This window comes from Oncorhynchus nerka, unplaced genomic scaffold, assembly GCF_034236695.1.
Source record: "Oncorhynchus nerka isolate Pitt River unplaced genomic scaffold, Oner_Uvic_2.0 unplaced_scaffold_1425, whole genome shotgun sequence".
Lineage (NCBI taxonomy): Eukaryota > Metazoa > Chordata > Actinopteri > Salmoniformes > Salmonidae > Oncorhynchus > Oncorhynchus nerka.
In genome coordinates this window covers 1-118,831 of record NW_027039886.1, presented here as the reverse complement: position 1 = coordinate 118,831, position 118,831 = coordinate 1, and the positions used below count along the sequence as shown (strand labels likewise).

At 47.3% G+C, this 118,831-nt stretch overlaps 1 protein-coding gene across 1 annotated transcript; it reads left to right on the top strand.

Moving 5' to 3' along the window:
- Nucleotides 1-23,694: 23,694 nt before the first annotated feature.
- On the top strand, nucleotides 23,695-108,682 carry LOC115118158 (exostosin-1-like; the record flags this gene model as incomplete). The annotated part of the gene is made up of 2 exons (XM_065015444.1): nucleotides 23,695-25,485; nucleotides 108,589-108,682. Coding segments are annotated over exons 1-2 (1,044 nt in total), but the record flags the coding sequence as incomplete, so codon positions are not given.
- Between the last annotated feature and the right edge of the window lie 10,149 nt (nucleotides 108,683-118,831).

Genomic DNA, 118,831 nt, shown 5'->3' with positions numbered 1-118,831 from the left:
TATTGTCATTGGTTGCACTAATCACACTGTAACCTGGTTCCAGTCTTCATGACATCACCCCCTCTCTATTGTCATTGGTTGCACTAATCACACTGTAACCTGGTTCAAGTCTTCTGTAACCTGGTTCCAGTCTTCATCATCCTCCTCTCTATTGTCATTGGTTGCACTAATCACACTGTAACCTGGTTCCAGTCTTCATGACATCACCCCCTCTCTATTGTCATTGGTTGCACTAATCACACTGTAACCTGGTTCAAGTCTTCATGACATCACCCCTCTCTATTGTCATTGGTTGCACTAATCACACTGTAACCTGGTTCCAGTCTTCATGACATCACCCCCTCTCTATTGTCATTGGTTGCACTAATCACACTGTCTCCTGGTTCCAGTCTTCATGACATCACCCCCTCTCTATTGTCATTGGTTGCACTAATCACACTGTAACCTGGTTCAAGTCTTCATGACACACCCCCTCTCTATTGTCATTGGTTGCACTAATCACACTGTCTCCTGGTTCCAGTCTTCATGACATCACCCCCTCTCTATTGTCATTGGTTGCACTAATCACACTGTAACCTGGTTCAAGTCTTCATGACATCACCCCCTCTCTATTGTCATTGGTTGCACTAATCACACTGTAACCTGGTTCAAGTCTTCATGACATCACTTCCTCTCTATTGGCATTGGTTGCACTAATCACACTGTAACCTGGTTCAAGTCTTCATGACATCACTTCCTCTCTATTGTCATTGGTTGCACTAATCACACTGTAACCTGGTTCAAGTCTTCATGACATCACTTCCTCTCTATTGTCATTGGTTGCACTAATCACACTGTAACCTGGTTCAAGTCTTCATGACACACCCCCTCTCTATTGTCATTGGTTGCACTAATCACACTGTATCCTGGTTCAAGTCTTCATGACACACCCCCTCTCTATTGTCATTGGTTGCACTAATCACACTGTATCCTGGTTCAAGTCTTCATGACACACCCCCTCTCTATTGTCATTGGTTGCACTAATTACACTGTAACCTGGTTCAAGTCTTCATGACACACCCCCTCTCTATTGTCATTGGTTGCACTAATCACACTGTATCCTGGTTCAAGTCTTCATGACACACCCCCTCTCTATTGTCATTGGTTGCACTAATCACACTGTAACCTGGTTCCAGTCTTCATGACACACCCCCTCTCTATTGTCATTGGTTGCACTAATCACACTGTAACCTGGTTCAAGTCTTCATGACACACCCCCTCTCTATTGTCATTGGTTGCACTAATCACACTGTATCCTGGTTCAAGTCTTCATGACACACCCCCTCTCTATTGTCATTGGTTGCACTAATCACACTGTAACCTGGTTCAAGTCTTCATGACACACCCCCTCTCTATTGTCATTGGTTGCACTAATCACACTGTATCCTGGTTCAAGTCTTCATGACATCACCCTGAGGAAGGCACAGCGATGCCGAAGCGTTGGGAAATACCCATTCAATTGCTGTGAGTTTATACATGAAGCGTGGGACTTTCTTTATTTTGATAGTTTATAGTTTATATAATATAGGGAATATGATTTCATTATATAACATATTAAATATAATGACATTTCCTCCGTGGTTTGTATTCAAAGGAACAGCTCTGACTATCGACAGCTTGTTATCTCAATGTGAGAATCAAAAATGTTGGAGAGAGAGAGAGAGAGATTGATAAAAACTAGTCCAAGTCATTGTTATTCCTCTCAGACCTGGGTTCAATGGAGAGTCTGAACTTTTGCACCGACCTGATGGAAACAGCTATCTGTATGTAATGTCTATAGATACCCTGTGATACAGAAGCCACAGAGAAGGGACAATGAATGTGAATCTCTCTTTTCACAGTGGAAATGAGTTATTCTAACTGGCTTGGGCTTTTCACCTGTTTCACTGTGTCACTATTGACCCAAGGTGTGTTCCAAATAGCACCCTGTTCCCTCGGTCGTGCCCTACGTTTGACCAGAGTCCTATGAGCCCTGGTGAAAAGTAGTGCACTACATATGTTCCCTCGGTCGTGCCCTACGTTTGACCAGAGTCCTATGAGCCCTGGTGAAAAGTGGTGCACTACATATGTTCCCTCGGTCGTGCCCTACGTTTGACCAGAGTCCTATGAGCCCTGGTGAAAAGTGGTGCACTACATATGTTCCCTCGGTCGTGCCCTACGTTTGACCAGAGTCCTATGAGCCCTGGTGAAAAGTGGTGCACTACATATGTTCCCTCGGTCGTGCCCTACGTTTGACCAGAGTCCTATGAGCCCTGGTGAAAAGTAGTGCACTACATATGGAATATGGAGCCATTTGGGATTACACAGTGTGCTCATGGCATAACATCTGTATTGGGCCAGCAGATAGACACGTTGAAAGCCTCCATGGCATAACATCTGTATTGGGCCAGCAGATAGACACGTTGAAAGCCTCCATGGCATAACATCTGTATTGGGCCAGCAGGTAGACACGTTAAAAGCCTCCATGGCATAACATCTGTATTGGGCCAGCAGGTAGACACGTTAAAAGCCTCCATGGCATAACATCTGTATTGGGCCAGCAGGTAGACACGTTGAAAGCCTCCGTTCTCTAAATGTCAGGAGAATAAGAAGCACACACACAGGTTGCGTCCCATAATGGTACCTTATTTCCTATGTAGTGTACCTTATTCTCTATGTAGTGTACCTTATTCCCTATGTAGTGTACCTTATTCCCTATGTAGTGTACCCTATTCCCTATGTAGTGTACCTTATTCCCTATGTAGTGTACCCTATTCCCTATGTAGTGTACCTTATTCCCTGTACCTCATTCCCTATGTAGTGTACCTTATTCCCTATGTTGTGCACTATATTCCTTATGTAGTGTACCCTATTCCCTATGTAGAGTACCCTATTCCCTATGTACTGTACCCTTTTCCCTATGTACTGTACCCTATTCCCTATGTAGTGTACCCTATTCCCTGTGTTGTGTACCCTATTCCCTATGTAGTGTACCCTATTCCCTATGTTGTGTACCCTATTCCCTATGTAGTGTACCCTATTCCCTGTGTAGTGTACCCTATTCCCTATGTAGGGCACTATATTCCCAAACATTTTGGGGTTCTAGTCAAGATTCTAGCAGCCGTATTTAGCACTAACTGAAGTTTATTTAGTGCTTTATCCGGGTAGCCCGAAAGTAGAGCATTGCAGTAGTCTAACCTAGAAGTGACAAAAGCATGGATTCATTTTTCTGCATCTTTTTTGGACAGAAAGTTTCTGATTTTTTGCAATGTTACGTAGATGGTAAAAAGCTGTCATATCAAGATGAATTGTCAGATCCAACAGAAGATCTCTTTGTTTCTTGGGACCTTAGAACTAGCATCTCTGTTTTGTCCGAGTTTAAAAGTAGAAAGTTTGCAGCCATCCACTTCCTTATGTCTGAAACACAGGCTTCCAGGGAAGACAATTTTGGGGCTTCACCATGTTTCATTGAAATGTACAGCTGTGTGTCGTCCGCATAGCAGTGAAAGTTAACATTATGTTTCCGAATGACATCACCAAGAGGTAGAATATATAGTGAAAACAATAGTGGTCCTAAAACAGAGCCTTGAGGAATACCGGAGTTTACAGTTGATTTGTCAGAAGACAAACCATCCACAGAGACAAACTGATATCTTTCCGACAGATAAGATCTAAACCAGGCCAGAACTTGTCCGTGTAGACCAATTTGTGTTTCCAATCTCTCCAAAAGAATGTGGTGATCTATGATATCAAAAGCAGCACTAAGGTCTAGGAGCACGAGGACAGATGCAGAGCCTCGGTCTGATGCCATTAAAAGGTCATTTACCACCTTCACAAGTGCAGTCTCAGTGCTATGATGGGGTCTAAAACCAGACTGAAGCATTTCGTATATATTGTTAGTCTTCAGGGAGGCAGTGAGTTGCTGGGCAACAGCTTTTTCAAAATATTTTGAGAGGAATGGCAGATTCGATTTGGCCCGATAGTTTTTTATTCCCTGTGTAGGGCACTATATTCCCTATGTAGTGCACTATATTCCCTATGTAGGTCACTATATTCCCTATGTAGTGTACCCTATTCCTCATGTAGGGCGCTATATTCCCTATGTAGTGCACTATATTCCCTATGTAGGGCACTGTATTCCCTATGTAGTGTACCCTATTCCTCATGTAGGGCACTATATTCCCTGTGTAGTGCACTATATTCCCTATGTAGTGTACCCTATTCCTCATGTAGGGCACTATTTTCCCTGTGTAGGGCACTATTTTCCCTGTGTAGGGCACTATATTCCCCATGTAGGGCACTATATTGTCTGTGTAGGGCACTATATTGTCTGTGTAGGGCACTATATTCCCCATGTAGGGCACTATATTGTCTGTGTAGGGCACTAAATTGTCTGTGTAGGGCACTATATTCCCCATGTAGGGCACTATATTCCCCATGTAGGGCACTATATTGTCTGTGTAGGGCACTATATTCCCCATGTAGAGCACTATATTGTCTGTGTAGGGCACTATATTGTCTGTGTAGGGAAATATATTCCCCATGTAGGGCACTATATTGTCTGTGTAGGGCACTATATTGTCTGTGTAGGGCACTATATTGTCTGTGTAGGGCACTATATTGTCTGTGTAGGGCACTATATTCCCCATGTAGGGCACTATATTGTCTGTGTAGGGAACTATATTCCCCATGTAGGGCACTATATTGTCTGTGTAGGGCACTATATTGTCTGTGTAGGGCACTATATTCCCCATGTAGGGCACTATATTCCCCATGTAGGGCACTATACTGTCTGTGTAGAGCACTATATTGTCTGTGTAGGGCACTATATTGTCTGTGTAGGGCACTATATTGTCTGTGTAGAGCACTATATTGTCTGTGTAGGGCACAATATTCCCTGTGTAGGGCACTATATTCCCCATGTAGGGCACTATATTGTCTGTGTAGGAAACTATATTCCCCATGTAGGGCACTATATTCCCCATGTAGGGCACTATATTGTCTGTGTAGGGCACAATATTGTCTGTGTAGGGCACAATATTCCCTGTGTAGGGCACTATATTCCCCATGTAGGGCACTATATTGTCTGTGTAGAGCACTATATTGTCTGTGTAGGGCACAATATTGTCTGTGTAGAGCACTATATTGTCTGTGTAGAGCACTATATTGTCTGTGTAGGGCACTATATTGTCTGTGTAGGGCACTATATTGTCTGTGTAGAGCACTATATTCCCTGTGTAGGGCACTATTTTCCCTGTGTAGGGCACTATATTGTCTGTGTAGGGCACTATATTGTCTGTGTAGGGCACTATATTGTCTGTGTAGGGCACCATATTGTCTGTGTAGGGCACTATATTGTCTGTGTAGGACACAATACTGTCTATGTAGAGCACTATATTGTCTGTGTAGGACACAATACTGTCTGTGTAGGACACAATACTGTCTATGTAGAGCACTATATTGTCTGTGTAGGGCACTATATTGTCTGTGTAGAGCACTATATTGTCTGTGTAGAGCACTATATTGTCTGTGTAGAGCACTATATTGTCTGTGTAGGGCACTATATTGTCTGTGTAGGAGCACAATATTGTCTGTGTAGAGCACTATATTGTCTGTGTAGGGCACTATATTGTCTGTGTAGAGCACTATATTGTCTGTGTAGAGCACTATATTGTCTGTGTAGAGCACTATACTGTCTGTGTAGGGCACTATATTGACCATATATGTAATGACAGAAACAAACAAACAACATATGTGTTGTTTCCTCAAAAAGTTGCGGTTGGTTGTTTGTTGTTGTGACACAGCTTTTCAACAGAATACATTTCACAGCTTTGTAAATATTCTTACATTTCTCTCTCTCTCTCTCTCTCTCTCTCTCTCTGTCTCCCTCCCTCTCTCTCTCTGTCTCTCTCTGTCTCTCTCTCTCACTCTCTCTCTCGCTCTCTCTCACTCTCTCTCTCTGTCTCTCTCGCTCTCTCTCACTCTCTCTCTGTCTCTGTCTCTCTCTCTCACTCTCTCTGTCTCTCTCTGTCTCTCTCTCTCACTCTCTCTCTCACTCTCTCTCTCTCTCTCCCTCTCTCTCTCTCTCTAGGGTTTAATGGCTGCCTGCCACTCTGCGTGAGGTGACTTCTCCTTCTCCCTAGAATACAGAAATGGATAATCCATCACATAAATATGGAGAGGGTTTATGGATACGGGGTCGGGAGTCTTCCTCTGTTGCCGTGTCACTTTACGACACATTCAGACTGTATTTCAACAGACACAGACTGTAATTCAACAGACACAGACTGTAATTCAACAGACACAGACTGTAATTCAACAGACACATTCAGACTGTATTTCAACAGACACAGACTGTAATTCAACAGACACAGACTGTATTTCAACAGACACATTCAGACTGTATTTCAACAGACACATTCAGACTGTATTTCAACAGACACAGACTGTATTTCAACAGACACAGACTGTAATTCAACAGACACAGACTGTAATTCAACAGACACATTCAGACTGTATTTCAACAGACACATTCAGACTGTATTTCAACAGACACATTCAGACTGTATTTCAACAGACACAGACTGTATTTCAACAGACACAGACTGTATTTCAACAGACACAGACTGTATTTCAACAGACACAGACTGTATTTCAACAGACACATTCAGACTGTATTTCAACAGACACATTCAGACTGTATTTCAACAGACACAGACTGTATTTCAACAGACACAGACTGTATTTCAACAGACACAGACTGTATTTCAACAGACAGACTGTATTTCAACAGACACACAGACTGTAATTCAACAGACACAGACTGTAATTCAACAGACACAGACTGTAATTCAACAGACACATTCAGACTGTATTTCAACAGACACATTCAGACTGTATTTCAACAGACACAGACTGTAATTCAACAGACACAGACTGTAATTCAACAGACACAGACTGTAATTCAACAGACACAGACTGTAATTCAACAGACACAGACTGTAATTCAACAGACACAGACTGTAATTCAACAGACACAGACTGTATTTCAACAGACACATTCAGACTGTATTTCAACAGACACAGACTGTATTTCAACAGACACATTCAGACTGTATTTCAACAGACACAGACTGTAATTCAACAGACACAGACTGTAATTCAACAGACACAGACTGTAATTCAACAGACACAGACTGTATTTCAACAGACACATTCAGACTGTATTTCAACAGACACATTCAGACTGTAATTCAACAGACACAGACTGTAATTCAACAGACAGACTGTAATTCAACAGACACATTCAGACTGTAATTCAACAGACACATTCAGACTGTATTTCAACAGACACATTCAGACTGTATTTCAACAGACACAGACTGTAATTCAACAGACACATTCAGACTGTAATTCAACAGACACATTCAGACTGTAATTCAACAGACACAGACTGTATTTCAACAGACACAGACTGTATTTCAACAGACACATTCAGACTGTAATTCAACAGACACATTCAGACTGTAATTCAACAGACACAGACTGTATTTCAACAGACACAGACTGTATTTCAACAGACACAGACTGTATTTCAACAGACACATTCAGACTGTATTTCAACAGACACAGACTGTATTTCAACAGACACAGACTGTAATTCAACAGACACATTCAGACTGTAATTCAACAGACACAGACTGTATTTCAACAGACACAGACTGTATTTCAACAGACACAGACTGTAATTCAACAGACACATTCAGACTGTATTTCAACAGACACAGACTGTATTTCAACAGACACAGACTGTAATTCAACAGACACAGACTGTATTTCAACAGACACATTCAGACTGTATTTCAACAGACACATTCAGACTGTAATTCAACAGACACATTCAGACTGTATTTCAACAGACACATTCAGACTGTAATTCAACAGACACATTCAGACTGTAATTCAACAGACACAGACTGTATTTCAACAGACACAGACTGTATTTCAACAGACACAGACTGTAATTCAACAGACACATTCAGACTGTATTTCAACAGACACAGACTGTAATTCAACAGACACAGACTGTAATTCAACAGACACAGACTGTATTTCAACAGACACATTCAGACTGTAATTCAACAGACACAGACTGTAATTCAACAGACACAGACTGTAATTCAACAGACACAGACTGTAATTCAACAGACACAGACTGTAATTCAACAGACACATTCAGACTGTAATTCAACAGACACAGACTGTAATTCAACAGACACATTCAGACTGTAATTCAACAGACACAGACTGTAATTCAACAGACACAGACTGTAATTCAACAGACACAGACTGTAATTCAACAGACACAGACTGTAATTCAACAGACACAGACTGTAATTCAACAGACACAGACTGTAATTCAACAGACACAGACTGTAATTCCACAGGAAGCAAATCAACATCGCCTAAAAGATGGTTTTGAGACCGTCTTTGTCACCCTGATGTCTTTGGAGAGAGTAGCATGGGGTAGGTGTCATAGGCCTGCTGAGAATACATTTGGAATCAATACACGTTCTGTATTCCATACATTTCTGCTGAGAATACATTTGGAATCTACACGTTCTGTATTCCATACATTTCTGCTGAGAATACATTTGGAATCCCCAATACACGTTCTGTATTCCATACATTTCTGCTGAGAATACATTTGGAAACCCCAATACACGTTCTGTATTCCATACATTTCTGCTGAGAATACATTTGGAATCCCCAATACACGTTCTGTATTCCATACATTTCTGCTGAGAATACATTTGGAATCCCCAATACACGTTCTGTATTCCATACATTTCTGCTGAGAATACATTTGGAATCCCCAATACACGTTCTGTATTCCATACATTTGCTGAGAATACATTTGGAATCCCCAATACACGTTCTGTATTCCATACATTTCTGCTGAGAATACATTTGGAATCCCAATACACGTTCTGTATTCCATACATTTCTGCTGAGAATACATTTGGAATCCCCAATACACGTTCTGTATTCCATACATTTCTGCTGAGAATACATTTGGAATACATTCTGTATTCCATACATTTCTGCTGAGAATACATTTGGAATCCCCAATACACGTTCTGTATTCCATACATTTCTGCTGAGAATACATTTGGAATCCCCAATACACGTTCTGTATTCCATACATTTCTGCTGAGAATACATTTGGAATCCCCAATACACGTTCTGTATTCCATACATTTCTGCTGAGAATACATTTGGAATCCCCAATACACGTTCTGTATTCCATACATTTCTGCTGAGAATACATTTGGAATCCCCAATACACGTTCTGTATTCCATACATTTCTGCTGAGAATACATTTGCCCAATACACGTTCTGTATTCCATATATTTCTAAGCTTTCAGGAACAACCATCCTGATCTCGTCTCTAAGTGAAAGGACATGAGAGAGCAGCTGGTCAGGATGGTGGATCAGGCTATACGTTTCCTGCCTTTCGGTGTTAAACCATATCAGTACACATAGCACACCTCATGGTGCTCTGCATCCCTGGTTTCTACACAAGGATGGCTGTGCTTGCTAATGCTAACCGGGATGCTAACGCGTCGATAGCGGTAAGCAGCTAGCTCTACCGGACACCTCAGAAAATATATTGTATTTCACACCCTTTCAGGACACAATACTGTCCACTATTGTCACTGTCTCTTATCAAGAAAACTTGGCCTCATCCCTAATTGCACCCTATTCCCTATATAGTGCACGACTTCTGACCAGAGCCCTATGGCACCCTATTCCCTATATAGTGCACTACTTCTGACCAGAGCCCTATGACACCCTATTCCCTATATAGTGCACTACTTCTGACCAGAGCCCTATGGCACCCTATTCCCTATATAGTGCACTACTTCTGACCAGAGCCCTATGGCACCCTATTCCCTATATAGTGCACTACTTCTGACCAGAGCCCTATGGCACCCTATTCCCTATATAGTGCACTACTTTAGACCAGAGCCCTATGGCACCCTATTCCCTATATAGTGCACTACTTTAGACCAGAGCCCTATGGCACCCTATTCCCTATATAGTGCACTACTTTAGACCAGAGCCCTAAAGTTGTCGCCGGGATACTGCTGGTAAGATGCCCTTTAAATGATATTCAATGTTTTCATTCTGTCACGGTCGTCCTCCTCTTCATCTGAAGAGGAGAGGCGAGAAGGATCGGAGGACCAATATGCAGCGTGATATGTGTTCATGTTGAATGTTTAATTAAAGAACTGAACACTGAACTACTATACAAAAACAGTAAACGAAATAACAACCGTGACGCTAATGTGAGCTGCGCTGAAACAAGCCATCAACATAGACAATCACCCACAAACAAACAGTGCAACCCAGGCTACCTAAGTATGATTCTCAATCAGAGACAACTAATGACACCTGCCTCTGATTGAGAACCATACTAGGCCGAAACATAGAAATACCCAAATCATAGAAAAACAAACATAGACTGCCCACCCAACTCACGCCCTGACCATACTAAATAAATACAAAACAAAGGAAATTAAGGTCAGAACGTGACAGTACCCCCCCCCAAAGGTGCGGACTCCGGCCGCAAAACCTTGACCTATAGGGGAGGGTCTGGGTGGGCGTCTGTCCGCAGTGGCGGCTCTGGCGCGGGACGCGGACCCCACTTCACCATTGTGTTAGTCCGCTTTATTGCCCGCCTCCGTGGCTTTCTAACCTTGGCCACCCCTCTCAATGACCCCACTGGACAGAGGGGCAGCTCGGGACAGAGGGGCGGAAGCTCTGGACAGAGGGGCGGAAGCTCTGGGGCTGGAAGCTCTGGACAGAGGGGCAGGGAAGCTCTGGACAGAGGGGCTGGACAGAGGAGGGGCAGAGCTCAGAGGGGAGACAGAGGGGCTCTGGACAGAGGGGCAGGGGCTCTGGACAGAGGGGCAGGGGCTCTGGACAGAGGGGCAGGGGCTCTGGACAGAGGGGCAGGGGCTCTGGACAGGGGCAGGGCTCTGGACAGAGGGGCAGGGGCTCTGGACAGAGGGGCAGAAGCTCGGGACAGAGGGGCAGAAGCTGGACAGAGGGGCAGAAGCTCGGGACAGAGGGGCAGAAGCTCTGGACAGAGGGGCAGAAGGGGACAGAGGGGCAGGGGCTCGGGACAGAGGGGCAGGGGCTCTGGACAGAGGGGCAGGGGCTCTGGACAGAGGGGCAGGGCTCTGGACAGAGGGGCAGGGGCTCTGGACAGAGGGGCAGGGGCTCTGGACAGAGGGGCAGCTCTGGACAGAGGGGCAGAAGCTCTGGACAGAGGGGCAGGGGCTCTGGACAGAGGGGCAGAAGCTCTGGACAGAGGGGCAGAAGCTCTGGACAGAGGGGAGAAGCTCTGGACAGAGGGGCAGAAGCTCTGGACAGAGGGGCAGAAGCTCTGGACAGAGGGGCAGGGGCTCTGGACAGAGGGGCAGAAGCTCTGGACAGAGGGGCAGAAGCTCGGGACAGAGGGGCAGGGGCTCGGGACAGAGGGGCAGGGGCTCGGGACAGAGGGGCAGGGGCTCGGGACAGAGGGGCAGGGGCTCGGGACAGAGGGGCAGGGGCTCGGGACAGAGGGGCAGGGGCTCTGGACAGAGGGGCAGGGCCTGGCGCCTCTGGGCTGAGGGGCTCTGGCGCCTCTGGGCTGAGGGGCTCTGGGCTGAGGGGCTCTGGCACCTCAGACTCCAGCAGCGGCGCCGGACAGGCGGGAGACTCCGGCAGCGGCGCCGGACATACAGGACCACCTGCAGGGAGGAGACAGAGAGACAGCCTGGTGCGTGGGGCTGCCACAGGAACCACCAGGCTGGGGAGACCTTCAGGAGGCTTGGTGTTAGGAGGAGCCTGAAGGACCGGGCTGTGGGGGAGCACTGGAGCTCTGGTGCGCAGCCTTGGCACCACTTCCCCAGGCTGGACACCTACTCTAGCCCGGACCCTCCAGATTGCAGGCACAGGTTGAACCGGGCTGTGGGTAAGCACGGGAGATCTAGTGCTCACTACACGCACCTCTCCCTTAGGCTCCACTCCCACATTTGCCCGGCACGAGCAGAGCGCAGGCAGAGGACGCACTGCACCCTCCCAGCGCCCCGGAGACACAGCACGCAGAGCCGGCGCAGGATACCCTGGACCAAAACTGCGTACAGGCGACCAGACCCGCTGAGCAGGCACCATACGCCCTGGCTCGATGCCCACACTCGCATGGCACTTTCGGGGGGGCTGCCCTATGGGCACGTACTGGCGACACCGTGCGCTTAACCGCATAACACGGTGCCTGACCAGTAATGCGCTGCTTATCATAAGCACGAGGAGTGAGCTCAGGTCTGCTACCTGGCTTAGTACCACACTCGCCTGCCCCCCAAAAACATTTTTTGGGGCTGCCTCTCGTACCTGTTGCGCTGCCGTGCTGCCTCCTCATATCGCCGCCGCTCAGCTTTCGCTGCCTCCAGCTCTGCTTTGGGGCGGCGATATTCCCCAGCCTGTGCCCAGGGTCCCTCTCCGTTCAGTATCTCCTCCCATGTCCAGGAGTCCTGTGATGCTGGCCGCTGTTGTTGCTGCTGCTGCTGCTGTCGCTGTCTGTTACCACGCCGCTCGGACCTTGGTTGGTGGGTGATTCTGTCACGGTCGTCCTCCTCTTCATCTGAAGAGGAGAGGCGAGAAGGATCGGAGGACCAATATGCAGCGTGATATGTGTTCATGTTGAATGTTTAATTAAAGAACTGAACACTGGACCACTATACAAAAACAGTAAACGAAATAACAACCGTGACGCTAATGTGAGCTGCGCTGAAACAAGCCATCAACATAGACAATCACCCACAAACACACAGTGAAACCCAGGCTACCTAAGTATGATTCTCAATCAGAGACAACTAATGACACCTGCCTCTGATTGAGAACCATACTAGGCCGAAACATAGAAATACCCCAAAACATAGAAAAACAACCATAGACTGCCCACCCAACTCACGCCCTGACCATACTAAATAAATACAAAACAAAGGAAATAAAGGTCAGAACGTGACACATTGGTTAAGAATAACTCTATTTGTACGATTAACATCAATATATTTTTGTGCTTAGAGAGGACAAAGGGTTTTAATTGTGTCGATCAATTTGAATCTTGATGATCGTTAGACCCAGTGTGTGTGGTTTCTGTCGGAAACTCACCTCTATTTAGACTACACACTAGACCTATATAGCCATTAGGGCTGCAAACTATTCCACCCCCCCCCCCCCCCCCTATATAGCCATTAGGGCTGCAAACTATTCCATCCCCCTATATAGCCATTAGGGCTGCAAACTATTCCTGTCCCCTATATGGCCATTAGGGCTGCAAACAGTTCCCCTGGGCTGAGCCCTACTTCCTCATATAGCCAGAGGTGGATGAACGGCTGCAAACTATTCCTTCCCCCTATATAGCCATTAGGGCTGCAAACGGTCCCCCTATATAGCCATTAGGGCTGCAAACTATTCCACCCCCTATATAGCCATTAGGGCTGCAAACTATTCCACCCCCTATATAGCCATTAGGGCTGCAAACTATTCCACCCCCCCTATATAGCCATTAGGGCTGCAAAAACTATAGCCATTAGGGCTGCAGTTGTCAACTATTCCCCCCCTATATAGCCATTAGGGCTGCAAACTATTCCACCCCCTATATAGCCATTAGGGCTGCAAACTATTCCATTCCACCCCTATATAGCCATTAGGCTGCAAACTATTCCCCCTATATAGCCATTAGGGCTGCAAACTATTCCCCTATATAGCCATTAGGGCTGCAAACTATTCCACCCCCTATATAGCCATTAGGGCTGCAAACTATTCTTGAAACCCCTATATAGCCATTAGGGCTGCAAACTATTCCACCCCTATATAGCCATTAGGGCTGCAAACTATTCCACCCCCCCTGCAAACTATATAGCCATTAGGGGCTATATAGCCATTAGGGCTGCAAACTATTCCACCCCCTATATAGCCATTAGGGCTGCAAACTATAGCCATTCCAGCCATTAGGGCTGCAAACTATTCCACCCCCTATATAGCCATTAGGGCTGCAAACTATTCCTTCCCCCTATTAGGGCTGCATTAGGCTGCAAACTATTCCACCCTATATAGCCATTAGGCTGCAAACTATTCCCCCCCCCTATATAGCCATTAGGGCTGCAAACTATTCCACCCCCCTATATAGCCATTAGCCATTAGGGCTGCAAACTATTCCACCCCCCTATATAGCCATTAGGCTGCAAACTATTCCACCCCTATATAGCCATTAGGGCTGCAAACTATCCCCCCCTATATAGCCATTAGGGCTGCAAAACTATTAGCCATTAGGGCTGCAAACTATCCCCCTATATAGCCATTAGGCTGCAAACTATTCACCCCCCTATATAGCCATTAGGGCTGCAAATTCCCCCCCTATATAGCCATTAGGGCTGCAAACTATTCCACCCCCTATATAGCCATTAGGGCTGCAAACTATTCCACCCCCTATATAGCCATTAGGGCTGCAAACTATTCCACCCCCTATATATAGCCATTAGGCTGCAAACTATTCCACCCCTATATAGCCATTAGGCTGCAAACTATTCCCCCCTATATAGCCATTAGGGCTGCAAACTATTCCACCCCCCCTATATAGCCATAGCCATTAGGGCTGCAAACTATTCCACCCCCCTATAAGCCATTAGGCTGCAAACTATTCCACCCCTATATAGCCATTAGGGCTGCAAACTATTCCCCCTATATAGCCATTAGGCTGCAAACTATTCCCCCCCCCCTATATAGCCATTAGGCTGCAAACCATATAGGGCTGCAAACTATTCCACCCCTATATAGCCATTAGGGCTGCAAACTATTCCACCCCCCCTATATAGCCATTAGGGCTGCAAACTATTCCACCCCTATATAGCCATTAGGGCTGCAAACTATTCCCCCCTATATAGCCATTAGGCTGCAAACTATTCCACCCCCTATATAGCCATTAGGCTGCAAACTATTCCCCCCCCCTATATAGCCATTAGCCATTAGGGCTGCAAACTATTCCACCCCCTATATAGCCATTAGGCTGCAAACTATTCCCCCCCTATATTAGGGCTGCAAACTATTCCCCTATATAGCCATTAGGGCTGCAAACTATTCCACCCCCCTATATAGCCATTAGGGCTGCAAACTATTCCACCCCCTATATAGCCATTAGGGCTGCAAACATTCCCCCCTATTAGCCATTAGGGCCCTATTCCCACCCCCTATATAGCCATTAGGGCTGCAAACTATTCCACCCACAGTGAAATCATACTGTCTGTCCACTGATGTCACTGAGCCACTGATGTCACTGAGCCACTGATGTCACTGCCGTCTGCCGATAGGCTGGAGCCCGGAGCTAAACTGTCCTAAAACTATTTCCATTTATGCACTTCAACCATCCATGAAGGATTGTGTGGAAAATGACCCATTTTGTAACCATCACATTCTGCATTGATTCAACACTCAAAACCCATTCAGAATTGAGCCTGTTGCAATCAATATTACCTCCCCCTACGTTTGGTTCAATGTCCCATCAGTAGTAACACAACATCATGTACATTTCAAATGTGTGCAGAACTACAAATTACCCTCAATCCGACCCAGCAGCTGACAATTAAGCCCCATTTGGCAGCTCTGATAAGGGAAGGGCGGCGTTGACCCTGGCAGCATCTGAATGACATTTTGGCTTCTGCATGTATTACCAGCCTGGTCTCATAGACTAGACGTAACATAGTAAATGTAAAACCAAGACACTCCAATTACTATGATATGTTACCTTTGGTATGGTTATATAAGGGGAGGCAGGCAAACCCAGTGGTTAGAGCGTTGGGCCAGTAACTGAAAGGTTGCTGGATCGAATCCCCGAGCTGACAAGGTAAAATTATGTTGTACTGTCCCCAGAACAAGGCAGTTAACTCACTGTTCCCCGATAGGCCGTCATTGTAAATAAGAATTTGTTCTTAACTGACTTTCCTAGATAAATAAAGGTTACTTGTTTTATTTATTTAAATAAGACACAAGGTCACTTGTTTAAAAAGCACAAACAAAAGGAGGGTGGGTGGAGGGGTACGCATACATCTAGCAGCCAAAAGGTTCATTTGAATCTCATCATGGACAACATTAGTATTTTAGCTAATTAGCAACTACTTACTACTTTTTTAGCTACTTAGCATGTTAGCTAACCCTTCCCCTAACCATAACTCTTTAACATAACTCCCAACCATAACCCTGCACCCGAGCCTAGCTAATGTTAGCCATCTAGCTAATGTTAGCCATCTAGCTAATGTTAGCCACCTAGCTAACATTAAATTAGAAATCGTAACATATGTACATCTACAAATGAATACATACCATACGAAACGAAACGTAACATATCATACTAAATGGATTATCTCGGATTTATGTACAGAATAAAAGGAAATGTTCTGAGACCAGGTTGGCATTAAACAGTGGGAAGACTAGCTATGACTTAGCATCCCTGCTGATCCAAATATAGAGATAACGGGCAACCAGACAGAAAATCATTGGCCATCTAAATGTTTACTGTGCCACATGTTTTCCTAGAAACCAATCCATTGTATTGGATTGTAATTCTATTCCACTGCTCATTCTGTAAACACCATCTCTGAGAACGTCTAGTCGTTAAGGGGCTGGTTTCCTGGAGACAGATTAAGACGAGTCCTGACTTGGACTGAAAACACATGGTCATTGGGAAAATAGCTTTTCAGTCCAGTACTAACTCCCCTGTGTGTCAACAGAATTAGCTGAACTGGTGCCGTGGGTCAGCTGTTTGTTCACCTGCAACCAGCAATTGCTAATAACCCATCCGCAACCGCCTGACTATATGTGATTAAGTGAAAATCTAAGGTCCACACCCGACCCCTAACCCGCTAATATAGAAAATACGCTGTAGGCTACAGTCAGAGACAGGTGTGTTGACAGGGGGTGGGATTTATTTGGCCAGGTTTAGAGGTTTCTGCTTATCCTTTCTTATAAAGACTATTAGTTAGTCAACTTGTCTATAGTTAGATACATGCAGCTTCTCTTCTGTCATTATAAGTTGCCCTAGAAGACTAAAGAAACAATTGCTCACCGGAATAATGTAATAAGTTATTGCTTCAGTCTAGCTGACATCGGGTAAAGACGTTCAGGGACCGGGGAGAAAATGCATTACCTAAAAAATTAAGTGAAAGATTTTCTGTGTAAAAATGAAATCAGTTTGACCGGTGGTAAGGAAATAGAAAGCTGTGAAAACAACCAGCCAACATGTTTCTGATCAGGTTTCAGTTCTGCTTGGATGTATATATTATGTAGTTGAAATACTATCAGCTTTTATGACGCTGATAAAGATGGCACCTTTATAGACAGTATTTCAACCACAGTTAGGGACCATCAGCTTTTATGACGCTGAATAAAGATGGCATCTTTAAAGACGGTCCCTAACTGTGGTTGAAATACTATCAGCTTTTATGACGCTGAATAAAGACAGCACCTTTACAGACGGTCGCTAACTGTGGTTGAAACACTATCAGCTTTTATGACGCTGAATAAAGACGGCACCTTTACAGACGGTCGCTAACTGTGGTTGAAATACTATCAGCTTTTATGACGCTGAATAAAGATGGCACCTGTGATGTCGATTAAGGCAGCGCCCCGCATCTGTCACGACTTCTACCTGTCACGGGGGACCAGGTGTGTGAGGGAAGAATCAGGCACAGAGAGCAGAGAGTTCCACAGGGAGAAGTACACTTTAAAATGGCACCAAAATACAGGGCGCGAAAAATTTGGACCAACCCAAAAAACACAGGGTACCAGGTCCGGAGCACGAACATTACATTTACATTTACATTTAAGTCATTTAGCAGACGCTCTTATCCAGAGCGACTTACACACCTAACAACACGTAACACAAGAATAATCCCTCACAAAACAAGGGCGGGTCTACTAGCTTTAAATAAGGAAGCCCATCCGGCAAACACAAATAGACACAGGTGCAACTAATAAGACAAAACAAACAGAAAAGGAAAAAGGGATCGGTGGCGGTTAGTAGGCCGTTGTCGACGACCGCCGAGCGCCACCCGAACAGGCAGGGGAGCAAACTTCGGCGGAAGTCGTGACACAACCGAAGTTGGTTCCTCTCCTTGTTCGGGGCGGTCGACGTCACCGGTCTTCTAGCCATCGCCAATCCATTTTTATCTGACTCCCCTCCTGCGCCTGACTTCCCTCCTGCGCCTGACTTCCCTCCTGTGCCTGACGGCCCTCCTGCGCCTGACTTCCCTCCTGCGCCTGACTTCCCTCCTGCGCCTGACCTCCCTCCTGCGCCTGACTACCCTCCTGTGCCTGACTACCCTCCTGCGCCTGACTCCTCTCCTGCGCCTGACTTCCCTCCTGCGCCTGACCTCCCTCCTGCGCCTGACCTCCCTCCTGCGCCTGACTTCCCTCCTGTGCCTGACGTCCCTCCTGTACCTGACCGCCCTCCTGCGCCTGACTTCCCTCCTGTGCCTGACTGCCCTCCTGCCTGACTTCCCTCCTGCCCTCCTGCGCCTGACTTCCCTCCTGTGCCTGACCGCCCTCCTGCGCCTGACCCCCTCCTGCGCCTGACCTCCCTCCTGTGCCTGCGCCTGACCCTCCTGCGCCTGACTTCCCTCCTGCGCTTGACCTCCCTCCTGCGCCTGACCCTCCTGCCTGACCGCCCTCCTCCTGCGCTTGACCTCCCTCCTGCGCCTGACCCCCTCCTGCGACTGACCCCCTCCTGCGCCTGACCTCCCTCCTGCGCCTGACCCCTCCTGCGCTGACTCCCTCCTGCGCCTGACTTCCCTCCTGCGCCTGACTTCCCTCCTGCGCTGACCTCCCTGCGCCTGCGCCTGACCTCCCCTCCTGCGTCACCCTCCTGCGCCTGACCTCCCTCCTGCGCCTGACTTCCCTCCTGCGCCTGACTCCCTCCTGCGCCTGACTACCCTCTGACTTCCCTCCTGCGCCTGATTGCCCTCCTGCGCCTGACTACCCTCCTGCGCCTGACTACCCTCCTGCGCCTGACTACCCTCGACCTCACTCCTGCGCCTGATTGCCCTCCTGCGCCTGACTGCCCTCCTGCGCCTGACTGCCCTCCTGCGCCTGACGCCCCTTCTGCGCCTGACTGCCCTCCTGCGCCTGACCGCCCTCCTGCGCCTGACCGCCCTCCTGCGCCTGACTTCCCTGCCACCAGCACGCACCCCATTACAGCATCTCTCTGATTCAGAGGGGTTAAATGAGGAAGACACATTTCAGTTGAATGTATTCAGTTGTACTACTGACTAGCTACCCCCCTTTCTCTTTCCTCTACAGAAGTAGGCTATCTAACCTACACATTCACATTATCTCAAGATGCTGAAAGAAAGAAATCACATTTCTCCACTCCTGTTCCCAAGTCAAAATGTAGCCTACATTTGGTGGATCAATTTTACTGCAATTTAAAAAAAAAAATCTGTAGGTGTTAATATAAAGGCTCTGTGAGAGGTTATTCTATTACTCTAGTGTTCTGTTCTGGAATCCAACGGAGGAGAATTCCACATTCTACATTATACATTCTACAGTCAGTGTCCAGATGACAGTTTCCATTTATCCCATCTGAACAGTAGGCTACGGTTCCCTGTGACGTTCCATAGGCCTGTTTGAAGTCCCCGGTCTTGTGACTGTTGAATTTGTAAGGCTACAGGTCCCTTTGACGTTCCATAGGCCTGTTTGAAGTCCCGGTCTTGTGACTGTTGAATTTGTAAGGCTACAGGTCCCTTTGACGTTCCATAAGCCTGTTTGAAGTCCCGGTCTTGTGACTGTTGAATTTGTAAGGCTACAGGTCCCTTTGACGTTCCATAGGCCTGTTTGATGTCCCGGTCTTGTGACTGTTGAATTTGTAAGGCTACAGCGCCTCACAATCATCACATCATGACACAACTGCTATCATCCTCTTCTACTACTTCACCTAATCTAATGAAAGAGAGAGGACAGGAAGGAAGGGTGGGCCGAGGAGGAATGGGGAGGGGAGGAGGAATAGAGAGGAAAGGAAGGAAGGTTGGGCCGAGGAGGAATAGAGAGGAAAGGAAGGAAGGTTGGGCCGAGGAGGAATGAGGAGGGGAGGAGGAATAGGGAAGAGAGAAAGGAGGACAGGAAGGAGAAGAGGAATAGGGAGGAGAGGAATGATGAGAGGAGGACAGGAAGGAGGAGAGGAGGACAGGAAGGAGGAGAGGAAGATGAATAGGGATGAGAGGAAGGATGAGAGGAGGAGAGGAGGACAGGAAGGAGGAGAGGAGGACAGGAAGGAGGAGGAATAGGGATGAGAGGAAGGATGAGAGGAGGACAGGAAGGATGAGAGGAGGACAGGAAGGAGGAGAGGAGGACAGGAAGGAGGAGAGGAGGACAGGAAGGAGGAGAGGAAGAGGAATAGGGATGAGAGGAGGAGGAGAGGAGGACAGGAAGGAGGAGAGGAAGAGGAATAGGGAGGAGAGGAGGAGAGGAGGAGGAGAGGAGGAGAGGATGAGGAGAGGAAGAGGAATAGGGAGGAGAGGAATGATGAGAGGAGGAAGGAGGAGAGGAGGAGGAGGACTTGTCTTTGATCAGTGGACCATAGGAGCAGCACCCGCTGTCCACCGAACACAGACCTGCTCCACAGCTCCCGAGGAACGCAGGTCAAATTCCTCTTTCGCTCACTCCCTGGCTGTGTCCCAACTGACACCTTATTCCCTATATAGTGCACTACTTTTGACCAGGGCCCAATGGCACCCTATTCCCTATATAGTGCACTACTTTAGACCAGGGCCCTATTCCCTATATAGTGCACTACTTCAGACCAGAGCCCTGGTCTAAAACCTTATGGGCTCTGGTCAAAAGTAGTGCACTATATAGGGAATAGGGTGCCATTGGGTCCTGGTCAAAAGTAGTGCACTATATAGGGAATAGGGTGCCATTTGGGACGCAAACACCTCCTGTCTCTCCGCTCTGCAGAATCACTTCTAGTCTTTCAGACCTCTTTCAGACGACGGCAGCTGTGAAAACAGATCAGGCCAGGAGGACATGCCACAAGACTACAAGCCCAAAAGATTTATAAGCAACATAACTAAAGCTGATATATGAAGTCGTCAGCCATCTCCTGAAAACAACACGAGTGTTTGGTAATATCATCCTGCGGATGGGACGCATACGACAGCATAAATATGCCATTCACAGTGTGCTGGTGGGAGTTAGTGGTAACCTGCACCGTCCATTCACAGTGTGCTGGTGGGAACTAGTGGTATCCTGCACCGTCCATTCACAGTGTGCTGCTGGGAGCTAGTGGTATCCTGCACTGTCCATTCACAGTGTGCTGGTGGGAACTAGTGGTATCCTGCACCTTCCATTCACAGTGTGCTGGTGGGAGCTAGTGGTATCCTGCACCGTCCATTCACAGTGTGCTGCTGGGAGCTAGTGGTATCCTGCACCTTCCATTCACAGTGTGCTGGTGGGAGCTAGTGGTATCCTGCACCGTCCATTCACAGTGTGCTGCTGGGAGTTAGTGGTAACCTGCACCGTCCATTCACAGTGTGCTGCTGGGAGCTAGTGGTAACCTGCACCGTCCATTCACAGTGTGCTGGTGGGAGCTAGTGGTATCCTGCACCTTTGCAGAACGCTGCCAGCCAATTCAGCCGTCGTGTCTGGTGCTCTGCTGTGACATGGCTCATCCTGTCTTCATGGCAGAGTTCCTCAAAGCCCAATCAGAATAGTGAGATTAGGGGGGTCAGAGGTTGTGCTGAATGGGAACAACAGTGTATTAGTGCCCTGCAAGGAGAGATGCAAAGCGCTTTGCAAGTATTGTGCCAGTGTAGCAGATGGGAAGCTCCCTCCTCAGCCTGAATGGCTCCGGTAGCTAGCTGAATGGCTCCGGTAGCTAGCTGAATGGCTCCGGTAGCTAGCTGAATGGCTTTGGTAGCTAGCTTTTCGGTGACGGCTGGATAAGATGCTTCAGAAGAGTGGTCAGTCACGGTGTGTTTGTGAGGCAGAGCTCCTGGGGTTTGAGCCCCAGTATGAGCTGAAAATCAAAAGGAAGCAGTTTTGTCTGTAATCTGCATTTGCATAAAGAATATATGAGAATATAGTCCTAGACTATCATCAAGAGGATGTATGTTTTTATGTCACCTTTATTTAACCAGGTAGACTAGTTGAGAACACCTTTATTTAACCAGGTAGACTAGTTGAGAACACCTTTATTTAACCAGGTAGACTAGTTGAGAACACCTTTATTTAACCAGGTAGACTAGTTGAGAACACCTTTATTTAACCAGGTAGACTAGTTGAGAACACCTTTATTTAACCAGGTAGACTAGTTGAGAACACCTTTATTTAACCAGGTAGACTAGTTGAGAACACCTTTATTTAACCAGGTAGACTAGTTGAGAACACCTTTATTTAACCAGGTAGACTAGTTGAGAACACCTTTATTTAACCAGGTAGACTAGTTGAGAACACCTTTATTTAACCAGGTAGGCTAGTTGAGAACACCTTTATTTAACCAGGTAGACTAGTTGAGAACACCTTTATTTAACCAGGTAGACTAGTTGAGAACACCTTTATTTAACCAGGTAGACTAGTTGAGAACACCTTTATTTAACCAGGTAGACTAGTTGAGAACACCTTTATTTAACCAGGTAGGCTAGTTGAGAACACCTTTATTTAACCAGGTAGGCTAGTTGAGAACACCTTTATTTAACCAGGTAGACTAGTTGAGAACACCTTTATTTAACCAGGTAGACTAGTTGAGAACACCTTTATTTAACCAGGTAGACTAGTTGAGAACACCTTTATTTAACCAGGTAGACTAGTTGAGAACACCTTTATTTAACCAGGTAGACTAGTTGAGAACACCTTTATTTAAACAGGTAGACTAGTTGAGAACAACTTTATTTAACCAGGTAGACTAGTTGAGAACACCTTTATTTAACCAGGTAGACTAGTTGAGAACACCTTTATTTAACCAGGTAGACTAGTTGAGAACACCTTTATTTAACCAGGTAGACTAGTTGAGAACAACTTTATTTAACCAGGTAGACTAGTTGAGAACAACTTCTCATTTGCAACTGGAACCTGGCCAAGATAAAGCAAAGCAGTTCGACACAAACAACAACACAGAGTTACACACGGAGTAAAACAAAACATACAGTCAATAATACAGTAGAACAACAGAAAGTAAAAAGTTTATATACAGCGTGTGCAAATGAGGTAAGATAAGGGAGTTAAGGCAATAAATAGGCCATGGTGGCGAATTACAACATAGCAATTAAACACTGGAATGGTAGATGTACAGAAGATGAATGTGCAAGTAGAGATACTGGGGTGCAAAGGAGCAAGATTAATAAATAAATAACCGTTTATTATTTAACAGGAGAGGTCGAACCAAAATGTGCTGTTAAAATGAGATAAAAGCAATGCAATAGAGAAACCCTGCCATGCATCTCTAACCTCCAGGGTTAGGTTACTCTTGGCGGGTCTCCAGTTGTGAATGGGATGCGGAAGCCCCGCCTGTTTCGGGATATGACGCGAACCAATGAAAAAGCTCAGTGCGTTATGGAAGAACGTCATATCGTCATCAGACGCCGTAGGTTTGGAATGCCTCTGTGTGAGATCCAGAACAACTCACCAAACATTTTTTTTTACAATTGGGATATGTTACGGATATGTTTGTTTAAAATGTATAACAATAATTTCCCGACGCTTCAAGAGACTGAGTTGTCTTTCCTTGGACTAGGAGAGTAAATCAGAGAGAGAGAGTGTTGTGAATGCTGCTAAGTCGAATTGCTTTCAACTTATTTATTGAATTGCAGAAATTCATATGGCGAGATAGCAGGCTTGGCACATTATGTTATATCGTTCGTTTGGACCATGGAGTAGTCCAACACGGACCGTTATAATGTGAGTCCTGAATCTCTGGATGTTTGGGCAAGCTAGCCAAGTTGGCTACATTCTTGTCGCCCTGTGTAGCTGGCTAGAACATTGTGATTGTGTTCTGCTGGAGCGTTAGGCTACAAAGCAAGAAAGTGTCAGTGAAAATACCTGCTTCTTTTACATACAGGCGGATGGATGAAACACTGAAGATGAACCCGCTAATAGCATAAAGAAATGTAAGGTCCGGGTGCATCTTCAATCCCTAACTTACCAGGAAGGTAGTCTACTCTTAAAGTGCTGGAAGATAGCCACTGTTTGCCATAACTATTAACAAGGGGAGAAGTATATGATCATAATACATCGCCCACATGCGCTGGATCAGTCGTCGGCTTGGGGAAAGGAATCAGAAGGTGGTGGACGTGTTGAGCGCTAAACCCTTCCTGGCTGGAGGAAGATGGCGCAGCCGTTCAATTGGAAGTAGTGGCGAGAGGAGTGAAACTTCATCGGGGCTCGTTGGATTTACTAGACATCTCGACCCTGATCGAAGGACACATGCAGGCCAAAAAACGGTACTTAATTCTGTTCTCCGCCGGTGCGTGTCTCATTCTGTTGTTGTACTTTGGAGGGATGCAAACCCCGCTATCCAGAAGCAACAACCGGCGTGATGACCGCAGCCTCCATGGACACCACGGGAGTCCCCAGTGGCACCACTTCTCCGGGTCCCTGCAGCCGTTCAGCCCCTGGGACCAAATGGAGACCGAGGAGTACAACGTTCACATATCGCCACGACAGAAGAGGGATGTCATTTCGGGAGTTTATAACGGGAAACGTTGCCGGATGGACTCCTGCTTTGATTTTTCCTTGTGCAAAACCAACGGATTTAAAGTTTACGTTTACCCGCAACAGAAAGGAGAGAAGATGTCAGAGAGTTATCAGAATATTTTATCTTCCATTGAGGCTTCCAGGTTCTATACGTCTGACCCGGGACAGGCATGTCTGTTTGTCCTGAGTTTGGACACTCTAGACAGGGACATTCTGTCTCCGCAGTATGTTCACAACCTCAGAACTAAAGTCCAGAACTTGCATCTGTGGAATAACGGAAAGAATCACCTCATCTTCAACCTCTATTCGGGAACTTGGCCCGACTACATGGAAGATCTGGGCTTCGACTTTGGACAGGCCATGCTAGCCAAGGCAAGCATCGGCACAGAGAACTTCAGACCCAATTTCGATGTCTCCATTCCTCTTTTTGGGAAAGACCACCCCAGCGCCGGAGGGGAGAGGGGCTATTTAAAATACAACTCTATCCCACCGTACAGGAAATACATGCTTGTGTTCAAAGGGAAACGATACCTCACTGGAATCGGATCGGACACGAGGAATGCATTATATCACGTCCATAACTCTGAGGACGTGGTGCTGCTCACCACATGTAAACACGGGAAAGACTGGCAGAAGCACAAGGATGCCCGCTGTGACCTCGACAACGCCGAATATGACCAGTAAGTACATGACTATTATCATGGTCCTGTATAGAGAGAGGTCTGTTGTCCTTTTAGATTGTTCAGGTACTTGTGAGGGGTGGCATTGTGACATCACTCACCGGCCTTGATGTGTGGCTGACGTGGGACACATCAATGGATCAGTGTTGTCTGAGTTTGTTCGGACCCAAGGGAATAAATTAACTAGGTCGATATTGAAACAAACCTCATTAATAGAATGGAATACCAGTGGTACTGCCCAGTGTGTTTATAACAGTGGTACTGCCCAGTGTGTTTATAACAGTGGTACTGCCCAGTGTGTTTATAACAGTGGTACTGCCCAGTGTGTTTATAACAGTGGTACTGCCCAGTGTGTTTATAACAGTGGTACTGCCCAGTGTGTTTATAACAGTGGTACTGCCCAGTGTGTTTATAACAGTGGTACTGCCCAGCGTGTTTATAACAGTGGTACTGCCCAGTGTGTTTATAACAGTGGTACTGCCCAGTGTGTTTATAACAGTGGTACTGCCCAGTGTGTTTATAACAGTGGTACTGCCCAGTGTGTTTATAACAGTGGTACTGCCCAGTGTGTTTATAACAGTGGTACTGCCCAGTGTGTTTATAACAGTGGTACTGCCCAGTGTGTTTATAACAGTGGTACTGCCCAGCGTGTTTATAACAGTGGTACTGCCCAGCGTGTTTATAACAGTGGTACTGCCCAGCGTGTTTATAACAGTGGTACTGCCCAGCGTGTTTATAACAGTGGTACTGCCCAGCGTGTTTATAACAGTGGTACTGCCCAGCGTGTTTATAACAGTGGTACTGCCCAGCGTGTTTATAACAGTGGTACTGCCCAGCGTGTTTATAACAGTGGTACTGCCCAGCGTGTTTATAACAGTGGTACTGCCCAGCGTGTTTATAACAGTGGTACTGCCCAGCGTGTTTATAACAGTGGTACTGCCCAGCGTGTTTATAACAGTGGTACTGCCCAGCGTGTTTATAACAGTGGTACTGCCCAGCGTGTTTATAACAGTGGTACTGCCCAGCGTGTTTATAACAGTGGTACTGCCCAGCGTGTTTATAACAGTATTGACAAGAACAATGTAGTGTTGAAAGCCAGTTGAAGGCCCACCACTCTGAAACCAGGAGGCAAAGTATGTTGAATCTTTTCATCCAAGTTTGTCCTCCCTTCTTATTGAACCAGATGGGTCTAATCTCCAGTCAACATCTAGAATTCCCACTGCTGGTCTGATGGTGCTGCTAATATCAGTCACAGTTTACGATCAGTCACAGTTTACGATCAGTCACAGTCTACGATCAGTCACAGTCTACGATCAGGCAGCCAGTCACAGACAGTCCAGTATCTATCAGTCAGTCAGTCAGCCAGTCAGTCACAGACAGTCCAGTATCTATCAGTCAGTCAGTCAGCCAGTCAGTCACAGACAGTCCAGTATCTATCAGTCAGCCAGCCAGTCAGTCCAGTATCAGTCAATCAGCCAGTCTATCAGTCAGTCAGCCAGTCTATCAGCCAGTCAGTCCAGTATCTATCAGTCAGTCAGCCAGTCAGTCACAGACAGTCCAGTATCTATCAGTCAGTCAGCCAGTCTATCAGCCAGTCAGTCACAGACAGTCCAGTATCTATCAGTCAGTCAGTCTATCAGTCAGTCAGCCAGCCAGCCAGTCAGACAGTCAGACAGTCAGTCTATCAGTCAGCCAGCCAGTCAGCCAGTCCAGTATCTATCAGTCAGCCAGTCAGCCAGCCAGTCAGTCAGCCATCCAGCCAGCCAGCCAGTCAGTCAGTCAGACAGTCCAGTATCTGTCAGCCAGTCAGCCAGCCAGTCAGTCAGCCAGTCCAGTATCTATCAGCCAGCCAGTCAGCCAGTCAGTCAGTCAGCCAGTCCAGTATCTATCAGTCACAGAGCTACTGCATATTGTTCCTGCTGCTCTGAGGTCAAACCCTTCTGAATGACCATGTTCAGGAAGCCCAGGTCCCTTCCCTGGCATTAAAACCGTCTGAATAAACTGACCCGGGCTCTGTTTAGTCAGTGGGCTCCCTGTCCTCCAGACCCTACAGTACTGTTGTTACTCTGTTTAGTCAGTGGGCTCCCTGTCCTCCAGACCCTACAGTACTGTTGTTACTCTGTTTAGTCAGTAGGCTCCCTGTCCTCCAGACCCTACAGTACTGTTGTTACTCTGTTTAGTCAGTGGGCTCCCTGTCCTCCAGACCCTACAGGACTGTTGTTACTCTGTTTAGTCAGTGGGCTCCCTGTCCTCCAGACCCTACAGTACTGTTGTTACTCTGTTTAGTCAGTGGGCTCCCTGTCCTCCAGACCCTACAGTACTGTTGTTACTCTGTTTAGTCAGTAGGCTCCCTGTCCTCCAGACCCTACAGGACTGTTGTTACTCTGTTTAGTCAGTGGGCTCCCTGTCCTCCAGACCCTACAGGACTGTTGTTACTCTGTTTAGTCAGTGGGCTCCCTGTCCTCCAGACCCTACAGTACTGTTGTTACTCTGACTGTGGCTCAGCTGGCACACGTTCATCAGGGCACAACGTTTTGAAACCTCTCCACTTTAAAACAAAACAAGCTCTTCTCATTGGACAATGTCCTCTTAGTCCCCCCGGCCTGTTTTGAGTCTTGTTTTCCCGTTTTATTGCCTAATGAACACAACCCTGCCCTGTGTGTTGGACTGTGGCTCATTGTGGGGTAGTCTGGTACACTGTTCATGACAGCCTACCTCCCACTTTGACTCAGTCACTTCCCAAAACAAAACAAGCTCTTCTCATTGGACAATTCCCTAGTTAGTGCACTAGTTTTGACCAGGGCTGATAGGTCTCTGGCCAAAAGTTTTCATATAGGGAATAGGAGCCATTTGGGATGCAGACAATGACCCCTGGAATGTGTCCTGTTTAAACTTCCTGACTGTGGTGGTGCTGGGTGGCTTAGAGCTCTCCTACCCCAGCACGACGGGCTCATCAGTAACTAAGGTACGGGCCTGTTTTCTTTCATCAGTAACTAGGGTACGGGCCTGGCCTGTTTTCTTTCATCAGTAACTAGGGGCCAGGCCTGTTTTCTTTCATCAGTAACTGGGTGTTGGCCTGTTTTCTTTCATCAGTTAGGGGTGGGCCTGTTTTCTTTCATCAGTAACTAGGGGCCACTGTTTTCTTTCATCAGTAACTAGGGCCAGCCTGTTTTCTTTCATCAGTAACTAGGGGCCAGGCCTGTTTTCTTTCATCAGTAACAGGGGCCAGGCCTGTTTTCTTTCATCAGTAACAGCAGGCCAGGCCTGTTTTCCATCAGTAACTAGGGGCCAGGCCTGTTTTCTTTCATCAGTAACTTGGCCTGTTTTCTTTCATCAGTAATTACGGGCCTGTTTTCTTTAATCAGTTAGGTACGGGCCTGTTTTCTTTCATCAGTAACCGGGCCTGTTTTCTTTCATCAGTAACTGGTACGGGCCTGTTTTCTTTCATCATTAACTAGGTACGGGCCTGTTTTCTTTCATCAGTAACTGGGGGGCCTGGCCTGTTTTCTTTCATCAGTGTGGCCTGTTTCTTTCATCAGTAACTAGGGCCGGGTCGGGCCTGTTTTCTTTCATCAGTAACTAGGGCTGGGCCTGTTTTCTTCATCTGTTACGGGCCTGTTGTCTTTCATCAGTAACTACCCGGGCCTGTTTTCTTTCATCAGTAACTAGGGCTCTGTTTTCTTTCATCAGTAACTAGGGTACGGGTCGGGCCTGTTTTCTTTCATCAGTAACTAAGGTACGGGCCTGGCCTGTTTTCTTTCATCAGTAACTAGGGCGGGCCTGTTTTCTTTCATCAGTAACTAGGGTACGGGCCTGTTTTCTTTCATCAGTAACTAGGGGCCGGGCCTGTTGTCTTTCATCAGTAACTCACGGGCCTGTTTTCTTTCATCTAGGGCCGGGCCTGTTTTCTTTCATCAGTAACTAGGGGGCCGGGCCTGTTTTCTTTCATCAGTAACTAGGGTACGGGCCTGTTTTCTTTCATCAGTAACTAGGGTACGGGCCTGTTTTCTTTCATCAGTAACTAGGGGCCAGGCCTGTTTACTTTCATCAGTAACTAGGGGCCGGGCCTGTTTTCTTTCATCAGTAACTAGGGTACGGGCCGGGCCTGTTTTCTTTCATCAGTAACTAGGGTACGGGCCTGGTCTTTCATCAGGCTAGGGCCGGGCCTGTTTTCTTTCATCAGTAACTAGGGCCGGGCCAGGCCTGTTTTCTTTCATCAGTAACTAGGGCCGGGCCAGGCCTGTTTTCTTTCATCAGTAACTAGGGGCCAGGCCTGTTTTCTTTCATCAGTAACTAGGGGCCAGGCCTGTTTTCTTTCATCAGTAACTAGGGGCCAGGCCTGTTTTCTTTCATCAGTAACTAGGGGCCGGGCCTGTTTTCTTTCATCAGTAACTAAGGTACGGGCCTGTTTTCTTTCATCAGTAACTAGGGGCCGGGCCTGTTTTCTTTCATCAGTAACTAGGGCCGGGCCGGGCCTGGTAACGGGCCGGGCCTGTTTTCTTTCAGTCAGGCCGGGCCTGTTTTCTTTCATCAGTAACTAGGGCCGGGCCGGGCCTGTTTTCTTTCATCAGTAACTAGGGTACGGGCCTGTTTTCTTTCATCAGTAACTAGGGGCCGGGCCTGTTTTCTTTCATCAGTAACTAGGGCCGGGCCGGGCCTGTTTTCTTTCATCAGTAACTAGGGTACGGGCCTGTTGTCTTTCATCAGTAACTAGGGCCGGGCCGGGCCTGTTTTCTTTCATCAGTAACTAGGGCCGGGTCGGGCCTGTTTTCTTTCATCATCAGTAACTAGGGCGGGTCGGGCCTGTTTTTTTAATCAGTAACTAAGGTACGGGCCTGTTGTCTTTCATCAAGTAACGGGCCTCGGGTTTTCTTTCATCAGTAACTAGGGGTCGGGCCTGTTTTCTTTCATCAGTAACTAGGGGCCGGGCCTGTTTTCTTTCATCAGTAACTAGGGGCCGGGCCTGTTTTCTTTCATCAGTAACTAGGGTACGGGCCTGTTGTCTTTCATCAGTAACTAGGGCCGGGTCGGGCCTGTTGTCTTTCATCAGTAACTAGGGCCGGGTCGGGCCTGTTGTCTTTCATCAGTAACTAGGGCCGGGTCGGGCCTGTTTTCTTTCATCAGTAACTCGGGCCGGGCCAGTTTTCTTTCATCATTAACTAAGGTACGGGCCTGTTTTCTTTCATCAGTAACTAGGGGCCTGGCCTGTTTTCTTTCATCAGTAACTAGGGTACGGGCCTGTTTTCTTTCATCAGTAACTAAGGTACGGGCCTGTTTTCTTTCATCAGTAACTAGGGGCCTGTTTTCTTTCATCAGTAACTAGGGGCCTGGCCTGTTTTCTTTCATCAGTAACTAGGGTACGGGCCTGTTTTCTTTCATCAGTAACTAGGGTACGGGCCTTAGTGACAACGTAACTAACTGCTAACTGCTCTCATGTCTCTTCATTGAGCAGAGCCGTTGCTATGGATACTCAAAGCGCCATGAGCAGAGTGCATGCAGAGCGAGCGGCGCAGGGAGCGAGTCACAGACTGACAGAAGCAGCTCATGGATTTACTGACGGAAGGAACTTATTTCGGACCGGGCCGGGGGTTTAAATTTGGCAGAAGCAATCGAGCCTGGATAGTGTAGGGCTTGGGTAGGATTCGGGCTTAAAATACATGCAGGGCTCTAGTGTGGCTGTTACTGTGTGGGGCTGTTTCTGTGTGCTGTGGGGCTGTGTGTGTGTGTGGGGCTGTGTGTGTGGTGTGGGGCTCTGTGTGTGGTGTGGGGCTGTATCTGTGTGGTGTGGGGCTCTGTGTGTGGTGTGGGGCTGTATCTGTGTGCTGTGGGGCTGTGTGGCTGTGTGCTGTGGGGCTGTGTGTGTGGTGTGGGGCTCTGTGTGTGGTGTGGGGCTGTTTCTGTGTGCTGTGGGGCTGTGTGTGTGGTGTGGGGCTCTGTGTGTGGTGTGGGGCTGTATCTGTGTGGTGTGGGGCTGTTTCTGTGTGGTGTGGGGCTGTGTGTGTGCTGTGGGGTGTGTGTGTGGGGCTGTATCTGTGTGGTGTGGGGCTGTGTGTGTGTGGTGTGGGGCTGTATCTGTGTGGTGTGGGGCTGTTTCTGTGTGGTGTGGGGCTGTGTGTGTGGTGTGGGGGGCTCTGTGTGGTGTGGGGCTGTATCTGTGTGGTGTGGGGCTGTATCTGTGTGTGTGGGGCTGTTTCTGTGTGGTGTGGGGCTGTCTGTGTGGTGTGGGGCTGTTTCTGTGTGCTGTGGGGCTGTCTGTGTGGTGTGGGGCTGTGTGTGTGTGGTGTGGGGCTGTGTGTGTGTGTGGGGCTGTGTGTGGTGTGGGGCTGTTTCTGTGTGCTGTGGGGCTCTGTGTGTGGTGTGGGGCTGTGTGTGGTGTGGGGCTGTGTGTGTGGTGTGGGGCTGTGTGTGTGGTGTGGGGCTGTGTGTGGGGCTGTGGGGCTGTGTTGTGTGTGGTGTGGGGCTGTTTCTGTGTGGTGTGGGGCTGTGTGTGTGGTGTGGGGCTGTTTCTGTGTGCTGTGGGGCTGTTTCTGTGTGGTGTGGGGCTGTTTGTGTGTGGTGTGGGGCTGTTTGTGTGTGGTGTGGGGCTGTTTCTGTGTGGTGTGGGGCTGTGTTCTGTGTGGTGTCTGTGTGTGTGTGGGGCTGTTTCTGTGTGGTGTGGGGCTGTTTCTGTGGTGTGGGGCTGTGTGTGTGGTGTGGGGCTGTTTCTGTGTGGTGTGGGGCTGTTTCTGTGTGGTGTGGGGCTGTTTCTGTGTGGTGTGGGGCTGTGTGTGGTGTGGGGCTGTGTGTGTGTGGGGCTGTTTCTGTGTGGTGTGGGGCTGTTTCTGTGTGGTGTGGGCTGTTTCTGTGTGGTGTGGGGCTGTTTCTGTGTGGTGTGGGGCTGTTTCTGTGTGGTGTGGGGCTGTTTCTGTGTGGTGTGGGCTGCTGTGTGTGTGGTGTGGGGCTGTTTCTGTGTGGTGTGGGGCTGTTTGTGTGTGTGTGGGGCTGTGTGTGTGGTGTGGGGCTGTTTCTGTGTGGTGTGGGGCTGTTTCTGTGTGGTGTGGGGCTGTTTCTGTGTGGTGTGGGGCTGTGGTGTGGGGCTGTGTGTGGTGTGGGGCTGTGTGTGTGGTGTGGGGCTGTTTCTGTGTGGTGTGGGGCTGTGTGTGTGGTGTGGGGCTGTTTCTGTGTGGTGTGGGGCTGTCTGTGTGGTGTGGGGCTGTTTCTGTGTATTGTGGGGCTTGTCCTAGAGATATATTGATAAAAGTCACCTTGTCCTGGAGTATTGATGTCACCTTGTCCTAGAGATATATTGATAAAAGTCACCTTGTCCTGGAGATATATTGATAAAAGTCACCTTGTCCTAGAGATATATTGATAAGTCACCTTGTCCTAGAGATATATTGATAAAAGTCACCTTGTCCTAGAGATATATTGATAAAAGTCACCTTGTCCTGGAGATATATTGATAAAAGTCACCTTGTCCTGGAGATATATTGATAAAAGTCACCTTGTCCTAGAGATATATTGATAAAAGTCACCTTGTCCTAGAGATATATTGATAAAAGTCACCTTGTCCTAGAGATATATTGATAAAAGTCACCTTGTCCTGGAGATATATTGATAAAAGTCACCTTGTCCTAGAGATATATTGATAAAAGTCACCTTGTCCTAGAGATATATTGATAAAAGTCACCTTGTCCTAGAGATATATTGATAAAAGTCACCTTGTCCTGGAGATATATTGATAAAAGTCACCTTGTCCTAGAGATATATTGATAAGTCACCTTGTCCTGGAGATATATTGATAAAAGTCACCTTGTCCTAGAGATATATTGATAAGTCACCTTGTCCTGGAGATATATTGATAAGTCACCTTGTCCTAGAGATATATTGATAAAATTCACCTTGTCCTAGAGAGATTTACATGGTAATCAAAACGTCACTCCGGGGTAAACTACACCAAACACAGCCCTTATTTTAACTGTTTCTAAAATCCCCTATAGGGGGGAAAAATGTATGGTGGAAAAACGATTGGAACCATTTCCCTGTTTTGAGCCGCTAGGTTTTATGGGTATTATGACACCACCTCCACGGTGGGGCTCTATACCTCCAGTGCTGAAGTGAAGTCCTCTCAGCCAGGCTCTCAGCCAGAGGCTCTCTCAGCCAGAGGCTCTCTCAGCCAGAGGCTCTCTCAGCCAGAGGCTCTCCATTGGGATAAATACAGAGCTCGTATAGATACTGCATGACTCCATCTGAAAATACTGCTAGTGTTCACCTTGAACAATTTAATTTTAATTAAACATTTTAAATTTTACCCATTTTTTTTCTCTCCCTAATTTCATGGCATCCAATTGTTAGTAGCTACTATCTTGTCTCATGGCTACAACTCCCGTACATACGGGCTCGAGAGAGACGAAGGTTGAAAGTCATGCGTCCTTCGATACACAACCCAACCAAGCCGCACTGCTTCTTAACACAGCGCGCATCCTACCCCGGAAGCCAGCCGCACCAATGTGTCGGAGGAAACACCGTGCACCTGGCAACCTTGGTTGAAGAGGCCATAACAGAGAAAGCGCACACTGCGCCCGTGTTCACTCTGCGTTGAAGAGGCCATAACAGAGAAATGGTTGGTCACCATGTTGAAGAGGCCAGAACAGAGAAATGGTTGGTCACCATGTTGAAGAGGCCATAACAGAGAAATGGTTGGTCACCATGTTGAAGAGGCCATAACAGAGAAATGGTTGGTCACCATGTTGAAGAGGCCATAACAGAGAAATGGGGTCACCATGTTGAAGAGGCCACAGAGAAATGGTTGGTCACCATGTTGAAGAGGCCATTACAGAGAAATGGTTGGTCACCATGTTGAAGAGGCCATTACAGAGAAATGGTTGGTCACCATGTTGAAGAGGCCATAACAGAGAAATGGTTGGTCACCATGTTGAAGAGGCCATAACAGAGAAATGATTGGTCAGAAAATACTTCTATGACTAAATACACCAGCAGCCTACAACCTTGGAGCGACTAGCAGGAAATAACCTTCATGACAACATAAACCTGGTTATTATTCCCCTGTGGCCCATACAGCATCTATCTAATGCAAACTAAATGTCAACACAACACATGTCCACAGGCTTCATATTACTGTGTGTTTTTAAAACGTTTTTGATCAGACATTATTACGAAGAAACACAGATTCAGAGACCTAATGAGACAGGCCCGGTGAGCGTCCTGAAACGGCACCCTATTCCCTATATAGGGGACTTATTGACCCTAGTCAAAAGTAGTGCACTAAAAAGGGGACTAGGATGCCATTCGGGACACAGGTGTGGTTTACTAGCTAGAGACTGGGTCAGATGGAGAGAGAGAGAGAGAGGGCAGTCTGGTTTACTAGCTAGAGACTGGGTCAGATGGAGAGAGAGAGAGGACAGTCTGGTTTACTAGCTAGAGACTGGGTCAGATGGAGAGAGAGAGAGAGAGGGCAGTCTGGTTTACTAGCTAGAGACTGGGTCAGATGGAGAGAGAGAGAGAGAGAGGGCAGTCTGGTTTACTAGCTAGAGACTGGGTCAGATGGAGAGAGAGAGAGAGAGAGAGGGCAGTCTGGTTTACTAGCTAGAGACTGGGTCAGATGGAGAGAGAGAGGGCAGTCTGGTTTACTAGCTAGAGACTGGGTCAGATGGAGAGAGAGAGGGCAGTCTGGTTTACTAGCTAGAGACTGGGTCAGATGGAGAGAGAGAGAGAGAGAGAGAGAGAGGGCTGGTTTACTAGCTAGAGACTGGGTCAGATGGAGAGGGCAGTCTGGTTTACTAGCTAGAGACTGGGTCAGATGGAGAGAGAGAGAGAGAGAGGGCAGTCTGGTTTACTAGCTAGAGACTGGGTCAGATGGAGAGAGAGAGGACAGTCTGGTTTACTAGCTAGAGACTGGGTCAGATGGAGAGAGAGAGAGGGCAGTCTGGTTTACTAGCTAGAGACTGGGTCAGATGGAGAGAGAGAGAGGGCAGTCTGGTTTACTAGCTAGAGACTGGGTCAGATGGAGAGAGAGAGAGAGGGCAGTCTGGTTTACTAGCTAGAGACTGGGTCAGATGGAGAGAGAGAGGGCAGTCTGGTTTACTAGCTAGAGACTGGGTCAGATGGAGAGAGAGAGGGCAGTCTGGTTTACTAGCTAGAGACTGGGTCAGATGGAGAGAGAGAGGGCAGTCTGGTTTACTAGCTAGAGACTGGGTCAGATGGAGAGAGAGAGGGCAGTCTGGTTTACTAGCTAGAGACTGGGTCAGATGGAGAGAGAGAGGGCAGTCTGGTTTACTAGCTAGAGACTGGGTCAGATGGAGAGAGAGAGGGCAGTCTGGTTTACTAGCTAGAGACTGGGTCAGATGGAGAGAGAGAGGGCAGTCTGGTTTACTAGCTAGAGACTGGGTCAGATGGAGAGAGAGAGAGAGGGCAGTCTGGTTTTACTAGCTAGAGACTGGGTCAGATGGAGAGAGAGAGGGCAGTCTGGTTTACTAGCTAGAGACTGGGTCAGATAACCATTAAATACGTTCTGGTTTACTAGTTAGAGACTGGGTCAGATTAGATTGAGAGGGCAGTCTGGTTTACTAGCTAGAGAATGGGTCAGATCCAGGAGAGAGAGAGGGCAGTCTGGTTTACTAGCTCCAGTGGAACTGGGTCAATAGTGCATCTAGATCTTTTAAGGGGAGAGAGGGCAGTCTGGTTTACTAGCTATTCCTTAAAGACTGGGTCAGATGGAGAGAGTGAGGGCAGTCTGGTTTACTAGCTAGAGACTGGGTCAGATGGGAGAGAGAGGGCAGTCTGGTTTACTCAGTGCTAGAGACTGGGGCCAGATGGTGGATGAACGCAGTGTAGGGCCTGATCAGCCTGGAGTACTGAGGGCAGTCTGGTTTACCAGGCGGAAGCCATGTTTCTCCCTCAGTGGCATTGTGGGACATATCCTGGAAGTTATTGCCATCCTGAGGGGTTCATCCTCTGATATTTACATATTAGAACTTAGTAAGACTGGGTCAGATGGAGAGATTCTTTTGTGATACTTTATCCTATCCTAGGTATTCCTTAAAGGGTGGGGGCAGTCTGGGCGTATTTTATTATTTACTAGCTAGATAGCTGGGTCAGATGGAGACAGAGAGTGCAGTAACCAGTCTGGGTTTACTAGTGCTAGAGACTGGGTCCAGATGGGGTTTCAGAGAGTGATTGAGAGGGCGTCTGGTTTTTACCTAGCTAGAGACTGGGTCAGATGGAGAGAGCAGGCCAGAGGTGGATCCAGGCAGTGCCCTGGTTTACTAGCTCAGAGACTGGGTCAGGTTGGACACCGAGGCAAGCAGTCATGGTCTTTACTAGCTAGAGACTGGGTCAGATGAGGAGAGAGAGAGAACTTGGGAGGGACAGTCTGGTTTACTGGATGAGCTGGGTTAATGGCACAGGCAGGGAGCCCAGCCAGACAGCGAGTCTGCAGTTTCCAGACGGGGGATGACAAGTGCCTGGATCAGATGGCTTCCTGTGTGAGAGAGGGTCGTAGTCTGCGGATGTTGTAGAGCATGAACCTAGAGGACTGGGCCACCGCCTTGATGTTATTTGAGAACGACAGGGTGTTGTCCAGGATCACGGGTTCTTAGCGCTCTGGGAGAGGACACAATGGAGTTGTCAACCGTGATGGCGAGATCATGGAACGGGCAGTCCTTCCCGGGAGGAAGAGCAGCTCAGTCTTGGTTAAGCTTGAGGTGATGATCCGTCATCCACACTGATATGTCTGCCAGACATGCAGAGACTGCCACCTGGTCGTCAGAAGGGGGAAAGGAGAAGATTAATTGTGTGTCGTCTGCATAGCAATGATAGGAGAGACCATGTGAGGTTATGACAGAGCCAAGTGACTTGGTGTATAGCGAGAACGGTTCTAGGAGAGGGCCTAGAACAAGCCCTGGGGGACAGATGGAGAGAGAGAGAGAGAGAGAGAAAGGGCAGTCTGGTTTACTAGCTAGATGACTGGGAGATGGAGGGAGAGGCCAGTCTGGTTTACTAGCTAGAGAGCCCTGGGGGACACCAGGGTGAGACGTGGAGAGGAGACGGATTCTCGCCACGCCACCTGGTAGGAGCGACCTTCAGGTAGGAGCAATCCAAGCGTGGGTCGGAGATGCCCAACTCGGAGAGGGTGGAGAGGAGGATCTGATGGTTCACAGTTCGAAGGCAGCCGATAGGTCTAGAAGGATGAGAGCAGAGGAGAGAGAGTTAGCTTTAGCAGTGCGGAGCGCCTCCGTGATACAGAGAAGAGCAGTCTCAGTTGAATGACTAGTCTTGAAACCTGACTGATTTGGATCAGAAGGTCATTCTGAGAGAGATAGCGGGAGAGCTGGCCAAGGACGGCACGTTCAAGAGTTTTGGAGAGAAAAGAAAGAAGGGATACTGGTCTGTAGTTGTTGACATCGGAGGGATCGAGTGTAGGTTTTTTCAGAAGGGGTGCAACTCTGCTCTCTTGAAGACGGAAGGGACGTAGCCAGCGGTCAGGGATGAGTTGATGAGCGAGGTGAGGAGGGAAGGTCTCCGGAAATGGTCTAGAGAGGGGATAGGGTCAAGCGGGCAGGTTGTTGTTTCGAGATTTCATCTGTGAGCAAGAGGGAGCAGATCCAGCGGTGGTTTGACTTCAAGCGAGGTCAGGGTTATGGTTGCCATCATCTGCAGAGAGGGAGGAGGGGGGAGGAGGTTCATCCAGAAGAGGAAAATGTAGAGAGGAGGGAGTGAAAGGATGTCCCAGGGAGGTTTTCCTCCATTCCGCTCCGCCCTGATATCAGAATACCATATTACTTAGCAAAACTTAGTAATAACAAAATTAAATCTGCGTTATAATTGGCAAAGAGCTTCCTAGGGTTAGAGGCAGATTATGTTATTATTGGAATTATTAGAGTTATTATTATTATTATTATTATTGGTTATTATTATTATTATTGTTATTATTGTTGTTGTTATTATTAAATTGTTATTATTAGGTTATTATTAGGTTATTATTAGGTTATTATTATTATTATTATTATTATTATTATTATTATTATTATTATTATTATTATTATTATAATTGTTATTATTATTATTATTATTATTGTTATTATTTATTATTATTATTATTATTATTATGGTTATTATTATTATTATTATTATTATTATTATTATTATTATTATTATTATTATTATTATTATTATTGTTGTTATTATTATTATTATTATTATTATTATTATGGTTATTATTATTATTATTTATAATTATTATTATTATGGTTATGATTATTGTAATTGTTATTTCTTATTATTTATGGTTATTATTTATAATTATTAATATTATTTATAATTATTATTATGGTTATTATTATTGTTTTTACTACTATTATTATTTGTTAATACTAGGCCTACACATCTCCTTGTGTATATGTTGAATTCCCTCAGAACTTGCCTTTTGAGAAATACTGAGAGGGATTCAGAAATGACTGTCTGCTTTTAATACAAAAAACAACATGCTGAAGTAGAGAGACTTCATTCCCAGGAGGCTGTATGTGGTAATGAGAACCGTGGACTGACAGACTAGTGTAGCTGTCTACAGGGCTATAGAGACACACACACAACATTCCTCTGGGAGCATTGTATACACTATGCAGGGGATTGGTGGCTTTTGGGGTTCAAAAGTGCCCAGGATAAAACAGCATCTCGTAGAGAGGACAGGGCTGTAGAGACTGTTCCTGGAACAGAACAGAACACCAGTATCAATCCTACAATAGAGGGGACAGGGCTGTAGAGACTGTTCCTGGAACAGAACAGAACACCTGTATCAGTCCTACAATAGAGAGGACAGGACTGTAGAGACTGTTCCTGGAACAGAACAGAACACCGGTATCAATCCTACAATAGAGAGGACAGGACTGTAGAGACTGTTCCTGGAACAGAACAGAACACCTGTATCAATCCTACAATAGAGGAGACAGAACTGTAGAGACTGTTCCTGGAACAGAACAGAACACCTGTATCAGTCCTACAATAGAGAGGACAGGACTGTAGAGACTGTTCCTGGAACAGAACAGAACACCGGTATCAATCCTACAATAGAGAGGACAGGACTGTAGAGACTGTTCCTGGAACAGAACAGAACACCTGTATCAGTCCTACAATAGAGGAGACATGACTGTAGAGACTGTTCCTGGAACAGAACACCTGTATCAATCCTACAATAGAGAGGACAGGACTGTAGAGACTGTTCCTGGAACAGAACAGAACACCTGTATCAATCCTACAATAGAGAGGACAGGACTGTAGAGACTGTTCCTGGAACAGAACACCTGTATCAATCCTACAATAGAGAGGACAGGACTGTAGAGACTGTTCCTGGAACAGAACACCTGTATCAGTCCTACAATAGAGAGGACAGGACTGTAGAGACTGTTCCTGGAACAGAACAGAACACCTGTATCAATCCTACAATAGAGAGGACAGGACTGTAGAGACTGTTCCTGGAACAGAACAGAACACCTGTATCAATCCTACAATAGAGGAGACAGGACTGTAGAGACTGTTCCTGGAACAGAACACCTGTATCAATCCTACAATAGAGAGGACAGGACTGTAGAGACTGTTCCTGGAACAGAACAGAACACCTGTATCAGTCCTACAATAGAGAGGACAGGACTGTAGAGACTGTTCCTGGAACAGAACACCTGTATCAATCCTACAATAGAGAGGACAGGACTGTAGAGACTGTTCCTGGAACAGAACAGAACACCTGTATCAATCCTACAATAGAGAGGACAGGACTGTAGAGACTGTTCCTGGAACAGAACACCTGTATCAATCCTACAATAGAGAGGACAGGACTGTAGAGACTGTTCCTGGAACAGAACACCTGTATCAGTCCTACAATAGAGAGGACAGGACTGTAGAGACTGTTCCTGGAACAGAACAGAACACCTGTATCAATCCTACAATAGAGAGGACAGGACTGTAGAGACTGTTCCTGGAACAGAACAGAACACCTGTATCAGTCCTACAATAGAGGGGACAGGACTGTAGAGACTGTTCCTGGAACAGAACAGAACACCTGTATCAGTCCTACAATAGAGAGGACAGGACTGTAGAGACTGTTCCTGGAACAGAACACCTGTATCAATCCTACAATAGAGAGGACAATAGAGGAGACAGGACTGTAGACTGTACCTGGAACAGAACAGAACACCTGTATCAATCCTACAATAGAGGAGACAGGACTGTAGAGACTGTTCCTGGAACAGAACAGAACACCTTTATCAATCCTATAATAGAGAGGACAGGACTGTTGAGACTGTTCCTGGAACAGAACACCTGTATCAGTCCTACAATAGAGGAGACAGGACTGTAGAGACTGTTCCTGGAACAGAACAGAACACCTTTATCAATCCTATAATAGAGAGGACAGGACTGTAGAGACTGTTCCTGGAACAGAACAGAACACCGGTATCAATCACATTAGGATGGACATGAGCAGAAAATGAGTTCTCTGGGGATGTTTGTTGTCTACAATGAGAAAAGTATGTTTGATCTGAGCGCTCTCCTTTCATCCCTCTTGAACACAGTATCTCTCCTCATACAGAGACTGATGTTAGGAGACAGGCCGACAGACAGGCCGACAGACAGACAGACAGACAGGCCGACAGACAGGCCGACAGACAGGCCGACAGACAGCCGACACAGGCCGACAGACAGACAGGCCGACAGACAGACAGGCCGACAGACAGACAGACAGACAGGCCGACAGACAGACAGACAGGCCGACAGACAGACAGACAGACAGACAGACAGACAGGCCGACAGACAGGCCGGCAGACAGACAGACAGACAGACAGACTGAGACCTGACATTTCTCTGGTGAAGTGATGAGCATTGCATATATCCACCACATTTAGAGTTTCACATCTATGCTTCAAACAGCCTGCTGGTGGGCTGACAGACAGACAGGCAGACAGACAGACAGGCCGACAGGCTTCAAACAGCCTGCTGGCCGACAGACAGACAGACAGACAGACAGACAGACAGACAGACAGACAGACAGACAGGCTTCAAACAGCCTGCTGGCCGACAGACAGACAGACAGACAGACAGACAGACAGACAGGCTTCAAACAGCCTGCTGGCCGACAGACAGACAGACAGACAGACAGACAGACAGACAGACAGACAGACAGACAGGCTTCAAACAGCCTGCTGGTGGGCTGACAGACAGACAGGCAGACAGACAGACAGACAGACAGGCTTCAAACAGCCTGCTGGTCGACAGACAGACAGACAGACAGACAGACAGACAGACAGACAGGCTTCAAACAGCCTGCTGGTCGACAGACAGACAGACAGACAGACAGACAGACAGGCTTCAAACAGCCTGCTGGTGGGCTGACAGACAGACAGGCAGACAGACAGACAGACAGACAGGCTTCAAACAGCCTGCTGGTGGGCTGACAGACAGACAGACAGACAGACAGACAGACAGGCTTCAGACAGCCTGCTGGTGGGCTGACAGACAGACAGACAGACAGACAGACAGACAGACAGGCTTCAAACAGCCTGCTGGTGGACAGACAGACAGACAGACAGACAGGCTTCAAACAGCCTGCTGGTCGACAGACAGACAGACAGACAGGCTTCAAACAGCCTGCTGGTCGACAGACAGACAGACAGACAGGCTTCAAACAGCCTGCTGGTGGGGCAGACAGACAGACAGACAGACAGACAGACAGACAGACAGACAGACAGACAGACAGACAGACAGCCTGCTGGTGGACAGACAGACAGACAGACAGACAGACAGACAGACAGACAGACAGACAGACAGACAGCCTGCTGGCCGACAGACAGACAGACAGACAGACAGACAGACAGACAGACAGACAGACAGACAGACAGACTGCTGGTGGGCTGACTGAGGCTGGGGGAGAGGGGGGGGGTAAGCTAGGAAATGGTGGAAAATGTAGGTCAGATAAATGATCCTCTTTCTGACATTTATCTGATGCAGAAGATCCCAAAGAAGTGCTCTCATTTGAGTGAGAGGTGAGAGAGGATGATGAATAGGTTTGTGACATGTTCTATGTTATTACTGAGCCTATCTATGTTATTACTGAGCCTATCTATGTTATTACTGAGCCTATCTATGTTATTACTGAGCCTATCTATGTTATTACTGAGCCTATATGTCTAGCTATGTTATTACTGAGCCTATATGTATATCTATGTTATTACTGAGCCTATATGTCTATCTATGTTATTACTGAGCCTATGTCTGTCTATGTTATTACTGAGCCTATCTATGTTATTACTGAGCCTATATGTCTATCTATGTTATTACTGAGCCTATATGTCTATCTATGTTATTACTGAGCCTATATGTCTATCTATGTTATTACTGAGCCTATATGTCTATGTTATTACTGAGCCTATATGTCTATGTTATTACTGAGCCTATATGTCTATCTATGTTATTACTGAGCCTATGTCTATCTATGTTATTACTGAGCCTATATGTCTATGTTATTACTGAGCCTATATGTCTATCTATGTTATTACTGAGCCTATATGTCTATGTTATTACTGAGCCTATATGTCTATCTATGTTATTACTGAGCCTATATGTCTATCTATGTTATTACTGAGCCTATATGTCTATCTATGTTATTACTGAGCCTATATGTCTATCTATGTTATTACTGAGCCTATATGTCTATGTTATTACTGAGCCTATATGTCTATCTATGTTATTACTGAGCCTATGTCTATCTATGTTATTACTGAGCCTATATGTCTATCTATGTTATTACTGAGCCTATATGTCTATGTTATTACTGAGCCTATATGTCTATGTTATTACTGAGCCTATATGTCTATCTATGTTATTACTGAGCCTATATCTATCTATGTTATTACTGAGCCTATATGTCTATCTATGTTATTACTGAGCCTATATGTCTATGTTATTACTGAGCCTATATGTCTATGTTATTACTGAGCCTATGTCTATCTATGTTATTACTGAGCCTATATGTCTATCTATGTTATTACTGAGCCTATATGTCTATCTATGTTATTACTGAGCCTATATGTCTATCTATGTTATTACTGAGCCTATATGTCTATCTATGTTATTACTGAGCCTATATGTCTATCTATGTTATTACTGAGCCTATATGTCTATCTATGTTATTACTGAGCCTATGTCTATCTATGTTATTACTGAGCCTATGTCTATCTATGTTATTACTGAGCCTATATGTCTATGTTATTACTGAGCCTATATGTCTATCTATGTTATTACTGAGCCTATATGTCTATCTATGTTATTACTGAGCCTATATGTCTATCTATGTTATTACTGAGCCTATATGTCTATGTTATTACTGAGCCTATATGTCTATCTATGTTATTACTGAGCCTATGTCTATCTATGTTATTACTGAGCCTATATGTCTATCTATGTTATTACTGAGCCTATATGTCTATCTATGTTATTACTGAGCCTATATGTCTATGTTATTACTGAGCCTATATGTCTATGTTATTACTGAGCCTATATGTCTATGTTATTACTGAGCCTATATGTCTATGTTATTACTGAGCCTATATGTCTATGTTATTACTGAGCCTATATGTCTATCTATGTTATTACTGAGCCTATATGTCTATCTATGTTATTACTGAGCCTATATGTCTATCTATGTTATTACTGAGCCTATGTCTATCTATGTTATTACTGAGCCTATATGTCTATGTTATTACTGAGCCTATATGTCTATCTATGTTATTACTGAGCCTATATGTCTATCTATGTTATTACTGAGCCTATATGTCTATTTGAATTTCAGTGGGGGAGTTTTAAGAGCCGCCAGCCAGTTCACTTTAAATATTGTGGCAGCAGTTTGTCTATATGCCCCTCTTCCCATCTCCTATTACGATGGGCCTAATGTCTATCTAGCTGTTCATCCCTGTGTTTAGTTATGTATTGTTATTTGCCCCTCTTCCCATCTCCTCTCGATGGGTCCTATTACTGAGCCTAGCTGTTCACCCCTGTGTTTAGTTAGTATTGTGGCAGCAGTTTGTCCCTCTTCCCATCTTATGGGTCCCAAACCTATATGTCTAGCTAGCTGAGTACTGGAGTCCTAAACCTACTAGCTCCTGTTGTCCTAGCCAGCTGAGTACTGAGTCCTAAACCTATATGCTCCTGTTGTCTAGCCAGCTGAGTACTGGAGCCTAGCTAGCTAGCTCCTGTTGTCCTAGCTGAGTACTGAGTCCTATAGCTAGCTCCTGTTGTCCTATTAGCTGAGTACTGGAGTCCTAACTAGCTAGCTCCTGTTGTCCTAGCTGAGTACTGGAGTCCTAAACCTACTAGCTCTGTTATCTATGTTAGTACTGAGTCCTAACTAGTCTAGCTCCTGTTGTTAGCTTACTGAGTCCTATGTCTAGCTCTGTTGTCCTTATTACTGAGCCTAATGCTAGCTCCTGTTGTTATTACTGAGCCTAAATATAGCTCCTGTTGTCCTAGCTAGCTGAGTACTGAGCCTAATAGCTAGCTCCTGTTGTTAGCCAGCTTACTGAGTCCTAGCTAGCTAGCTCCTGTTGTCCTTAGCTTACTGAGCCTAACTAGCTAGCTCTGTTGTTAGCCAGCTTACTGGAGTCCTAAACCTACTAGCTCCTGTTGTCCTAGCCAGCTGAGTACTGGAGTCCTAAACCTACTAGCTCCTGTTGTCCTAGCCAGCTGAGTACTGGAGTCCTATTTAGCTAGCTCCTGTTGTCCTAGCCAGCTGAGTACTGGAGTCCTAAACCTACTAGCTCCTGTTGTCCTAGCTAGCTGAGTACTGGAGTCCTAACTAGCTAGCTCCTGTTGTCCTAGCCAGCTGAGTACTGGAGTCCCAAACCTACTAGCTCCTGTGTCCTAGCTAGAGTTACACTGGAGTAAACAGCTAGCTCCTAACAAGTCAGCCAGCTGAGTACTGGAAAAAACTAGCTCCTGTTGTCTAGCCAGCTGAGTACTGGAAGCTAGGCTCCTGTTGTCCTAGCCAGCTGAGAAGTCCTAAACCTACTAGCTCCTGTTGTCCTAGCCAGCTAAGTACTAACACTAGCTCGTGTTGTAAATGAGATGGTCCTAAACCTAGAGCTCCTGTTGTCCTAGCCAGCTAAGTACTGGAGTCCTAACTAGTTAAATAAATTTTGTCCTAGCCAGCTTAGTACTGGAGTCCTAAAAACAGCTCCTGTTGTCCTAGAGCTGAGTACTGGAGTCCTAAACCTACTAGCTCCTGTTGTTTAGCCAGCTGAGTACTGGAGTCCTATGCTAGCTCCTGTTGTCCTAGCAGCTGAGTACTGGAGTCCTAACTGCTAGCTCCTGTTGTCCTAGCCAGCTGAGTACTGGAGTCCTAAACCTAGTAGCTCCTGTTGTCCTAGCCAGCTGAGTACTGGAGTCCTAAACCTACTAGCTCCTGTTGTCCTAGCCAGCTGAGTACTGGAGTCCTAAACCTACTAGCTCCTGTTGTCCTAGCCAGCTGGATGAGTCAGCTGAGCTAGCTCCTGTTGTCCTAGCCAGCTGAGTACTGGAGTCCTAGCTAGCTAGCTCCTGTTGTCCTAGCTAGCTGAGTACTGGAGTCCTAACTAGCTAGCTCCTGTTGTCCTAGCCAGCTGAGTACTGGAGTCCTAAACCTACTAGCTCCTGTTGTCCTAGCTAGCTGAGTACTGGAGTCCTAACTAGCTAGCTCCTGTTGTCCTAGCCAGCTGAGTACTGGAGTCCTAGCTAAGCTCCTGTTGTCCTAGCTAGCTGAGTACTGGAGTCCTAAAGCTAGCTCCTGTTGACCTAGCCAGCTGAGTACTGGGTCACTAAACCTACTAGCTCCTGTTGTCCTAGCTAGCTGAGTACTGGAGTCCTAACTAGCAGCTCCTGTTGTCCTAGCCAGCTGAGTACTGGAGTCCGAGCTAGATAGCTCTGTTTTAGCTAGCTGAGTACTGGAGTCCTAACTAGCTAGCTCCTGTTGTCCTAGCCAGCTGAGTACTGGAGTCCTAAACCTACTAGCTCCTGTTGTCCTAGCTAGCTGAGTACTGGAGTCCTAAACCTACTAGCTCCTGTTGTCCTAGCCAGCTGAGTACTGGAGTCCTAAACCTACTAGCTCCTGTTGTCCTAGCCAGCTGAGTACTGGAGTCCTAGCTAGCTAGCTCCTGTTGTCCTAGCCAGCTGAGTACTGGAGTCCTAAACCTACTAGCTCCTGTTGTCCTAGCTAGCTGAGTACTGGAGTCCTAACTAGCTAGCTCCTGTTGTCCAGCCAGCTGAGTACTGGGTCCTAAACCTACTAGCTCCTGTTTCCTAGCTAGCTGAGTACTGGAGTCCTAACTAGCTAGCTCCTGTTGTCCTATCCAGCTGAGTACTGAGTCCTAAACCTACTAGCTCCTGTTGTTAGCCAGCTGAGTACTGAGTCCTAACTAGCTAGCTCCTGTTGTCTAGCCAGCTGTTATTACTGAGTCCTAAACCTATAGCTCTGTTGTCTAGCCAGCTAATTACTGAGTCCTAACTAGCTAGCTCGTGTTGTCCTAGCCAGCTGAGGGGAGTTTTACTAGCTCCTGTTGTCCAGCCAGCTTACTGGAGTCCTAACTAGTTAGCTCGTGTTGTCCTAGCCAGCTTAGTACTGGAGTCCTAAACCTACTAGCTCCTGTTGTCCTAGCCAGCTGAGTACTGGAGTCCTAAACCTACTAGCTCCTGTTGTCAGCCCTGAGTTGGAGTTAGCTAGCTAGCTCCTGTTGTCCTAGCAGCTGAGTACTGGAGTCCTAACTTCCCAGCTCCTGTTGTCCTAGCCAGCTGAGTACTGGAGTCCTAGCTAGCTAGCCCCTGTGTTAGCCAGCTGAGTACTGGAGTCCAGCAGTTTGCTCCTCTGTCCCATCTAGCTGAGTACTGGAGTCCTAACTAGCTAGCTCCTGTTGTCTAGCCAGCTGAGTTGGAGTCCTAAACCTACTAGCTCCTGTTGTCCTAGCTAGCTGAGTTGGAGTCCTAACTAGCTAGCTCCTGTTGTCCTAGCCAGCTGAGTACTGGAGTCCTAGCTAGCTAGCTCCTGTTGTCCTAGCTAGCTGAGTACTGGAGTCCTAACTAGCTAGCTCCTGTTGTCCTAGCCAGCTGAGTACTGGAGTCCTAAACCTACTAGCTCCTGTTGTCCTAGCTAGCTGAGTACTGGAGTCCTAACTAGCTAGCTCCTGTTGTCCTAGCCAGCTGAGTACTGGAGTCCTAGCTAGCTAGCTCCTGTTGTCCTAGCTAGCTGAGTACTGGAGTCCTAACTAGCTAGCTCCTGTTGTCCTAGCCAGCTGAGTACTGGAGTCCTAAACCTACTAGCTCCTGTTGTCCTAGCTAGCTGAGTACTGGAGTCCTAAACCTACTAGCTCCTGTTGTCCTAGCCAGCTGAGTACTGGAGTCCTAAACCTACTAGCTCCTGTTGTCCTAGCCAGCTGAGTACTGGAGTCCTAAACCTACTAGCTCCTGTTGTCCTAGCCAGCTGAGTACTGGAGTCCTAGCTAGCTAGCTCCTGTTGTCCTAGCCAGCTGAGTACTGGAGTCCTAAACCTACTAGCTCCTGTTGTCCTAGCTAGCTGAGTACTGGAGTCCTAACTAGCTAGCTCCTGTTGTCCTAGCCAGCTGAGTACTGGAGTCCTAAACCTACTAGCTCCTGTTGTCCTAGCCAGCTGAGTACTGGAGTCCTAACTAGCTAGCTCCTGTTGTCCTAGCCAGCTGAGTACTGGAGTCCTAAACCTACTAGCTCCTGTTGTCCTAGCTAGCTGAGTACTGGAGTCCTAACTAGCTAGCTCCTGTTGTCCTAGCCAGCTGAGTACTGGAGTCCTAAACCTACTAGCTCCTGTTGTCCTAGCCAGCTAAGTACTGGAGTCCTAACTAGCTAGCTCCTGTTGTCCTAGCCAGCTGAGTACTGGAGTCCTAAACCTACTAGCTCCTGTTGTCCTAGCCAGCTAAGTACTGGAGTCCTAACTAGTTAGCTCGTGTTGTCCTAGCCAGCTGAGTACTGGAGTCCTAAACCTACTAGCTCCTGTTGTCCTAGCCAGCTGAGTACTGGAGTCCTAACTAGCTAGCTCCTGTTGTCCTAGCCAGCTGAGTACTGGAGTCCTAAACCTACTAGCTCCTGTTGTCCTAGCCAGCTAAGTACTGGAGTCCTAACTAGCTAGCTCGTGTTGTCCTAGCCAGCTGAGTACTGGAGTCCTAAACCTACTAGCTCCTGTTGTCCTAGCCAGCTAAGTACTGGAGTCCTAACTAGTTAGCTCGTGTTGTCCTAGCCAGCTGAGTACTGGAGTCCTAAACCTACTAGCTCCTGTTGTCCTAGCCAGCTGAGTACTGGAGTCCTAAACCTACTAGCTCCTGTTGTCCTAGCCAGCTGAGTACTGGAGTCCTAGCTAGCTAGCTCCTGTTGTCCTAGCTAGCTGAGTACTGGAGTCCTAACTAGCTAGCTCCTGTTGTCCTAGCCAGCTGAGTACTGGAGTCCTAAACCTACTAGCTCCTGTTGTCCTAGCCAGCTGAGTACTGGAGTCCTAAACCTACTAGCTCCTGTTGTCCTAGCCAGCTGAGTACTGGAGTCCTAAACCTACTAGCTCCTGTTGTCCTAGCCAGCTGAGTACTGGAGTCCTGGCTGAAAAATGGACCTATAGAAGTATAAAGAGACGTTCCTGCCGAATTGTGTGCCGCAAAACACAACCTTTTCCCTAGGGCAGGGATGATTTCTACCCGACTGCCCGACTGCCCGTCTCCCTGTCTACCTGTCTGCCTGTCTGCCTGCTCCATGTCCCACCATTGCCCAGCTTTGTCCTGAGGGGGTTGGTTGGAGAGATCACGTTGGCCTGCAGCAGCACATCATCAGGGCTTAGTTTAGCCAATACCCAGGATTAAAACTTCTCTATAAATACAGAGACTAACGTCATTCAGTGGCATCTCTCTCTCTCTTCAGTCTCTCTCTCTCTTCCTCTCTCTTCAGTCTCTCTCTTTCTCTCTCTTCAGTCTCTCTCTCTCTTCTCTTCAGTCTCTCTCTTCAGTCTCTCGTCTTCCTCTCTTCAGTCTCTCTTCAGTCTCTCTCTCTCTCTTCAGTCACTCTCTCTCTTCAGTGGAACCATGCTGGCAGCTTTCAGTTTCAGGTTAAACATTTGATTCCTCAGCCTCCTGGCAGTTTCTCTCCCTTTCTCAGGACTCACAATCTACAGTGTCCTACGTGGTAGTGGCTTGTGTCCTACGCGGTAGTGACCATGCTGGCAGCTTTCAGTTTCAGGTGACATTTGATATCCTCAGCGGTGGTGGCTGACGTGTCCCTTTCTCAGGTGGTGGCTACAGTGTCCTACATGGTAGTGGTCGTGTCCTACGCGGTGGTGGCTCGTGTCCCACGCGGTGGTGGCTCGTGTCCCACGCGGTGGTGGCTCGTGTCCTACGCGGTGGTGACCTGTGTCCTACGCGGTGGTGACCTGTGTCCTACGCGGTGGTGACCTGTGTCCTACGCGGTGGTGGCTCGTGTCCTACGCGGTGGTGGCTCGTGTCCTACGCGGTGGTGGCTGTGTCCCACGCGGTGGTGGTCCTGTGTCCCACGCGGTGGTGACCTGTGTCCTACGCGGTGGTGGCTCGTGTCCTACGCGGTGGTGGCTCGTGTCCTACGCGGTGGTGGCTCGTGTCCTACGCGGTGGTGACCTGTGTCCTACGCGGTAGTGACCTGTGTCCTACGCGGTAGTGACCTGTGTCCTACGCGGTAGTGACCTGTGTCCTACGCGGTGGTGACCCGTGTCCACGCGGTGGTGACCCGTGTCCTACGCGGTGGTGACCCGTGTCCACGCGGTAGTGACCCGTGTCCTACGCGGTAGTGACCCGTGTCCTACGCGGTAGTGACCCGTGTCCTACGCGGGAGTGACCCGTGTCCTACGCGGGAGTGACCCGTGTCCTACGCGGGAGTGACCCGTGTCCTACGCGGTAGTGACCCGTGTCCTACGCGGTAGTGACCCGTGTCCTACGCGGTGACTGGTGACTTGTTGGATGGGCCATAGTGTAGCTGTGAGAGGATGGGCCTAGGGGAGCTGAAGAGGATGGGCCATAGTGTCTCTGGGGAGAGGATGGGCTCACCGAGTGTCTCTGGGAGAGGATGGGCCATAGTCAGCTGAGTCTCTCTGGGGAGAATGAAGAGACGGTACTCACTGAGTCTCTCTGGGGAGAGTGAACTGCAGGGTACACAGTGGTAAAGTATTGACATGTAGAATGAAGAGACGGTACTCACCGAGTCTCTCTGGGGAGAGTGAAGAGACGGTACTCACCGAGTCGCTCTGGGGAGAGTGAAGAGACGGTACTCACCGAGTCTCTCTGGGGAGAGTGAAGAGACGGTACTCACGAGTCTCTCTGGGGAGAGTGAAGAGACGGTACTCACCGAGTCTCTCTGGGGAGAGTGAAGAGACGGTACTCACCGAGTCTCTCTGGGGAGAGTGAAGAGACGGTACTCACCGAGTCTCTCTGGGGAGAGTGAAGAGACGGTACTCACCGAGTCTCTCTGGGGAGAGTGAAGAGACGGTACTCACCGAGTCTCTCTGGGGAGAGTGAAGAGACGGTACTCACCGAGTCTCTCTGGGGAGAGTGAAGAGACGGTACTCACCGAGTCTCTCTGGGGAGAGTGAAGAGACTGTACTCACCGAGTCTCTCTGGGGAGAGTGAAGAGACGGTACTCACTGAGTCTCTCTGGCTGTATTCTACATACTGCAGGGTACACAGTGGTAAAGTATTGACATGTAGATGAGGTAGAATGAAGAGACTGTACTCGCTGAGTCTCTCTGGGGAGAGTGACGAGACGGTACTCACTGAGTCTCTCTGGCTGTATTCTACATACTGCAGGGTACACAGTGGTAAAGTATTGACATGTAGAATGAAGAGACGGTACTCACTGAGTCTGACTCTGGGGAGCTGGTACAGACGACAGGGTGTCTCAAACTAATGACTGCATGGACAGCAGGAAGTCGAATGACAATTTTAGAAAAATTTTTTTTTAGCTTTCTCATAGTTAATCATCTCTGGGGTCACTTGGCTTTGTGATGTCAAAGTGATTCTCTGGGCAGTAGCTACTAGAGACTAGTTTATCACCCTGTGGCGCTCTGGGCAGAGTCTTGAAATACGGTACTCTGACTTTCCGAGTCTCTCTGGGGAGTTTCCATTTGAATGAGAGGGAAAATAAATCCCCTGTGTTTCTTCCCTGTCCAGAGGAAGGACTTTCCCGATGTGTTTGTGGTTTATTAGCTTTGAAGAGCTACTAGCTAGCTCAGTTTATCACCCTGGGGCGCTCTGGAGCATCCTGTCTTGCAGGGTACTTTCTCTCTTTAACAACATACAAACTTGCAAGGATGATTTTGTGTATTTTTTTATAATTTTTTATGGTCTTATCAAAACAACTAAAGCAGACCAAAGATTATGCCTTATGTAACAGACGGTCTTCACTTGGCTCACTCTGACAAGGGAGAATGAAGGCGGATAGCAGATGTCTCTCTGCTGTTTCACATTTGCAGGGTACAGTTGAATCTGTATTGGCGTGTAGATGAGGTAGAATGAAGAGACGGTACTCACTGAATCTCTCTGGGGAGAATGAAACACTTCCCATAGCCTAGTCTCTCTGGGGAGAGTGAAGAGACGGTACTCACACGAGTCTCTCTGGGGAGAGTGAACACTTCCCACTAGCCTAGTCATATCTGAAACTTCCCATATAGCCTGGGGAGAATGAAGGCATATTGAACACTGAGTCCTCTGGGGATATTGAACACTACCCATGTAGCCTAGTCATATTGACTCACACTGGTCCAGAGACAGGGTGTCTCAAACTCCATGAGCGATGGACAGCATTGAACAATGACAATTTTTTAGACATATTGAACACTTTCCATATAGTTAATCATCTCTGAACACTTGGCTTTGTGATGTCAAAGTGACACTATCCATAGAGCCTAGGCATATTGAACACTACCAGCTAGCTAGGCTAGTTTATCACCCATGTAGCCTGGAGCATCTTGTTAATATATCCAGCTGTGGGGGGTTTCCCCATATTGAACACTAACCATGTAGCCTAGACATATTGAACACTATCCATGTAGCCTAGACATATTGAACACTATCCATGTAGCCTAGACATATTGAACACTAACCATGTAGCCTAGACATATTGAACACTATCCATGTAGCCTAGACATATTGAACACTATCCATGTAGCCTAGACATATTGAACACTAACCATGTAGCCTAGACATATTGAACACTAACCATATAGCCTAGACATATTGAACACTAACCATATAGCCTAGACATATTGAACACTATCCATGTAGCCTAGACATATTGAACACTATCCATGTAGCCTAGACATATTGAACACTATCCATATAGCCTAGACATATTGAACACTTCCATATAGCCTAGACATATTGAACACTATCCTTGTAGTTTACATGTAGACACTATCCATGTAACACTTGCCTTGTAGTTTACTGTAGGCCTTGAACACTATCCATGTAGCCTAGGCATATTGAACACTATCCATGTAGCCTAGACATACGGAACACTTGCCTTGTAGTTTACTAGACCATGTTGAACACTTGCCATGTAGTTTACTGTAGACATATTGAACACTTGCCTTGTAGCCTACTGTAGACCACGGAACACTTGCCTTGTAGTTTACTGTAGACCTATTGAACACTTGCCTTGTAGTTTACCTAGACCATATTGAACACTTGCCTTGTAGTTTACCTAGACATATGCAACACTTGCCTTGTAGTTTACTGTAGACCTACGGAACACTTGCCTTGTAGTTTACTGTAGACCTACGGAACACTTGCCTTGTAGTTTACTGTAGACCTACGGAACACTTGCCTTGTAGTTTACTGTAGACCTATGGAACACTTGCCTTGTAGTTTATTGTAGGCCTATGGAACACTTGCCTTGTAGCCTACTGTAGGCCTATGGAACACTTGCCTTGTAGTTTATTGTAGGCCTATGGAACACTTGCCTTGTAGCCTAGACATATTGACAATCACGTTCTCTGAATGTTTAACCAAACATTCTTCTGTCCCATAGGGCTCTCAAATGGCACCATATTCCCTATCCCATAGACCTCTGGTCTAAAGTAGTGCCCTACCCCATAGGGCTCTGGTCTAAAGTAGTGCCCTACACCCCATAGGGCTCTGGTCTAAAGTAGTGCCTATGGAACAGGGCTCTGGTCTAAAGTAGTGCCTATTATCCCATAGAGCTCTGGCCTTGTAGCCTACCCCATAGAGCTCTGGTCTGAAAGTAGTGCCCTTCCCTGAATGCTTTGGTCAAACATTCCCTACCCCATAGAGCTCTCAAATGGCACCATATGCCCTACCCCATAGGGCTCTGGTCTAAAGTAGTGCCCTACCCCATAGGGCTCTGGTCTAAAGTAGTGCCCTACCCCATAGGACTCTGGTCTAAAGTAGTGCACTACCCCATAGGGCTCTGGTCTAAAGTAGTGCACTACCCCATAGAGCTCTGGTCTAAAGTAGTGCCCTACCCCATAGGGCTCTGGTCTAAAGTAGTGCCCTACCCCATAGGGCTCTGGTCTAAAGTAGTGCCCTATCCCATAGGGCTCTGGTCTAAAGTAGTGCCCTACCCCATAGGGCTCTGGTCTAAAGTAGTGCCCTACCCCACAGGGCTCTGGTCTAAAGTAGTGCCCTACCCCATGGGGCTCTGGTCAAAAGTAGTGCCCTACCCCATAGGACTCTGGTCAAAAGTAGTGCCCTACCCCATAGGGCTCTGGTCTAAAGTAGTGCCCTACCCCATAGGGCTCTGGTCTAAAGTAGTGCCCTACCCCACAGGGCTCTGGTCTAAAGTAGTGCCCTACCCCACAGGGCTCTGGTCTAAAGGTGTGCCCTATTCCATAGGGCTCTGGTCTAAAGTAGTGTCCTATGTAAGATTTGGGATGTAGTCATGTTGTTTGGTGTCGGGAAATACCCAGTCTTATTTTAGGGAGATCTAACAGAGTGGCATGTTGTCTTTAAACTACTGGATGTGTTGAGTCCCTACTGGGAAGTGTTCAGTTCTCTACAGAGTCTAACAGAGTCATGTTGTCTTTATGGACGTGTTGAGTCCCTGCTGGGAAGTGTTCAGTTCTCTACAGAGTCTAACAGAGTCATGTTGTCTTTAAACTACTGGATGTGTTGAGTCCCTGCTGGGAAGTGTTCAGTTCTCTACAGAGTCTAACAGAGTGGCATGTTGTCTTTATGGATGTGTTGAGTCCTGCTGGGAAGTGTTCAGTTCTCTACAGAGTCTAACAGAGTGGCATGTTGTCTTTATGGATGTGTTGAGTCCCTGCTGGGAAGTGTTCAGGTCCTAGGTTGTATACCATAGAGTCCAACAGAGTCTATGTTGTTTACCTACTGGTCCATTTAGGTCCTAGGTTGTAAGTATAGGTCCATTTAGGTCCTAGGTTGTATACCTTTATAGGTCCATTTAGGTCCTAGGTTGTATACTGTATAGGTCCATTTAGGTCCTAGGTTGTATACCGTATAGGTCCATTTAGGTCCTAGGTTGTATACCGTATAGGTCCATTTAGGTCCTAGGTTGTATACCGTATAGGTCCATTTAGGTCCTAGGTTGTATACCGTATAGGTCCATTTAGGGCTAGGTGGTATACCGTATAGGTCCATTTAGGGCTAGGTGGTATACCGTATAGGTCCATTTAGGGCTAGGTGGTATACCGTATAGGTCCATTTAGGGCTAGGTTGTATACCATATAGGTCCATTTAGGGCTGGGTGGTATACCATATAGGTCCATTTAGGGCTGGGTTGTATACCATATAGGTCCATTTAGGGCTGGGTGGTATACCATATAGGTCCATTTAGGGCTGGGTGGTATACCATATAGGTCCATTTAGGGCTAGGTGGTATACCGTATAGGTCCATTTAGGGCTGGGTTGTATACCATATAGGTCCATTTAGGGCTGGGTGGTATACCATATAGGTCCATTTAGGGCTAGGTGGTATACCGTATAGGTCCATTTAGGGCTGGGTTGTATACCATATAGGTCCATTTAGGGCTAGGTTGTATACCATATAGGTCCATTTAGGGCTGGGTTGTATACCGTATAGGTCCTAGGTTGTATACCATATAGGTCCATTTAGGTCCTAGGTTGTATACCGTATAGGTCCATTTAGGTCCTAGGTTGTATACCGTATAGGTCCATTTAGGTCCTAGGTGGTATACCATATAGGTCCATTTAGGACTGGGTGGTTTCCTTTACCTTCTGTAACGGTATTTGAGTGTTTGGTTTGTTAAATGGGATACGCAGTGTGTAAAGTCCATTTTTATAGTTTACTTGGCTCCTTGAGTCATCTCTCTCCATGCCCCTCCCCGCTCCGCCCTGCCCTGCCCCGCTCCGCCCTGCCCCGCCCTGCCCCGCCCTGCTCCGCCCTGCCCCTCCCCGCTCCGCCCTGCCCCTCCCCGCCCCGCCCTGCCCCGCCCCGCCCCGCTCCGCCCTGCCCCGCTCCGCCCTGCCCCGCCCCGCCCCGCTCCGCCCTGCCCGCCCCGCTCCCGCCCGCTCCGCCCTGCCCCGCCCCGCCCCGCCCCGCCCCGCCCCGCCCGCCCTGCCCCGCCCCATCCCGCAGCACATGTAACAATGTTGACGACAACGATGCTGTGTTCACTTTGCATCTTAATATAAATCCACTAGGTTTCTATAGTGACACTATTAGTTTGTGTTTCTTACATCTGTAAACATCTAGTTTGTCTTTTTCTTAGCAAGTTGGGACCTGAATCATGTTAGCAGCTCTGGAGAAGAGCGCCTGCTAAATAACTCAAATGTAAAAGTTGAATTGAACAGTATTTAACCAATCAGAATGGAGAAAGACCCATTGACATCACTTAGAATGTGTGTGTGTTGCCACCCTACGGATCACTCACTACACATAAAGCACCCCGGGATCACTCACTACTCATAAAGCACCCCGGGATCACTCACTACTCATAAAGCACCCCGGGATCACTCACTACTCATAAAGCACCCCGGGATCACTCACTACTCACTACTCATAAAGCACCCTGGGATCACTCACTACTCATAAAGCACCCCGGGATCACTCACTACTCATAAAGCACCCTGGGATCACTCACTACACATAAAGCACCCTGGGATTACTCACTACTCATAAAGCACCCTGGGATCACTCACTACTCATAAAGCACCCTGGGATCACTCACTACACATAAAGCACCCTGGGATCACTCACTACTCATAAAGCACCCTGGGATCACTCCCTACACATAAAGCACCCTGGGATCACTCACTACTCCTAAAGCACCCTGGGATCACTCACTACTCCTTAAGCACCCTGGGATCACTCACTACACATAAAGCACCCTCGGGATCACTCACTACTCATAAAGCACCCTGGGATCACTCACTACTCATAAAGCACTCTGGGATCACTCACTACTCATAAAGCACCCTGGGATCACTCACTACTCATAAAGCACCCTGGGATCACTCACTACTCTTAAAGCACCCTGGGATCACTCACTACTCATAAAGCACCCTGGGATCACTCACTACTCATAAAGCACCCTGGGATCACTCACTACTCATAAAGCACCCTGGGATCACTCACTACTCATAAAGCACCCTGGGATCACTCACTACTCATAAAGCACCCTGGGATCACTCACTACTAAAGCACCCTAGGATCACTCACTACACATAAAGCACCCTGGGATCACTCACTACTCATAAAGCACCCTGGGATCACTCACTACTCACTACTCATAAAGCCCCCTGGGATCACTCACTACTCATAAAGCACCCTGGGATCACTCACTACTCATAAAGCACCCTGGGATCACTCACTACTCATAAAGCACCTTGGGATCACTCACTAAAGCACCCTGGGATCACTCACTACTCATAAAGCACCCTGGGATCACTCACTATTCATAAAGCACCCTGGGATCACTACTCACAAAGCACCCTGGGATCACTCACTACTCATAAAGCACCCTGGGATCATTCACTACTCATAAAACACCCTGGGATCATTCACTACTCATAAAACACCCTGGGATCACTCACTACTCACTACTCATAAAGCACCCTGGGATCACTCACTACTCATAAAGCACCCTGGGATCACTCACTACTCATAAAGCACCCTGGGATCACTCACTACTCATAAAGCACCCTGGGATCACTCACTACTCATAAAGCACCTTGGGATCACTCACTACTCCTGCACCCTGGGATCACTCACTACTATTGGGATCACTCATACTCATAAAGCACCCTGGGATCACTCACTATTCATAAAGCAACATGGGGATCACTCACTTCATAAAGCACCCTGGGATCACTCACTACTCATAAAGCACCCTGGGATCACTCACATCATAAAGCACCCTGGGATCACTCACTACTCATAAAGCACCCTGGGATCACTCCTCACTACTCATAAAGCACCCTAGGATCACTCACTACTCATAAAGCACCTTGGGATCACTCACTCCATTCCCACTCATAAAGCACCATGGGATCCCACTACTCATAAAGCACCCTGGGATCACTCACTACTCATAAAGCACCCTGGGATCACTCACTACTCCTAAAGCACCCTGGGATCACTCACTACTCATAAAGCACCCTGGGATCACTCACCACTCATAAAGCACCCTGTGATCACTCACTACTCATAAAGCACCCTGGGATCACTCACTAGCTCATAAAGCACCCTGGGATCACTCACTACCATAAAGCACCCTGGGATCACTCCATTCATAAAGCACCCTGGGATCATTCACTACTCATAAAGCACCCTGGGATCACTCACTACTCATAAAGCACCCTGGGATCACCACTACTCATAAAGCACCCTGGGATCACTCACTACTCATAAAGCACCCTGGGATCACTCACTACTCATAAAGCACCCTGGGATCACTCAACTCATAAAGCACCCTAGGATCACTCACTACACATAAAGCACCCTGGGATCACTCAATACTCATAAAGCACCCTGGGATCACTCACTACTCACTACTCATAAAGCCCCTGGGATCACTCACTACTCATAAAGCACCCTGGGATCACTCACTACTCATAAAGCACCCTGGGATCACTCACTACTCATAAAGCACCTTGGGATCACTCACTACTCCTTAAGCACCCTGGGATCACTCACTACCATAAAGCACCCTGGGATCACTCACTACATAAAGCACCCTGGGATCACTACTCACAAAGCACCCTGGGATCACTCACTACTCATAAAGCACCTGGGATCATTCACTGACTCATAAAACACCCTGGGATCACTCACTACTCATAAAGCACCCTGGGATCATACTACTCACTACTCATAAAGCACCCTGGGATCACTCAGTTCATAAAGCACCCTGGGATCACTCACTACTCATAAAGCACCCTGGGATCCTCACACTCATAAAGCACCCTGGGATCACTCACTACTCATAAAGCACCTTGGGATCACTCACTACTCCTTAAGCACCCTGGGATCACTCACTACTCATAAAGCACCCTGGGATCACTCACTACTCATAAAGCACCCTGGGATCACTCACTATTCATAAAGCAACATGGGGATCACTCACTACTCATAAAGCACCCTGGGATCACTCACTACTCATAAAGCACCCTGGGATCCTCACTACTCATAAAGCACCCTGGGATCACTCCTCACTACTCATAAAGCACCCTAGGATCACTCACTCAGGCTCATAAAGCACCTGGGATCACTCACTACTCATAAAGCTGTGGGATCCTCACTACTCATAAAGCACCCTGGGATCACTCACTACTCATAAAGCACCCTGGGATCACTCACTACTCATAAAGCACCCTAGGATCACTCACTGTCCTAAAGCAAATGTGCTTTTGAATAATAAAAAGATCTACGTCATACTGTGATACGATATATTTGGCCATATCGCCCAGCCCTTGCTCCATTCCCAGCCCTAGGTCCATTCCCAGCCCTAGGTCCATTCCCAGCCCTAGGTCCATTCCCAGCCCTAGGTCCATTCCCAGCTCTAGGTCCATTCCCAGCCCTAGGTCCATTCCCAGCCCTAGGTCCATTCCCAGCCCTAGGTCCATTCCCGGCCCTAGGTCCATTCCCAGCCCTAGGTCCATTCCCAGCTCTAGCTCCATTCCCAGCCCTAGGTCCATTCCCAGCCCTAGGTCCATTCCCAGCTCTAGCTCCATTCCCAGCCCTAGGTCCATTCCCAGCCCTAGGTCCATTCCCAGCCCTAGGTCCATTCCCAGCTCTAGCTCCATTCCCAGCCCTAGGTCCATTCCCAGCCCTAGGTCCATTCCCAGCCCTAGGTCCATTCCCAGCCCTAGGTCCATTCCCAGCTCTAGCTCCATTCCCATCTCCCTCCCACACTGCGACTGATATGTGTGTCTCTGACAGGAGTCTCCGGCTGACTCACATCGTGATTAACCAGGGAGTCGAGCCTGGGCATGTTCTCTTAACAACCAGGACTAGAATTTAAGACCCAGGACACTGGAATGCTCTGAAAGTGAAGACTGGGTCAACCTCTAATGATCTCTATAGACTTCTATAGGACACACCTGCACGTCTGGTTGTAGGTAACTGTTTGAAGTGGAGAGGACCCTGGTTTGAGGCTCTACTACAGACACCAACCTGATTTCCTGGTGATCATCTTCCATAGTTTGATATATTATACTTAACAAATTAGTTTATAAAGATCTTTCTCAGTAAACGAATGTGGGCCTCGGACACGCCTGAGGAGGGAAAAGCTGAGCTTACAACAGATCCTGGCTGTGTGTCCTGGCTGTGTGTCCTGGCTGTGTGTCCTGGCTGTGTGTTCAGGCTGTGTGTTCAGGCTGTGTGTCCTGGCTGTGTGTCCTGGCTGTGTGTTCAGGCTGTGTGTTCAGGCTGTGTGTTCAGGCTGTGTGTTCAGGCTGTGTGTCCAGGCTGTGTGTCCAGGCTGTGTGTCCAGGCTGTGTGTCCAGGCTGTGTGTCCAGGCTGTGTGTCCTGGCTGTGCGTTCAGGCTGTGTGTTCAGGCTGTGTGTTCAGGCTTGTGTTCAGGCTGTGTGTTCAGGCTGTGTGTCCAGGCTGTGTGTTCAGGCTGTGTGTCCTGGCTGTGTGTCCAGGCTGTGTGTCCAGGCTATGTGTCCAGGCTGTGTGTCCACCGTTCAGGCTGTGTGTTCCAGGCTGTGTGTTCAGGCTGTGTGTTCAGGCTGTGTGTTCAGGCTGTGTATCCAGGCTGTGTGTTCAGGCTGTGTATCCTAACTGTGTGTCCAGGCTGTGTGTCCAGGCTGTGTGTCCAGGCTGTAATGTCCAGGCTGTACAACCAGGCTGTGTGTCAGGCTGTGTATCCAGGCTGTGTGTCCAGGCTGTGTGTCCTGGCTGTGTGTCCTGGCTGTGTGTCACTGGCTGTGTGTCTGGCTGTGTCCTAACTGTGTGCGGGCTGTGTGTTCGGGCTGTGTGTTCAGGCTGTGTGTTCAGGCTGTGTGTCCTGGCTGTGTGTTCAGGCTGTGTGTTCAGGCTGTGTGTTCGTTCCTACCATCATCCAATCACAATAATGCAATGTGTTCAACTATCCTAACTACTGCAGTAGTACTTAATATATATACAACCACCATCAACTATCCTAACTACTGCAGTAGTACTTAATATATATACAACCACCATCAACTATCCTAACTACTGCAGTAGTACTTAATATATATACAACCACCATCAACTATCCAACTACTGCAGTAGTACTTAAATATATACAACCATATATACAACCATCATCAACTATCCTAACTACTGCAGTAGTACTTAATATATATACAACCACCATCAATATATATACAACCACCATCAACTATCCTAACTACTGCAGTAGTACTTAATATATATACAACCATCATCAACTATCCTAACTACTGCAGTAGTACTTAATATATATACAACCACCATCAACTATCCTAACTACTGCAGTAGTACTTAATATATATACAACCATCATCAACTATCCTAACTATTGCAGTAGTACTTAATATATATATACAACCATCATCAACTATCCTAACTACTGCAGTAGTACTTAATATATATATACAACCATCATCAACTATCCTAACTACTGCAGTAGTACTTAATATATATATACAACCACCATCAACTATCCTAACTGCTGCAGTAGTCTTAATATATATATACAACCACCATCAACTATCCTAACTACTGCAGTAGTACTTAATATACACAACCATCAGCTAACCAGTGCAGGTCCATCGTTAGGCCCAACTATCAGCCAACCAGCGCAGGTCCATCGTTAGGCCCAACCATCAGCCAACCAGCGCAGGTCCATCGTTAGGCCCAACCATCAGCCAACCAGCGCAGGTCCATCGTTAGGCCCAACCATCAGCCAACCAGCGCAGGTCCATCGTTAGGCCCAACCATCAGCCAACCAGCGCAGGTCCATCGTTAGGCCCAACCATCAGCCAACCAGCGCAGGTCCATCGTTAGGCCCAACCATCAGCCAACCAGCGCAGGTCCATCGTTAGGCCCAACCATCAGCCAACCAGCGCAGGTCCATCGTTAGGCCCAACCATCAGCCAACCAGCGCAGGTCCATCGTTAGGCCCAACCATCAGCCAACCAGCGCAGGTCCATCTTTAGGCCCAACCCATCTTCCTGTAGAGGAGCCAATGTTTTGAACATACACAGGTTTCAGACGGTGTGTTTCTGATTGATTTTCTCCTGTGTCATTTGTCTTCGTTCTGAATCCACTTGCTTTTGACTCCCATGGATTTTAGCGCAGCAAACGGACCAATAAACCGTAACATCCGTGAGTTATGGGCATAGACCCACGGAGAGGAGCCTGGGGAGAGTTTCACATCTTTATGAATGGCCATCTTTCACCGAGACAGGAGAACAAAGCTGAACAAATTGATAGACGAGAACATCCTCATCTGTCACGTTTTAGTCTGGTTGGCTTCACATGTCTGTCTGTCAGTGCTTGTCTCGTCTCTCCTTCTACAGACGTTGACATGGTTAACCTGCGGCTTTGTTGGGTTTGTTGGGAGCGATGGATGCTCTCGCGGACATACTACCGAAGAATGATTTTAGTTCTGGATTAACAGAGATTAGTTCAAATAATAATTTTTCTTTTTTTACTATATAATGTTGAATTGCTAACACCACCTTTTGTGTGGGACTTTTTTAAATGTAAATTTGTACCTCTATTTAACTAGGCAAGTCAGTTAAGAACAAATTCTTATTTTCAATGATGGCCTAGGAACTGCCTGTTCAGAGGCAGAACAACAGATTTGTACCTTGTCAGCTCGGGGATTCGATCTTGCAACTTTTCGGTTACTAGTCCAACGCTCTAACCACTAGGCTACGCTGCCGTCCCAGACTTGCTAATACAAAGATGTATCTATGAGGAAGGATGTGTAGGATCAACTGGATGTGTTGGTGAACAGGGTTCTATACAGCACATGGATTATCAGGTGGTCATACTGCAGGGATTATAGAAAACTATAGCTGTTATCAACTGGTCATACTGCAGGGATTATAGAAAACTATAGCTGTAACCAGCTGGTCATACTGCAGGGATTATAGAAAACTATAGATGTTATCAGCTGGTCATACTGCAGGGATTATAGAAAACTATAGATGTTATCAGCTGGTCATACTGCAGGGATTATAGAGAACTATAGCTGTAACCAGCTGGTCATACTGCAGGGATTATAGAAAACTATAGATGTTATCAGCTGGTCATATTGCAGGGATTATAGAAAACTATAGATGTTACCAACTGGTCATACTGCAGGGATTATAGAAAACTATAGCTGTTATCAGCTGGTCATACTGCAGGGATTATAGAAAACTATAGCTGTTACCAGCTGGTCATACTGCAGGGATTATAGAAAACTATAGCTGTTACCAGCTGGTCATACTGCAGGGATTATAGAAAACTATAGCTGTTACCAGCTGGTCATACTGTAGGGATTATAGAGAACTATAGCTGTTACCAGCTGGTCATACTGCAGGGATTATAGAAAACTATAGCTGTTACCAGCTGGTCATACTGCAGGGATTATAGAAAACTATAGCTGTTACCAGCTGGTCAATGAAGGATTATGAAAACTATAGATGTTACCAGCTGGATTTGTTATCCAGGGATTAGAAAACTATAGATGTTATCAGCTGGTCATACTCAGGGATTATAGTTAAAGCTATAGCTGTTATCAACTGGTCATGACTGCAGGGATTATGAAACATAGCTGTTACCAGCTGGTTATGGAGCTGTCGAAGGTATTATAGAAAACTACAGCTGTTCAAGGAGGTCATACGTCGTCTGTTTTACTGACAAATGTCAATAGCTTTACCAGCTGGTCACACAATGTCAAGGGTTATCTGTTTTAAACTGACACAATGTCTGGGTTGAACCAGCCTCTTTTAAACTCACATCACTGGGTTAACCCTCTTTTTAAACTGACACAATGTCAATGGGTTGGACCTCGTCTGTTTTAAACTGACACCATGTCAATGGGTTGGACCTCGTCTGTTTTAAACTGACACAATGTCAATGGGTTGGACCTCGTCTGTTTTAAACTGACACAATGGGTTCAACGTGGTCTGTTTTAAACTGACACCATGTCAATGGGTTGGACCTCGTCTGTTTTAAACTGACACAATGTCAATGGGTTGAACCTCGTCTGTTTTAAACTGACACCATGTCAATGGGTTGGACCTCGTCTGTTTTAAACTGACACAATGTCAATGGGTTGGACCTCGTCTGTTTTAAACTGACACAATGTCAATGGGTTGGACGTGGTCTGTTTTAAACTGACACAATGTCAATGGGTTGGACGTGGTCTGTTTTAAACTGACACCATGTCAATGGGTTGGACCTCGTCTGTTTTAAACTGACACAATGTCAATGGGTTGGACGTCGTCTGTTTTAAACTGACACAATGTCAATGGGTTGATCTCGTCTGTTTTAAACTGACACAATGTCAATGGGTTGGACCTCGTCTGTTTTAAACTGACACAATGTCAATGGGTTGGACCTCGTCTGTTTTAAACTGACACCATGTCAATGGGTTGGACCTCGTCTGTTTTAAACTGACACCATGTCAATGGGTTGGACCTCGTCTGTTTTAAACTGACACAATGTCAATGGGTTGGACCTCGTCTGTTTTAAACTGACACAATGGGTTGGACCTCGTCTGTTTTAAACTGACACCATGTCAATGGGTTGGACGTCGTCTGTTTTAAACTGACACAATGTCAATGGGTTGGACCTCGTCTGTTTTAAACTGACACCATGTCAATGGGTTGGACCTCGTCTGTTTTAAACTGACACCATGTCAATGGGTTGGACCTCGTCTGTTTTAAACTGACACAATGTCAATGGGTTGGACCTCGTCTGTTTTAAACGGACACAATGTCAATGGGTTGGACGTCGTCTGTTTTTGAGATTTTAGATGTCCAGCAGACTTCATAGAGACCAATGATGGGCTACTTCAAGCACATTTGAGGCTGGTGGTCATGTTTGGTCCAAGAAATGGGCTCATTAGGATTCCTGTGATCCCTTTATCCATTGGAGATCACTGGGTTTTATCCTCAAGCCGTCTCAGCGATGGGTAGTATTATACCCTAGAATGACTAGAGGAATCTGCCTCCTCCTCCTTTCTCAGGCCATTTAAGAGGAACCAACACTCCCTGGGGAACCAGAGGATGTGGAATCCAATCCACCTTTTGACCAGCGTCTTTGGGGAACTCAATGATTCTGTTTGCTAGGAGGTCACTTGACGAGTCGTGAAACCCAATGCTTTGCTTCCCTGTTTCCAGTCACTGAGCAGCGGTATGAGCCCTGCTGGAAGGGAGGGAGGTGGAGACGGATAGAGGGCATTGCCATTGTTTACTTAGCTTTCCTCTGCGTTCTGACAAGATTATGTATCTGTGGACCTTGGCAGCTCCATGCGCAGGTGATGTATTTGACTTGGAATGCTCTGGGTAGATATTATGCTCATAACCAGCCAGCCAGATGCAGTCAGAGCCAGCCAGCCAGCCAGTCACATAACCAGCCAGCCAGATGCAGTCAGAGCCAGCCAGCCGCAGTCAGAGCCAGCCAGCCAGCCAGTCACATAACCAGCCAGCCAGACGCAGTCAGAGCCAGCCAGCCAGCCAGTCACATAACCAGCCAGCCAGACACATAACCAGCCAGCTAGATGCAGTCCGAGCCAGTCACATAACCAGTCAGCCAGACGCCGTCAGAGCCAGTCATATAACCAGCCAGCCAGACACAGTCCGAGCCAGTCATATAACCAGCCAGCCAGACACAGTCCGAGCCAGTCATATAACCAGCCAGCCAGACACAGTCCGAGCCAGTCATATAACCAGCCAGCCAGACACAGTCCGAGCCAGTCATATAACCAGCCAGCCAGACGCAGTCAGAGCCAGTCACATAACAAGCCAGCCAGACGCAGTCTGAGCCAGCCAGCCAGACGCCGTCAGAGCCAGTCATGTAACCAGCCAGCCAGACGCAGTCAGAGCCAGTCACATAACCAGCCAGCCAGCCAGTCACAGTATGGAATCAGCCAACCAGCCAGCCTCAGAACCAGCTAGTCAGCTACAGAGCAGAACCAGCCATCCAGCAGCCAGCCAGCCTCAGAACCAGCTAGTCAGCTACAGAGCAGCCAGCCAGCCAGCCAGCCAGCCACAGTATGGAATCAGCCAGCCAGCCAACCAGCCAGCCTCAGAACCATTCAGTCAGCTACAGAGCAGCCAGCCAGCCAGCCAGGAATATAGCACAGCCAGGCAGCTACAGAGCAGAAACAGGAATATAGCATAGCCAGACAGCTACAGAGCCAACCAGGAATATAGCACAGCCAGGCAGCTACAGAGCCAGCCAGGAATATAGCACAGCCAGGCAGCTACAGAGCAGAACCAGGAATATAGCATAGCCAGACAGCTACAGAGCCAACCAGGAATATAGCACAGCCAGGCAGCTACAGGGCCAGCCAGGAATATAGCATACCAGACAGCTACAGAGCCAGCCAGGAATATAGCACAGCCAGGCAGCTACAGAGCAGAACCAGGAATATAGCACAGCCAGACAGCTACAGAGACAACCAGGAATATAGCACAGCCAGGCAGCTACAGAGCCAGCCAGGTATATAGCACAGCCAGTCAGCTACAGAGCCAACCAGGAATATAGCACAGCCAGACAGCTACAGAGCCAACCAGGAATATAGCACAGCCAGACAACTACAGAGCCAGCCAGGTATATAGCACAGCCAGTCAGCTACAGAGCCAACCAGGAATATAGCACAGCCAGGCAGCTACAGAGCAGAACCAGCCAGTCAGCTACAGAGCCAGCCAGGAATATAGCACAGCCAGGCAGCTACAGGGCCAGCTAGGAATATAGCACAGCCAGACAGCTACAGAGCCAACCAGGAATATAGCACAGCCAGACAGCTACAGAGCCTGCCAGGAATATAGCACAGCCAGACAGCTACAGAGCCAGCCAGGAATATAGCACAGCCAGACAGCTACAGAGCCAGCCAGCCAATCAGCTACAGAGCCAGCCAGCCAGTCAGCTACAGAGCCAGCCAGCCAATCAGCTTGCCTGTGCGTGACCTGGATGCACCATTCCCCCTCCCCCTTCCTTCAAAGCCAATTGATAACCTGCTTCCTCAGTATGACAAGACTTTAGTAATTATCCCCCTGTGTACAATGGAATCTGTTCTGAGAGCTGAATGGAGAATGAAGTGCATGTAGCCAGTAAAACCACAGGCAGGTCAAATCCTACTGGTTGTAATCCTGCTGTACTGCAGAGGAGAGACTTTCTGGGTCTCTGACTCTTTACCATCAGGGCCTGATTTTAGTTTTTAGTTTTTTTTGGGGGGGGGTAAAAAAGGATTATGTGCTATATTAATCAGCCTTAGTAATGTCTGTAGATTTGGAGCTGCAAACCTAGGGGGAAGCTGGTGGAGAGAATAACACTCTGCTACAGCCCACACACTCCTACACACTCCCACACACTCCTACATCACATAACAAACCTAGGGGGAAGCTGGTGGAGAGAACGCCAAGAGTGTGCAAAGCTGTCATCAAGGCAAAGGGTGGCTACTTTGAAGAATCTCTCATCTGAAATAGATTTTTTATTTAATTTTAACTACAGTTAAATAACAAACTTTAGGGTGTGGCTGGACTACATGTCTTATCAGCAGTATGTTGCGTGGCTGGGCCACATGTCTTGTCAGCAGTATGTTGTGTGGCTGGGCTACATGTCTTGTCAAACAGTATGTTGTGTGGCTGGGAATAACATGTCTTGTCAGCAGTATGTTGCGTGGCCACACATGTCTTGTCAGCAGTATGTTGTGTGGCTGGGCTACATGTCTTGTCACAGTATGTTGTGTGGCTGGGCTACATGTCTTAACAAGCAGTATGTTGGTGGCTGGTGTCTTGTCAGCAGTATATTGTGTGGCTGGGCTACATGTCTTGTCACAGTATGTTGTGTGGCTGGGCTACATGTCTTGTCAGCAGTATGTTGCGTGGCTGGGCACATGTCTTGTCAGCAGTATGTTGTGTGGCTGGGCTACATGTCTTGTCAGCAGTAACCTGTGGCTGGGAAGTCTTGGAGTATGAATAACACTGGGCTACATGTCTTGTCAGCAGTATGTTGTGTGGCTGGACACATGTCTTGTCCCAGTATACGTGGCTGGGCTACATCACATCAGCAAACCTGGCTGGGCTACATGTCTTGTCAGCAGTATATTGTGTGGCTGGGCAATGTCTTGTCAGCAGTAGTTGTGTGGCTGGGCTACATGTCTTGTCAGCAGTATATTGCGTGGCTGGGCTACATGTCTTGTCAGCAGTATGTTGTGTGGCTGGGCTACATGTCTTGTCAGCAGTATATTGTGTGGCTGGGCTACATGTCTTGTCAGCAGTATGTTGTGTGGCTGGGCTACATGTCTTGTCAGCAGTATGTTGTGTGGCTGGGCTACATGTCTTGTCAGCAGTATGTTGTGTGGCTGGGCTACATGTCTTGTCAGCAGTATGTTGCGTGGCTGGGCTACATGTCTTGTCAGCAGTATGTTGTGTGGCTGGGCTACATGTCTTGTCAGCAGTATATTGTGTGGCTGGGCTACATGTCTTGTCAGCAGTATGTTGTGTGGTGGGCTACATGTCTTGTCAGCAGTATATTGCGTGGCTGGGCTACATGTCTCGTCAGCAGTATGTTGTGTGGCTGGGCTACATGTCTTGTCAGCAGTATATTGTGTGGCTGGGCTACATGTCTTGTCAGCAGTATGTTGTGTGGCTGGGCTACATGTCTTGTCAGCAGTATGTTGTGTGGCTGGGCTACATGTCTTGTCAGCAGTATATTGTGTGGCTGGGCTACATGTCTTGTCAGCAGTATGTTGTGTGGCTGGGCTACATGTCTTGTCAGCAGTATATTGTGTGGCTGGGCTACATGTCTTGTCAGCAGTATGTTGTGTGGCTGGGCTACATGTCTTGTCAGCAGTATGTTGTGTGGCTGGGCTACATGTCTTGTCAGCAGTATGTTGTGTGGCTGGGCTACATGTCTTGTCAGCAGTATGTTGTGTGGCTGGGCTACATGTCTTGTCAGCAGTATGTTGTGTGGCTGGGCTACATGTCTTGTCAGCAGTATGTTGTGTGGCTGGGCTACATGTCTTGTCAGCAGTATGTTGTGTGGCTGGGCTACATGTCTTGTCAGCAGTATATTGCATGGCTGGGCTCCATGTCTTTCCATCACCAGCAGTATATTGTGTGGCTGGGCTACATGTCTTTCCATCAGCAGCAGTATATTGTGTGGCTGGGCTACATGTCTTTCCATCACCAGCAGTATATTGCATGGCTGGGCTACATGTCTTTCTACCAGCAGTATATTCTGTGGCTGGGCTACATGTCTTTCCATCACCAACAGTATATTGCATGGCTGGGCTCCATGTCTTTCCATCACCAGCAGTATATTGCGTGGCTGGGCTACATGTCTTTCCATCACCAGCAGTATATTGCATGGCTGGGCTACATGTCTTTCCATCAGCAGCAGTATATTGTATGGCTGGGCTACATGTCTTTCCATCAGCAGAAGTATATTGTGTGGCTGGGCTCCATTTCCATCACCAGCAGTATATTGCATGGCTGGGCTCCATGTCTTTCCACCAGCAGCAGTATATTGCATGGCTGGGCTCCATGTCTTTCCATCACCAGCAGTATATTGCGTGGCTGGGCTACATGTCTTTCCATCACCAGCAGTATATTGCATGGCTGGGCTACATGTCTTTCCATCAGCAGCAGTATATTGTGTGGCTGGGCTACATGTCTTTCCATCAGCAGCAGTATATTGCGTGGCTGGGCTCCATGTCTTTCCACCAGCAGCAGTATATTGCGTGGCTGGGCTCCATGTCTTTCCATCACCAGCAGTATATTGTGTGGCTGGGCTAGCCAGTACTGATTTCAGGATAACACCACTCCCTTACACCTAAATGCTTTCACCTCCAGCCCGGAGTCGCCACTTCTTCGCTGGTGATAAGGGCTGAGGTCTGATACCAACACTGACTGTCTGAGGGCCAAGTGGGGCCGTCGCCATCTTTACAACACACAGAGGCTGCTGGGAGAAGGGTGCAATTCCCTCCCATTCCTCTAGGGGTTTGGCTCGATTCAGTGTCTGTTCATTTATCCTTTGTCACACGCTCTTCCAAGCTCTCCTCATCTTCAACACACGGTACACTCGTGACTCAACACGAAGTCATTGCTTTTTATCTTTACGGGAAACAAAAAAAAGAAGAAGCTTCTGGTCTGAAATGGCGTGCAACATCAGACTTCCTTCATCAAGATGTTCTGATTCTTTATTTAGATAACCTGCTTGGCTCCTACCTCCCATACTGTGTCCTGATTATGGTCTCTTCTGCTGGTGAGGGTTGACAGTCCCTTGGTCTGTCCATTGCCTTGTTGGGAACACTGGGGAGGGGGGAGGGGGGTAGTCAAATGATGGGAGCCCTTGCCCTGTTCAAAAGGAGTTGCGCTGTAGTCTGAAATAGGGTGCCATTTTGGGACACATCCCTGGTGATTGATGGTGAGTCTGCAGGACCACCACCACCACCACCACCATTCCTGGCTGAGTGGATGGGATGATTTTGTTCTAGGAGTTCCTCCTGCTGTCCTCCAAAGTCTAAACAACACCAGACTATTCAAACAGAGGAGTTGGAAGTCTCCTCCTTAAGTTGAGGTGTAGGTCAGGGGAGTTGACTGTAGTCTGAGGAGTTCTTTGTCTCAATGGTGACCTTTTTAAACGAAAACAGCTGTTTTGGAGTTGACTGATGTTCCTCTAAAGCAAGTTAAAAACATTTTTTTAAACATTTGACTTAATTACTAGTTTACTAGTTGACATTTTACTGTTGTTTTTTGGTTGACCATCGATGGGAGTCTGAGGAGTTGACGGTCGTAGCCTCTTCTGAGGTAGATCTGCCGTTGTTTAGTCTGAAGAGTTGACGTGTAGCACCTGGTTTCACGTGCAGGCAATCCTTTGACGGGCTCTTTCTCTCTTTCTGAAAGTTGAGCTCCAGTCTGGGGATCCTGCCACCTCAGTGGAACCTCTGACTTCCTGGTGGAGTTGACTAAGGAGTCTGAGGAGTTCCCTCCTGGAGAGTTAACAACCCTCAGTAGAAGTCTGACTTCCTGGTGTGAGTCTAACTGAGGAGGGTAGTGCTCTTTTAATCCCTCCCTCCTGGAGTTGAGTCAACGTCAGTGGTCTGACTTCCTGGAGTTGAGGTAGTCTGAGGAGGGAGTGCTCTTTTCATCGTGTAGTCTGGAGAGTTAACAACCCTCAGCTGTCGGTCTGTCGGCCCTGGAGTTCATTAACACGGGGTTTATCTGAGGGTGGTGATTTGTCTGTCAGTTTTACTGCTAGCTAGACCTTCCTTTTAGTCTGAGGAGTCCAACTGAGGTTAATAAGATATTTGACTGCCTTAAAGTCTGAGGAAAAGTTGACATTCTGAGCGGTTAAATGACGTGTTTTGGTCTGGGAGTGTATTGTCCTGTTTGTTATTAGTTGCCTTGTCCATTCTGTCTATACCATCTCTCTAAGGTGCTCTGTCGGGATATATCTAACAGCCACTGAGTCTGTCTGAGGAGTTGACGTGTAGTCTGAGGAGTTGACCTGTAGTCTGAGGAGTTGACCTGTAGTCTGAGGAGTTGACCTGTAGTCTGAGGAGTTGACCTGTAGTCTGAGGAGTTGACGTGTAGTCTGAGGAGTTGACGTGTAGTCTGTCTGAGGAGTTGACGTGTAGTCTGTCTGAGGAGTTGACGTGTAGTCTGTCTGAGGAGTTGACGTGTAGTCTGTCTGAGGAGTTGACGTGTAGTCTGTCTGAGGAGTTGACGTGTAGTCTGTCTGAGGAGTTGACGTGTCTAGGGGTCAGAGGAGTTGGGGTGTAATCTAGGGGCTAGCCCCAGAGGAGTTGACGTGGGGCTAGCCCCAGAGGAGTTGGGGTGTAATCTGAGGGGCTAGCCCCAGGGAGTTGGGTGTAAGTCTGAGGAGGGATAGCCCCAGGGGAGTTGGGGTGTAATCTGGGGTCTGAGGAGTTGGGGTGTAGTCTGAGGAGTTGGGGTGTAGTCTGGGAGTTGACCTGGGAGTCTGGGGTGAGTCTAGGGGAGCCCCTGAGTCTGGGGGATCTGGCTGCCCCAGGGGAGTCTGGGAGTTGATCTAGGGGTAGTCAGGGAGTTGGGGTGTGGTCAGAGGGGCTAGGTCTGGGAGTTGGGTGTAGTCTGAGGAGCTGACTAGCCCCAGGGGAGTCTGGGGTGTGATCCTGTAGGCTGCCCCAGGGAGTTGGGGTGTAATCTGTAGGGCTGGGCCCCAGAGGAGTTGGGGTGTAATCTAGGGGCTATCCCCAGGGGAGTTGGGGTGTAATCTAGGGGCTAGCCCCAGGGGAGTTGGGGTGTAATCTAGGGGCTAGCCCTAGAGGAGTTGGGGTGTAATCTAGGGGCTAGCCCTAGAGGAGTTGGGGTGTAATCTAGGGGCTAGCCCCAGGGGAGTTGGGGTGTAATCTAGGGGCTAGCCCCAGGGGAGTTGGGGTGTAATCTAGGGGCTAGCCCCAGGGGAGTTGGGGTGTAATCTAGGGGCTAGCCCCAGGGGAGTTGACATGGGCAAAATGTGGAAAAAGTCAAGGGGTCTGAATACTTTCAGAAGGCGCTGTATGTGCTTTGTGCTTACATTGAGTACCCTCTCTGTCTTGGTTTACTGTCTGTGCCTTGTAGTCCAGTTTAGCCTTTACTACCTATCTTCTTTGGGCTGTTGTGGGCTGTTCCCTGTCGGGTCACTGGTGTGGACTGTTCCCTGTCGGGTCACTGGTGTGGACTGTTCCCTGTCTGTCGGGTCACTGGTGTGGACTGTTCCCTGTCTGTCGGGTCACTGGTGTGGACTGTTCCCTGTCTGTCGGGTCACTGGTGTGGACTGTTCCCTGTCTGTAGGGTCACTGGTGTGGACTGTTCCCTGTCTGTAGGGTCACTGGTGTGGACTGTTCCCTGTCTGTAGGGTCACTGGTGTGGACTGTTCCCTGTCTGTCGGGTCACTGGTGTGGACTGTTCCCTGTCTGTAGGGTCACTGGTGTGGACTGTTCCCTGTCTGTAGGGTCACTGGTGTGGACTGTTCCCTGTCGGGTCACTGGTGTGGACTGTTCCCTGTCGGGTCACTGGTGTGGACTGTTCCCTGTCGGGTCACTGGTGTGGACTGTTCCCTGTCTGGTCACTGGTGTGGACTGTTCCCTGTCGGGTCACTGGTGTGGACTGTTCCCTGTCGGGTCACTGGTGTGGACTGTTCCCTGTCGGGTCACTGGTGTGGGCTGTTCCCTGTCGGGTCACTGGTGTGGGCTGTTCCCTGTCGGGTCACTGGTGTGGACTGCTCCCTGTCGGGTCACTGGTGTGGGCTGTTCCCTGTCTGGTCACTGGTGTGGGCTGTTCCCTGTCTGGTCACTGGTGTGGACTGCTCCCTGTCGGGTCACTGGTGTGGACTGTTCCCTGTCGGGTCACTGGTGTGGACTGTTCCCTGTCGGGTCACTGGTGTGGACTGTTCCCTGTCTGGTCACTGGTGTGGACTGTTCCCTGTCTGGTCACTGGTGTGGACTGCTCCCTGTCGGGTCACTGGTGTGGACTGTTCCCTGTCGGGTCACTGGTGTGGACTGTTCCCTGTCGGGTCACTGGTGTGGACTGTTCCCTGTCGGGTCACTGGTGTGGACTGTTCCCTGTCGGGTCACTGGTGTGGACTGTTCCCTGTCGGGTCACTGGTGTGGACTGTTCCCTGTCGGGTCACTGGTGTGGACTGTTCCCTGTCGGGTCACTGGTGTGGACTGTTCCCTGTCTGTCGGGTCACTGGTGTGGACTGTTCCCTGTCTGTCGGGTCACTGGTGTGGACTGTTCCCTGTCTGTCGGGTCACTGGTGTGGACTGTTCCCTGTCTGTCGGGTCACTGGTGTGGACTGTTCCCTGTCTGTAGGGTCACTGGTGTGGACTGTTCCCTGTCTGTAGGGTCACTGGTGTGGACTGTTCCCTGTCTGTAGGGTCACTGGTGTGGACTGTTCCCTGTCTGTAGGGTCACTGGTGTGGACTGTTCCCTGTCTGTAGGGTCACTGGTGTGGACTGTTCCTGTCTGTAGGGTCACTGGTGTGGACTGTTCCCTGTCTGTAGGGTCACTGGTGTGGACTGTTCCCTGTCTGTAGGGTCACTGGTGTGGACTGTTCCCTGTCTGTAGGGTCACTGGTGTGGACTGTTCCCTGTCTGTCGGGTCACTGGTGTGGACTGTTCCCTGTCTGTCGGGTCACTGGTGTGGACTGTTCCCTGTCTGTCGGGTCACTGGTGTGGACTGTTCCCTGTCTGTCGGGTCACTGGTGTGGACTGTTCCCTGTCTGTGGGGTCACTGGTGTGGACTGTTCCCTGTCTGTGGGGTCACTGGTGTGGACTGTTCCCTGTCTGTAGGGTCACTGGTGTGGACTGTTCCCTGTCTGTAGGGTCACTGGTGTGGACTGTTCCCTGTCTGTAGGGTCACTGGTGTGGACTGTTCCCTGTCTGTAGGGTCACTGGTGTGGACTGTTCCCTGTCTGTAGGGTCACTGGTGTGGACTGTTCCCTGTCTGTAGGGTCACTGGTGTGGACTGTTCCTGTCTGTAGGGTCACTGGTGTGGACTGTTCCCTGTCTGTAGGGTCACTGGTGTGGACTGTTCCCTGTCTGTAGGGTCACTGGTGTGGACTGTTCCCTGTCTGTAGGGTCACTGGTGTGGACTGTTCCCTGTCGGGTCACTGGTGTGGACTGTTCCCTGTCGGGTCACTGGTGCGGACTGTTCCCTCCCTGTCGGGTCACTGGTGTGGACTGTTCCCTGTCGGGTCACTGGTGTGGACTGTTCCCTGTCTGGTCAGTGGTGTGGACTGTTCCCTGTCGGGTCACTGGTGCGGACTGTTCCCTCCCTGTCGGGTCACTGGTGTGGGCTGTTCCCTGTCTGTCGGGTCACTGGTGTGGACTGTTCCCTGTCTGTCGGGTCACTGGTGTGGACTGCTCCCTGTCGGGTCACTGGTGTGGGCTGTTCCCTGTCAGGTCACTGGTGTGGACTGTTCCCTGTCTGTCGGGTCACTGGTGTGGACTGTTCCCTGTCTGTCGGGTCACTGGTGTGGACTGTTCCCTGTCTGTCGGGTCACTGGTGTGGACTGTTCCCTGTCTGTAAGTTCACTGGTGTGGACTGTTCCCTGTCTGTAAGGTCACTGGTGTGGACTGTTCCCTGTCTGTAAGGTCACTGGTGTGGACTGTTCCCTGTCGGGTCACTGGTGTGGACTGTTCCCTGTAGGGTCACTGGTGTGGACTGTTCCCTGTCTGTAGGGTCACTGGTGTGGACTGTTCCCTGTCGGGTCACTGGTGTGGACTGTTCCCTGTCGGGTCACTGGTGCGGACTGTTCCCTCCCTGTCGGGTCACTGGTGCGGACTGTTCCCTGTCGGGTCACTGGTGTGGACTGTTCCCTGTCGGGTCACTGGTGTGGACTGTTCCCTGTCGGGTCACTGGTGTGGACTGTTCCCTGTCTGGTCACTGGTGTGGACTGTTCCCTGTCGGGTCAATGGTGCGGACTTGTTCCCTGTCGGGTCACTGGTGCGGACTGTTCCCTCCCTGTCGGGTCACTGGTGCGGACTGTTCCCTGTCTGTCGGGTCACTGGTGTGGACTGTTCCCTGTCTGTCAGGTCACTGGTGCGGACTGTTCCCTGTCGGGTCACTGGTGTGGACTGTTCCCTGTCTGGTCACTGGTGTGGACTGCTCCCTGTCTGTCAGGTCACTGGTGTGGACTGTTCCCTGTCTGTCAGGTCACTGGTGTGGACTGTTCCCTGTCGGGTCACTGGTGTGGACTGTTCCCTGTCGGGTCACTGGTGTGGACTGTTCCCTGTCTGGTCACTGGTGTGGACTGTTCCCTGTCTGGTCACTGGTGTGGACTGTTCCCTGTCTGTCGGGTCACTGGTGTGGACTGTTCCCTGTCTGTAAGGTCACTGGTGTGGACTGTTCCCTGTCTGTAAGGTCACTGGTGTGGACTGTTCCCTGTCTGTAAGGTCACTGGTGTGGACTGTTCCCTGTCTGTAAGGTCACTGGTGTGGACTGTTCCCTGTCGGGTCACTGGTGTGGACTGCTCCCTGTCGGGTCACTGGTGTGGACTGCTCCCTGTCGGGTCACTGGTGTGGACTGTTCCCTGTCGGGTCACTGGTGTGGACTGTTCCCTGTCGGGTCACTGGTGTGGACTGTTCCCTGTCGGGTCACTGGTGTGGACTGTTCCCTGTCTGGTCACTGGTGTGGACTGTTCCCTGTCGGGTCAATGGTGTGGACTTGTTCCCTGTCGGGTCACTGGTGCGGACTGTTCCCTGTCGGGTCACTGGTGCGGACTGTTCCCTCCCTGTCGGGTCACTGGTGCGGACTGTTCCCTGTCTGTCGGGTCACTGGTGCGGACTGTTCCCTGTCTGTCGGGTCACTGGTGCGGACTGTTCCCTGTCTGTCGGGTCACTGGTGCGGGCTGTTCCCTGTCGGGTCACTGGTGCGGGCTGTTCCCTGTCGGGTCACTGGTGCGGGCTGTTCCCTGTCGGGTCACTGGTGTGGACTGTTCCCTGTCTGTCGGGTCACTGGTGTGGACTGTTCCCTGTCTGTCGGGTCACTGGTGTGGACTGTTCCCTGTCTGTCGGGTCACTGGTGTGGACTGTTCCCTGTCTGTAAGGTCACTGGTGTGGACTGTTCCCTGTCTGTAAGGTCACTGGTGTGGACTGTTCCCTGTCGGGTCACTGGTGTGGACTGTTCCCTGTCGGGTCACTGGTGTGGACTGTTCCCTGTCGGGTCACTGGTGTGGACTGTTCCCTGTCGGGTCACTGGTGTGGACTGTTCCCTGTCGGGTCACTGGTGTGGACTGTTCCCTGTCGGGTCACTGGTGTGGACTGTTCCCTGTCTGGTCACTGGTGTGGACTGTTCCCTGTCTGGTCACTGGTGTGGACTGTTCCCTGTCGGGTCACTGGTGTGGACTGTTCCCTGTCGGGTCACTGGTGTGGACTGTTCCCTGTCGGGTCACTGGTGTGGACTGTTCCCTGTCTGGTCACTGGTGTGGACTGTTCCCTGTCGGGTCACTGGTGTGGACTGTTCCCTGTCGGGTCACTGGTGTGGACTGTTCCCTGTCTGGTCACTGGTGTGGACTGCTCCCTGTCGGGTCACTGGTGTGGGCTGTTCCCTGTCTGGTCACTGGTGTGGACTGCTCCCTGTCGGGTCACTGGTGTGGACTGTTCCCTGTCGGGTCACTGGTGTGGACTGTTCCCTGTCGGGTCACTGGTGTGGACTGTTCCCTGTCGGGTCACTGGTGTGGACTGTTCCCTGTCGGGTCACTGGTGTGGACTGTTCCCTGTCGGGTCACTGGTGTGGACTGTTCCCTGTCTGGTCACTGGTGTGGACTGCTCCCTGTCGGGTCACTGGTGTGGACTGTTCCCTGTCGGGTCACTGGTGTGGACTGTTCCCTGTCGGGTCACTGGTGTGGACTGTTCCCTGTCGGGTCACTGGTGTGGACTGTTCCCTGTCGGGTCACTGGTGTGGACTGTTCCCTGTCGGGTCACTGGTGTGGACTGTTCCCTGTCGGGTCACTGGTGTGGACTGTTCCCTGTCTGTCGGGTCACTGGTGTGGACTGTTCCCTGTCTGTCGGGTCACTGGTGTGGACTGTTCCCTGTCTGTCGGGTCACTGGTGTGGACTGTTCCCTGTCTGTCGGGTCACTGGTGTGGACTGTTCCCTGTCTGTCGGGTCACTGGTGTGGACTGTTCCCTGTCTGTCGGGTCACTGGTGTGGACTGTTCCTGTCTGTCGGGTCACTGGTGTGGACTGTTCCCTGTCTGTCGGGTCACTGGTGTGGACTGTTCCCTGTCTGTCGGGTCACTGGTGTGGACTGTTCCCTGTCTGTAGGGTCACTGGTGTGGACTGTTCCCTGTCTGTAGGGTCACTGGTGTGGACTGTTCCCTGTCTGTAGGGTCACTGGTGTGGACTGTTCCCTGTCTGTAGGGTCACTGGTGTGGACTGTTCCCTGTCTGTAGGGTCACTGGTGCGGACTGTTCCTTCCCTGTCTGTAGGGTCACTGGTGCGGACTGTTCCCTGTCTGTAGGGTCACTGGTGCGGACTGTTCCCTCCCTGTCGGCTCACTGGTGCGGACTGTTCCCTGTCGGGTCACTGGTGCGGACTGTTCCCTGTCGGGTCACTGGTGCGGACTGTTCCCTGTCGGGTCACTGGTGCGGACTGTTCCCTCCCTGTTGGGTCACTGGTGCGGGCTGTTCCCTGTCTGTCGGGTCACTGGTGCGGGCTGTTCCCTGTCTGTCGGGTCACTGGTGCGGACTGTTCCCTGTCTGTCGGGTCACTGGTGCGGACTGCTCCCTGTCGGGTCACTGGTGCGGGCTGTTCCCTGTCGGGTCACTGGTGTGGACTGTTCCCTGTCTGTCGGGTCACTGGTGTGGACTGTTCCCTGTCTGTCGGGTCACTGGTGCGGACTGTTCCCTCCCTGTCGGGTCACTGGTGCGGGCTGTTCCCTGTCTGTCAGGTCACTGGTGTGGACTGTTCCCTGTCTGTCGGGTCACTGGTGTGGACTGCTCCCTGTCGGGTCACTGGTGTGGGCTGTTCCCTGTCGGGTCACTGGTGTGGACTGTTCCCTGTCTGTCGGGTCACTGGTGTGGACTGTTCCCTGTCTGTCGGGTCACTGGTGTGGACTGTTCCCTGTCTGTCGGGTCACTGGTGTGGACTGTTCCCTGTCTGTAAGGTCACTGGTGTGGACTGTTCCCTGTCTGTAAGGTCACTGGTGTGGACTGTTCCCTGTCTGTAAGGTCACTGGTGTGGACTGTTCCCTGTCTGTAAGGTCACTGGTGTGGACTGTTCCCTGTCTGGTCACTGGTGTGGACTGTTCCCTGTCTGGTCACTGGTGTGGACTGTTCCCTGTCGGGTCACTGGTGTGGACTGTTCCCTGTCGGGTCACTGGTGTGGACTGCTCCCTGTCGGGTCACTGGTGTGGACTGCTCCCTGTCGGGTCACTGGTGTGGACTGTTCCCTGTCGGGTCACTGGTGTGGACTGTTCCCTGTCGGGTCACTGGTGTGGACTGTTCCCTGTCGGGTCACTGGTGTGGACTGTTCCCTGTCTGGTCACTGGTGTGGACTGTTCCCTGTCGGGTCAATGGTGTGGACTTGTTCCCTGTCGGGTCACTGGTGTGGACTCATCCCTGTCGGGTCACTGGTGCGGACTGTTCCCTGTCGGGTCACTGGTGCGGACTGTTCCCTCCCTGTCGGGTCACTGGTGTGGACTGTTCCCTGTCTGTCGGGTCACTGGTGTGGACTGTTCCCTGTCTGTCGGGTCACTGGTGTGGGCTGTTGCCTGTCGGGTCACTGGTGTGGGCTGTTCCCTGTCGGGTCACTGGTGTGGGCTGTTCCCTGTCGGGTCACTGGTGTGGGCTGTTCCCTGTCGGGTCACTGGTGTGGACTGTTCCCTGTCTGGTCACTGGTGTGGACTGTTCCTTGTCGGGTCACTGGTGTGGGCTGTTTCCTGTCGGGTCACTTGTGTGGACTGTTCCCTGTCGGGTCACTTGTGTGGACTGCTTCCTGTCGGGTCACTGGTGTGGGCTGTTCCCTGTCGGGTCACTTGTGTGGACTGCTCCCTGCCGGGTCACTGGTGTGGACTGCTCCCTGCCGGGTCACTGGTGTGGACTGCTCCCTGCCGGGTCACTGGTGCGGACTGCTCCCTGCCGGGTCACTGGTGCGGACGGTTCCCTGTCGGGTCACTGGTGCGGACTGCTCCCTGTCAGGTCACTGGTGCGGGCTGCTCCCTGTCGGGTCACTGGTGCGGACTGTAGTCAAGGGATTCATTTCCTCAACCTTCTGCTTTACAACTAACCCAGTCGTGTCAAGTGCTTCACCATGTCTTCTGCTGTAATTCTGTCTACTTAAGAGCCTGAATGCCAATGTTCACTCTCTTCCCCCCATCCACACCCCATAATCTGTCAAACTCCCTGACAAAGCCTGACTGACTCTAGGCTTCGTCTGTGGTTTTGGGACTGAGGGTGTATCTACACACATTCAGGCAGTTCACTGAAATCCTGGTTTAGTCTCCACACTGCGGGTGAAATCCTGGTTTAGTCTCCACACTGCAGGTGAAATCCTGGTTTAGTCTCCACACTGACGATGAAATCCTGGTTTAGTCTCCACACTGCAGGTGAAATCCTGGTTTAGTCTCCACACTGCAGATGAAATCCTGGTTTAGTCTCCACACTGCAGGTGAAATCCTGGTTTAGTCTCCACACTGCAGGTGAAATCCTGGTTTAGTCTCCACACTGCAGGTGAAATCCTGGTTTAGTCTCCACACTGCAGGTGAAATCCTGGTTTAGTCTCCACACTGCAGGTGAAATCCTGGTTTAGTCTCCACACTGACGATGAAATCCTGGTTTAGTCTCCACACTGCAGGTGAAATCCTGGTTTAGTCTCCACACTGCAGGTGAAATCCTGGTTTAGTCTCCACACTGCAGGTGAAATCCTGGTTTAGTCTCCACACTGCAGGTGAAATCCTGGTTTAGTCTCCACACTGCGGGTGAAATCCTGGTTTAGTCTCCACACTGCGGGTGAAATCCTGGTTTAGTCTCCACACTGCGGGTGAAATCCTGGTTTAGTCTCCACACTGCGGGTGAAATCCTGGTTTAGTCTCCACACTGCAGGTGAAATCCTGGGTTAGTCTCCACACTGCAGGTGAAATCCTGGTTTAGTCTCCACACTGCAGGTGACATCCTGGTTTAGTCTCCACACTGCAGGTGAAATCCTGGTTTAGTCTCCACACTGCAGGTGAAATCCTGGTTTAGTCTCCACACTGCAGGTGAAATCCTGGTTTAGTCTCCACACTGCGGGTGAAATCCTGGTTTAGTCTCCACACTGCGGGTGAAATCCTGGTTTAGTCTCCACACTGCGGGTGAAATCCTGGTTTAGTCTCCACACTGCAGGTGAAATCCTGGTTTGGTCTCCACACTGCAGGTGAAATCCTGGTTTAGTCTCCACACTGCAGGTGAAATCCTGGTTTAGTCTCCACCCTGCAGGTGAAATCCTGGTTTCGAAGGTAGTGCCCTTATATAGTGTCCTATAGGGACCTGGTGAAGGTAGAGCCATTATATAGTGTCCTATAGGGACCTGGTGAAGGTAGTGCCCTTATATAGTGTCCTATAGGGTCCTGGTGAAGGTAGTGCCCTTATATAGTGCCCTATAGGGCCCTGGTGAAGGTAGTGCCCTTATATAGTGTCCTATAGGGCCCTGGTGAAGGTAGTGCCCTTATATAGTGTCCTATATGGCCCTGGTGAAGGTAGTGCCCTATAGAGGGTTGTAATTTGGGACATGCCCTCAGTCTGCTCCTGTCTGATGGTATGATGGTAAATCCATAATCAGATGGCATTTAGGATGTAACCTACTGTCTCTTGTTGTCTAGGGTGTCATGGTTACTTTGACATTTAAAGGCAATATCTGCTGTGTGGTTTTCTAAATCAAAGGTATGTTTGATAAAGGATTAGGATTAGTTTTGTTTGTCGACTGCTTAAGAACGTGAGGTGAATTCTGAAAGGGTTGTTGTGAATCGCTCGGCTCTGGGGCTGATGGTTGAAGGGTTTTAACCTCCGTTGTCCTCAGATCAAGTCCCTCTCAAACCATCTCTCTCTTTCTCTCTCTGTCTCTCTCTCTCTGTCTCTCTCTCTCTGTCTCTCTCTCTCTCTCTCTGTCTCTCTCTCTCTCTCCATCCCCCTCTCTCTCTCTCTCTCCATCCCCCTCTCTCTCCATCCCCCTCTCTCTCCATCCCCCTCTCTCTCTCTCCCCCTCTCTCTCTCTACATCCCCTCTCTCTCTCCACCCCCTCTCCCCCCCTCTCCCCCTATCTCTCTCCCCTCTCCCCCTATCTCTCTCTCTCCCCCTCTCCACCCCCCTCTCTCTCTCTCTCCCCCTCTCCATCCCCCTCTCTCTCTCTCTCCCCCTCTCCATCCCCCTCTCTCTCTCTCTCTCTCTCCCATCCTCTCTCCATCCCCCTCTCTCTCTATCCCCCTCTCTCTCTATCCCCCTCTCTCTCTCTGTCTCTCTCTCTCTACCCCCCCTCTCTCTCTCTCTCTCCCCCTCTCCACCCCCCTCTCTCTCTCTCTCTCTCCATCCCTCTCTGACATGTCTGGCCCAGGAACAATCACATTCCTTCTCTCTGATTAACTCTCCAGTAGAACAGATCTCTTTTTTTCCAGAAAGCAGAAACAACAACACTCCTCTCCACGTTGTCATGTCTGAATCAGTCTCTCAGCTGAGGGACTCATAACTAATCTCCTCAAGGGTTGTATCCCAAATGACAGAGCCTATTCCCTATAGAGCCCTGGTCTAGAGTAGTGCACTATAAAGGGAATAGGATGCCATTGCCCCCCCCTCATTTTCCTATTGGCCTAGAGACAGGGAGAGGCCTATTGGGTTGATGTATCTTGATGGATTGACTGAAGATAAGAAACCTCTAACCTCTGTCATGACTGTCCACCAGAATCCAAATAGGTCAGAACAGCTTTGCAATGAATAACTTCAATCAGACGCGCCCCCCCCCGCGGAGGAGGATGGGGAGGAGGGAACTGGTAAGGGGGTTAATAACTCCCGTTCTGTTGTAAATCATGGGGAGATTATCCAAGTCTCGCTCTCCCAAGAGTCACCAAAGGAAATGTCGTTTTTGTTTCAATAGACTTTTCCAGCCGAAACGCTTAACACGCTCAAAAGCAGGATACTGGAACAATATTTCTGACATGGGAACGTGGGGAATGGTCATAGGCGATCTATAGAACACGGCTGCAGCTGGTTTAAAGTGGTTGGAACTGTTGAATTTCAACACGAGGTGGAGGCGATGAAACTCACCTCCCGGACAATCACTGGTACGGCTGATTTTAAACTGTCCTAAGTAAAGTATCTTAGAAAAGCGAATTTCAGTAGGACCATTCTGTTACTCTGCTCAAACCATCGTATATGTAAGGGGTTTCCTGTGGTGAAGGAGAGGCGGACCAAAACGCAGCGTGGTTATATTGATTCATGTTTAATCAAAACAAAGATAAACACGAACACTACAAAACAATAAATGTGGAAAACCAAAAACAGCCCTATCTGGTGCAAAACACAGAGACAGGAACAATCACCCACAAACACACAGTGAAACCCAGGCTACCTAAGTATGATTCTCAATCAGAGACAACTAATGACACCTGCCTCTGATTGAGAACCATACTAGGCCGAAACATAGAAATACCCCAAAACATAGAAAAACAAACATAGACTGCCCACCCAGCTCACGCCCTGACCATACTAAATAAATACAAAACAAAGGAAATATAAAGGTCAGAACGTGACAGTATATCACTGCTCTCATCATCACCCCACTGGGGAACCATCGACACGGCTGGCTAGCCTATCTTCAAAGAAGCATCTTCAAGAGCGAATGGAAGGGAAATAAACTTTGTTCTGTTCTTGACTATGTGACATGTCACCGGACACCGGACTCGACTACAAAGGAGAACAACAGCAGAAAACTTGTTTGAATCCTTTTTGAACAATCAGAACCTTACAAACGTGCCGTGAGAAGTCCCAACTCCCTGTCCACCGAGAGAGATCCACGGCGAACCCAGGCATTTCACGTAAATGCGTTCATGATTTGTTACTCAAAGCGGTTCGTGTGCTGTTTTATGTTTACTGTAGGTGAGAGTGGTTTCTGTCTCTCGTCCTCTCCATCTCTTTTGTAACACGCAGCCATAATGTTGTCAGTCCGCTAGGGACCTGTTTTTAACGTATTAAGTGTGTATGTTTATCCTGTTACCGTTTCGTTAGCTAGTAAATAAATCATTAAACCAATTTGTATAGTACTGAATCATAAGTAAAGGCTTGGGTTTTTGCAGATACAAGGTTACGACTGTTCAGAATGGTGATATAACACAAGGTTATGATTAATAAATTGACTGTTTTATAGATGTGATAGGTAAAGACCTTTTTAGATTTTCATTTGAGAGATGGTCACTCTTTAAAGAACTGCTCTCATAGTGCCCCAGATCCTAATGAGTTGATTGTTACATGATTAATTTCATCAGGTAAAAATGTAACATAGTTATTAGTTGATTAGATAATTAACCTCTTTATGTTGCCTCACATTACGAGCCCCTGACAATCAAACGTTAATGGTCGTACCATTAACACACATTTTAATGAACTCTTTATGGGTTAGGTCACTCACCCTAGTTTATGGAGAGTACTTTGGTAGGTTTTCCTGATAACTGATACTATGGGTGGACAATGTACAGGTAACTACCAAAATAAAGGAAACCCCCATCATAATAGGGTGTTGGGACACCACGAGCTGCCAGAATAAAGGAAACCCCATCATAATAGGGCGTTGGGACACCACGAGCTGCCAGAATGTATAGGTAACTGCCAAAATAAAGGAAACTCCATCATAATAGGGCTTTAGGCCACCACGAGCTGCCAGAGTGTATAGGTAACTGCCAGAATAAAGGAAACCCCATCATAATAAGGCGTTGGGCCACCACGAGCTGCCAGAATAAAGGAAACCCCAACATAATAGGGTTTTGGTGGGGGAGAGAGAACGAGATGAGAGATGGTTTGGCTCGTTCTTTGTGTTGTAATTAGATCATTTAACCCAGGGTCTTTTCATGTAGAGTTGTGATGATGAAGCTGTGGAGACTCCTCTTATCTCTGTGGGGCTCTAAATGCTTTATGAAGTCTGCTTTGATCCCCTCCATCGCACCAGAAGCCTGGGACTGAAGCCTGGGACTGAAGCCTGGGATTGAAGGCCGGGATTGAAGCCCGGAATTGCCAATAGTGTCAAGGGAATCTTTTTGATAGAAGTGATTTGGAATTACATTTGACGGAACCAGGAATACATTCTAGGCAGAGTTGCAAAGAAAAAATCCTATCTCAGACTGGCCAATAAAAAGAAAGATTAAGATGGGCAAAAGAACACAGACACTGGACAGAGGAACTCTGCCTCGAAGGAAGGCCAGCATCCTGGAGTCGCCTCTTCACTGTTGACGATGAGACTGGACAGAGGAACTCTGCCTCGAAGGAAGGCCAGCATCCCGGAGTCGCCTCTTCACTGTTGACGATGAGACTGGACAGAGGAACTCTGCCTAGAAGGCCAGCATCCCGGAGTCGCCTCTTCACTGTTGACGTTGAGACTGGACAGAGGAACTCTGTCTAGAAGGCCAGCATCCCGGAGTCGCCTCTTCACTGTTGACGATGATGACGATGAGACTGGACAGAGGAACTCTGCCTAGAAGGCCAGCATCCCGGAGTCGCCTCTTCACTGTTGACGTTGAGACTGGACAGAGGAACTCTGCCTAGAAGGCCAGCATCCCGGAGTCGCCTCTTCACTGTTGACGATGATGACGATGAGACTGGACAGAGGAACTCTGCCTAGAAGGCCATCGTCCCTGAGTCGCCTCTTCACTGTTGACGATGATGACGATGAGACTGGACAGAGGAACTCTGCCTAGAAGGCCAGCATCCCTGAGTCGCCTCTTCACTGTTGACGTTGAGACTGGACAGAGGAACTCTGCCTAGAAGGCCAGCATCCCGGAGTCTCCTCTTCACTGTTGACATTGAGACTGGTGTTTTTGCGGATACTATTTAATGAAGCTGCCAGGACTTGTGAGGCGTCTGTATTTAAAAAAATAAATTAAAAAAACTATAAAATAATATAACCTTTTCCTGTAAACCATAAATGAAATGGTTTCTACTTTTTTTTTTAGGTCGGTGGTAGTTTTAAAACGAATATAATTAGTCTTTCCATCTGTGTAACCTCACCACATTAGATGGTTTTAGTTCTGCTGTGGCAGCCTGTCACTGAGCAGGATCAGGTGACCAGGATCAGGTGATCAGGTGACCAGGATCAGGTGATCAGGATCAGGTGATCAGGTGACCAGGATCAGGTGACCAGGATCAGGTGATCAGGATCAGGTGACCAGGATCAGGTGATCAGGTGACCAGGATCAGGTGATCAGGTGACCAGGATCAGGTGACCAGGATCAGGTGACCACAGGGCAATATTCATTTTGGGGAATCTTCAGTCAAGCATATTGAGCACAGTATCGAATTAAAGCAAGCAGTACCATTTTTACACATTTACATTTAAGTCATTTAGCAGACGCTCTTATCCAGAGCGACTTACAAATTGGTGCGTTCACCTTATGACATCCAGTGGAACTGCCACTTTACAATAGTGCATCTAAATCTTTTAAGGGGGTGAGAAGGATTACTTTATCCTATCCTAGGTATTCCTTAAAGAGGTGGGGTTTCAGGTGTCTCCGGAAGGTGGTGATTGACTCCGCTGTCCTGGCGTCGTGAGGGAGTTTGTTCCACCATTGGGGGGCCAGAGCAGCGAACAGTTTTGACTGGGCTGAGCGGGAACTGTACTTACTCAGTGGTAGGGAGGCGAGCAGGCCAGAGGTGGATGAATGCAGTGCCCTTGTTTGGGTGTAGGGCCTGATCAGAGCCTGGAGGTACTGAGGTGCCGTTCCCCTCACAGCTCCGTAGGCAAGCACCATGGTCTTGTAGCGGATGCGAGCTTCAACTGGAAGCCAGTGGAGAGAGCGGAGGAGCGGGGTGACGTGAGGGTAGCTGTAGGGGTTTAATGGCACAGGCAGGGAGCCCAGCCAACAGCGAGTTGCAGTAATCCAGACGGGAGATGACAAGTGCCTGGATTAGGACCTGCGCCGCTTCCTGTGTGAGGCAGGGTCGTACTCTGCGGATGTTGTAGAGCATGAACCTACAGGAACGGGCCACCGCCTTGATGTTATTTGAGAACGACAGGGTGTTGTCCAGGATCACGCCAAGGTTCTTAGCGCTCTGGGAGGAGGACACAATGGAGTTGTCAACCGTGATGGCGAGATCATGGAACGGGCAGTCCTTCCCCGGGAGGAAGAGCAGCTCCGTCTTGCCGAGGTTCAGCTTGAGGTGGTGATCCGTCATCCACACTGATATGTCTGCCAGACATGCAGAGATGCGATTCGCCACCTGGTCGTCAGAAGGGGGAAAGGAGAAGATTAATTGTGTGTCGTCTGCATAGCAATGATAGGAGAGACCATGTGAGGTTATGACAGAGCCAAGTGACTTGGTGTATAGCGAGAATAGGAGAGGGCCTAGAACAGAGCCCTGGGGGACACCAGTGGCGAGAGCACGTGGTGAGTACCAGTAGCATGGTCATACCAGATTACCCATACAGGCCCTATAATAAACCAGTAGTATAGTCATACCAGATTACCCATACAGGCACTATAAACCAGTAGTATAGTCATACCAGATTACCCATACAGGCACTATAAACCAGTAGTATACCAGATTACCCATACAGGCACTATAAACCAGTAGTATAGTCATACCAGATTACCCATAAAGGCACTATAAACCAGTAGTATAGTCATACCAGATTACCCATACAGGCACTATAAACCAGTAGTATACCAGATTACCCATACAGGCACTATAAACCAGTAGTATAGTCATACCAGATTACCCATACAGGCACTATAAACCAGTAGTATAGTCCTACCAGATTACCCATACAGGCACTATAAACCAGTAGTATACCAGATTACCCAAACAGGCACTATAAACCAGTAGTATAGTCATACCAGATTACCCATACAGGCACTATAAACCAGTAGTATACCAGATTACCCAAACAGGCACTATAAACCAGTAGTATACCAGATTACCCATAGAGGCACTATAAACCAGTAGTATACCAGATTACCCATACAGGCACTATAAACCAGTAGTATACCAGATTACCCATACAGGCACTATAAACCAGCAGTATAGGCATACCAGATTACCCATACAGGCACTATAAACCAGTAGTATAGTCATACCAGATTACCCATACAGGCACTATAAACCAGTAGTATAGTCATACCAGATTACCCATACAGGCACTATAAACCAGTAGTATAGTCATACCAGATTACCCAAACAGGCACTATAAACCAGTAGTATAGTCATACCAGATTACCCATACAGGCATTATAAACCAGTAGTATAGTCATACCAGATTACCCATACAGGCACTATAAACCAGTAGTATACCAGATTACCCAAACAGGCACTATAAACCAGTAGTATACCAGATTACCCAAACAGGCACTATAAACCAGTAGTATAGTCATACCAGATTACCCATACAGGCACTATAAACCAGTAGTATACCAGATTACCCATACAGGCACTATAAACCAGTAGTATACCAGATTACCCATACAGGCACTATAAACCAGTAGTATACCAGATTACCCAAACAGGCACTATAAACCAGTAGTATAGTCATACCAGATTACCCAAACAGGCACTATAAACCAGTAGTATAGTCATACCAGATTACCCATACAGGCACTATAAACCAGTAGTATAGTCATACCAGATTACCCATACAGGCACTATAAACCAGTAGTATACCAGATTACCCATACAGGCACTATAAACCAGTAGTATACCAGATTACCCATACAGGCACTATAAACCAGTAGTATACCAGATTACCCATACAGGCACTATAAACCAGTAGTATACCAGATTACCCTAACAGGCACTATAAACCAGTAGTATAGTCATACCAGATTACCCATACAGGCACTATAAACCAGTAGTATAGTCATACCAGATTACCCATACAGGCACTATAAACCAGTAGTATACCAGATTACCCATACAGGCACTATAAACCAGTAGTATAGTCATACCAGATTACCCAAACAGGCTCTTCTCTGTCTACTGTCTAATAGACTCTTCTCTGTCTACTGTCTAATAGACTCTTCTCTGTCTACTGTCTAATAGACTCTTCTCTGTCTGCTGTCTAATAGACTCTTCTCTGTCTGCTGTCTAATAGACTCTTCTCTGTCTGCTGTCTAATAGACTCTTCTCTGTCTAATAGACTATTCTCTGTCTACTATCTTATAGACTCTTCTCTGTCTACTGTCTAATAGACTCTTCTCTGTATACTGTCTAATAGACTCTTCTCTGTCTAATAGACTATTCTCTGTCTACTGTCTTATAGACTCTTCTCTGTCTACTGTCTAATAGACTCTTCTCTGTCTAATAGACTATTCTCTGTCTACTGTCTTATAGACTCTTCTCTGTCTACTGTCTAATAGACTCTTCTCTGTCTGCTGTCTAATAGACTCTTCTCTGTCTACTGTCTAATAGACTCTTCTCTGTCTAATAGACTCTTCTCTGTCTACTGTCTTATAGACTCTTCTCTGTTTACTGTCTAATAGACTCTTCTCTGTCTACTGTCTAATAGACTCTTCTCTGTCTACTGTCTAATAGACTCTTCTCTGTCTAATAGACTCTTCTCTGTCTACTGTCTAATAGACTCTTCTCTGTCTAATAGACTCTTCTCTGTCTGCTGTCTAATAGACTCTTCTCTGTCTACTGTCTAATATACTCTTCTCTGTCTACTGTCTAATAGACTCTTCTCTGTCTACTGTCTAATAGACTCTTCTCTGTCTACTGTCTAATAGACTCTTCTCTGTCTACTGTCTAATAGACTCTTCTCTGTCTAATAGACTCTTCTCTGTCTACTGTTTAATAGACTCTTCTCTGTCTAATAGACTCTTCTCTGTCTGCTGTCTAATAGACTCTTCTCTGTCTAATAGACTCTTCTCTGTCTACTGTCTAATAGACTCTTCTCTGTCTACTGTCTAATAGACTCTTCTCTGTCTACTGTCTAATAGACTCTTCTCTGTCTACTGTCTAATAGACTCTTCTCTGTCTACTGTCTAATTGACTCTTCTCTGTCTAATAGACTCTTCTCTGTCTACTGTCTAATAGACTCTTCTCTGTCTGCTGTCTAATAGACTCTTCTCTGTCTGCTGTCTAATAGACTCTTCTCTGTCTGCTGTCTAATAGACTCTTCTCTGTCTGCTGTCTAATAGACTCTTCTCTGTCTGCTGTCTAATAGACTCTTCTCTGTCTGCTGTCTAATAGACTCTTCTCTGTCTGCTGTCTAATAGACTCTTCTCTGTCTACTGTCTAATAGACTCTTCTCTGTCTGCTGTCTAATAGACTCTTCTCTGTCTGCTGTCTAATAGACTCTTCTCTGTCTGCTGTCTAATAGACTCTTCTCTGTCTGCTGTCTAATAGACTCTTCTCTGTCTGCTGTCTAATAGACTCTTCTCTGTCTGCTGTCTAATAGACTCTTCTCTGTCTACTGTCTAATAGACTCTTCTCTGTCTAATAGACTATTCTCTGTCTACTGTCTAATAGACTCTTCTCTGTCTAATAGACTATTCTCTGTCTACTGTCTAATAGACTCTTCTCTGTCTGCTGTCTAATAGACTCTTCTCTGTCTACTGTCTAATAGACTCTTCTCTGTCTACTGTCTAATAGACTCTTCTCTGTCTACTGTCTAATAGACTCTTCTCTGTCTAATATACTCTTCTCTGTCTTATAGACTCCTCTCTGCCTGCTGTCTGTAATAATCTCTGTGTTGACTTCAGTCTCCTCCACCCCCTCCTCTCCCACAGCGTTTGATGTCTGTGTTGACTTCAGTCTCCTCCACCCCCTCCTCTCCCACAGCGTTTAATCTCTGTGTTGACTTCAGTCTCCTCACCCCTCCTCTCACAGCGTTTGATCTCCTCCACCCCCTCCTCTCCCACAGCGTTTGATGTCTGTGTTGACTTCAGTCTCCTCCACCCCCTCCTCTCCCACAGCGTTTGGTGTCTGTGTTGACTTCAGTCTCCTCCACCCCCTCCTCTCCCACAGCGTTTGATCTCCTCCACCCCCTCCTCTCCCACAGCGTTTGATGTCTGTGTTGACTTCAGTCTCCTCCACCCCCTCCTCTCCCACAGCGTTTGATCTCTGTGTTGACTTCAGTCTCCTCCACCCCCTCCTCTCCCACAGTGTTTGATGTCTGTGTTGACTTCAGTCTCCTCCACCCCCTCCTCTCCCACAGCGTTTGGAGAAAAGGAGCTTCACTCTGTAATTGTTAACCAGGAGCGTCTGAACATTCGTTGTTCTGTTAATATACGTCTTCTACATCGCTTGACTCCCACTAACTGGTCCTGATAGACAGAAGGGCTACTTCCTGACTGGTCCTGATAGACAGAAGGGCTACTTCCTGACTGGTCCTGATAGACAGAAGGGCTACTTCCTGACTGGTCCTGATAGACAGAAGGGCTACTTCCTGACTGGTCCTGATAGATAAAAGGGCTACTTCCTGACTGGTCCTGATAGACAGAAGGGCTACTTCCTGACTGGTCCTGATAGACAGAAGGGCTACTTCCTGACTGGTCCTAATAGACAGAAGGGATACTTCCTGACTGGTCCTGATAGACAGAAGGGCTACTTCCTGACTGGTCCTAATAGACAGAAGGGATACTTCCTGACTGGTCCTGAAAGACAGAAGGGCTACTTCCTGACTGGTCCTGATAGACAGAAGGGCTACTTCCTGACTGGTCCTGATAGACAGACGGGCTACTTCCTGATAGACAGAAGGGCTACTTCCTGACTGGTCCTGATAGACAGAAGGGCTACTTCCTGACAGGTCCTGATAGACAGAAGGGCTACTTCCTGACAGGTCCTGATAGACAGAAGGGCTACTTCCTGACTGGTCCTGATAGACAGAAGGGCTACTTCCTGACTGGTCCTGATAGACAGAAGGGCTACTTCCTGACTGGTCCTGATAGACAGAAGGGCTACTTCCTGACAGGTCCTGATAGACAGAAGGGCTACTTCCTGACTGGTCCTAATAGACAGAAGGGATACTTCCTGACTGGTCCTGAAAGACAGAAGGGCTACTTCCTGACTGGTCCTGATAGACAGAAGGGCTACTTCCTGACTGGTCCTGATAGACAGAAGGGCTACTTCCTGACTGGTCCTGATAGACAGAAGGGCTACTTCCTGACTGGTCCTGATAGACAGAAGGGCTACTTCCTGACTGGTCCTGATAGACAGAAGGGCTACTTCCTGACTGGTCCTGATAGACAGAAGGGCTACTTCCTGACTGGTCCTGATAGACCGAAGGGCTACTTCCTGACTGGTCCTGATAGACAGAAGGGCTACTTCCTGACTGGTCCTGATAGACAGAAGGGCTACTTCCTGACTGGTCCTGATAGACAGAAGGGCTACTTCCTGACTGGTCCTGATAGACAGAAGGGCTACTTCCTGACTGGTCCTGATAGACAGAAGGGCTACTTCCTGACTGGTCCTGATAGACAGAAGGGCTACTTCCTGACTGGTCCTGATAGACAGAAGGGCTACTTCCTGATTGGTCCTGATAGACAGAAGGGCTACTTCCTGATTGGTCCTGATAGACAGAAGGGCTACTTCCTGATTGGTCCTGATAGACAGAAGGGCTACTTCCTGATTGGTCCTGATAGACAGAAGGGCTACTTCCTGATTGGTCCTGATAGACAGAAGGGCTACTTCCTGATTGGTCCTGATAGACAGAAGGGCTACTTCCTGACTGGTCCTGATAGACAGAAGGGCTACTTCCTGATTGGTCCTGATAGACAGAAGGGCTACTTCCTGAGGGGAGCTGAGATGAGACTGTCTGCTGTGACTTGGAGTTGGGCTTGGTGTTTATAATGGTGTTTATATTTCCCTCCCAAGTGATTCTGCATCATCCGGAGACTTTTATTTTTCTCTCCAGAGAGATATTTTTTTTAATAGAGTTTAGAAACACAAAAGTAAAAACAAAATGAATGACTCTCTGAACTCTTGAGGTGGAGACGGGCTCGTTGGTGCTTTTATAAGTCCAGATTTAGCTTTAGTCGAATGTATTTTTAAATCCATGCTCCTTTACCTTTTCTGTCCCAGGTGGGCGTTTCGCTCTTGTTTACCCAGGAAGAGATTTATACCTGGATTACTTCCAGTACTGATCTGTAACATTGGAATCACAATGTTCTATCTACTCTTCCTGTGTTATCTTGGGACTTCATGTATCAGTGTTATCTCTCTTCTGTTCGCTGAGTCGTGTTAGCTGAGTCGTGTTTGCTGAGTCGTGTTTGCTGAGTCGTGTTAGCTGAGTCGTGTTTGCTGAGTCGTGTTTGCTGAGTCGTGTTTGCTGAGTCGTGTTTGCTAAGTCGTGTTTGCTGAGTCGTGTTAGCTGATTTGCTGAGTCGTGCTTGCTGGGTCGTGTTTGCTGAGTCGTGTTTGCTGAGTCGTGCTTGCTGACTCGTGCTTGCTGAGTCGTGCTTGCTGAGTCGTGCTTGCTGAGTCGTGCTTGCTGAGTCGTGCTTGCTGAGTCGTGTTTGCTGACTCTTGTTTGCTGACTCGTGCTTGCTGTCTCGTGCTTGCTGAGTCTTGTTTGCTGACTCTTGTTTGCTGACTCGTGTTTGCTGAGTCGTGTTTGATGTCCAATCCATGACAGATTGTGGAATAAATGTCAAGTACACAACACTGTTTATGGTCTGAACATTTACCTTGCTGTGAAGTCCGCTGGAGGAGGTTGAGTGTTGTGGATGACAGCACTTCTTTACACACTGACTGGTGGTCAGGAAAAACCAACCGTTGTGGCCATTTTGATTGCAACATTTGGTTGAGTTTATTAAACCTCTTGTGAACATTGCAGTGTAAACCACAATCACTCTATAACCACCCTGTCATTAGGAGAACAGACTCTATAACCACCCTGTCATTAGAACAGAGACTCTATAACCACCCTGTCATTAGGAGAACAGAGACTCTATAACCACCCTGTCATTAGGAGAACAGAGACTCTATAACCACCCTGTCATTAGGAGAACAGAGACTCTATAACCACCCTGTCATTAGGAGAACAGAGACTCTATAACCACCCTGTCATTAGAACAGAGACTCTATAACCACCCTGTCATTAGGAGAACAGAGACTCTATAACCACCCTGTCATTAGGAGAACAGAGACTCTATAACCACCCTGTCATTAGGAGAACAGAGACTCTATAACCACCCTGTCATTAGGAGAACAGAGACTCTATAACCACCCTGTCATTAGGAGAACAGAGACTCTATAACCACCCTGTCATTAGAACAGAGACTCTATAACCACCCTGTCATTAGAACAGAGACTCTATAACCACCCTGTCATTCTATAACCACCCTGTCATTAGGAGAACAGAGACTCTATAACCACCCTGTCATTAGGAGAACAGAGACTCTATAACCACCCTGTCATTAGGAGAACAGAGACTCTATAACCACCCTGTCATTAGGAGAACAGAGACTCTATAACCACCCTGTCATTAGGAGAACAGAGACTCTATAACCACCCTGTCATTAGGAGAACAGAGACTCTATAACCACCCTGTCATTAGAACAGAGACTCTATAACCACCCTGTCATTAGGAGAACAGAGACTCTATAACCACCCTGTCATTAGGAGAACAGAGACTCTATAACCACCCTGTCATTAGGAGAACAGAGACTCTATAACCACCCTGTCATTAGGAGAACAGAGACTCTATAACCACCCTGTCATTAGGAGAACAGAGACTCTATAACCACCCTGTCATTAGGAGAACAGAGACTCTATAACCACCCTGTCATTAGGAGAACAGAGACTCTATAACCACCCTGTCATTAGGAGAACAGAGACTCTATAACCACCCTGTCATTAGAACAGAGACTCTATAACCACCCTGTCATTAGGAGAACAGAGACTCTATAACCACCCTGTCATTAGAACAGAGACTCTATAACCACCCTGTCATTAGGAGAACAGAGACTCTATAACCACCCTGTCATTAGGAGAACAGAGACTCTATAACCACCCTGTCATTAGAACAGAGACTCTATAACCACCCTGTCATTAGAACAGAGACTCTATAACCACCCTGTCATTAGGAGAACAGACTCTATAACCACCCTGTCATTAGGAGAACAGAGACTCTATAACCACCCTGTCATTAGGAGAACAGAGACTCTATAACCACCCTGTCATTAGGAGAACAGAGACTCTATAACCACCTTGTCATTAGAACAGAGACTCTATAACCACCATGTCATTAGGAGAACAGAGACTCTATAACCACCCTGTCATTAGGAGAACAGAGACTCTATAACCACCCTGTCATTAGGAGAACAGAGACTCTATAACCACCCTGTCATTAGAACAGAGACTCTATAACCACCCTGTCATTATACTTCCTGTTAGTCCCATTCATCTCCAGATAGCTAGGTCAGACTACCACATAGTGACTTCCTGTTAGTCCATTCATCTCCAGATAGCTAGGTCAGACTACCACATAGTGACTTCCTGTTAGTCCCATTCATCTCCAGATAGCTAGGTCAGACTACCACATAGTGACTTCATGTTAGTCCATTAATCTCCAGATAGCTAGGTCAGACTACCACATAGTGACTTCCTGTTAGTCCATTCATCTCCAGATAGCTAGGTCAGACTACCACATAGTGACTTCCTGTTAGTCCATTCATCTCCAGATAGCTAGGTCAGACTACCACATAGTGACTTCCTGTTAGTCCCATTCATCTCCAGATAGCTAGGTCAGACTACCACATAGTGACTTCATGTTAGTCCATTAATCTCCAGATAGCTAGGTCAGACTACCACATAGTGACTTCCTGTTAGTCCATTCATCTCCAGATAGCTAGGTCAGACTACCACATAGTGACTTCCTGTTAGTCCATTCATCTCCAGATAGCTAGGTCAGACTACCACATAGTGACTTCCTGTTAGTCCCATTCATCTCCAGATAGCTAGGTCAGACTACCACATAGTGACTTCCTGTTCGTCCATTCATCTCCAGATAGCTAGGTCAGACTACCACATAGTGACTTCCTGTTAGTCCCATTCATCTCCAGATAGCTAGGTCAGACTACCACATAGTGACTTCCTGTTAGTCCCATTCATCTCCAGATAGCTAGGTCAGACTACCACATAGTGACTTCCTGTTAGTCCATTCATCTTCAGATAGATAGGTCAGACTACCACATAGTGACTTCCTGTTATAGGTCCAGACACTGAGCTATAGGTCCAGACACTGAGCTATAGGTCCAGACACTGAGCTATAGGTCCAGACACTGAGCTATAGGTTGACACTGAGCTATAGATCCAGACACTGAGCTATAGGTTGACACTGAGCTATAGATCCAGACACTGAGCTATAGATCCAGACACTGAGCTATAGATCCAGACACTGAGCTATAGGTCCAGACACTGAGCTATAGATCCAGACACTGAGCTATAGGTCCAGACACTGAGCTATAGGTCCAGACACTGAGCTATAGGTCCAGACACTGAGCTATAGGTCCAGACACTGAGCTATAGATCCAGACACTGAGCTATAGGTTGACACTGAGCTATAGGTTGACACTGAGCTATAGGTCCAGACACTGAGCTATAGATCCAGACACTGAGTTATAGGTCCAGACACTGAGCTATAGGTCCAGACACTGAGCTATAGGTCCAGACACTGAGCTATAGGTCCAGACACTGAGCTATAGATCCAGACACTGAGCTATAGGTCCAGACACTGAGCTATAGGTCCAGACACTGAGCTATAGGTTGACACTGAGCTATAGGTCCAGACACTGAGCTATAGGTCCAGACACTGAGCTATAGGTCCAGACACTGAGCTATAGGTCCAGACACTGAGCTATAGATCCAGACACTGAGCTATAGATCCAGACACTGAGCTATAGATCCAGACACTGAGCTATAGGTCCAGACACTGAGCTATAGGTCCAGACACTGAGCTATAGGTCCAGACACTGAGCTATAGGTCCAGACACTGAGCTATAGGTCCAGACACTGAGCTATAGATCCAGACACTGAGCTATAGATCCAGACACTGAGCTATAGGTCCAGACACTGAGCTATAGGTCCAGACACTGAGCTATAGGTCCAGACACTGAGCTATAGATCCAGACACTGAGCTATAGGTCCAGACACTGAGCTATAGGTCCAGACACTGAGCTATAGATCCAGACACTGAGCTATAGATCCAGACACTGAGCTATAGATCCAGACACTGAGCTATAGATCCAGACACTGAGCTATAGGTCCAGACACTGAGCTATAGGTTGACACTGAGCTATAGATCCAGACACTGAGCTATAGGTTGACACTGAGCTATAGATCCAGACACTGAGCTATAGGTTGACACTGAGCTATAGGTCCAGACACTGAGCTATAGGTCCAGACACTGAGCTATAGGTTGACACTGAGCTATAGGTTGACACTGAGCTATAGATCCAGACACTGAGCTATAGATCCAGACACTGAGCTATAGATCCAGACACTGAGCTATAGATCCAGACACTGAGCTATAGATCCAGACACTGAGCTATAGGTCCAGACACTGAGCTATAGATCCAGACACTGAGCTATAGGTCCAGACACTGAGCTATAGATCCAGACACTGAGCTATAGATCCAGACACTGAGCTATAGGTTGACACTGAGCTATAGGTTGACACTGAGCTATAGATCCAGACACTGAGCTATAGATCCAGACACTGAGCTATAGGTCCAGACACTGAGCTATAGATCCAGACACTGAGCTATAGATCCAGACACTGAGCTATAGATCCAGACACTGAGCTATAGATCCAGACACTGAGCTATAGATCCAGACACTGAGCTATAGATCCAGACACTGAGCTATAGATCCAGACACTGAGCTATAGATCCAGACACTGAGCTATAGATCCAGACACTGAGCTATAGGTCCAGACACTGAGCTATAGGTCCAGACACTGAGCTATAGATCCAGACACTGAGCTATAGATCCAGACACTGAGCTATAGATCCAGACACTGAGCTATAGGTCCAGACACTGAGCTATAGGTCCAGACACTGAGCTATAGGTCCAGACACTGAGCTATAGGTCCAGACACTGAGCTATAGGTCCAGACACTGAGCTATAGATCCAGACACTGAGCTATAGATCCAGACACTGAGCTATAGGTCCAGACACTGAGCTATAGGTCCAGACACTGAGCTATAGGTCCAGACACTGAGCTATAGATCCAGACACTGAGCTATAGGTCCAGACACTGAGCTATAGGTCCAGACACTGAGCTATAGATCCAGACACTGAGCTATAGATCCAGACACTGAGCTATAGATCCAGACACTGAGCTATAGATCCAGACACTGAGCTATAGGTCCAGACACTGAGCTATAGGTTGACACTGAGCTATAGATCCAGACACTGAGCTATAGGTTGACACTGAGCTATAGATCCAGACACTGAGCTATAGGTTGACACTGAGCTATAGGTCCAGACACTGAGCTATAGGTCCAGACACTGAGCTATAGGTTGACACTGAGCTATAGGTTGACACTGAGCTATAGATCCAGACACTGAGCTATAGATCCAGACACTGAGCTATAGATCCAGACACTGAGCTATAGATCCAGACACTGAGCTATAGATCCAGACACTGAGCTATAGGTCCAGACACTGAGCTATAGATCCAGACACTGAGCTATAGGTCCAGACACTGAGCTATAGATCCAGACACTGAGCTATAGATCCAGACACTGAGCTATAGGTTGACACTGAGCCAGACACTGAGCTATAGATCCAGACACTGAGCTATAGATCCAGACACTGAGCTATAGGTCCAGACACTGAGCTATAGATCCAGACACTGAGCTATAGATCCAGACACTGAGCTATAGATCCAGACACTGAGCTATAGATCCAGACACTGAGCTATAGGTCCAGACACTGAGCTATAGATCCAGACACTGAGCTATAGATCCAGACACTGAGCTATAGATCCAGACACTGAGCTATAGATCCAGACACTGAGCTATAGATCCAGACACTGAGCTATAGATCCAGACACTGAGCTATAGGTCCAGACACTGAGCTATAGGTCCAGACACTGAGCTATAGATCCAGACACTGAGCTATAGGTCCAGACACTGAGCTATAGATCCAGACACTGAGCTATAGATCCAGACACTGAGCTATAGATCCAGACACTGAGCTATAGGTCCAGACACTGAGCTATAGATCCAGACACTGAGCTATAGATCCAGACACTGAGCTATAGATCCAGACACTGAGCTATAGATCCAGACACTGAGCTATAGATCCAGACATTGAGCTATAGATCCAGACACTGAGCTATAGATCCAGACACTGAGCTATAGATCCAGACACTGAGCTATAGATCCAGACACTGAGCTATAGGTCCAGACACTGAGCTATAGGTCCAGACACTGAGCTATAGATCCAGACACTGAGCTATAGATCCAGACACTGAGCTATAGATCCAGACACTGAGCTATAGGTCCAGACACTGAGCTATAGATCCAGACACTGAGCTATAGGTCCAGACACTGAGCTATAGGTCCAGACACTGAGCTATAGGTCCAGACACTGAGCTATAGGTCCAGACACTGAGCTATAGGTCCAGACACTGAGCTATAGATCCAGACACTGAGCTATAGGTCCAGACACTGAGCTATAGGTCCAGACACTGAGCTATAGATCCAGACACTGAGCTATAGGTCCAGACACTGAGCTATAGGTCCAGACACTGAGCTATAGGTCCAGACACTGAGCTATAGATCCAGACACTGAGCTATAGATCCAGACACTGATGATGTACATATGGCCTCATCTATACATTACCGTTCTCTTGATGATGTGTATATGGCCTCGTCTATACATTACCGTTCTCATGAGGATGTGTATATGGCCTCATCTATACATTACCCTGCGTCAGACCAGATGTCAGCATGTGTCTATGGGACAGGATAGGTGGGGACGTACAGTGCATGTAGTCCTCATGTTGATGGTAGACATCTGATCTGTTAGAGCCACAGAGAAGGACAACACGCAGCTGGTTCTAGAACCATCTATCCCTGACAACACACAGCTGGTTCTAGAACCATCTATCCCTGACAACACGCAGCTGGTTCTAGAACCATCTATCCCTGACAACACACAGCTGGTTCTAGAACCATCTATCCCTGACAGCTCAGTTAGCAGTGATGGTTCGTACGAACGCCGTCATGTTCTGCCTTTTAAGCCATGAGTGCGATGTGATAAACAGCATGGGATTCTCCCTGCCAGGGGCCAGGAATGACTTCCTGTTTCATGTATATGCTCTGTACGTAGGTCAGGCTCTCTCTTGGCTTGACTTAGAGATCTCCGGGCTAGGTACGGCTTCATCAGGGTCCAATTACACAATAATTATCACTGTGCAGGTTGTCCCACATCTGTCAAACGTCACTCTCATGCTTCCCGTAGTTTCTACTCATCTGATTGATGGGGAAGATGATTCAACTCAGACTCATCGTGTGAACAAACTAACAGAGTGTTTCTAAGGCAACTAGTAAACACAACAGGCTAGCTAGATAAACAGGACGTTGTTGGGCTGTGTGGACATAACTGTGTTGTTTCTACACTGCTGGGAAGACATCTCTGTACTAGTCTTATCTATCAGCTTACTGGGTTCCAAGACGAGAACTCATCAATCTATCAGCTTACTGGGTTCCAAGACGAGAACTCATCAATCTATCAGCTTACTGGGTTCCAAGACGAGAACTCATCAATCTATCAGCTTACTGGGTTCTAAGACGAGAACTCATCAATCTATCAGTTTACTGGGTTCCAAGACGAGAACTCATCAATCTATCAGCTTACTGGGTTCCAAGACGAGAACTCATCAATCTATCAGCTTACTGGGTTCCAAGACTAGAACTCATCAATCTATCAGCTTACTGGGTTCCAAGACGAGAACTCATCAATCTATCAGCTTACTGGGTTCCAAGACGAGAACTCATCAATCTATCAGCTTACTGGGTTCCAAGACGAGAACTCATCAATCTATCAGCTTACTGGGTTCCAAGACTAGAACTCATCAATCTATCAGCTTACTGGGTTCCAAGACGAGAACTCATCAATCTATCAGCTTACTGGGTTCCAAGACTAGAACTCATCAATCTATCAGCTTACTGGGTTCCAAGACTAGAACTCATCAATCTATCAGCTTACTGGGTTCCAAGACGAGAACTCATCAATCTATCAGCTTACTGGGTTCTAAGACTAGAACTCATCAATCTATCAGCTTACTGGGTTCCAAGACGAGAACTCATCAATCTATCAGCTTACTGGGTTCTAAGACGAGAACTCATCAATCTATCAGCTTACTGGGTTCCAAGGAGAACTCATCAATCTATCAGCTTACTGGGTTCTAAGACTAGAACTCATCAATCTATCAGCTTACTGGGTTCTAAGACTAGAACTCATCAATCTATCAGCTTACTGGGTTCTAAGACTAGAACTCATCAATCTATCAGCTTACTGGGTTCCAAGACTAGAACTCATCAATCTATCAGCTTACTGGGTTCTAAGACTAGAACTCATCAATCTATCAGCTTACTGGGTTCCAAGACTAGAACTCATCAATCTATCAGCTTACTGGGTTCTAAGACTAGAACTCATCAATCTATCAGCTTACTGGGTTCCAAGACTAGAACTCATCAATCTATCAGCTTACTGGGTTCCAAGACGAGAACTCATCAATCTATCAGCTTACTGGGTTCCAAGACGAGAACTCATCAATCTATCAGCTTACTGGGTTCCAAGACGAGAACTCATCAATCTATCAGCTTACTGGGTTCCAAGACGAGAACTCATCAATCTATCAGCTTACTGGGTTCCAAGACTAGAACTCATCAATCTATCAGCTTACTGGGTTCTAAGACTAGAACTCATCAATCTATCAGCTTACTGGGTTCCAAGACGAGAACTCATCAATCTATCAGCTTACTGGGTTCCAAGACTAGAACTCATCAATCTATCAGCTTACTGGGTTCCAAGACTAGAACTCATCAATCTATCAGCTTACTGGGTTCCAAGACTAGAACTCATCAATCTATCAGCTTACTGGGTTCCAAGACTAGAACTCATCAATCTATCAGCTTACTGGGTTCCAAGACTAGAACTCATCAATCTATCAGTTTACTGGGTTCCAAGACTAGAACTCATCAATCTATCAGTTTACTGGGTTCCAAGACTAGAACTCATCAATCTATCAGTTTACTGGGTTCCAAGACTAGAACTCATCAATCTATCAGTTTACTGGGTTCCAAGACGAGAACTCATCAATCTATCAGCTTACTGGGTTCTAAGACTAGAACTCATCAATCTATCAGCTTACTGGGTTCCAAGACTAGAACTCATCTCTATCAGCTTATAAGACTAGAACTCATCAATCTATCAGCTTACTGGGTTCAAGACTAGAACTCATCAATCTATCAGCTTACTGGGTTCCAAGACGAGAACTCATCAATCTATCAGCTTACTGGGTTCCAAGACGAGAACTCATCAATCTATCAGCTTACTGGGTTCCAAGACGAGAACTCATCAATCTATCAGCTTACTGGGTTCAGACGAGAACTCATCAATCTATCAGCTTACTGGGTTCCAAGACGAGAACTCATCAATCTATCAGCTTACTGGGTTCCAAGACTAGAACTCATCAATCTATCAGTTTACTGGGTTCCAAGACTAGAACTCATCAATCTATCAGCTTACTGGGTTCCAAGACGAGAACTCATCAATCTATCAGCTTACTGGGTTCCAAGACGAGAACTCATCAATCTATCAGCTTACTGGGTTCCAAGACTAGAACTCATCAATCTATCAGCTTACTGGGTTCCAAGACGAGAACTCATCAATCTATCAGCTTACTGGGTTCCAAGACGAGAACTCATCAATCTATCAGCTTACTGGGTTCCAAGACGAGAACTCATCAATCTATCAGTTTACTGGGTTCCAAGACGAGAACTCATCAATCTATCAGTTTACTGGGTTCCAAGACGAGAACTCATCAATCTATCAGCTTACTGGGTTCCAAGACGAGAACTCATCAATCTATCAGCTTACTGGGTTCCAAGACTAGAACTCATCAATCTATCAGCTTACTGGGTTCCAAGACGAGAACTCATCAATCTATCAGCTTACTGGGTTCCAAGACGAGAACTCATCAATCTATCAGCTTACTGGGTTCCAAGACGAGAACTCATCAATCTATCAGCTTACTGGGTTCCAAGACGAGAACTCATCAATCTATCAGCTTACTGGGTTCCAAGACGAGAACTCATCAATCTATCAGCTTACTGGGTTCCAAGACGAGAACTCATCAATCTATCAGCTTACTGGGTTCTAAGACTAGAACTCATCAATCTATCAGCTTACTGGGTTCTAAGACTAGAACTCATCAATCTATCAGCTTACTGGGTTCTAAGACTAGAACTCATCAATCTATCAGCTTACTGGGTTCCAAGACTAGAACTCATCAATCTATCAGCTTACTGGGTTCCAAGACTAGAACTCATCAATCTATCAGCTTACTGGGTTCAAGACTAGAACTCATCAATCTATCAGCTTACTGGGTTCCAAGACTAGAACTCATCAATCTATCAGCTTACTGGGTTCCAAGACGAGAACTCATCAATCTATCAGTTTACTGGGTTCCAAGACGAGAACTCATCAATCTATCAGCTTACTGGGTTCCAAGACGAGAACTCATCAATCTATCAGCTTACTGGGTTCCAAGACGAGAACTCATCAATCTATCAGCTTACTGGGTTCCAAGACTAGAACTCATCAATCTATCAGCTTACTGGGTTCTAAGACTAGAACTCATCAATCTATCAGCTTACTGGGTTCCAAGGGAACTCATCAATCTATCAACTGGGTTCCAAGACTAGAACTCATCAATCTATCAGCTTACTGGGTTCCAAGACTAGAACTCATCAATCTATCAGCTTACTGGGTTCCAAGACTAGAACTCATCAATCTATCAGCTTACTGGGTTCCAAGACTAGAACTCATCAATCTATCAGCTTACTGGGTTCCAAGACTAGAACTCATCAATCTATCAGCTTACTGGGTTCCAAGACTAGAACTCATCAATCTATCAGTTTACTGGGTTCCAAGACTAGAACTCATCAATCTATCAGTTTACTGGGTTCCAAGACTAGAACTCATCAATCTATCAGTTTACTGGGTTCCAAGACGAGAACTCATCAATCTATCAGCTTACTGGGTTCTAAGACTAGAACTCATCAATCTATCAGCTTACTGGGTTCCAAGACGAGAACTCATCAATCTATCAGCTTACTGGGTTCTAAGACTAGAACTCATCAATCTATCAGCTTACTGGGTTCTAAGACTAGAACTCATCAATCTATCAGCTTACTGGGTTCCAAGACGAGAACTCATCAATCTATCAGCTTACTGGGTTCCAAGACGAGAACTCATCAATCTATCAGTTTACTGGGTTCCAAGACGAGAACTCATCAATCTATCAGCTTACTGGGTTCATACACGAGAACTCATCAATCTATCAGCTTACTGGGTTCCAAGACGAGAACTCATCAATCTATCAGCTTACTGGGTTCCAAGACTAGAACTCATCAATCTATCAGCTTACTGGGTTCCAAGACTAGAACTCATCAATCTATCAGCTTACTGGGTTCCAAGAAGAACTCATCAATCTATCAGTTTACTGGGTTCCAAGACGAGAACTCATCAATCTATCAGTTTACTGGGTTCCAAGACGAGAACTCATCAATCTATCAGTTTACTGGGTTCCAAGACGAGAACTCATCAATCTATCAGCTTACTGGGTTCCAAGACGAGAACTCATCAATCTATCAGTTTACTGGGTTCCAAGACTAGAACTCATCAACTCACTGGGTTCAGATAGAACTCTCAATCTATCAGCTTACTGGGTTCCAAGACTAGAACTCATCAATCTATCAGCTTACTGGGTTCCAAGACGAGAACTCATCAATCTATCAGCTTACTGGGTTCCAAGACGAGAACTCATCAATCTATCAGCTTACTGGGTTCCAAGACGAGAACTCATCAATCTATCAGTTTACTGGGTTCCAAGACTAGAACTCATCAATCTATCAGCTTACTGGGTTCCAAGACTAGAACTCATCAATCTATCAGTTTACTGGGTTCCAAGACAGAACTCATCAATCTATCAGCTTACTGGGTTCCAAGACTAGAACTCATCAATCTATCAGTTTACTGGGTTCCAAGACGAGAACTCATCAATCTATCAGTTTACTGGGTTGGGTTCAGTTTACTGGGTTCCAAGACGAGAACTCATCAATCTATCAGTTTACTGGGTTCCAAGACGAGAACTCATCAATCTATCAGTTTACTGGGTTCCAAGACGAGAACTCATCAATCTATCAGTTTACTGGGTTCCAAGACTAGAACTCATCAATCTATCAGTTTACTGGGTTCCAAGACTAGAACTCATCAATCTATCAGCTTACTGGGTTCTAAGACTAGAACTCATCAATCTATCAGCTTACTGGGTTCCAAGACTAGAACTCATCAATCTATCAGCTTACTGGGTTCCAAGACGAGAACTCATCAATCTATCAGCTTACTGGGTTCCAAGACTAGAACTCATCAATCTATCAGCTTACTGGGTTCAAGACTAGAACTCATCAATCTATCAGTTTACTGGGTTCCAAGACTAGAACTCATCAATCTATCAGTTTACTGGGTTCCAAGACTAGAACTCATCAATCTATCAGCTTACTGGGTTCCAAGACTAGAACTCATCAATCTATCAGTTTACTGGGTTCCAAGACTAGAACTCATCAATCTATCAGCTTACTGGGTTCATACACGAGAACTCATCAATCTATCAGTTTACTGGGTTCCAAGACGAGAACTCATCAATCTATCAGCTTACTGGGTTCCAAGACTAGAACTCATCAATCTATCAGCTTACTGGGTTCATACACGAGAACTCATCAATCTATCAGTTTACTGGGTTCCAAGACGAGAACTCATCAATCTATCAGCTTACTGGGTTCCAAGACGAGAACTCATCAATCTATCAGTTTACTGGGTTCCAAGACGAGAACTCATCAATCTATCAGTTTACTGGGTTCCAAGACTAGAACTCATCAATCTATCAGTTTACTGGGTTCCAAGACGAGAACTCATCAATCTATCAGTTTACTGGGTTCCAAGACGAGAACTCATCAATCTATCAGTTTACTGGGTTCCAAGACTAGAACTCATCAATCTATCAGCTTACTGGGTTCTAAGACTAGAACTCATCAATCTATCAGCTTACTGGGTTCCAAGACTAGAACTCATCAATCTATCAGCTTACTGGGTTCCAAGACGAGAACTCATCAATCTATCAGCTTACTGGGTTCCAAGACGAGAACTCATCAATCTATCAGCTTACTGGGTTCATACACGAGAACTCATCAATCTATCAGTTTACTGGGTTCCAAGACTAGAACTCATCAATCTATCAGTTTACTGGGTTCCAAGACTAGAACTCATCAATCTATCAGCTTACTGGGTTCCAAGACTAGAACTCATCAATCTATCAGTTTACTGGGTTCCAAGACTAGAACTCATCAATCTATCAGCTTACTGGGTTCATACACGAGAACTCATCAATCTATCAGTTTACTGGGTTCCAAGACGAGAACTCATCAATCTATCAGCTTACTGGGTTCCAAGACGAGAACTCATCAATCTATCAGCTTACTGGGTTCCAAGACGAGAACTCATCAATCTATCAGCTTACTGGGTTCCAAGACGAGAACTCATCAATCTGTCAGCTTACTGGGTTCCAAGACGAGAACTCATCAATCTATCAGCTTACTGGGTTCCTTTGGTCAGTTCCTTTGGTCAGGACGTGAGTTGGGTGGGTAGTCTATGTTTGTTTTTCTCTGTTGGTTTTTGAGTTCGGCCTAGTATGGTTCTCAATCAGAGGCAGCTGTCAATTGTTTTCCCTGATTGAGAATCATACTTAGGTAGCCTGGGTTTCAGTTTTGGGTTGTGGGTGTTTGTCTTCCATGTCAGTGTTTGTGATGCTGCACACTGGCTACGGCATCTCAAAATGGACAAACAGTACTATTGGCATTTTTTTTCTTCTCGTTTCTCAAGCGAATGTCTTTTCAGGGAGTATGGGAGCACACTAGTTTGGTTCGCCTAGACGACTTTATTCTGGATGCCAGCCGAACTGAAGCCTTTTAGTAACCTCTGGGTCGTTCACTGTGTAATCAGCTCTTATCCTGTCGTAGCTCAACGCTAACCCAGATAGAGACATGTAAACCCTCTCTGTCCAGCCCTGGAAGCTAGGAGATCTCACCAGCTATAACCCTGTCTACGTCTGTCTGTTCCTCCATTCCTCTGTGGTCCTTTGTGGCTCAGTTTGTAAGAGCTTGGTGTTAACAACGCCAAAGTCTTGGTTTCAGTTCCTGCTGGGGCCAATGTATGCACTCACTGTTGTGAAGTCACGTTAAGTCACTGTTGATAAGTCACTGTTGTGAAGTCAGTGTCGTGAAGTCACTGTCGATAAGTCACGTTAAGTCACTGTTGATAAGTTACTGTCGTGAAGTCACTGTCGATAAGTCACGTTAAGTCACTGTTGATAAGTCACTGTCGATAAGTCACTGTCGATAAGTCACTGTCGTTAAGTCACTGTCGTTAAGTCACTGTCGATAAGTCACTGTCGATAAGTCATTGTCGTTAAGTCACTGTCGTTAAGTCACTGTCGATAAGTCACTGTCGATAAGTCACTGTCGATAAGTCACTGTCGTTAAGGCACTGTAGTTAAGTCACTGTCGTTAAGTCACTGTCGTTAAGTCACTGTCGTTAAGTCACTGTAGTTAAGTCACTGTCGTTAAGTCACTGTAGTTAAGTCACTGTCGATAAGTCACTGTCGTTAAGTCACTGTCGATAAGTCACTGTCGATAAGTCACTGTTGATAAGTCCCTGTTGATAAGTCACTGTTGATAAGTCACTGTTGATAAGTCACTGTTGATAAGTCACTGTCGTGAAGTCACTGTTGATAAGTCACTGTTGATAAGTCACTGTCGTGAAGTCACTGTTGATACGTGTCTACTGAATGCCAGGTCATATTAATGTGTAAAGTCACTGTTGATAAGTCACTGTCGTTAAGTCACTGTCGTGAAGTCACTGTTGATACGTGTCTACTGAATGCCAGGTCATATTAATGTGTAAAGTCACTGTTGATAAGTCACTGTCGTTAAGTCACTGTCGTGAAGTCACTGTTGATACGTGTCTACTGAATGCCAGGTCATATTAATGTGTAAAGTCACTGTTGATAAGTCACTGTCGTTAAGTCACTGTCGTGAAGTCACTGTTGATGCATGTCTACTGAATGCCAGGTCATATTAACGTGTAAAGTCACTGTTGATACATGTCTACTGAATGCCAGGTCATATTAACGTGTAAAGTCACTGTTGATACGTGTCTACTGAATGCCAGGTCATATTAACGTGTAAAGTCACTGTTGATACATGTCTACTGAATGCCAGGTCATATTAACGTGTAAAGTCACTGTTGATACATGTCTACTGAATGCCAGGTCATATTAACGTGTAAAGTCACTGTTGATACATGTCTACTGAATGCCAGGTCATATTAACGTGTAAAGTCACTGTTGATACATGTCTACTGAATGCCAGGTCATATTAATGTGTAAAGTCACTGTTGATGCATGTCTACTGAATGCCAGATCATATGAACGTGTGTCTGTTCTGTCTTCAGACATGATTACAGAGAGATGCTTCACAACTCTACCTTCTGTCTGGTTCCCAGAGGACGACGCCTGGGATCCTTCCGCTTCCTGGAGGCACTGCAGGTACACACACACCATGTACACACACACACCATGTACACACACACACCATGTACACACACACACACACACACACACACACACACCATGTACACACACACCATGTACACACACATACCATGTACACACACACACCATGCACACACACACCATGCACACACACACACCATGTACCCACACACACACCATGCACACACACACACCATGTACACACACACACACACACACACACACACACACACACCATGTACACACACACACCATGCACACACACACACCATGCACACACACACACCATGCACACACACACACCATGTACACACACACACCATGCACACACACACCATGCACACACACACACCATGCACACACACACACCATGCACACACACACACCATGCACACACACACACCATGTACACACACACACACAGTGTACACACACACACCATGCACACACACACACCATGTACACACACACACCATGTACACACACACACCATGCACACACACACCATGCACACACACACACCATGTACACACACACACACCATGCACACACACACCATGCACACACACACAGCATGTGTACACACACACACACCATGTACACACACACCATGTACACACACACCATGTACACACTCACCATGTACACACACACACACACCATGTACACACACACACACACACACACCATGTACACACACACACACACACACACCATGTACACACACACACACACACACCATGTACACACACACACACACACACCATGTACACACACACACCATGTACACACACACACACCATGTACACACACACACACCATGCACACACACACCATATACACACACACACCATGCACACACACACCATGTACACACACACACCATGTACACACACACACCATGTACACACACACCATGCACACACCCACACACCATGTACACACACACACACACACACACACACACACACACACACCACGTACATACACACACCATGCACACACACACCACCACACACACACACCATGTACACACTCACCATGTACACACACACACACACACCATGTACACACACACACACACACACACCATGTACACACACACACACACACCATGTACACACACACACACACACCATGTACACACACACACCATGTACACACACACACACCATGTACACACACACACACCATGCACACACACACCATATACACACACACACCATGCACACACACACCATGTACACACACACACCATGTACACACACACACCATGTACACACACACACCATGTACACACACACCATGCACACACCCACACACCATGTACACACACACACACACACACACACACACACACACACACACACCACGTACATACACACACCATGCACACACACACACCATGCACACACACACACACACCATGTACACACACACACACACACACACACACACACACACACCATGTACACACACACACCATGTACACACACACACCATGTACATACACACACCATGCACACACACACACCACACACACACACCACACACACCATGTACACACACACACCATGTACACACACACCATGCACACACCACACACCAGGTACACACACACACCACGTACCCACACACACACACCACGTACCCACACACACACACCACGTACACACACACACCATGTACACACACACACACACACACCATGTACACACACACACCATTTACACACACACACCATTTACACACACACACACACACACACCATGTACACACACACACCATGTACACACACACCATGCACACACCACACACCAGGTACACACACACACCACGTACCCACACACACACACACACCACGTACACACACACACACACCACACACACACACACACCATGTACACACACACCATGTACACACACCATTTACACACACACACCATTTACACACACACCATGTACACACACACCATGCACACACCCACACACCATGTACACACACACACACACACACACACACACACACACCACACACACACACACCATGCACACACACACACACACACACACCATGTACACACACACACACACCATGGAGACACACACACCATGTACACACACACACCATGTACACACACACACCATGCACACACACACACACACCATGTACATACACACCACACACACCATGTACACACACACACCATGTACACACACACCATGCACTCACCACACACCAGGTACACACACACACCACGTACCCACACACACACACCACGTACACACACACACACACCACGTACACACACACACACCATGTACACACACACCATGCACACACACACACACACACACTCACCATGTACACACACACACACAACGTACACACACACACTCACCATGTACACACACACCATGTACACACACACCATGCAGACACACACACACCATGTACACACACACACACACGTACACACACACACCACCACGCACACACACACACCACGAACACACACACACCACGCACACACACACACCACACACACATACACCATGTACACACACACACACACCATGTACATACACACCACGTACACACATACACACACACACACACACACACACCACGCACACACACACACACCACGCACACCACGCACACACACACCATGTACACACTCACCATGTACACACACACCATGTACACACACACACACACACACCACGCACACACACATACACTATGTACACACACACACACACACCATGTACATACACACCACGTACACACACACCATGTACACACACACACACCACAAAAACACACACCATGTACACACACACATACACACCCATCTACTGTCCCCATATAGATCACCATCTACTGTCCCCATATAGATCACCATCTACTGTCCCCATCTACTGTCCCCATATAGATCACCATCTACTGTCCCCATATAGATCACCATCTCACCATCTACTGTCCCCATATAGATCACCATCTACTGTCCCCATATAGATCACCATCTACTGTCCCCATATAGATCACCATCTACTGTCCCCATATAGATCACCATCTACTGTCCCATATAGATCACCATCTACTGTCCCCATATAGATCACCATCTACTGTCCCCATATAGATCACCATCTACTGTCCCCATATAGATCACCATCTACTGTCTCCATATAGATCACCATCTACTGTCCCCATATAGATCACCATCTACTGTCCCCATATAGATCACCATCTACTGTCTCCATATAGATCACCATCTACTGTCTCCATATAGATCACCATCTACTGTCTCATATAGATCCCATCTACTGTCCCATATAGATCACCATCTACTGTCCCATATAGATCACCATCTACTGTCTCCATATAGATCACCATCTACTGTCTCCATATAGATCACCATCTACTGTCCCCATCTACTGTCTCCATATAGATCACCATCTACTGTCCCCATATAGATCACCATCTACTGTCCCCATATAGATCACCATCTACTGTCCCCATATAGATCACCATCTACTGTCCCCATATAGATCACCATCTACTGTCCCCATATAGATCACCATCTACTGTCTCCATATAGATCACCATCTACTGTCCCCATATAGATCACCATCTACTGTCTCCATATAGATCACCATCTACTGTCCCCATCTAGATCCCATCTACTGTCTCCATATACTGTCCCCATCTACTGTCTCCATATAGATCACCATCTACTGTCCCCATATAGATCACCATCCCCTATCACCATCTACTGTCCCCATATAGATCACCATCTACTGTCCCCATATAGATCACCATCTACTGTCCCCATATAGATCACCATCTACTGTCTCCATATAGATCACCATCTACTGTCCCCATATAGATCACCATCTACTGTCTCCATATAGATCACCATCTACTGTCCCCATATAGATCACCATCTACTGTCCCCATATAGATCACCATCTACTGTCTCCATATAGATCACCATCTACTGTCCCCATCTACTGTCCCCATCTACTGTCTCCATATAGATCACCATCTACTGTCCCCATATAGATCACCATCTACTGTCTCCATATAGATCACCATCTACTGTCTCCATCTACTGTCTCCATATAGATCACCATCTACTGTCCCCATATAGATCACCATCTACTGTCTCCATATAGATCACCATCTACTGTCCCCATATAGATCACCATCTACTGTCCCCATATAGATCACCATCTACTGTCCCCATCTACTGTCCCCATATAGATCACCATCTACTGTCCCCATATAGATCACCATCTACTGTCTCCATATAGATCACCATCTACTGTCCCCATCTACTGTCTCCATATAGATCACCATCTACTGTCCCCATCTACTGTCTCCATATAGATCACCATCTACTGTCCCCATATAGATCACCATCTACTGTCTCCATATAGATCACCATCTACTGTCCCCATATAGATCACCATCTACTGTCTCCATATAGATCACCATCTACTGTCCCCATATAGATCACCATCTACTGTCCCCATATAGATCACCATCTACTGTCTCCATATAGATCACCATCTACTGTCCCCATCTACTGTCCCCATCTACTGTCTCCATATAGATCACCATCTACTGTCCCCATATAGATCACCATCTACTGTCTCCATATAGATCACCATCTACTGTCTCCATCTACTGTCTCCATATAGATCACCATCTACTGTCCCCATATAGATCACCATCTACTGTCTCCATATAGATCACCATCTACTGTCCCCATATAGATCACCATCTACTGTCCTCATATAGATCACCATCTACTGTCCCCATCTACTGTCCCCATATAGATCACCATCTACTGTCCCCATATAGATCACCATCTACTGTCCCCATCTACTGTCTCCATATAGATCACCATCTACTGTCCCCATCTATATAGATCACCATCTACTGTCCCCATCTACTGTCCCCATATAGATCACCATCTACTGTCCCCATATAGATCACCATCTACTGTCCCCATCTACTGTCTCCATATAGATCACCATCTACTGTCCCCATCTACTGTCTCCATATAGATCACCATCTACTGTCCCCATATAGATCACCATCTACTGTCCCCATATAGATCACCATCTACTGTCCCCATATAGATCACCATCTACTGTCCCCATATAGATCACCATCTACTGTCTCCATATAGATCACCATCTACTGTCCCCATATAGATCACCATCTACTGTCTCCATATAGATCACCATCTACTGTCTCCATATAGATCACCATCTACTGTCCCCATATAGATCACCATCTACTGTCCCCATATAGATCACCATCTACTGTCCCCATATAGATCACCATCTACTGTCCCCATCTACTGTCACCATATAGATCACCATCTACTGTCTCCATATAGATCACCATCTACTGTCCCCATATAGATCACCATCTACTGTCCCCATATAGATCACCATCTACTGTCCCCATATAGATCACCATCTACTGTCCCCATATAGATCTACCATCTACTGTCCCCATATAGATCACCATCTACTGTCCCCATATAGATCACCATCTACTGTCCCCATAGATCACCATCTACTGTCCCCATATAGATCACCATCTACTGTCCCCATATAGATCACCATCTACTGTCCTCCATATAGATCACCATCTACTCATATAGATCACCATCTACTGTCCCCATATAGATCACCATCTACTGTCCCCATATAGATCATCTACTGTCCCCATATAGATCACCATCTACTGTCCTCCATATAGATCACCATCTACTGTCCCCATATAGATCACCATCTACTGTCCCCATATAGATCACCATCTACTGTCCCCATATAGATCACCATCTACTGTCTCCATATAGATCACCATCTACTGTCCCCATATAGATCACCATCTCTACATATAGATCACCATCTACTGTCCCCATCTACTGTCCCCATATAGATCACCATCTACTGTCCCCATATAGATCACCATCTACTGTCCCCATATAGATCACCATCTACTGTCCCCCATCTACTGTCTCCATATAGATCACCATCTACTGTCCCCATATAGATCACCATCTACTGTCCCCATATAGATCACCATCTACTGTCCCCATATAGATCACCATCTACTGTCCCCATATAGATCACCATCTACTGTCCCCATCTACTGTCTCCATATAGATCACCATCTACTGTCCCCATCTACTGTCTCCATATAGATCACCATCTACTGTCCCCATATAGATCACCATCTACTGTCCCCATATAGATCACCATCTACTGTCCCCATATAGATCACCATCTATAGTCCCCATCTACTGTCTCCCATAGATCACCATCTACTGTCCCATATAGATCACCATCTACTGTCTCCATATAGATCACCATCTACTGTCCTCCATATAGATCACCATCTACTGTCCCCATATAGATCACCATCTACTGTCCCCATATAGATCACCATCTACTGTCCCATATAGATCACCATCTACTGTCCCCATATAGATCACCATCTACTGTCCCCATATAGATCACCATCTACTGTCCCCATATAGATCACCATCTACTGTCCCCATATAGATCCCATCTACTGTCCCCATATAGATCACCATCTACTGTCCCCATATAGATCACCATCTACTGTCCCCATATAGATCACCATCTACTGTCCCCATATAGATCACCATCTACTGTCCCCATATAGATCACCATCTACTGTCCCCATATAGATCACCATCTACTGTCCCATATAGATCACCATCTACTGTCCCCATATAGATCACCATCTACTGATCACCATCTAGATCACCATCTACTGTCCCCATATAGATCACCATCTACTGTCCCCATATAGATCACCATCTACTGTCCCCATATAGATCACCATCTACCATCTACTGTCCCCATATAGATCACCATCTACTGTCCCCATATAGATCACCATCTACTGTCTCCATATAGATCACCATCTACTGTCCCCATATAGATCACCATCTACTGTCCCCATATAGATCACCATCTACTGTCCCCATATAGATCACCATCTACTGTCCCCATATAGATCACCATCTAGATCACCATCTACTGTCCCCATATAGATCACCATCTACTGTCTCCATATAGATCACCATCTACTGTCCCCATCTACTGTCCCCATCTACTGTCTCCATATAGATCACCATCTACTGTCCCCATATAGATCACCATCTACTGTCCCCATCTACTGTCTCCATATAGATCACCATCTACTGTCCCCATATAGATCACCATCTACTGTCCCATATAGATCACCATCTACTGTCCCCATATAGATCACCATCTACTGTCCCCATCTACTGTCCCCATATAGATCACCATCTACTGTCCCCATATAGATCACCATCTACTGTCCCCATATAGATCACCATCTACTGTCCCCATATAGATCACCATCTACTGTCCCCATCTACTGTCCCCATATAGATCACCATCTACTGTCCCCATATAGATCACCATCTACTGTCTCCATATAGATCACCATCTACTGTCCCCATATAGATCACCATCTACTGTCCCCATATAGATCACCATCTACTGTCCCCATATAGATCACCATCTACTGTCCCCATCTACTGTCTCCATATAGATCACCATCTACTGTCCCCATATAGATCACCATCTACTGTCCCCATATAGATCACCATCTACTGTCCCCATATAGATCACCATCTACTGTCCCCATATAGATCACCATCTACTGTCCCCATATAGATCACCATCTACTGTCCCCATATAGATCACCATCTACTGTCCCCATATAGATCACCATCTACTGTCCCCATCTACTGTCCCCATATAGATCACCATCTACTGTCTCCATATAGATCACCATCTACTGTCCCCATCTACTGTCCCCATATAGATCACCATCTACTGTCCCCATATAGATCACCATCTACTGTCCCCATATAGATCACCATCTACTGTCCCCATATAGATCCCCATCTACTGTCCCCATATAGATCACCATCTACTGTCCCCATATAGATCACCATCTACTGTCCCATATAGATCACCATCTACTGTCCCCATATAGATCACCATCTACTGTCCCCATATAGATCACCATCTACTGTCCCCATATAGATCACCATCTACTGTCCCCCATATAGATCACCATCTACTGTCTCCATATAGATCACCATCTACTGTCTCCATATAGATCACCATCTACTGTCCCCATATAGATCACCATCTACTGTCCCCATATAGATCACCATCTACTGTCCCCATATAGATCACCATCTACTGTCTCCATATAGATCACCATCTACTGTCCCCATATAGATCACCATCTACTGTCCCCATATAGATCACCATCTACTGTCCCCATATAGATCACCATCTACTCTACTGTATAGATCACCATCTACTGTCCCCATATAGATCACCATCTACTGTCCCCATATAGATCACCATCTACTGTCCCCATATAGATCACCATCTACTGTCTCCATATAGATCACCATCTACTGTCCCCATATAGTCCCATCATATAGATCACCATCTACTGTCCCATATAGATCACCTGTCCCCTATCACCATCTACTGTCCCCATATAGATCACCATCTACTGTCCCCATATAGATCACCATCTACTGTCCCCATCTACTGTCTCCATATAGATCTACCATCTACTGTCTCCATATAGATCACCATCTACTGTCCCCATATAGATCACCATCTACTGTCCCCATATAGATCACCATCTACTGTCATATAGATCACCATCTACTGTCCCCATATAGATCACCATCTACTGTCCCCATATAGATCACCATCTACTGTCTCCATATAGATCACCATCTACTGTCTCCATATAGATCACCATCTACTGTCTCCATATAGATCACCATCTACTGTCCCCATATAGATCACCATCTACTGTCCCCATATAGATCACCATCTACTGTCCCCATATAGATCACCATCTACTGTCCCCATATAGATCACCATCTACTGTCCCCATATAGATCACCATCTACTGTCTCCATATAGATCACCATCTACTGTCCCCATATAGATCACCATCTACTGTCCCCATATAGATCACCATCTACTGTCCCCATATAGATCACCATCTACTGTCCCCATATAGATCACCATCTACTGTCCCCATATAGATCACCATCTACTGTCCCCATATAGATCACCATCTACTGTCCCCATATAGATCACCATCTACTGTCTCCATATAGATCACCATCTACTGTCCCCATATAGATCACCATCTACTGTCCCATATAGATCTACCATCTACTGTCCCCATATAGATCACCATCTACTGTCCCCATATAGATCACCATCTACTGTCCCCATATAGATCACCATCTACTGTCCCCATATAGATCACCATCTACTGTCTCCATATAGATCACCATCTACTGTCTCCATATAGATCACCATCTACTGTCCCCATATAGATCACCATCTACTGTCCCCATATAGATCACCATCTACTGTCCCCATATAGATCACCATCTACTGTCTCCATATAGATCACCATCTAGTCCCCATCTACTGTCCCCATATAGATCACCATCTACTGTCCCCATATAGATCACCATCTACTGTCTCCATCTACTGTCCCCATATAGATCACCATCTACTGTCTCCATATAGATCACCATCTACTGTCCCCATCTACTGTCTCCATATAGATCACCATCTACTGTCTCCATATAGATCACCATCTACTGTCCCCATATAGATCACCATCTACTGTCCCCATATAGATCACCATCTACTGTCCCCATATAGATCACCATCTACTGTCCCCATATAGATCACCATCTACTGTCCCCATCTACTGTCTCCATATAGATCACCATCTACTGTCTCCATATAGATCACCATCTACTGTCCCCATATAGATCACCATCTACTGTCCCCATATAGATCACCATCTACTGTCCCCATATAGATCACCATCTACTGTCTCCATATAGATCACCATCTACTGTCCCCATATAGATCACCATCTACTGTCCCCATATAGATCACCATCTACTGTCCCCATATAGATCACCATCTACTGTCCCCATATAGATCACCATCTACTGTCCCCATATAGATCACCATCTACTGTCC